The sequence below is a fragment of the Haemaphysalis longicornis genome, unplaced genomic scaffold (genome assembly GCF_048455015.1).
Source record: "Haemaphysalis longicornis isolate Haplotype H1 unplaced genomic scaffold, Haemaphysalis longicornis Haplotype H1 scaffold_1, whole genome shotgun sequence".
NCBI lineage: Eukaryota > Metazoa > Arthropoda > Arachnida > Ixodida > Ixodidae > Haemaphysalis > Haemaphysalis longicornis.
Window position 1 is genome coordinate 353,897,710 of NW_027526203.1, and position 130,857 is coordinate 354,028,566.

The window sequence follows — 130,857 nt, forward strand, 5'->3', positions numbered from 1 at the left end:
AGTGAGGCTTAGGTTGCTTCTTGTGGGCTGGGAAACTGCGTCACTGGCATCATTTTCAACAGGTCGGCCTCGGAATGGATGCGAATCGTTTTAGAGTTCTCATATCGCGAGCGAGAATGGCACCGTTTTTGGTCCACATGAACTTCCATGACACTTCCTTTTTCTTTGCTACTGCAACGCCAAGTAGCCTTTTGTTTTGCGGTGTTAGGTGCTCATTCACATATATCGCTGTCGAGTCATTAAATCCAAGATCCTCGTTGGTTAATCGCATCTTTTTTGCCTTCTGCAAGGCTACATCTCGCTTCGCACGTGACTTGAACTGAACTACAATGTTCGATTTATCGGGGTGCCTGGTTGGTACGTGGTGGCAGCTCTCAATATCTGATTCGGTGATGGATTCTTGAATGGTATCTCCGAGCTTAGCAAGAATAGCAGCCACATTTTCGCCCTCTTGCTTTACGACGCCTTGAATCTCTAGGAATTAGAACAGCGCGAGTACTGCTCGGCTAGATTAAAGCGCTTCTCTAGTTCTTGGTTGCTTTTATCTAAAGTGGTACATTTTGCTCGAAGTTCCTCGTTTTCCTTATGCGGTCGAATGCAAGGTCCCCTTCTTAGAATGGCAGAATCTGGAGAAAACGGTAGGTGTCCTGCAAAAAAATTTCGTAAATCTTGGTTAGCTTCAGCTTGTTGCTGACATTATGAATATTGTTTCTTACTTTCTGCTTGAGATGTTAATCAAAGGGCTGGGATGAAGTTTTTGTGAGGTATTCACTGGCCGCCTCAGCATGACAGCTGGAAGAAAATACCAAGGAGTAATTTAAAGTTGAGAGTACAATCACAATCGCAGAGAAGAAATACCTTGAACAGAGATTGTTACGAAGGTCTCCACATTATACGGTACGGCAATTAGCAATGCAGAAGGAGGGCCGGGTTCTTGAAGTGAAGCCGATCGGTGATCTGAAAACCGTGTGCACGTGCAGCCGAAGACAGGAACCGAACGCCTTTGAGCAGTACGAGACAGTTGCAGTCACAGCAGGCGAGCAGGAAGAGCGAGTCTGAGCAACACGTCTGAGCGACTGAAAAACGCGGGAATCCTCCCCGTCGGAGAGGGCGAGGACCGCCGCCGCCGCTTTTGCACGCGAGTGAGGTTATGGTCAGACAGTTTTCTCGAAAGCAAAAGCAAAGCGAAAGCAAACCAAAATCTCGAAAGCAAAAGCAAAGCACGCGCGAGCTCCCAGTAGTGTGGCCTTCAAAAAAAAAACCCGCCCGCATCTTCCCACAGGGGGAACTCGAGTAAATGCGTCGCAGAGTGGTGGGGGTAGCGCGTGAATGTTGCGTAATTGGGTATGGTTTGGGAATGCTTAATTGTTATTTCGTCTTTATTGTTCTTATTTATTGAATGAAGGAGAAGCGAAGGCAAGGAGTGTAAAGTTAGTCTGTCTTTATTGCTTGGTGCCGTCAAGCAAAGCGTCAGTCAAGCGAAAGCCAAGCAAAGACGCCCTTGACTGAATTCCGAACGCGCGCTCCGCCGCTTATATACACACCGTCCGCGTTCGAGGGAGAGGAGTACGGGGGAGAGACGCGCATGCGCACACTTCCGTACACAAGCGCGCGAACTTTCCACGCACCCACCACGCCGTTATCACGTGTACACGCCCTGCCGCCGTTACTGTTGAGCGCGACGCAGCGCACGAGTAGCCACGACGCTTGCGCGCACAGACGCGCTCCCCCGCACCGCCGCAGCTGTTGTTGAGAGCGACGAAGCGCACGGGGTACACGCGCTCCTCCCGCACCGCCGCACCTGTTGTTGAGAGCGAGGAGGGTACGGGGGAGAAACGCGCACCTGCGCCTCGACGCGACGCGCATGCGCAGTGAGCGTGTGGACGGACGGCGCCGACAATATCGACGAGTGACATCGCGAGCCTAAGAAATGCTCCGCATTTAAAAGCGGCGGTGTTTTTCAGCGCTCAAATGCCTGCAAGTGAGGACGGAGGCGATGGAGGAGAAGGGAGCCACCGCTCGCCGGCTCTGTCTGCGGGAGGGATAAAAGGCTGTACTCCTTGCGAGGGACAGCGCTTCCGCGAAGTTGAGCCGCCGGGAAGACGTCTTGCGTTTCTCTCGTCGGGTGGCTCGCTCGCTGAAGACATCTCCAGCGTCGTCAGACACGCCGCAAAAGGGCATGACAATGATGCGAGGCAGGACGCCGAAGCTTGACGCGCGAGGCGCCGAGCGATGAAGAGCCATAAAATAAGCTTTTGCAAGCGCCTCCGCTGGCCGGTTGATTTTGAGGGGCCGCGAGGTCGCTGAAAGGGGTACTGTCCAGTGGCAGGCTGGCAGCATAGTTCACCGCGACGTCATCATGGACACACCGGGTCATCGAACGTCGTTGAGGGAAAGCACCCGAACGACGGGTTTCGAAGACGGGTCGAAGACTGGTTTCACAACAACGCATACATGCGCGCGAAAAATAATTACATCATGTTTACTTCAATCAAGAGGAGGAACAGTAGCATGGCTGTGCGCCCAAAATTTCACAACGCCGGTAGTTTTTGAAACATGGAAGTCACGCGAGCGCGCACATTTAGCGAAAAATTATTGGGTTTTTTTCAAAAATTCAACTTTTAAATAATTATGAACAGTACGAAAATTGAAATGGCCCCCTTGTGTAACAGACAGTAATTGAATCAAATATTCAAGTTAAAATGAGTTGTGTGGTTGGCTAGCTCCTGAAATTTCTGTGCTCGCGAGGTCTGCATTCACGAAGCAAATTGAATTGCCAGTTACGGTGCACTGCTGGTGTCTTCATTTTTAATGCGTTGCTCATCAAATTTGAGATTGGTACAAAACATAAACGTGAAAGCACTCAAGCTGTACGATCACTATCTTACCGCATTTGGAGGCGAGATCGCTCGATCAGCCCGTCAACCTCGTGTAATGTTCAATATAAAGAATTTATTTTTTATCTGGTAGTCCATGCGCACAAAACATTATCACAGACGCCGAGAAGCGCACACCAAAATGTGTTGGCGTCGTTTAAAAGCGACAAGGTGCATTGATAGACCGTACGTTTGAGTTGATATATAAGCTCAGTTTTATTTCTGTGTCATGGATATGGGCTGCAAATTACGCTTTTCACCTTTTTAATTGCCAAACCGAAGCAATGTCACATTTAGAGCCTTGTGAAGGTGGAAAACCAGCGAAGCTGCAGTGTACTATATTGAATGAATAAGGACAGGAAAACAGAACTTCCTTGGAATTATTTAGTCATATAATTTGTTTCGGGACAGTTTAGGTTAAACATGAGATGCGGCCGTTTTCTGCAACTATACTCCTTCCGTAGAAAGACATGCATGCTGACAAAAGACGGGAATTCCCTAACGTTAAATTTGCAACTGCACTCTGAACTAATTGCGGCAAGTCCATGAAATTCGGCTTAAGGATGAAGTTGTCTTAGCAGCCAATCGTCATATAATTTGTTTAGCAAAGCTTCAATGAAAGAACAGTTACGGCCGTTTCCTGTAACCATACTCCCACTTCATGTAGACGGACATGCATTGACAGAAGATGGGAATTCTTTAACGCTTACAACTGCACTCTGAACTAACTAATTGTGACATGTACATGAAACTAGGCGTTATGATACAGTTGCCTTAGCCCCCAGTGGTTCTAAAATTTGTATAGGTATCGTATAGGTAACGGAGACAGATATATGTATTGACAGCAGACGGGGATTCTGTAACGTTTGCAAATTCACTGTGAACTAACTAATTGCAATGCGTATAAGAAACTCGGCGCAATGATGGAGTCATCGATCTTAGCTGCCAATCGTTGTATAATTTGCGTTGAGGTACTTTTGATAAGGCAATAGTTATAGCCGTTTTCTGTAGCCATTATCTCTTCGTAGATGGACAGGTGTATGGAATTCTGTTTACAACTTCACTGTGAACTAATTATGAGAAGTAAATAAAACTCGGCATAAATAGAGTCATCTCAGCGGCACATTTCAGTATTTTTTTCCTAAGATAAAAAATTAGATGAAGAGTTGCTGAGCAGCTCTCTAGCGCGTGCAATTCTTTGCCAACGTACGCAATTTTTCTCAGAACCTAGTACCAGGCAGTTCGCTGTGATAACTAAGCGCTAAACAAGGCGCTTTTCAGCCGTATTTTTTCAGTCAACTAAGAAATGCGGAAAACGGAATACATGACTCATGAATACTTGCATTTGTTCTATTTGTTCTGTTTCCACAAACCCCTGGAGCTCGTGCGGACACCTGCCCACACCGGCTTAGGAGGTATTTAGGCAGCCAACACAGCAGCTCGAGATCTTACTGCCCGAGTAGCAGACCGCGCACTACCGCCTCCTCCGCCAGAAATACCCTCTGTAGCACACCCCTCACTGTCTACCATATACGTTTGTTAACTTTTTTTGAATTAACTTTCGCTCAGGTCGTTTTCTTGCTTGAAGATGAACGGTCGAATATTAGCTTCCGTACGATTTATAGGAGAAGGCAAAAACAAACTGTTTAATTATTGTCTTGGGTTCGTACAAAACTGACAAATGCGCCTGGGCGGTGCCGTTCTTTTCGCTCACATACGCTTTCTCGCGATCCGCTCAGGTCTCTCACCACACACGCACACTCGCTGATGCTCAAACGCTCGATCGACTGCCTGCACAGTCCGTTTCGCGCCCCGGAGCCAGACCACTTGAGTTGCTGGTGTAGGACGTCTTGGCGCCGCTCGGTTGGTCATAAGGCACACGGGACGGCGAGCAACGAGACGACCGTGGCCACGTTCGCCAGCTCGGCGTAAGGGGAAACAGAGGTCCGAAATATAAACAGAGCACTGACACTAAAATAAAATACACAAGTAAACGCAAGATATGGGAGGGGGACGAATCGTTCGCCTACACTTTCTACAACGGGAAAAACGCTTGCGTCGGCTCCTTCGAACTAACACCCTTCCGTGACGCAGCAGGCGGAATGTATACCCTCCTCCACACAAAAACCTCCCAAAAGAGCAAGAACACCACCTTCGATGTATCCAAACCAACACCTTTCCCCACCCAACTAGAGCCCACATTCTGGCCCTCACACTCTACTCCTCGGAATGCCGCTTCTGTGAGGCTGCGGGCACGCGTTACCACATTGTGTGGGGATGCGAGAAGAACCCCAACCTACCCCCCCGGCCCTTCCCCACCCCTGAGCACTGGGAGAGAGCACTGTCCAGCTCGGACCCTGATGACCAGCTGTGGCTGGTGAAGAGCGCTCAAGAAGCCGGACGGTCTCGAATAAGGACTCTTCCCCAAGGCGAACTGCTTTATAGGGACGTTTATTCCTCCTCCTCCTTCCGTGTCGCAAATATCTTCATCGCGTATATCCTGATCGATACCCATCACCCCTGTGCCCTAACTGCGGAGATGACATCATTTGCCATATGTGGGTGTGCCCTCCAAACCCCGTACCCATAAGCCCCTCTACTAATCGATGGGAGGCGGCGTTGGGCGGCTCCGACTCCCAGCCCATTCCCTAGCTGGTAGAACGAGCTGCCGATGTCGACGGGGCCGCGCACAGTGGTCACCACCCACTAGAGCACTGCACGGGCCCGGGCCGGCCCGAAAGCCCGGGCCCGACCCTGCCCGCGGGATGGGCCGGGCCGCCCGAAGTCGATTATCGGCGGGCCCGGGCCGGGCTCGGGCTCGACGCCATGGGTCCGGCCCGGGCTCGGGCTTGAATTCATAGGCCCGGCCGTTAACAGTCCCGACGTGAAGTGTAGAAAAGAGCATAAAAATGAATATTCTGAGTTTACTTTTACGCGTTTCTTGATGTTAGTTGTACACATTGTCTTAAAAACGTGTTTTGCTAGGTCTGATAGTCACTATACTGTAATTTTAATGACATTTCATGTACTGCATCAAGATTTTATATTTTGGTGTATAACATATATCAAAGATACGGTTACAAGGAATGCCTGGAGCTGTGCACCTATGTCTGTACGTGTGTTTTAGATGTCGAACCCATGGCTCGAAATCAAACTCGCGTGCTAGAGAAGCGCCACTGCTTAACAACCACTGCAGAGAAAATATTTCAACGCACGCACATACTCGTGGATTAAAATGGGGAGCAAGAAATTTCAGCAATACCAACTTGTGACCGAGACAACCACGTGAAGTTACCAAGAGTCTGGTCATCAAAGGTGATGGTGTCTCTCGTGTAAGAATACGAGCTATTATTAAGCCGATGTGGCGAAAACTGCCGACGCTGTAAGCTAAAATACGTGCACTTTTAAACCCTTATTTTTTGAGTTTTGTACAGACTAGATGCTCCGTCTGATTTCCTGCTACGAAGACACACTGAACCAAATATAATCAACAAATTTTCTTCAGCGTCCAAGACCGGGCCTGGTCACACACACGCGGGCCCTCCCTAGGCTCAAAAATAAATGACCGGGCCCGGCCCGGGCCTGGGCTTGAGACGACGGGCCCGGGCTAGGCTCACTTATGAATGCCCGGGCCCGGGCCGGGCCCGGGCTCGGTGTTACGGGCCCGGGTCGGGCTCGGGCTTCACAAAGCGGGCTTGGGCCGGGCTCGGGCCTTAAAATCAGGCCCGTGCAGTGCTCTACCACCCACCATTAACTGCATACTGCAAATGAAGTTTATGAAGCCAAGAGCGCACCTTGCCGATACTAAAATCACCCGCAGCACGGATCTAGCGTGGTCTGAGCGGAATGATATTCGCCTAGCAGACCATGGAGACAACCCAGACATCTAGACCTCTTCCCCTCTGAATATTTGCCGAGCGCCGATTACCCACCAAGATGAAAAATACTTTGAAAAAATTTGAATATTCACGCCTGATCCAAACTGAATGAAAAAAGTGCTGGATTTACATTCGTGCTGGATTTACATTCGTGCCACAACAGACGAACGCCCTGCCGTCGGCACCGCTGCCTCGTCAGCCCCGTCGCGACGGACGAATATAGACTGGTACGTAGGTGCCGTATTTTTATTACGGTTAATAATAGTTCAATTTCAGTAGCAGTATCGCTTATGCCAGTTGGCCGGTGTAGTGTATGGAACGCCGTTCGCGCGAGCTCTCTGCTTCGACCAGAAAGATACGAGCGTCAATGCGCGGTGTTTACGGCATTTTTTCCCCCAAGGTCAGAGCGCTTTGACGGCTATTTGACGAAGTCGGCGACGAGCGCCAGCATGTCCCAGGAGTGAGCTAACGTAAGGGTCCCTGCCGTAATCACTTCCTCGGAAATGAAGCGAGCACACTCGTACTTCCTTTAGCTCTCTTTCTCCTCCGTTTGCAAAGTTCACAAAACGCAGCCACTTGCTTCGCCGAGGTTCGTCGTTGGGCAGCACATGAAAGGAGATATCCTCACCGGGGATCTAGCACTCCCTCGACGATTTGCCCGTACTACATGGGCATTTCAAAACGTAGCAACGAAATTTCATTGTAAAGTACTCGAACAAACTGAAGTTTTCTGTGGTTGTAAACTGGAAACGAGCTCCTAACAATAGCAGCAAGCCAACACCATTCCGAAACTGCGACGACTGTCACTATCTCGTCGCTGCTTGCTGTTCCTTACTCCCCTCGGTTCTATTTTTACCTTTGCTGGTTGGCGATATGACGGCCAACCTCCTGTAAAGGGATTACGATACCAAGCAAGGTCGCGGCTGTGCGTGCTGGGACGGTTCGTTGGCCCCTAAGAGGCTCCTTCAGGCCCTCTGCACATCTCGTCACCTCTCCTCTGGCCTCTTGACTGGTCGCAACCTGACACCAGAAGGCATGCAGAAGACTAAGAGCCTCGAACCCGAAAATTCGTCTGCGCGACGGTGGCGACGGCGAGATGTCGAGTTCGGCCGGCGGTAGTTTCGTACGCATTGGCGCACACGCTTGCGTGTTCGTTCGGAACTTCAACCGTTTACTCCACCGTTCTTTGTCATAAAAAGAATGTGCAGTATGTTTCACGGGCATTTAGCTCGCTATGCAAACTGTAAGCCCTGCCTAACATGCGTTTGCTTTTGCCGGCCTCCGCCAATCGCAGAGCATTCTCGAGTGACATCATAGGTTCTATTGCGGAAAATGAGCTGGTGGGTCGCATGGTCATTTCCTTTTTTCCTAATTATGTAGCTTATTTGAGCGAAGTTTGCGTTATAAGTGGTGTCGTTATGGTTCTAACGAGGCAATCTTTCGAATGAACCAAACTTGTGTTTTCTCTTCATGGCTCCTTTAAGATGTCTGTTATAAGTGTGGGCCAAATTTAAGGATAACCTGTCCTTTATAACCAACTATCTTCTACATTCGGTGTATTATAAAAGGGCCCGATCGGCTGGGCAGCACAGGATGTCACTCCGCTTGATGTACTCCCGCACTCTTGGCGACAAGAACTAAAGATGCTCCCTTTTCTTAGAAATATGAACCCCCCACATGACGAGGGTCACCGAAAAGCACGGGCTCCAGCGCTAAACACCCCACTCGGTGGGGATCATGCAGTTATCTACACAGACGCCTCCAAAAATCGAGGGCAGCAATACGCCATCATCGTGGCTACCTCCAGAACCAACCTCCTTGCGTGTGCCTCGCTTAGGACCCAAGAAATGACGGCAGCAGAAGAGGTAGCCATCACCTTGGCTCTCACTCAACCAGGGGTTCGGAGGGTATATCGATTCCCAGCAAGCCTACTGGAATTACCAGTAGAGTTGGGTGTCCTGACCTGTACTGCGCGTGCTAAAAAACCACACCCCAAACGGCTCCATTCAGATCATATGGACACCCCCTCCCGCTTCAATGGAGGGCAACAAATACGCCCACCCAACAAGCCTGCGCTTTTACCTCCCGTGCTATGGAGCTGCACGAGGACAGTCACCCGCTTGTCACGTTCAGGGAGATAACCCAGCATTATTGCGTTCTGAGACAGAGTACCTTCGCCTTACCCTGACCTTTCCAGAGAACAACAAGTACTACCCTACGGCTCATACAATCCGGGCTCCTTCCCACAGCCTACGCGTCTTCACTTAATTCATCCGAATCGCTACGACGCTGAATGTAAATTTTGCTCAGAAGTAGGAACACTCCGCCCCGTAATCGGGGTGTGCGACTTTAGCCCTGAGCCCGTCAACTACCCAACGAGAGCAATGGGAGATGCTGCTGTCCAGGCCCTCTCTACCTACCCAGCTTCAGCGGGTGGACAGAACACAGGCCGCGCGGACTGCATATGGGCCCCACAGAAGAAGGAATCACTCCCCAGGGCTGCACTCTGGGTCGTTCAGAAATCTGAACAGAAGTATTTCTTCCTCCTCCTCCTTCTCTGCCGCACATCTCATCGCCTCCGTCCTCGGCGCAGAGACGGAGAAAACAGATCGTATAACACCGGGTTGGAGCTTGCTTTAATTTTATAAAAAAAGTTTCCACTCTTGTGCTACACCAATACAACTCAACCAAACACCCTTCAGGCTTCATGCATTGATTTAACCTTAACAAGAATATCTCTTTGAAGTAATAAATGGTGTGGTTCAGTGCATTTCACTTCTCTCTGGTTTTGCTACTTGTAGAGCGATGTGAGGGAATTTAAGTGACGTGGCATGGGTAATCGTTATGGGTGCCGTTTACAGCTTTGCTTTCCAACCACATTCACGGGGTGGATTGGCGCGATTTTTTTGTTCATTCAGACAGGTTTCAGCCGCTGACGGCGGCTGCGGAAGTTGCTTGGAGATGCCACTCCATTCTCGCCCCATTTGAGAGGGGAATAAAAGAGGGCAAGGGTTCTTTTCTCGGGAATGCCGAGACGATACATGCGTACCCAGCTCTCCAGTCGTTGCACCGGATCGTTCACCTGGCACAGTTTTAGACGTAAGTATAATGCGCAAGCCCACGCTTGTTCAATCGTAGTCTGTTCGACAGAGTTATATCTTTCTCCATGACCTATCCGACCGAGATCCATTTAATCGCTGGATATTCAAAACGAAGCGCCAGAGACGGCCTTTGGGCAATGTGAGTGACATACAAAGACGTATCAAAATAGTCACCGCATCGGGGCAACGCATCCCCGAAGTAACAAGACTCAAAGTTTTGGGCATGATCATTGACAAGAACAACAGCAACGGTGAAACCCTTGCCAAGCTCAACAGCAAGACGGCCGAGGCAATTCGCCTCATTCGCCGCATTTCTTCGAGAAGAACGGGCATGAAGGAGGACAACCTCGTGAGACTCGTCCAGTTCTTCGTGATCAGCCACATTACGTACGTGGCCGCGTACCATAACTGAAGGGTCATGGAACGGGCCAAGATCAATACACTCATACGTAAGGATGGGCCTCATGGAAACCACGAGCACTGCGCGCTTACTACAGCTAGGAGTGCACAATACCCTGGAAGAAATCACGGAGGCGCAGTTGGCGGCACAGCTGGAACGTCTCTCCATGACAAAGACGGGACGCCAAATCCTCGAGAACCTTGGCTACAACCCTCGCACGCCGGACCGGCAACAGCGCGACATAAACGAGGAAGCGATATGGCACACATATGCGTTGACCCAGTACCTAGAAACGTGCACCCGGAGCACAACAAGGAGAGGCGTGCAGCGCGGGCCAAAGCCCTCATCAAGATGCATGCCCAAGACGGGCACGCGCGTTACGTCGACGCGGGCACTAAGACTACGACTGCGAGTGTACGGTGCACCGAAGCCACGGACGCCGAGGAGGTCGCCATCGCCCTGGCCATCTCTGAGGTTGAGTGCCGCACAGTGCTCTTTGACTCGAGAATGGCCGTACTCAACTACGCGAAAGGTCGCGTTTGCGCCAAGGCGGCCGCCATCATCGGCAAGGCAAGGCTCCAGGCAGTGATTTCCCTACACCCCCCCTAGGGGGTGTGTAGACCCCCCCTAGTTTTTCTGGACACCCCCCCTTGAATCCCCAAATTTCACTCTTGTCAGTCCTTGTATGGACCTTTTTCAGTATCGATCTGCGCATGCGCGGGCTGCCCGTCTGCTATTCTTGGCAGTAGCCTCGGGCAAAATAAACAAAAGTGCGCCCCCCGAGCTTGCTGTTAGCGTTGCACGTATTTATTTCCTCTTTTTCGACAGCTCGTGGCAAGTTTGTATGTGCACACAAAAAAGGCTTTCAAAGGAAAGGGGCAAAGTGGTTTGAGGCTGACCGCGCCGCGAGCACATTGCTACCAGCCAGGGAGTAGCGTTCTAATCCTGGCGTTTTAATAAATCGGGAGCGTACAATCGGTGCCTGATTTATAAGTGCTGCATAATTCGTGTACTACCTAAACATTGTTTCAAGAACTCAAATTTCGTCACTGGCCCTGGTAACAAGTTCGAAAATGTCCTTATACGTTGAAAAATGGCGAGAAATAATAATAAAAAAAAACTGAATACGAACCTTTCATGGTAAAAAATTAATTTCTCTAAATTTTTTTTCTTAGAGTGACTAGAAAGCACCGCCTCTCAGGTGTATATATATATATATATATATATATATATATATATATATATATATATAGTGAAAGAAGTCGACTGACACGTTTCCCGTTTTTGTTGCCAACAGTTTCGGAGTTAGAAACTCCTTCTTCAGGGCTGTATTTTAATTTCTCACATTGCGTCTTTATACAAAAACTTCTGTGAGGGAGGGTTACTTCCCTCATCCCTGCAGGAGAGGTCGCGGGTGAGGGGTGTTTCAAACAGTTTGAGCAAGTGAGACATTCCTATTGGCTAGAAAGGTGGAAGGTGAGGGAAGGGGAAAGAACACGGATGAAAAGGCAGCACGAAAACACGTAACAAGAGGCACACAAGCAAACACAATATCAAAAACAAGAGTGAGTCCTGCGCGCTCCGCAAATGGTGTAAAAGTAGTCAGCGGGAGAAAAAAAAAAAAAAAAAGGGGGGGGGGGGGGGGGAAGGGAGACGGACATAAGATGGCGGCACAGGCATGGATCTTCGATTCGGTCAAACTCCCAAGGCCGCATGCATGCACGGCCCGCCCAGTCGACGCATGGTCCCCGCGCCATACTCGGAATTTTCTGTCCCATTTTCGGTTTTGTTTTACTACTGGTTAAACCTACAGAAGCTCTCGTCTTGGCGCCGCTTCGACGAAACCGAGTGGTGCAGCCAAGCTTTGCTACGCGGCCAGCGAGCCGCGGAACAAGTCACACTGGGATTTGGTTTCATTTGCGGCGCATTCTTCGGCCGTTTGTCTGTCAGTGGTGCGGCGGTCATAATTCAGGCCGCTGTGCGTCGGCGGGCCCGCGGGGCGCGCTCACAGCTGTTCAAGGTCACTGACACGGCCCCTCGATTTTGCGATTTTGAAGCAGCAGGCGCCTGCTGCTTCAAAATCGAGGGGCCGTGTCACTGATTAGTCTGGTGGTGGTTGCCGAACGGGCGGGGAAGGGGGGGCGCAGGGGCGGCGTTCTACCCGTTTGTTTTGCTTGACTTCGTCCCTAAAGCGGGGTTTCCTTTTTTCCTTCTTGCTTTCTTTTTTAAGTTGTATGCACGCTCTCGGGTCCGCGCTCACCCCCTCCATTGCCCGCAAGGTCCCGATATTTGCGTCTAAGGCGCAGCTTTTTGTCGCAAGAATGACAGGCGGCCCGGGTCCTCATTGATGCCATGGGTGAATGCCTGGAATTTATGTATAAAGTAGGACTCCCTCTGCTCGCGTTCGAGGGAAGAGCGGAAGCCGGACTGCAGGAGAGTGATTCTGATATGCTCAATGGAATGGTCCGGCAGGCGCATATGTTTGGAAAATGGTAGATCCGGCTGTGAGGTGACGTGGGATTTGTGGTTGTTGAATCTGAGTCGGAATGCATTCTCGGTCTGGCCAATATACTCCTTGCCACACATTTCGCAGTGCAGTCTGTATACGACGTTACTGGAATCACAGTCGAGACTTTCTTTTATTCGGAAGGAAAATTTGGAAAAGTTAGATTTTGCCGTGTCGGTTGGGGTGATGAGGGGACAGATTTTGCAGCGCGTTTTCCCGCATGGGCGGCAACCTGAGTGTTGTTTCGTGATCCCAATTTTAGCCTTAACAAGCATATCTCTTAAGTTCTTGTCTTTACGATACACTACACGGGGTGGTTCGGGGAAGATAGCTGACAGGTGCTCACTTTGTCTGATCATGTTGAAATGCTTGCTCAGTATGTTGTTCACTCGCGGCATGTTCGCACCGTATGTTAATATCAGGTTGGTCTGGGGTGTTTCCGTTTTTTGTGAATTGGCTTTTGACAATGCTGACTGGCGGTCTGTTTGGCGGGCCCGGTTGATTGCGTCATCAATTATATTTTCTGGGTAATTTTGATTCAGAAGGGTGTTCTTTAGATTTTGCGAGTTTCTGTCAAATTCTTGGACATCAGAACAGATTCGGCGGTATCTGTATGCCTGCGAGTATGGTATTCCAACTTTGCAATGTCGTGGGTGGTTGCTGTCAAAATGCAGGTACTGTTGGCGATCCGTGGGTTTTTTGTAGACGGTGGTCGCGAGAGAGTTGCCATGTACCTGAAGGGTTACATCCAAAAAGTTGATAGTATCTTGAGATATGTCGTGGGTGAACTTGATTGATTGATGGAGGCAGTTAAATTTTGAAATGAAGTCGAGAAGGCTCGCTTTGTCGTGGTTCCATATCATGAATATGTCATCTAGAAACCGCCTGTAAAACAGTGGTTTCTTTTCTTGCTTCTCAATGAAAGGAGTTTCCAATGATGCCATAAAAATATTGGCGTAATTTGGAGCCATCTTGGTTCCCATCGCCGTGCCGCTGATCTGAAGGAAGTGCTTTTCGTTGAATTCGAAGTGGTTATAATTTAATACAATGGTTAGAAGCGTTGCGAGAGTTTCGCTTTCTATGTCTATTGATGGGTTGTTTAAGCCAGTAAATGCTGCCACGGTCGCTGCGATGCCTTCCGAGTGGGGAATATTTGTGTACAATGAACAGACGTCCAGCGTCACCAGAAAACACCCTGGGGAGATGACGATACCAGCAATTTCCTGTAGAAAATGGCTGGTATCTTTGATGTAGGATGGGAACGTAGGGGGGATGTCCTTAATTATGTGATTAATGAAGCTTGAAATTTTTTCTGTCACCGTCCCGTTACTGGATACAATGGGTCTGCCCGGGTGGTTGCTCTTGTGTATTTTAGGTAGCAAGTAAAATCGACCAGGGGCAGGATGTTCCGGTGACATAATTTTAACCATCGCGGCAGTTATATTACCTTCCGTGACAAGAGATTTGAGGGTGTTGTGAATTTCACTTTCATAGAATTTTGTGGGGTCATTTGGTAGCTCATTATAGAATTGTCTGTCGCTTAGTTGTCGCATTCCCTCTTCCAAGTATTCAGACCTGTCAAGTATAACAATGGCTCCCCCCTTGTCCGCTGGTTTGATAATTATGCTGGTGTCCGCTTGAAGGGAATTTAAAGCTGTATATATATATATAGAAAATGAAAAACGTACATCACGGGGATGAGCGTTTGGTTAACAGACGTCTATTATTTAACTAGTGGGATAAAAAAAAACAGCTTTTCTAGTTTATGAACCCCCACCCCCAGAGCCATTGAGACACCCCCCTTGATTCGATGCCTGGGGAAACCCCTGGCTCCAGGGCAGAGAAGTTCGTGTCAAGTGGTTTCCGGTGCACATGGGCGAATGCGCAACCGCACCCAACCACAACGAGACGGCACACTCGGAGGCGCGAGCACTTACCCTCCGCTCCTCCAAGACCGACCGTCCGTGGTGGTTCGCGAACAAAGATCGCCTCGTGAGCTACAACGAGATCACCAAGGCTTACCGCCGGGCTCGACGGGTCCTGCCCCCCCCCCCCCCCCCAACAGAGCCTGAGCCGGGAGGAGGCAGTTCTAATACGACAGCTCCAGACCGGGTCCATCCTCGCTCCGGCAACGCTGCACAGGTTTCATCCAGAACTTTATTCGACGGACGTGTGTGGTGTGGGTCTGGCAGACCAGTGGCACATCTTCTGGGACTGTGCCCGTTTTCCAAACGAAGCTCAATCAAGAACTTATCCGCCGCAGCTCCAGGACGCTGCACGCAGTAGCGACAAGGACACTCAACTCTGGGCCGTCCAGCAAGTCCGGGGTGCGCTCGAAAAGCACAGACCAGGCGACCCGGTGACGGGAAGCATTGGCGCTGCGCCTAGTAACGGCAATCCCTAGGATGACGCCAGGCCCGCGTCGCGGCGCTTAGTCGTTTTGCAGGCACAAATAAAGTTTTTCCTAATCCTAATCCTACAAAGAAAAAGAAGAATTACGGAAGGTGTGCAGGAACAGCTCGTGAGTATTTTCTCGCTTTTTTTTCCCATACAAGGCAGCAATGATGGAAGAATCAAGGTTACGGGTTCATTGCATGGAGGCGATTTTTGAGCGCCTTGTTCTAAGTGAATTCTGAAAATAATACCTGCGTCCCAACTCGAATGATATTCACTTCAGTCTGGCAAGTGAGGTAGCGGCTGGGCATGCGAAAACAAAATAGTGGGGCGCAGAGCTCCCACTCCCAGCGCCCCATTCCCAGCGCCAAGGGGCCACGGAATTCGACCAACTGAGTGGCCGCACAATCCCACCCGAAAACCCCTGGACCGATGTCATTTACTCACGCCTCAAGAAAGCGCCTTCGAAGCCACCGGGCAACGCCACGTCAGCTTTACCGCCGCAACGCGGTGAGCCAAGAGTTTCACCTGCCACGGGCGCCAACACCCGCCGTGCACCACAACCGCGGTTGCCGGAAGACAACTACACCGTGGTCTATCGACCCCGCTCTGGCCTTACCGTCGCGGCCTGGGCTCCACGCACTGTTCTCCAAAGCTTCGCAACTGCAAGTGCGATTCCCCAGCAAGAATTCTACAACACCATCGTTTTTCAAATCCAGACGGCCCAAAACTTAGTCGTGGCAAGCACGCCCAACGCCAGTCATGCCATAACGCTAAGCAAGATAACATGTGAGCAAATCGGCGAAGTACAATACGAAATCATGCCGTACATGAAGCCACCTCCCGACACTTGCCGGGGAGTCATCCACGGCTTGGACCCGGATACAACAAATGAAGCCCTCGGCGACCTCCTACAAGCAAACAGGCCTCAACTCATACATGCTCGCCTCATGGGGCGTGTCACCTCGGCACTCCTGACCTTCCAGGGCCCTCACGTGCCCTTCTACGTGAAAGTCGGCAGCCTCCTGTACCACTGCCGTCCATTCCGCCGGAGTGTACAAGTTTGTAAACTGTGCGGCGACATCGGCCACAGACAAGATGTCTGCCCGCATCCCGACCACCCGACTTGCCTCGCTTGTGGACTGAGCAATCCTCCTGCAGACCATTCGTGCAGTCCCCAGTGCAAACTGTGTAACTTCCCCCCCATGCAACCGCAAGCAAAGACTGCCCTAAGAGACTCATACCTGCACCCCCAGTCTCCAAGGCTCGCCCCACCCACTATGGACAAACCACCCCTCCAGCATCGGACATCGACCACCGACAGGTGAGCTGGTCAGCTGTTGTCTCGCGCTCCCCCGCTGCTCACTCCTTCCCTCCTCTCCCCACGCGACCTGCACCAGCCTCTGAAACCACACTTCCCCCGGCCCCGCCCGCGATAGAACAACTTCTAGCCGAAATAAAAGAGCAAAACGCCGCCATGCTCCAGCGTATTGAAGCGCTCGAAAACGCTAACCGTCTCTCTCAACAAGCCCCGAAAATGCTACCTCCCCCAGAGACTGCCTCCCTACCCCCACCCCCACCCTCCCTTTCTGACGTACCAGCCGACGCCCTCATTGACGAAAAGATTCGTACGCAAATCATGCCGCTTGTCGGAAAACAGATCACCGATGCCTTGGCTGCTCTCAACAAAACCATTACCGACACTGCACCGACTCTCCTTCGGCTCACTGACTCCCTCACCCAGCGCATGACCGCCCTAGAACAGGCAAGCCCATCCAACCTTACCCAGGCTATTCTGCAGCGCCGTGACGCCCTCGAAGGCGGCAGGACTCCTCAACCAAAGAAGCCGAAGATATCTCAGCATCCCGATGCCCAGATAGCCGCCGCCACCCACCTCCCGTCCGATGATGACTGACCCCTCCGAGATTACCATCTATCAATGGAATTGCCGGTCATACAACAGCAAAAAAGCCCAGCTCGATCATTACATATGTCAATCTCCCACAGATGTTATTGCCCTCCAGGAAACCGATACGCCAACCCCAACGCTTCGTGGTTTCGAATGTTTCACCCAGGATCCCTCTCATCGCACAGCAGTGTTTGTCTCTAAAACGTTCACGGCGCAGCAGCATGATATCCCTTCATCCATTAACCACACTTTTGTCGAGATTCTCCCAACTCATCCGGGTCAACACAGCCTCTTTATCCTCAACGTGTACAGTCCCCCGCAACACCCGCTTAAGGAAGTCGACCCCCTCCTCCTGATAGCTACACAAAAAGCCGGCTCTAACGCTCTTCTTCTGCTTGGGGATTTCAACGCCCCTCACCACTCATGGGGTTATAACCAAGCCACAAGGAAAGGCACTGCCCTCCTTCACGCAGCGCAGCACCACGCATTCACGCTGTGCAACGACTTAGCCCTCCCGACCCGTATAGGGAACAGTGTTTCACGCGACATCAACCCAGACCTGACTTTCGCTCGAAATGCCCCTCACCTAGAGTGGCAGAGACTACCGGATACTTTGGGGAGTGACCATCACATTCTGGCGCTCACTATTCGCTGCCTTCCCCTCAAGCGTAAAATCGGTCACGCTACGCTCACCGATTGGTCCTCGTTCCGCAAGGATCCCACCTCCCTGCCAGATGACATCACGCACCTCGAAGAATGGACATCGCAGCTTCTGTCCCTGGTTTAGAAGTACACAAAATTTATCCCCCTCACTACAGCCAATCCCTCTGTGGACGCCCATCTCGCACATTTGTGGGCAGCCCGACGAGGCTTAGTAAACCGCTGGAAGACGCGCAGGCACAATCGCTCGCTAAAGCGCCGCATCACTCAAGTCACCCAGCGTGCCTCGGAATACGCTCGAACCCTACAAACCCAAAATTGGCGCTCATTTTGCGACAAGCTGCAGGGTACGCTTAGCACAAAACGTGCGTGGCGTATTCTGAGACATCTGCTGGGCCCAAAACGTGTGATTCATAACTACCCCCATCCCCCTGCCCACCTTCTAGACACCTTACGCACGAAGTTTTTTGGTCCCCCGCAAACCCCGCCACCTCCTCCATCTAACGACTACATGGGTACACCGAACCCTGCGCGATTTGATGTCCCCTTCTCGATTCAAGAATTAAAGCAGGCCCTCGCCCGCATCACGCGCAATGCCACCCCTGGAAAAAATCGAGTAACCAACAAGACCTTACGAAATCTCGATGAAGACACCCTCAACTCCCTCCTTGCCCTCTTCAACAAGCACTGGGCAGCCGGCACCCTTCCTCCTCAGTGGCGCCACGCCGACATCACCCTCATCCCGAAACCGCACAAACCAATCTTCATTGACAACCTTCGCCCTATTTCCCTCACATCATGCCTGTGTAAACTCTTCGAGCACCTCGTTCACTCCCGACTTACGGCATTCCTGGAGGACAATGACATCTATCCTCATACCATGGATGTTTGGATTTCGAGCACTACCCAAGATGTGCTTTTACAAATTAAAGAGCAAATTATCGAAAATTTAAGCAAAGCGCACCCCAGTTCCATACTTGCATTAGATGTACAAGGAGCATTTGATAATGTCACGCATGCAGCAATACTCCGAGGACTGCAAACAACCAATTGCGGGGAGGCCACATACAACTTCGTCCGGGCCTTTCTCAAGAACCGCACCGCAACGCTTCGTATTGGCCCCCTCCAGTCTGGCCCTTTCCCGACTCCGCCGAAAGGAACACCACAGGGTTCTGTAATCTCCCCACTCCTTTTTAACATAGCCCTTCTTCAACTCCCAGCCCAGCTTTCTGCCATCCACAACCTTCGGCACGCTTTCTGTGCGGTGTACCTCACGTTCTGGACTAACGCAGGATCCCCCGGAGATCAACAAGACATTCTCCAGCAGGCCGTTGATTGCACACTCAGGTACCTGCAGCAGCATGGTCTGACATGTGCACCACATAAATCCGCACTCCTCGTTCTTCGAGCCCGCACCCGAGGCCGTCCTCGAAACCCCACTCTGGACCCGTCAGTCACGATCGATTCTACGCCCGTGCCCTCACTCCCTATACGATCGATTCTACGCCCGTGCCCTCACTCCGTATACTTGGTGTGACGTTCCACGCAGGTGGCTCTGGGGCGGCGATTCTCCCACAACTTCATGTCACAGTCACCCTGCTCACACATCTCATCAGAAGAATCTGCTTCCAGCTCCATGGCCTAAAAGAACCAGACACCTGCCGTCTTGTTCAAGCCCTACTGATCAGCCGCATTACATATGGTACTCCATACGTCAAACTCAAACCAAAGGAACATGCCAAATTAGACGCCCTTATTAGGAAAACATACAAAATCGCCCTCGGCCTCCCTGCCTTCACGCCTACTGCCCGCCTTCTGCAATTAGATATCCTCAATTCCCTTTCTGAGCTCCTCGAAGCACAGCGGGTCCAGCAACTCACTCGCCTTGCCCTCGCCCCTACGGGTCACACGGTACTGCATAAACTAACCTACCCCACTCCTCTTCCTTTAGACACCCCCCAGCGTATCCCTCCGTCACTCCGCGCTCATATCTTCGTGTCTCCCATCCCCAAACACATGCACCCTTCCTTCAATCAAGCAGAAGACAGGCCCGCGTCACCCGCCTCCGAGCCGAATACCACAACAAACCGGGCACCCGATACACGGACGTCGCTCCGTATACATCCGGCCCTGCTCACGCACTGGTTGTCGTCGACTCCAAATCTGTCAATGTTACCTCCCTCAGCCTTCTCCACGCAAGCACCACGACGGCTGAAGAGACAGCCATCGCTCTAGCAGTGACCACGGCTTCCTCTAACTACGTGGCAATCCGCACAGATTCACAACAGGCTTGCCGCAGCTACTGTACAGGCCGCATCTCTCCCTCAGCGCTGAAGATACTATCCTCAATCAAGGATCCCCCCCACATCCAGACTGTATGGTCACCAGGCCATTCTTCCCTCGAGGGAAACGAGGCGGCACACGTCGCTGCCCGCGCTCTTACATTCCGGGCGTTTTCGTCGACGGAAGAGGACCTTTCCGAACCCTCCATCTATTCCCCGGTCCCTCCCCGATACAGTGAAATCTTATATCATTATCGCCAACTGCGGCTTCAATACCCTCCTTCTCACCCATCCCTCAGCACACAGGCGGCTCGCATTTGGCGTCGACTGCAGACCAACACACTCTACAACACCACGATACTCCACTACATCTCTCCATCCACTTACCCCTACAACTGACCTTCTTGCTCCGTCCCAAACACTACCTACCACCAGGTCTGGGAATTCCCCTACGTGCCAAACCCCCTCCCTTCCCCATCCCCTGAGCAGTGGGAGCGCGAGCTGGCCAGCTCACGGTGCGAGGACCAAGAACGCCTCATCACTCGCGCACAAGCAGCTGCGCTAGCTCGCGGCTATCTGGACTGAGAAAGCCACCCACTTTTATGCTCAATAAATGTTTTCCAATCCAATGTGTCTCATGTTAGCTCGCTGTGCGAAATTTTGAAGAAAGCATTATGTTTGCCCCGAATTTCCTGGCGATGCAATAATCATGTTGGGAACGCCGAGGTTCTTTAACATGAAAGAAAAGGGTGCAACCAACTTATATTACTACTTCGGATTATAGTCGACAGCTAATGCAAATGAAGAAGTCAGAACGCACCCCTGGACAGCATATATTTTGCTCCTGGTTAACGTAGAGAGGGTATACCTATCTCAAAAAGTTCGTCATACGTCTGGACTATATTGTTAAAAGCTGCAAACCTGGGCCTTTTATCGTAGCTCTCTTAGCTGGCGTTAAGCAACCAGACAATTTGCGTGACTATATAGGCGACTTGATGTTAGAAAGGGGCACTTTGAGGGTGAAGGTATCGCAGAGAGTGGGAAAGAGTGCGCTGTTCCAGTGCATGCGTTCGTTTGCGACTTAACTATACCAGAACATTCTTGAAATGTATTAAGCAGCATGGCGCGTTCTTGAGTTGTGAGAAATGCACCCCAAAAGGCTGGTAAACAGCAGCTGGCACTTTCATTGCAGGCAATGGCTTTCAAGACAGTATACCATCAAACCGGGAAAGCAGCTAGCGGAGTTCATCGACGATGAGTGCCATCCCGAGCCCCTAGAAATTGGTAAGTAAATATTGCTCAATTGTGTAAATGCCTAGCGGGTTAGCGAATCAAAATGGAAAAGCGAATTTAATTGAAAACACGCAGCACAACAGGAGCTGAAATGACCAGGGCAGGTGCTAATTTCAACTAACCAGATAAAGATCCGAAGGGGGAAGGGTGGGGGTTGGAGGTGCGGAAGGTCTTTGGTCATGTAAACAATCGCCCACTCCCCCTAAAGGGAGCCGTTCCGCCCAAAATAGGTCACTCTGGATACAGATATTATTTTTTTATCTACTGCGCTTACTTTATCAGGAGTTTGGAATTAACACGCTTTCACTGGGACCGTATCGATTATGCATGCAGCCGTCGTTAGCCGAAATAGAACCGACATCTGCTTGGAGCAAAAATGCTCGTTCCAGTACTGTTCATCGGTGGTGTGGTTTCGAACAGCTTGAATGAAGGGATTTTACTTCGTGGTTCCAGGCGCACTTCATAACTTTGGCAAAGCATGTAAATGCTTTGTTAGGCAGCAGTGATGAATAACATGGCGCGTATCATATGACGAAGTAACAATGCGAGCGTGAAAAAACAAAAATCATGGTTAAAGCGAACGCTAACTTTAGTGGCTGCAATGATGCGCGTGGCTTTGATTGAAAAAGTAAACCTTCCCACATTCGTGCAAAAAAAAAAGAATGCCCGGGCTGTTGTAAAATGCTCAAATCTTTCCTCCTTTTTGTCCGCTAGCCTGTTCGAATTACAACTCTTTTCGTGCTGAGGAAGACTAGGATCGAAGTTGTTGGCTTATGAGTTCCCACTTTGGTTCCCTTTATTATTGGGTCCCCTTTATTTGGTCCCTGCAGTAAGTAAACTTGGACCGTTATACTCATTCGTGTTTAATGGGTGTGTTCTTTTTTGTGACTCATCTGTAATACCTTCGTAGCAATTTGTATTCTTTTTTAGGTGAAAGATCTGCCGGACTAGAGGAGCAAACGTCGCTTCTACAACCAAGCGAATTTTCAGATGGGTTGTTTCGATTGAGCTAGCTGTCCACTATTTAAAGCTGGACAGGAAGAAAAGAAGAAAAAGGTCCGAGAGGCTTAGAATCCGTTCCCTAGTATTTGGTTAGTGTAGAAAATTTCTGCTAACATATTTTGATTTGTTTTAGTAGTTCAGGTTATAAATTGCTATGCAGCCCATAACTAGTTGCGCCCCGTGCTTCCAGCTGCTGAGGGTGTGGCCTAGGCTTCAGTCGATAGTGGGCCACATCTTTGGTGGCCGGCTCCGTTTTGCCAATGTTCGGCTTACATGCAACCCACAAGGTAAGCAATAAACTGATATTCTCAACATTTAATAGTGCATTTATATTGAAATGATTTGCATCGTAATCTCTGGCTATATATATGAATACATGAACCATGCCGAAGACATAAAACTCGGCTATCGAGCAACTTCGACGAACAGCACTAACCGCTAGGGAACTGACTCCAGAATAAGATTCTAGTTGGGAGTTAGGTGACCCGAGATTTTATGCGCTTTCTTTCTTCTGGTCACATGATTGGCTGGAGTGGCTGCGCATCTGCTTGTTGGTTTACTTTCCACTTAGTTTGTGTGTGTGCATGAGCGCGCGCGCGTGTGTGCGCGCGCGCGTGTCCTTAGGCCGCAACTAATTTTTCGCGAAAAAACAGCCTACTGCCGCAGCGTACTGAAGTAGGAAATGTTTGCTTTTTCCACAGAGAAGCAGCCAGCCCCTGGATGGAGCCTCTTCCTAAGTCTGCTATCCATAGCCTCTCCTGCACAGCAACAGCAATGGCTTCGGTCACACCTGGTATTGAAGCATTGAATAAGTATAGTGTAAATAATAAAAAAAAAATGCCTGTAAACATGCGAAATGAAATAAAATTCTGTTTGAAATTTCACTTTTCCTTGTTATTTAGAAAGGGCTTTACAATATCTCGTGACCGCTATATGGGGATAACACAAACAACATTCAATGTTTTAAATGGTATTGTTAACACAAACATAATGTACATGTTGCAGAAATACATTCCACACAACGTTTGGCAAGCGTCACTGTAACGTTTCTGGTCTACATTCTGAAAAGTTTTTGCAACGTTAAAAAAGCGTTTCAAGCGTGTTTTCTGCAACGTTAGGTAAATGTAACTCCAGCATAATTATATGTTGTCGAAATGCTTCCTCGCTGTTCCAATAATGTTTAAAAAACGTTACCGTAACGTTTTTAGTTGTTCTTAAAAGGTTTTTCTAACGTTACCAGCGTGTTTCTGCAACATTAACTAAACTTAACTCCAACAGTAATTATATGTTGTAGAAATGATTTCTTACTGTTCGCATAACGCATGGCAAACGTCATGTAACGTTTTCCTTTGTTTTTAAATGTTTTTTGAACGTTGTTAGCTTGTTCTCTGCAACGCTGGGGAAATGTAACACTAACATAAGGAATATGTTGTAAAAATGTTTTCTAAACGTTTAAATAACGTTTGACAAAACATTAATGTAACGTTTTTTTGATATCATTACTTCAACATTTTAAAAATGGCAATAAGAACATTGCGCTAACATTAACACCAAACAACCAAACTTGTAATGTTTTGGTGCTACTTGGGAAAGATATCACCGATTATTTTCAAGTGTTTTCCTTTGGGTGTAGACGAAGCGAAAATTATAAGTAGAACAATATCACGGAACACACTTTGGCTACTTCAAAAACAGCGCAGAGACAAGTGACAAACAAGAGGGCTCTACTTCCTCACTGCATACGTTTTCGTCTCTGCGCTGTTTTTTTGAGGTAGTCGAACTATGTACCCAGCGTCAAGCTTTAGTGTGTTATCACGGAACACGCTTGGCCATTAGTGAAAAGTCAAAGGCGGCGAAAAAAGTGGATGCCCACAATTACCCAAGAAGCCGCATTACATGTACGCGCGTTCACCTCAAAACACTCAAAGTAGCCCATGTTGAGGCTGGGTGCCCAGTCTAGCTGGTTCGCCTCATCCATAAAGTACACCGGCTACCTTACTTTGTGAACATTTTAAGCTCTGCGTAATGTTTCAAGCATGTGATGAAACGCGAGGTGAAAGCTTCGACGCCCATCTTCCAGGGGCCCACCTGAAATGAAACGGGGGCAACACATCCGTCACTGATTAGCCATATCATCGAAAGTTTATTTGCGAATTCGTCGCGCGAAGTCAGACCTTCTTCAAGCACTTCCCTAACTCCCCTTCGAAACAGCAAAAGAAAGAAAAAAATACCTGGTGCGCTTGCTTTCGTCGTGCGGCCTGCTTCGGGTCTGCGGTTGAAGGAGACGGGAGCAGCGCAGCCCGGAATTTGGAGCGAAAATAATGCGGGCTACTCCTTATGAAAAGGCATTCGCAAAACCACGAATCGCGCAGAAAAAAACACCGTCTACACGAATGTCCTTGCCAACACCACGCCGCAGACCACGTTTCACGTCGGGAAACGCGCTGCCCGCGCGGCGCGGAGTGCAACCGCACGTATGGCGCCGGCGCCACCGCGCGGTCGAGAGCCAAGTGTATACACCCTATACTGCACGCCCGCGCACCTTTTGAAGGCATTACATTAAACGGCGACAGCCTGTGGTCTGCAGCCCTTGAGAGGGCCTGAGCTCTTGGTATGGCCTGTGATCTGTAGCCAGTTTATTTAATTACGACATTTACTTATCATGCCAAATCGATTGTGCATTGAAAGAACGACCCTCTTGCGCCCACAAAACTTCAAAGAAGGCCAGAAAGGAAAATTCTACCAGAAAGGCACGTTCGCTTATTCGCTCCCAGTACGAAGGTTGTTCACATGCGCACGCTGCTATGATGATATTAAAATTGGGTGTAGCGGTGGATGCACTCATCGGTATGAAACGTGGTAACAAGTTCTGATAACGGGCACAGCATGCGGCAGCGGCTACCTCACATGGAGTTGCTTGCCTGGAAATCAAGCAGACCACTAAAACTGCAGCGAGAACAAATACATTCTAACTCTCCATGTACTGTATACTAACGCTGTCCCGATACACTCTGAGTAACCCTCTCCAACTTTGTGTATCAAAGAATATTTAGGTGTTTATATGAGTTAAATTTGCGTTTTCCCTCATTCAAAGTTGCCTATCCGCTTCACTGTGGACGCTTCTTTCAACAACCGATTCAAACGCAAATATTGCATTCGATATAAAACAAGATACAATATTTTGGCTCGCAGGCACAAAGGTACTGTGACATGGTGTAAAAAACTCCCACCTCCCCTCGCGGGAACCCCTGTGTAGATGCGACGCATAGGCGGAGCGGCGAAGGGAACGCGTTTTATAGCGCTCATAACGTTGAGGGGACTGCGTAAGCTGGTCCCAGTCGATGACGACGTTGGCGTACTTGTAAAGCGGCGTGGACTCTAGGTGTTTGAGCCAAGCGTGGATGTTGCTTCGCCGGAGAACGGCACACCGGTTATATGCGCAGCGCGCCCGAAGGAGAGGAAACCGCGGAAGAGAGAGTACTGCACATGCGCCGGGCGCGCGTCTGCCGCGGCTATGACGCAACGTGCCGCGGCTATGACGCAACGCAATCCAACACAATCCACTTTAATCCAATCCAATCCAAATCCAATCCAACCGAATCCAAGCCAAGCCAATCCAATCCAATCCAATCAAATCAAATCCAATCCAATGCCCCTCGCGAGAGAGTGTTCGTTATCGGAGAGGAGAGGGGGTGAGCGGCGGAGAGCGGCGGAGAGCGCAGCTCGCGCGGCGAGGAGAATGGCAGAGGGGTGGACAACGCCGACGACAACAACGACGACGACGCCGGAGGGACAAGGCGAGTGAATCAGATGCTCTGCATCTAATATTAGAAAGCGATTACTTAAATACAACAAAAACGTAATTGATTTACACCGCACAGCTTAAGGCACAATTTTTGGGATTGCGGTCTGCAGAAACTTATGGCGCCGCCGATCCGTCCCCAGATCGACGGAGAACAAAGGAGCATGCTGCCTTCGCTCCGTTGTCGACGAGCTCGTCAAGTCGAAGCGTGGCTCGGCGCCTGTCTCTGCCCATGCGCCTGTTGTATACACGCCATCTCGACGGGTAACGTGGATCCCGTCGCCGCTGGTACACGTAAAATTGAGTGTATGCGCAACCAGTATACGTGCAGGGCGGCAAAGGAGAAGAAGAAGAAAAAGGAATGAGAATGATGGCAGCCACGTTCGACTATATTTCCCTAATATTTTATTTAATTCCTTAAATGTGTTTCTTTAATTACCTTGTAATTTCTCTCTGTGAGCGCCCCTTTCCTGGCCAATCCCCCTGAGTGGGTATGAGCCATCTCTTTTGGCACCACCACCACCACCACGTTTGACTGGCGAATTCTGAGCATCACTCCTTGTACCCTTTGCGGGGTTTTGGCCAGGACTTTAGGGGTCCCTGGTGACCTATTTCTCTGTGACCTTGCAGTTTTCAGGATTCTAGTTAGGGTGGGCGCTTTTTGCGCCGAGTGGCTAGTAACTCCCCTGGCCGGGGGGCTACCCCCTCGTCGGCCAGCCTTTCTCCGCAGGATCTTCCTTTGCAAGCCTTTCTCCGCAACGGCTTGACCGACATCCCTGTGGCTTTGGTTCCGACGAATGGTGGGGCGATTCGCCCCAACAATCCTCGGAAAATGCAAAACGCCCTTCGTGCCTCTACGGAACACTAACAAAATTTCTAGCGTGCGTCCATTCGGGAAAGGTGGAGTGGTGATTAGATCATCTGACCTCCATGGAGTGTGTACAGGACCTTCTCAAGGGCGAGTCATTTGCTGCGTTCCCGGTGAGCCCATTTGTTCCTTCTCACCTTGCTTGCGCAAAAGGCATCATTCGCGGAGTTCGCGCTGAGATCCACCTGAATGCAGCCATACGGCTACAAAGGAAAGCTATACAGCTTCCTCAGAAACTCCTAGAATTTTTCTCCAACTGCGAAGTTTCTGAGGAAGTTGTATAGCTTTCCTTTGTAGCCGTATGGCTGTATTCAGGTGGATGTAAAACTTTCCTTCGCAGAAACTAACTCCACCTTGAAGATTTCCCCTAAATCTGGTCGATTGACGCTGAGATATCTGCCAACGATATGCTAGAAGAGTTCGCTTCCGCGGGTGGCATAGCCGTACACCGATTCAGCAGAATTGAGAATGACTCCCGCTATCCCACCGAGTCAATGATTGCTACCTTCGCCGGTGTGTCTGTCCCAACAGAACTCAAAGTCTGGCCTCTTATCTTTCGTGTGGAGCCTCTTTCTCCGGGTTTTTTACAGTGCAAGAAATGTTGGCGATTTGGCCATAGTGTCGGGGGATGCAAATCATCGGCTCGCTGCTGCTCGCGTGGGGGTGATCATCCTCCCGCACCATGCAGTACGGAGGAAGTAACTTGCTGTCTGTGTGGAAACTCTCACCCGGCGGACTAGTCAATGTGTCCGGTTCGCGAGCAGGAAATGAAGATCCTTGAAGTGATTGAGAAACGCCGGTGCACGCGGAGTGAGGCGATGACAGTAGTTGGAGAAAGATTGTCCGGCTATGCCTCAGCAGCTGCCCGTGGCTCTAGTCTTGTTGATTCGTCTCTCGCTGAAACAATTGCCTCTGCAATAGAAAAAAAGCCAGGCTAAAGTAATGGACAGGTATATGCATGCCATGACAGAACTTTTGGCAGCTCATACAGCCCATGTACCTCAGACTGTGTCTCCATTGTGCGGCGTAGCGGTACAAAGCGATTCAACAGGCGGGCCCAGTTCTAAAGATGTAGGGTCACTGAACCAGCGCAGTTTTAGTGAGTCTGATCTTTCGGAATCGTCCAGACATGTCATCTCTACAGCCCTTCAGTCGCCTGAACTTCGAGAGCACAGCCAGAGCTCACCACCCTCTCCCCCTAGTGTGCAGCCTTCGCCTCAGTCCTGCTCTGAACGTGATCCATCTCGTTCCTCAACAGCCCGCTTTTCTTCAATTCTCCAATATTCGTCCTGCTAACAAACCTAGAGCCAGTTCTGTGAACTCTCTCGTGGACCTGGAGTATCAAGCAGTTTTGTTTAAAAGAACTGGATCCCCGACTGCGGACTGCGGATTTACTGGTCCTCTCCAAAACAAAAAGCAAAGAAAGGTCAAGGCGTTCCCAAAACAAACGACATCTTGTAAGCTGCGGTGGCGGCCATCAATTCATCGTAATGTCGCTTCGGGTACTACAATGGAATTGCCGCTCTGTCATGTCAGCTCTCACAGACCTTGACTTCATAGTCTGTAAAGAACAACCAGACATTGTACTGCAGGAAACCAGGCTGACTCCGCGTCGGCCATTTTATTTCCAGAATTATCGGATATTCCGCTTAGATCGACTAACTAGAGGAGGTGGATTGTTAATTCTCGTATCATCGCAATTTTGCCATAAAGCTCATAAGTCTTTGAATTCATGTCTGTGGATTGTGAAATTCTAGCAGTTACATTTAGCCTGCCTGGGTGTTTTGCGTGTTCTCTCCTATTCCTATTTCCGGAACTCCTATTTTCCGGAAGGCGTCATTTCCGCCTCTCCTCTCGATGGTGTTTTGTCATCGTGTGAGAAGCGCGTTATTATTTGCAGTGATTTTAATTCATACCATGTCTCTTGGGGGCTCCGCACAGATTCCTGTTGTAGGCGGCTAAGTGGTTGGATGAATGATTACAATATACATTGTTATAATTCTGGTTCAGCAACATTTTTTCGTTGGAAGACTACTTCGGTCTTAGACTTGACTTTTTCAAACTCCAGCAATATCTCTTCGTGGTCTACTCTGGATCACGCTACAAGTAGTGACCACGTTCCTATTGTATTTGAGATAGTGTGCCCTTCTAGGTCCCCACGTGCTCGTATAATGCGGCATACCAATTTACACCGTAGGCAAAACAAAGTAAAGGTAGCACTTCAATCTATTCCATCCGGTAACGAGGAACGCAGGGCAGTTCCATCATTTCGGATGCTGTTAAGTCTTCTCAATTCATTATCTCTTCCCAAAAAGATGGCAATAGCCCGTGGTGGAATGAAGATTGCGCGCTGGCGTATAATAAAAGGCAGGTGGCTTGGAAGGTAGTTCTTAGAAACCAATGCCCGTCTAACTGGACCAATTACAAATTTGCGGCCGCCATATTCAAACGGACAGTGTCTAAAGCGAAAGAACCCAGAAGTTTGCCGCTCTCTCTAAGCCAGAATAGGCGATTGCTGTATAAGTTTCTTCGCTCGAGAAGGGTGCTACAAGAGCACTGCAATGAAAATTCAGTGGTTCAATCAACACAGGAGTCTATTTAAGCTCTCGAACAAATTGCACAAGAACTTAAATCCCGATTTTCTTCGGTTTTTTCCGCTCCTTTTATCAGTCGAACTTTCTAACGTTGGTTTCAACCCAGTGACAATGTCGGAATTGGCTGAAGTTGTTTCACAACTGTCTTTGGCTGCTCTGGGCCCAGATGGCATTACTGTGCCAATGCTACAGTTTTTATTTGAGGAAACCCCTAAAGATTTACTCAACATAGTAAACACGTCGCTGAAAAATAGCTGGATACCTCCAGAATGGAAACTCTCTAAGATAGTGCCATTGCTACAAAATGAATGTTTACGTTATGTCCCAGAACATCAGGCCGATTTCCTTGACTAGCGACTTGGTAAAGCTCGTCGAGAGGATACTGCATGGTCGCCTTATGCGGTTTCTCGAAAGCAACAGGATGTTAAGCCCCACCCAAATTGGCTTCACACCTGGGAATTCTATTTGGAAGGCTCATGTTGACATTGAAAGCCGCGTTAAACTGGCCCGTAGCCTAAAACACGTTGGCGCACTTGTTACTCTGGATCATAGGCGTGCGCACAGGGGGGGGCAGGGGGGGCGGCCGCCCCCCGTAATCATCTGAAGGGGGGCGCCAAATTGGCCCATATTTTAAGTGCAATGCACTTATTAAGCGACCCTGAACCTGCGTCCACCGGCGATGTCCGCGCACGTGGAGATGGGCGCGCGCAGCCTGGCCGCTGACATGGCACATACCCACGTGGGGGATTGGCCAGGAATCTTCTCGCCTTCCTTGGCAACGGGGGGAGATGGGCGCGCGCTGCCTGCCCGCTGACATGGCACATACCCACGTGGGGGATTGGCCAAGAATCGGGCATGAGAAGGGCTAATGCACCTGCTTAAAGGAGTACTGACACGAAACTTCAAAGCTGAGATCCGCTCTAGCAATCAAGTACAACGACAACACAAATAGGTGTCTGTGAATAAATGCATCTTTCTTTCTTTGTAGTTGTGTGTGTGTGTGTGTGTGTGATCTCTCTTTCGCGAACATTACCGAACCGCGCAAATTCAACTCGTGCATTCGCACTTTCACATTCTTCCCCTCGTGGAAATGCGGGGAATTTTTTGCTAATGTAGCACATTAAAGTAAAAATTTCTGCTCAGAAATATTTTGTATGTGTTGCCATTCCATCGCATTGAAATAAAAATTTTATAACCATCCCTCTTTGCACTGCGTTCGGACCGCTAGGCCTTCAGTGGGAAGAGGTCGGGAGTTGCTGTAAGAGGGGGGGGGGGGGGGGGGGGGGGGGAGGGGGGGGGAGGGGGGGGGGGGGGGGGGGGCGCAGCGGTAAGACTTTGCCCCCCCTAATTGAGAACTCTGCGCACGCCTATGCTCTGGATATAACAAAGGCCTATGACAGTGTAGAGTATACTACCTTAATGTCACATCTAGAGAGTAGCGAAATTCCACTATACATTCAGTCCTGGATTGGTGCGTTTTTAACTGGAAGGACATTCTTTTGTTCGAAAGATGGCATATCATCTTCGCAATATAAGCAGTTTCGTGGGGTTCCTCAGGGGTCAGTCCTTTCTCCGGTTCTTTTTAATATTCTTCTCAGATCAATTCCGATTATGGATGGTCTGTCAACTTACGTATATGCCGATGATATTGCTTTTTACTCATCGGGCAGAGACATTCATGACTTGTGTCAACGATTACAAAGCTATCTGGTCGCCCTAGATAATTGGCTTAGCATCGCTTAATGTGGGAAAATGTGCTGTTTTAGTATTTCCGGTAATCATTCACATATCATTATGCCTATTGTACCGACAGCAATCCATCCCCCAAGTTACACAAATTAAATATCTCGGTAAAATCTATGATGACCAGCTCACTGGCGTCCTCATATTAAACATGTTGCTGCTCTGCTAAAGGAGAAAGAGCTGCAGGCGTGCTCCGCAGGCTATGTAACCACAAATTCGGGTTGCTTAGACACACACTGTTAATGGATGTTCGCCCGGTATTAGAGTTTGGCTGCGTCCTATTTTCTGGATGTGCGGCGTACAAATTACATCCCATATTTATCATTGCGAGAATTGCTTTGCGACTATGCTTGGGATTACCAAAATATGTCGCTAACCCTATTTTACACCTTGAGGCACGATTTCCTCCACTGAAGTATATAGTTTTAAATTATTGACCGTATCAACTTTTATCAAATTGTTTGACTCCCCACTGCATGACGTACAGTTCATTTTCCGTCTGAGGCCTGATCTTTTTCAAGGCATTCAGTGGCCGCGGTTCCAGAGCCCCCAGATGGATCTAGTACAGTCATGGCTTCAGCCACTTCACGCAGACCTTTTTCGGCTCCCCCCTCCTTGTATTAGTGTGTCATCTGTAGAAATAAACTTTGATAATATCTCCCCCCCGAATGCAAAGATGTTGGCGGCCCGAATCCCCAATGGATTGCTGGAGGAGCATTTGTCAACCCTTCATTCCCATATCGTTATTGCTACCGATGCCTTGCAAAGCAATGAGGAGGCTGGAGTCGGGATATTCTCCCAGTCTCTCGATTGGTCCTTTTCAATTGGGTTACCTGATTACACACCTTTTTTCCAGGCGGAATTATTGGCAATGATTTTGGCTCTTCAAAAACTTCAGCATAGATTTTCAGATGTTGTTATTCTTTCTGACTCTCTCTCTCTCTCTGTGTTCCGCATTAACATCCGAAAAAGATTCTTCAGTTATCCGCACATTCCGGCCATTTGTTCCTCATCAGCTTTGTGCGGTTAAGCTAGTGAGGCATGGATGGAGTCCAGGACATGCAGGAATCTCATACAATGAAGTGGCTGATCAATTAGCCAGTATGTCTCATGGTGGCCCTGTGGTCGTGCAATGTCCAAATGATAGTTTTCTATTGGGGGCGAGATTTAGACGTTTACAACTACTCCAGACTTATCGGCAAGAATTCTCTCTCCTAGAGATTATAGCCACCTTCGTCATGCATGGAAGCCGATGTTTTGTGAATCAAGGCTATGCGAGGTAGCAATCACTAAACTTCGGTGCATAATTCCCCCATTAAAATTTTATCTTTATAAACCTGGTCTGGCTCCATCTCCGCAATGCCCTTTCTGCGATGAACTGGAAAATATAGAACATTTCCTGTTTAATTGCCGCAGCTCCTTCCCAATGCGACGCACGCATCTGGAGTCAACCTTTAGGTGCCTCCACCTTCCGCTATCTACTTCCGAGGTTCTGTCACTAGGCGCTTCCGCCCTAGGAGTCTGTCACAGGGATGTCCGCCCTTCACTCTTATGTTGCGACGGCATGTCGGTTTTCCTGCTAGCCAGCTAAGCGTTCACATTTATTTAATTTTTCTTCCTGACTCCCCTTTCATATTACACATATTAAAAAAATTCTGTTCTGTGTTTCATTTTCTAAATTTTGAGATCTAAAATAATATAAATCACATCCTGATTAGGTACAAAACTTCTTGGCCAATCCCCCGCGTGGGTATGCACGTGCCATGGTGGCCATGGTCTGAGGCAACCAACCAACCAACCAACTCCCGTACCGGTGACCAACAATCAGTAGCGACAGGCAGCCAATGCCGCAGAAAAAGCGATCGCGCGCGTGTCTACGTGTCCACGTGGGACGCGTAAGAAACGCCGCGTTGCGGACTTCTGAATCCGAAGCAAGGCGCGTGCACGTGCGCATCGACGAGATGCTCACGCGTTCCTATAGCTTACCGTGAGGATAATAAAAATACAGTTAAATTAAAACGTGCCGAAAGTCTGCCTTCATAAAAATTGCTATCAATAGAAATAGTTTGTCGGTTGCGAAGTTCCTTCAGAGCCCGTTACCGAGGTCTTTCCTCCATGGTGGTGCTGCAGTGATCAGCGGTGTCAACACTGACGAATGACCCGCCGCGGTGGCTGGCGTTGCGCTGTGAGCACGAGGTCGCGGGTTCGATACCCTGCCGCGGCGGCCGCTTTTCTGGTGGAGGTGAAAAGCAAAAACGCCCGTGTGTACGAGATTTCAGCGCACCCACTACGGCGTGCCTCATCGCCTGTGTTGCGACAATCAATCAACACTGACGAATGGTGTTATTGTCCCCATAACAAACAAACAAATTTATGATCATCATATATTGTCTCTAACCCCCTTGATTGTGAATTTCGAAAGCTTTTCCTTCGACGCAAACTCATTAAACCACGAGTACGCATGCACAGCCTGGGACGATCCGCGCATCGGGCGTTGGTCGCTTACCGTTGTCAGATGGTGGAGGGTTTGGCACATGAGTGCCGCACCCCAGGGCTACAGAACCCAGCCAACCATCATCATCCAACTACGCCACTCATGGTAAGCCCCCCCCCCGAAGGGGAGTATTTTTTTGTTCTGAGTGGCGGCCCTCGCCTGATTTTTGCGGCGCGTAGGTTGGCAAACAGACTTCTTCTTTTACCGAGGGCCCCGCCTTTATACCACAGAGGCGAACAAAAATAAATCTATGACGCAAGTGCTAATCAATAAACCCCGAAATACGGTGGCACACGAGCGCCATGCATGAATGGCCGAATGTACGATAGCTGCCCCCCATCCCCAATCTGTGTGTGCGTGTACTTTGGTATTTAATAAAAATTGAAAAGAAATAAACCAACTTGCGGAAATTGTTCGATGTAGGCTTTGTTTTGAAGTAGAGACACCTTGTTTGCTCTATGGTTTGAAAGGTGACATCAGCGACGCAATCCTCCCTGTTCTGTGGCGACACCTTGCAGCCACATTTGCCATTGTGCCTGCTGTGCCCGATCTGCGTGCCCGCATTTGTTTCACCATCGCGATGGTTGCACATGAAAACAATAGCAACTGGCTACAAACGCGCTACTGACCACCGGAAATACTTCCGGTACTCAACGTGTAGAGCAGCTTGGGCGGCTTGGGCGTTTGGGGCTTGGGGTTGCGGAAAGCTGCCAGGCCTGCCGCCTTCGCAAAGCTCGCCAACGTCTGTCGACATGATACACACAATCTGCAGCTGCGCAGTTGCGTGAAATGTAGGCACTCGTGGCAACAAGATTAGCGCCCCCCTATCGTGCATTGGTCACTTTTCGAAAGCTACACAGCGCGAGCTGACGGCAGTGGATTTTGCAAAGCCGCAAACACAGCTGCACCTGGTCGACTGCCAGCCGTCATGCCGAAAAAGGTGGGTGGCTATATTTAGCGGAATACGCCTGGACGCCCTAAACGTTCGTCCGTTTCACCGGCGCTCGCTGCAGGTGGAGTGTTAGAAAGGTTATGTTTGTTCCGAACCTTGTTTTGGTTCGCAGTTTTGGCGTTCATGAGTGTTCTCGGCAGCGACAACAACAGCTTCGCAATGAAGGGACTGCACCAGATCCTGATCGAGGTCAAACCTGAACTGAAGCCGCTACCTGGAGTCGCCCTACTGGCCAAGTTGCACGGCTACCGACCTCCACCCGCGGACCGTTACACCTACGGAGTCGATTGCGACGAGGTCTACCCGGGCATATTTGTCGGTGACGAGTGAGCCTGCCTTTTATTTTGGCCTGTCCACAGCTTTTGCGAAACATTGCCCCCATTCACTGCAGTACCGGGCATGAAAAGCCGTTGCAGCTTGCACTGGTGCGCTTGCTGTTCTTCCGTCGCCTAGGATACTGTGCTTTACCTGTTGCCAAATTGAGTGCCAAAGTGGCCAAAAGTTGGCCTTTAGGTAACTTCCGTTGCCAAATTCAAATCGTTACGTGAGCCTTTCTACAGGAGCCGGCGAACTCGGCTTGTACAGCCCTGGGTTGGTGTGGGAGGGTTGCCCCTCGGCAGCAGGCGAAGCAAGTAGCCATTACAAAAACATTCTTAGTCTTGTTACACCGACGCTAAGGTGTGTGAGTGCATATGATGTGTGTGATGGAATGTTTGTTTTAAAACTGTAGAAACGCTATACCCGACAGCCTAATGCGGAGTAGTGGGTACCGGTTGCATGCGAATCATAAATGCTTGAAGATGTATGACTAGCTCCAGTGTATACGCACACACATACATTTAGCTAATGTTTAGTCCTGACTTCACAGTTGTGATATGAGTTCCTGCTAGAGATAACGTAAACAGGAGCAGATTTTTTAATTTATTTCATGCCAGGGGAATCGTGAAGAATCACACGAATGACTGGTGCACTGAACTTTAAATTTCAGTGTAACTTATGTCTGAGTATTGCATGCCACAGTGTGAGTGTACCTGCTCACTGCTCCTAGAACATGAGGTACATTTCTGCGATATGACAATGGGTGCGCTGGTTGTGTGTGTGCTGCAGTGTCGTTTCGTTCAGTCTTGATCGATTCGATGGGGCTGTTGTTGCAGGGGTGCCGCACGCAACAAGGACTACCTGCATGGCCTGGGGGTGACTCATGTTCTCAACACTGCGGAAGGCCCCCAGTTTGGCCAGGTTGACACCAACCAGGCATTTTATGCTAGCCACTCCATTTCCTATTTGGGACTGCGCCTAGTCGACATTCCCCAGGAAGACATAGCTGCGCACTTTGAGAAATGTGCCAACTTCATTGATGACTGCCTCGAACACAATGGTAAATGCCCCTTTCTCTTCCGCAACGCCTTGGGTCACATTGTGAATTCTTATAACCAGAATCGGTTTGCTCAACATCTTGCATTGTTCCTTGGATGAGGGCTTTTGTATGTTAAACTGTAACAGTAGCAACGTACTGGTGTGAATACATAATCTGTTTAATAATCTGTTTGGCTAGCAACCTAATGAGTTCTGTAGGTGTTATTGGTGTGCTTTTGTTATAAAGAAATGGTCTTCAATGAAATAATTAAAAAAAAGAACACCTTTCCAAATGCATAAGTTTCCCTCCTAATAATTGTGCCCAAACTACCCAAGGCATAAATTAAGGGGGGTCTCAAAGCATAAATTTTGTGTCAACTGTGGTAAGCACACCTTGATAGATGCAAGCAAGGTAAAATGCACCAGTAGTTGGGCTATGCAGTGTGTCAAGGTAGGCAAAATCCTGAAATAATAATTGCAGCTATTCAGTGATGGGAATAGCCAAAAGCGTTTTGTAGCAGGCTTTGTAGCAGGAAAAATGACGATTTGTGGCACGTGCCCTCAGTTTTTTAGCAGGTAGCAAAAAAGAAAATGGGCGAAAAGTGGTAGTGTTATTGCTTTTATTGCACAATAACAGGAAGCATTACACTCCCCACATGAGTTCAATGATGCACTTTAATCTGATGCAAGCGTATATGAAAGGAGCACCGAAGTATGAAGAACGATAGGAGCGTGTAAATAAAAAGTGGCTGTGAACAGCATGAAACAGCACTAAGCTTTCTTCCCATTGTTTGCAACATCGAAGTGGGAAATGCTATCGGCCATCTTTTGTCATGCTTGAGCAAGCACTGCTTGTCCACTCTCAATGTCTGGGAAGTTCTTCAACTTCATGCCCCGCTGAATCAACAATTCAGCATACTTAAACACCCGTTCTGCCTCAGCCGCTTCCTTTTTGGGTTTATCTTTTGTAACTACTACTGCTGAGCTTTGCAGGCTGGGGTGCTTTGGTGGCCCCTTTTCAGCGGCAAGGCACTCTGCATACCGCTTTGATGCCCCCTTGATGGCCTTGATAACATCTGAATTTATTGGAAATGAGCACAAATTGCTATCAAATCTTTTTGAATATGACATTACGTGACGTATGCCATTTGCGCTTGACAAAGAAAGATTTGCCCTGTCGTGCAGTGCTCTTGCGTTTTCACTGAAGCCACGCTCCACGTCAGAATTGCCATGTAAAAGTGATAAAGGTGCCTCAAAGCGTGCCGCTCGCTGCCCTCGTCGCACGTCCAGCACAATGGATTGTATTGGATTAGCTCAGAATTTGAATGACCAGAGAAGCGACGGCGGTGCACTGGGGGACTTTACATCTGCTGTACATAAGGGTGGGAGTAATTGCTACCTGGCTTTGGAGGCAAGGCAAGAGCCTTAGGTAGTGGCCTCTGAGATTCAGCAGTGTGGTAATCTAGGAGGCCACTCCTTGGAGCAGCTTTGGAGCATGGATGTAGCAACTTTAACGAAATGTGGCAGGTTGGAGCGATTGTAGCAGGTTTCCCATCGCTGGCTGTTGTGCACTCTGGAATCTTTCAGAGGTGGTACTTAAAACAAATTTGTCTTTAACAGAAAGTTGCTTGCTTACTTGTCTAAAAGAAGTGAGGTTGCCCTTTGGAGGAACAAAATGAAGTGCACGAAGTAAAATATTGCCTCGTTAGAATAACATGGACACCACTTTTAATGCAAGCTTCAATAAAATATGCTATATAATTAGTAAAAAAGAGAATGGCCGTGCAACCCACTAGCTCATTTCCTGCACATGGTGGGGTAAACAATGGAAGTTAAAAACACACATGTAAACATAGAAGTGCCAGTGCTTACTGTGAGAGTGTGTGTTATGTCTGCATGACTGTCCTGCGCATTGAGCTTAACTGGCCAATTAGCGTAAGCGACATTGTCTTCTGCGACTGTTTGTCGAGCATACCCAATGTTTCACGAAACGCTTACTATTGACCGTATCAAAAATTAGGCAAGCACAAATCCAGTCAACAACAAAGCGAGGGTGGACAGCGGTCCCAAGCGGTATTGTGATGCCATCTAAGAGTACTGACTGCACACAAGGCGTTCCGCCGTTTGCTCGGCCCTAGTCAGCATACTTACGTTCGCTTTTGTACTTGCCGTGAATACGTCATCGCAGATGTCTCGGAACACACAATTTAATAGGAGAATTTTTGGCTTAAATTGTTTAATTTGTCAGTAAATAAAGCATTGTTTGCTGCTGAATAGGTTCTGGGGGCACTATAAAAGACCAAATAAAACAGACTTGTATTTTGTCTTCATGGCCCCTTTAATACATTTTTTTTTCTTGTAAAGTTTTAAAGTTTACTTTGTGTCAGATATCTAATTTAGTTTTTTTTTTTTTTTTTCGGGCCATCCCAAAGCAGTTGTAAATTTTCATTCATGGGCACAGTGTTGTAATGGAGAAGGGTTCCTTGTACTGAGTGCAGAGGAGGATGCCCCCTCTACACCTCACATCTGGTACACGAGGAGAAGGAATGTACATTTTTGCCTGTAGTGCAGCTTGAGTGTGTGTTGTAGCAAATCTCTAAGCTAAGGCTCTGTTAGCCCCCTGCTTGTTCAGGACAAATGGCCCGCAGAAAGGACAAAAATTCAAGGCCTTTTTTTTTTTTTTTTTTTGCTTTCGTGTTTAATGTGAAAGAGTGCCATATGTGCTTGTGGGCAGAAATTCCAGGCCTGAGTCTTGTCTGCTATCCTACAGGGAAAGTCTTGGTGAACTGCCGCATGGGGATGTCACGGTCTGCAACCATTGCCATTGCCTACCTGATGATCAAGAAAGGAATGACTGTCGACGATGGCCTTCGCACGCTTCGCATGAACCGGGCCGTGCGACCCAACAACGGCTTTCTCTCCCAACTGGTCCAGCTGGACACGAAGCTGCGCAGCTAAGGGGCATAGACTGCATGGTCCGCTCTGCGGGACTGTGGCACGGTGGCAGCCCATGGCTCATGTTGCTGTAGGGCCCCTGGCGTGCGTTCTTGGGGTGTCATTACCTTGTATTGGGCATACTTGAAGTCAGCTGAATCAACCTGGAGCTGTCCACTGTGGCACACCTCATAGCTTGTGGTTTTTTTAGATGCCCAAAGTCCCGAATTTCCGAGGATGATTTCCCTCAGCTTAGTGATGGCAAAGATGCTACGTAACTTGCCTTGGCTAAACCCAGCGCCGATCACGGTTCCGCACGTTCATTGCTTCCCACAATGTGTGTGCTGAATCGTTTTCTGGACACTTGTGTTGCACTTGCGTATAATTAAAATGCAATGTGGGTCTATAAAGCATCTGCGATTTGCTGCTTCAAAAAAGAGCCATGGGTGCTGTAGCTTGCATTGCATTTCTGCTTGTGGCCCCACTATTTCAGTCTGCTACATCACTCTGATACCGAGTGCCTCTCAGTTGAGACGTCTAAACTTTCCTCTGCTGTAATTAATGTGCCATTAACTTTATTGACTGCGAGGACTTGCTGCCAATAGCGAGTGTGTTCTGAAAAGGTGAGCTCGGTTGAATTCCCACCTAGCACCATGCTCATGTGAACTATGTGACCGAGTTCTATTGCTCATGTAAAACCAAAGGCCAGTCTTTGCATTATACAGCAGTGCTGCTATGTGGGCCCACAATTGAGCCTAAAACTGATCACGCATGTTAATTTTCTGAAGTACTTGTGGCCAAGACTGACATCGGGTATCTTAAATTTTTGTCGTGGCGCAATTCTTGAATAATCCCGAAACCCCACTGGTGTTTCATGTGCAGCTAGCATGACCGACTTGGCTAACATGTCATTCGGGCTTGCGGTGTAAACGGACAAAATGTCTCGCGTTTATGCACATTTTAATTGATGAGGTGCTGTAAAACCTTGTCATTTTTTAAGCAGTGTTTTTGGAGTTGACTATTGGAATTGTGATTTCTCAATGAGGAGATGCATTGGTCACCTCGTGAAAGATAGCCTTCTAGTCCAAGGTCCAAGTGTACCAAATCTCGCCTAGTTCAACCTTTGCAGAAGTGAACACTGCAAACCTTAAAGTGTCCGTATTTGAAAAACACTGGAGGTTCACATTCAAGATGATTGTGAACAACTTGATATGAATATGTGTGTTTCTGTTGTATATTGGAAGTAACCCTAGCTCCTTTTGTTGAGTCGTACTTCTGTGTAATCTGCAATGTCTCTGCAATGTCTCTGCAATGTTTTCACTGCGTTTTCGCCTCCAAGTGTTGCACGGTATAAGCAAATTATGAAATCTGCACGTAGTTTTGGCTTTTTATTTTAATGCTACCAGGTCTGCAAATCTACAAAGTGCTGTGCTGCATGCAGTTATGCCGTGTAAGATGCAAAGTGATGTGGATGGCCTAAGCAGAAAGGAGGAACTAATTGGCAGTGTGTTCCTATAAAAGTTCCCGTACTTGCTCGGGTTAGAATAATGCCTGTATTACCGTGCCTAAGACGACTTATATGGACACTGTCTGCTCAATGTGATGAGTGCAAAATTCTTATTTGCCAAATTTTGACACTCTCTGGGAAATTTTATGACCCACGTATCTAACAAAGAACAACTGGCGGTGTGCATCATCGCTTTCAATTTCTTTTTGATTGTTCCCCAGCCCAGTGAAAGCGTTTATGCTGATGTTTCTTGGCTGGCTGCCTTGAAGGTTGCTTCCTGTGATCGAGACATGGTAACGCACAGATTTTTTTTTTTTTTTAATTTCCTGTTGTTTATGAGAAGCACACCATACCAGCCCTCTTAAAGGTGCAAGCAACAGGTAAAGCTTTCCGATGCTACACTTCTCTGTTCTGAAAGGTACGAGCCGACATTAGCACAAGGCAGAGCACGAAGGCAAACCAGCCAGTGCTATTTAAAAGCTGGCTGAAGGTGGTGTTCCTTCCTTTGTGCGCAGGCTGGCTGGCGTCGCTGTGCTTATGCAGTGCAGCTGTGCCGTTGAGCTTAGTTTGCATCCGACTTGGCAGATAGTGAGTGGGGCCTGGTACCTTCCTGGTAGGGTGGCCAGCTAGTCGATGCAATGTGGCCAGCATATGCACCAGGCTCTGCTACCTTGAAAGCGGGTGGTATGCGTTCACACCTGTGACATACAAATATGCAGAACACTTCTACAGGCACGAATGTCTCTGGTTTCAAGTGTGGCCCGCATGCGGGATGTGGTACTCCTCAGTGCATCTTTCCTTGTGGTTTTGATGGAGTGTTTCCTGTTGTATATCATAGCCCGCAATGGGCCATTCGTTAGTTGGAAACTTGTTGTCTGATGCAGTTAGCATCTGTTGTTTTGAGGACTCATGTATTTTTGGGGACAGTTTTATGCCCTGTGTTGTTTTTAAAGCACAATATCTATTTTGAGTGCACAGATTTTAGAAACATGGGCAGTGTTGACCGCACATTTTTTAAATTTCCAAATGTAAATGTGATCTCATTCTTGTGTAGGATATATATTTTAAGATGGCAGTGGGCAATGCAGCAGTCACTACTTGTGCATGATGAAGGAAAGTTTTGTTTGAAAATTTTGGTATTTTAGCGCTTGATTTCTTACAATTCGTGACTGTTTTTTGCCAGTTTCTGTTTATTTTGCCCTGTTGTGGAGCAGGCTGCATTTTCAGTGGTGAATAAAGCCTAGTCACAGTGATCAAAATATCTCTGCTCGTGCAGCGTGTGGCCGCAAACTTTTTTCTTTTTCAAAATGTTCTGGACATGAAGAGCGAAATGTGTTAACAAAGCAGTTAGCTTCGTGTGCTCTCCACATGTCATCCATCTGTCCAAACCATTATGTGGCTCTGTGCCATGCCACGGCCCTACTGCTATATGGAGTCCAGCTGATTGGTGCATTTGCAGCGTCTTGGTCCCTTCCATAAATAACCATATGTTGGCCATTAAACAGTTTTGTTACCTCCAGATTTTGATGGAGTTTTCATGTAATGTCTTAACGTTGGCTGAGAAAAAAATAAGATTATTACATCTGTGGCCGAATTCAGAGGATGAGCATCCACCAGGAGTTAGTAACATTGCTTCCTCATGTGTCGTGGCTGAAGTAAGGCCCAGGGCCGTAGCCAGAGGGGAGGTTTGGAAGTTCCAGCCCCTCCCGAAATCTTTTCCAGGCAGCGCGTAAGCAATACTTACTGTTGCTTTCGGCAAATCTACCCCTTCCCAAATCCCATAACCCCCTCCGAAAAAAATGTCTGGCTATGGCCCTGGTAAGGCCTGATATTTAGACTCAACCTGGTACCATTTCTTATGAGCAACCTGTTTTTCACGTGCAGCATGAACTTAATTCAGAGTCACGTACAAGAGTGCACGGCAGTGTTCATCTGATCTGCACAAGACGATGCAAGCACTTGGCGAGTGTTTTAATTGCACAGTTTCTTGCATTTTTTTTTTTTTTCATAGTATGATTAGAACCTCAAGCTAGCGAATTGCTTTGGTGGGAGTGAAAACTTGTGAACTTAGGTTTCGTTCTGGTCTAATAGTTGAACTTGGAGGAACTTGCATAAGCAGTGAATTTGGGACTGTAAATGAAGCATTGCACTTATCTTGTGCATTTTGCTTTTTAAGAATATTGTTTGCTTGAGTTTGAGGATTGACTAACACAGTGACAATCAGTTTAGACAAATGTAAAATGAGATTCCGCTTTCCATATTCTTCATCTGACGTACTGTCGGAGAATGGAGCATTTCCAGGGTCTAGCCAACAAGCTATCCAAATGCCGTATGAGTGAGGTTCAGGATTTGGTGGTGAATATATGTGTGAAGTTTAGTTTAATGACATCTTGCCACACTGGGTAGACTGGTGATGGCAGTCACTTCAAGGGTGCATTGTGCTTGTGAAGAATCAAATCTTTACTTGTTTGTAAAAAGAAAGCGATTCTGAAGAATCAAATCTTTACTTGTTTGCAAAAAGATTGAAACCAACATTTGATTTTTTTGTATAAGAAATTTTTTTTTAGTGATGTATCAATTTCCGGTTTTGCAAGCGACCATAGTTGGAGCTTTCAAAACGAATCAAAGGGTTGGTGTTGTAAAAATTGACTATGGCAGACTACTTTGGGTCACACTAGCCCCCATAACCCCTAAAGGTCACAGACTAGTGCATTTCTGTTATACATTGTCTGTTCTGCTCTTTATAATGTGTATGCTTGTGTATGGTACTTAGTGCACCGTGTGATGTGGATTTTTGTGTATGGTATTCAAGGCACCGTATGCCATCGTTATTGAAAATACTGGCATTTCATTTTGGAATATTCAAAGGGTGTTTCATCTGATTTGCAACTCTTCATTATAGCACAATCAAACATGAACCTCTGATGAAAAGCAGTGCAATAAGAATCATTAGTGCAAATTATATATAAAAAAAAAAACTTGAAAGCTACAAGATAGCTTTCTAGATTGACATTCTAACTGTTCTAGTTACAAAATTTTTTTCGCATAATTTTTGGGACTCAGTGGTTCAGACAGTGTCGCTTAGATATAAGGCTGGCTATTTGTACAGCCAACTTAATGGTTGCCAATATAGTTAACCCAATGATATTTTGACAAGGGTGAAGTGCTATGTTTTAAGGCACTGTCGGTGTGGGTGGTGTACTGTGCAGCGAGTGTTATGGATATATGCACAAAATGTGAGAACAGAACACTGCGTACAAAGAAGTTGAGCAGTATTGAATGCTTGTTTCATCCATGTTTGTCTTCGTAAAATTGGTAATCTTGTTTCCCTTTCAACCCTTCACCTTGCATCTTGATTAACCCACATAACTTCAAAATGAGGTAAGCATGGTTGGTACTCGTGTCTGCAGCATATTGGGCTGCATCCTTGGCCGTGTGGGTTGTGTGCTTGCGTTGCCTGCGAGAATGTTTACCTCTTCTTATACTTGGCAATACATGAAGAGGAGGCACTTGTTCACTCACCCTGGGGCATGCTACCTAGCTAGCACTGACGGATAGGCACCGCTCCTGAATCCCTGCTCCAGTTGGCAAGCAGACAGAGTGCCTGCGTGTGCATGCCAGTGGTGAGGCTGCTGCGAGTGAGGGAGAATTTCACGTGCACTGGTGCGTTGTATGCGTAACAAATCCACATGACAGCAGGTGCAGTGTGTGAGAGACACCTGCTTTTATGGCGTGTTGCTGCCGAGAAAGGGTGCCAGTTTGAGTGACGAACACACATTTTGTATGGCACACCAAGGCCTTTCTGGCAGGGGTCGGGAAAAGGCACCTGAAGAAGGTGCCTCTTTGCAGATAGGGGAAGGCGTATGGTTGACGGTGTACGTACGACAGTCATGTAGACTAGGCAGAGTTTCCATCTGGTGCTCGGCATTTTGTGGAAAATGGAAGTGGGGCTGAGTTCGGCTGTCTGGAACTCAATGCAATAAATACAGCAGTTCTGTACTTGAAATCTACTTCAGTCGTTTAGGATTCTCATGCCTTGTGTAGTGGAACCAGGCGGTATTGACCAAAGCCGGTGCCCCTCTCCGAGTGCCCTTGTTAAGCACTGGAAGCGGTGCAGGAGCGGCGGGACTGCGCATATTTGTCACCGAGACCAGGAGGATTGCGAAGCATGCTCGCTAAATGAGCTCCACTGACAGCAACGCCATGGTCGGGGAGCGTGGCCACTCCAGCTATGCACACGATGGAGCAGGCCGCTAGTCGTACGTGCAGAATTTCTGCAAACTATATTGCAGGAGTCGGTTTTGTTTCTATGCAAGATAAGCTGACGAAGGTATTGTTTATCAAAATTGGTAGCTTCTGTGGCTTTGCCACAGCTTCCTCCTTAAATGTTTGCTGAATAGCTCAGGAATTTGTGTGAAGCAGCTTGTACAAGTTTTTGTCGATCCACCGATGGGCTGCTTCGCCTTTGAACACGGCAATAAAATCTTGGAAAGCAGGCATGCTAGAAACAGAGGCTGCAGTGTACTTACTGCATGCCTGGGTTGTGTCCATTCTGTCGTAGAGTGCACAGAAGAAAATTCTTATTTGGCTGCGCAGCAGCCGTAGCAGCCAGCATATATTTTGTATTGCACGCTAGCACCTTTCGGGCAAAATGGACGTGTTAACCACCTAGAATCTTTGCAGTGAGAGAAAAGACGTATGCTTTGAGAGGATGCTTGCACAGTACTAGTCGTGTAGATTAGGCAGAGTTTAAATTGGGCACAAGGATATTTTTTGTACAGCGTGTGCACGTTTTCTGCCTATTGCTCTAAACAACGCTTGGAAGGCATGCTTGGCATTTCCACTTCAAGTACAAATTGAAGCTTATTTCACAGTCCTGCATCACAACAAAGTACGTGAGGCACTCTTTGCTGTTTTGTATAAGGGTGCTGTGCACCGCTGGCGCTTGGCAGCGTTGAGAACTCCCCATTGTCGTTGTGATGTAGTGCTTGCCGATCGACACAAACGATGTCTGCACTAGCTGCGATGCTTTCAGGATATTGCCTGTGCAAACACCTTCAGTGGGAACTGCCATTGGCAGCCACAGTTTCTTCGCACTCCTAAATGTGGTACATTACTGTCTTCGTCGTGTTGGATGGCATGGGCAGTGCTGTTGGCTAGTCAACATGGAGGTACAAAGTTCACACTGCGTGCGCTGCCCAGGGAAATGTTTGCGACACTGTATTTCAATAGAAATAAAATTGCTGGAAATGTACCGTGTTGAGCAATTTTCATTTGTCCTGCCTTCCAGTTGCTACCAGTCTATGTTAAGGGGAAAAAAAAACATTGGCAATCTGGGCTTCAAAATACCATCTAGTATTTCAGCAACCCATTCCCTTTCCACTATTGCTGAAGCAATTTTCAAAAAGATTAATGGTAAAAAAAAATTTAATGGTAAAGAAAACAGTAAAAATGGCAGTTTACACCAGCTGGCCACACTGACGCTTGAAATGCCTTTGATCCGAACTTCAACTATAATGTGCTCCACAACAATTTTAATGGCAATTTCAAGTCTTAAGGGGACTTGCTAAGGTGACTCAGCAGCTGAGGTGGTGTGCTGCTAACCCCAAGGACGTGGGTTCAGTCCTGGCTGTGGCGGCCGTTTTTTGAAGGCGAACAAAAATTTCCTGTGTGAAGATTTAGGGGCACCACGTGATCTGCAATCTAGCCCTGCACTACAGCGCACCTCAAAGTCCAGGTGTAACTTCAGAATGTTAAACCACCTAAATTCGAATGTCTTTGAAGTTTTAAAGGGGCACACTTGAATAACTTATTACGACTTTTGTTCCTATTTCAGCGTTTAATCGACGGCAAACAATGCTTTGTTTCTTCAGAAATAAATTGCAGTTAACTGGCACTCTTCCTCTTTCTCCAGTCTTTTCATAATGTAAAAAATCGAGTATCAAAAGTGTGCCAACTAATGAGAAACAATCAACGAATGCAACAAACCAAGAAAGCCTGCGATTTAATTGGTGACTTATGCCACTGACTGCTGTTAAGTATGCTAGCACTAAGCAATGGCAGTTATTTCCACATTACCACAAAACGTTGGCTTAAGTTATGCAGTAAGTTAAAACATTAGAATGGAATTGAAATGAAATGAACTTTGCCAACTGCAACAGTGAGTAGCTGGTCAGGAAAGGCGTAAAAACTTAAGTTAGTGTCTATATAAAAATACTGTATGCGCAACAAAAGTTTCTAGATATGTTTATTTCATATTTCCATGTTGCCTTGTTCTTTTCAGAAAAAGGCTGAAACCACCTACAGCAGTTTTATTTATCATCCACAACTTGCTACGTCATAAATCACACACAATGTATGGGGTGGCAAGACCTGTTTTTGTGATCGTGGCATTTTCTGCGTCTGTCAGTAAATAACTGCTGCCACTGCAAGTGGTATGTTAGGCCAACTCACTTATACATTTAGTGTCCCTTCAACATTTGTTCGTGTCGCAGTGGTGCTGTGCCAAGTTGCGTCTTCATATTATAGGACAACATTTGAGACCAGGGACAGTATCCCACCAAGAAGCCGCCGCTACCTGCAATTGAAGACTCATCATTGTGAACGTAAGTTAGCGCTTATTCTCATTGAGCGTAATACTGTGTGGGCAGAGGATTTCATTGCAAATCAAAAATCTTCATTTCAGTGAAGTTTTACTGTAGTGCCGCACTGTTCCAGACATGTTATCGCATTCGAGTGAATCGTTACTGTGTCACCTTATTTTAGAGCAGAGTTGTGCCAGGTGTCAATCTGAAGCTTGCTGATGTGCAACTTGGGAAAGATGCAAGACAATACCTGGCCTGATGTCCCTGTCACCTGGTACTGATGTGTTAAAGACAAGGCTCTGTCCTAACGAAATACTTTAACCCTGCTACTGTCACGTAGTGAAGCCAAGTTGTCACTTGGAGCTGCTTCACACGTCTCACTTTTTGTATAACACAACCATTCCTTAAAGGAATTAAACACGACATGCATGTTTGTGCAATGTTACTGGCATCCTTAGAAAGTACTTGCCACTCCACTACTTAGCACTACTACTTGGCACCCCTACCTGGCTACTAGTTGGTACCTTCCCGACACAGGCCAGCTTGGTACAAGTGCAGTGTTTACTTTTTTGCAAAAGGGCTTTCACTGGTTTCAAGCAATTGAATGTTCAAAGTGCACAAATGACAGCCATGCTACTGTTGTGGCAGCCGTGCAGAAAATCCACGCGCAATTGGCTCCATTACATTTCAGACAGTTGGCATTGCAACACACCGCTCTCATCAGCAACAGTTAAAAAGATCAAAGTCATAGGGCAGTGATATAAAAAAATTACGAGCTATTCCGCCCTGTGAAGGTGGATGACCAGCAAAGCTGTACAAATGCCTCGTCCCACATATGGTTAGAGAGTGCACATGCATCTTTTTCTCATGGTCGTGACTTGGTAATGGTAATGACTATGGCTTTGGGATTACTTAGTAAAACTTGGAAGGACTCGAGTTTTACCCTAACACATGAACATGGGGCTGTCTGTTTCCCTCAGGTGCCCATGTATTGATAGCAGACGGCAATTCTGTAACATTTACAACTTCACTGTGAAGTAATTATGACATCTAAACGAAACTTGGTGTAATGATAGTCATCTTAGAAGCCAATCGTCGTGTACTTTTTGTCAAGGCAGTTTCAAGAAAGCTAGCGTTACAGCCGTTTTCTGTAACCATACTCCTCCCAAACATGCCCATGCATGTATTCACAGCAGACGGGTATTCTGTAATCTTTACAACTTCACTGTGAGCTAGTTAAACTAATTATGGCAAGTAAATGAAATTCAGAGTAATGATACAGTCATATAAATGTTTTTGGGGAAGTTTTGCTAAAACGCAAGTTACAGCTGTTTTCTTCTAATTCGCCGTGAAGTTGGCTTTGCCACACCAGATTTGCTGATGGACATTCAAAACGTTCGAAACCCCAGCCATAAACTGCTTCACTGTAAAAAATCAAGGAAACATTTCACTCGGTGAAGGTGCATGGGTGGAAAAGCTGTACAGAAACACCACAAACTCTTGACTCCCAATTACTTCAGAGCACAGGACAATGCCACCATCTGTGGGGATGCCTGTGGCAGTCATGGGCGCGTTACCGAAAAAAGTAACTGTTACAGTTACAAAGTTTCCAAAAGTAACTAGTTACAGTTACAGTTGGTGTAAAAAAGTAACGTCGTTAATTTTCCTTTACTGTATGAAACTAAGTATTAGATAAGAAGATTTAGGTTATTTAATGGAAATGCACGAAGGCATGCGGGCCCAGGAAACGGTTGCAATTGCTTTGTGTCAACAGACGTGGCTGCCAAACGTTTAGAAAAAGGACAAACACGGACACTGAACTTGTACTATACCGAGCTTGAGGACAAAAGAGATGAAACAATCATTCAATGTCAACTAAGTGGATCGGCGGAAGGCCCTTTGGAGGAAAGGTGAAACGGATCTGGGAGTACTTCGGTTGTTGAGGCGTTTTTGAAGGATACTAAAAAAAAGCGCTGCGTTAACATTTTATTTTGTACTTGTTCTCGGAGACGCAAGACCAATTTCAGCTATTGCCGAAGCAACGTTTGTCCGTAAGCCCTCAGAGTCATTCTCCCGCCCCAACCCCCAGCCACCCCAATCCCTGGAATGAGACCAGGGGCGGTATTCTCGAGTTTTGTCCCTTTTGCGTCCCCTTCAAAAGTGTCCCTTTTGGCGAGCCCTGATTGGCTGAAAGCAAACAACCGGAAGTGACGTAACGCAAGCGCGGCAAATCTACTGCCAACGCCCACTGCTTAACCGGAAGTACGTCACGATGAAAGGGACTCAAAAGGGACGTTTTCAAAAGGGACAGTTACGAGAATACCGCCCCAGGTTATTTCCAAAGGGAATAGAAACTGAACTGGACGCTTTACTGCTTTTTCCTGCGCCCTCCTGTCCTCACAAAGGCGAATTTTGTCGCCTCGACCGGGACACACTGTTCTCACAATCCCAGCCTTCCACAGCAACCACGTCCCCGATCCCAGAGCCCGCTCCTTTCATTTGCTTTGGGGCGTAGGCCGAATGAAGCTCGCCCAAGAATTCTTTGCGCCCAACATTCAGAAATAGATGTAGCTACAGTATTCGTTTCTGCCCCAGCTCTGGAAATGAAGTCGCGAGGATTTCCAAGAATATTTCCTCGTGCAGCGGCAGTGTGGTCAGGCGTTTGCCGACCAAGATGCTATGTGGTGTGTTGTGGTCGTCGTATGTGTGAAGGGGCGTGGCATTTATAACTTCCTCGACCTCGTAAGAGCACTGTTGACAGCTCGACGAAACCTCTAATCCAGGGGCCCCAACCACGTGGTCCAAAACACAGCCAGGGGTCTCAAAAGAGCACAATAGTCGCAAGCGACTTGTGAATTGAACACTCTACAGTGTGCACAGGGCTGGACGAGCACGGGGACGCCGAGAGACTCCCCGCGGCGTTTTATGACCCTGCAAACGGGGCTGCACGTCGCTAATGAGAAGGTGACGCATTGACCGGAGTTTTCCAGGCTTCTGTGAAAGTGCAAACGTTTCAGTGCATTGTTGCGATGTTTATGGATGTTTGTTTTCCTGTTCGCCTTTGTGTCAAACACTTTTACTGCGCCCCAGATCTGGCGAAAATGGTGCTGCCGCGCGTCGTACTCTGACTTCTGGTGTCAACATGCGTCCACGTGCGCTTAGGCACGTGTCACAGCGTTATTTATGGCCTGGGTGTGAGCAATATCGCGCTGCTGAGGAAAATACTGCAGCTCACACTTAAAAATTTCGAGCCCTTAGCTGACCGCGTGGGACGCCACGCACACGCGCATGCCTAAACATTTCTAGTCCAGCTGTTTTTCACTCATGCGAAGGGACTGAGCTGGCAGACATGAAGTAGGCAAAGGTTCTGCACAAGAAGGGCCGAAAGAGTGGAAAGCGCAAACTGTACATCGGCCGCTAACGAGTGTGGCTGTTGGATAATTTTTTACAGAAAGGAAGCAACTGTAACGGTATTTCTTGTTACAGTTACTCCATAAAAATGTAACAGCGTTACAGTTACAAGTTCCTCTAACTTAAGAGTAACTAGTTACCGGTAATGCGTTACTAGTAACTAGTTACTGCCCAAGACTGGCCTGTGGCATACAGAAAAAAGGTGAAATCTAATCTTCAGTGTTTGCATATCCCAAAACACACCCAAAGCCAACATCGAGAACTTCACGCACATGCATTTCCCTCGGTGGAAACTCTGGTGATACTCGTCGGTAACCTCAATGTGGATGTATCCAAACCAGACAAGTGGTTTATTCAGTTCATGTGGGAAGAGTTTGAACTCAAGGGCGCTGGCATTCCTAGCATAATGTGTGGCGCTTTTAATAATTTTTGTCCAATACCCCCACAAGTACATGTCATCCAATGGGGTATCCAATACCCCACAAGGGTGCATGAGCCAGGGGCTGCTTTCTTGAGGAAGATGAAGTGCAGTGTCGTGCACAGCTTTTGCTGATGCACGACGAAAACATTGACATCCTTGGCACATACAGCTTTTCTGCAACAACTGTTTTTACCGCCCAACCTCTCTCATTCATAAGAGTGCAGGAAAAAAAAAAAAAAAAAAAAACCTCTCTGGCACCAATCTTCAAATGTACACTTCTTTATTATAAAGCATTCTCTATACATTAATCACTCTCACTAAAACAGGATTTGTAACAAGTGACAGCAAATGGTGTGAGTGAGCGCACTTTTCAGTTGGCTAGCATGCACTGCTGTCAGGGAGATAAGCAATTCTGAGAAACAACGCTCCTGAAACTCTCCTCGTGGGAAGTCTGACCTCGGACAGAGACTGCATGTCAAGCATTCCACCAGTGCAGCCGGTGTGAGATGGGAACAGCGTTCTCCCTGTGCAGCCCATCACCACCTTTTTGCCCTTGCAGACAACAAACCATTTTAAACAGGGCATGCTAATTCGGTCTGGCTTGTTCCCACAGACAGCAAAAGCTGACAAGATACGCAACTACAGTCAAACCTCGTTACAAGAGACACTGTTACAAGAGACATTTGAATGAAAGCGGTTTGGTTGGTTTTCCCATGTTCACCATGTTAGCAACATTGCATACAAGAGACCTTGATTACAAGACACGTTTTTTGGCTCCCTTGAGTGTCTCTTGTAACGAGGTTTTACTGTACCATGTGAATTCTACCTACAGGAATTGGTAGTTCTGGTCATTTAAAATATCGTGTAATGCACCCTTTTTTTTCCTTGCTAAAACACGCAGAGTGAACCTACTTTGCGTACACCCACAACAAGGCACTTTGGTGTAACATTTTTGAAGAAACGCTTTAGGTACAAGTTGCAGGGAGGAGAAAAATAAAACGAGGCCCAAGCGCTCTGTGCTGCCTCATCAACTGAAGGGAAAAAAGTGGGGCACACTTCAAACATGCTTCCAGTGTGTGCGCGTGTTAAAATAGTAACGAGTAAAGTATTCTTCAAACCCACATCACATTGCATGCGAGCAGCTCATATGACTGCCTCAACATGCCACAGGAGGACACCATGTGAGCATGCCAGCTAAATGCATCACGTAAATGCAATGTTCTTTTAAGCCAAAAGGTAGTTTATGGGTAATTTAATTTTATAAACTAAATTATGCACTGCTGGACAAACTAATAAAACTTTCATAGCACATTTTTACCCCCCCAAAAATCTCGAATTCACATCACAAAAGAGAGGGGGAAAAAAGGCTGAAACATGATTGAGTGAGTCAAGTGTACCACGTCTGAGTTACAATCATGGCCAGGACACTTTTGGAGCTGGCCAATCACACGTACACATTGCCATGCTCTTGGTTACCACTTTGATGCTGATATTTTAATGTGTATTGGCTTATTTAGTGACTGGGTGTACATTTCTGCACTAAAGAATTTTCCCGTTGGTAAATTAACTTCCACACTATGTGATGACCAAGCGTAAATAGCATCTGGAAATGTGTTTCCACATTCAATGCGCTTATCATCGAGCAGTTCGCAATGTTGGGTCAGTGCGATACTAAAGTTACTTGGTTGGTGCTGTTGGTTGTGCACATCTTAACATGTGCAGCCGGGAGAGTGCGAAACTGACAGCTACCACTTTCTCGGCTGTCCAGAGGCACACTAAAGTTTCTTTAATGGTCACGCGCCTCATGCACTGGTGATTGCGTCTCTCCAATAAGCCGATATAGTGCAACAAATAGGCGCCGCTTCGTGTCACTACATAAGAGACTCCTGGACAGCATGGCGGTGAAGCACACATATGCTTCAGTGAGGACAACACACTGGAGCTTCTGGCTGCCCAAAAAAGAGGCGAGTGTCACACAGCCAGCTTGTAACAGCAAAATGTACATGCTTAAGGCGTTAAAAACAAACAACTCATAATTTAGGTGGCTTCTGACACAAAATAGTACACTCTACACCCAAAATTTCCAGAGCAATGTATAGGTCAATTAAATCATTGTTACAAGCAACGAGGCTCTCTGGGAGAATAAATGGTAGAATAGTGGTTTCTCTTGAAAAATCAACTATGGATATAATATTTGCAGCAATGAGCCCAATTATATAGCACAAATACCGAATAGATTTTGAATATTACAGTATGTACACAATAGCTTTAAACAAATTTGTTTGTTGGCATGATTTCATAAGTTTCGCACAATGCTGGGTGTGGTACGACTCTCCCCCCCGTTACGTTTTTGTATGTGGTCCCTGATGATTATATCTAAATTGGTACTACAAATCGCACTTATTTTAGTAACACTGTTTAATTCTTTGCCAGTGTATTTTTTACCTATGCTTTATTTGCATCACTGGATTTATTTAGTGCAGAAGTAATATTCAAAGTACAGATATAGTGGTGCTGGGTCAAATAAAGTCATACGAGTTAATTGGGATATAACTAAATAGGTACTTTTTGGCTAGCAAAGTGTTAACTGTATACAATGCTCCAACTAGAAAGGAAGACAACAACAAAAGAGTGTCCTATCATTATTCGTGAACTTGTTTTTCTTTTCTCTTTTACAGCAATGACAAATCCATCACCGTTTCCGCCTTGGTATCAAATGTCCTTCATTAGAGTTCAATCAAATGCTACCAGGAAATGAACTGTGCACATTAAAAGTTTATTTTCATAATAAGTGGAGAATGAATGTTTGAAAATGTTTATTTTTTGCAATGCCTGCTTAACCAGCACTGACCACAAGTTGACACCAATTTGGCACTTGTGGCAACCACTTGAAAGCTGGACTAAAATGAGAAATACGAAGGCTCAACCTGGTGAACTCAACAGTGCAAACGGGGAGCCTGTAAGTGGGACAGAAGTCAACATAAACAACTTTGTACAGACGCCTTCCATCCTTGGACAAGAAACTATACAATTTGCAACTATACATACAGTATGTACAGAGTGTCACACATAACTTGAACGAGTTAAAAATAGAAAAGTTCTGTTTTTTTGTGCACGAAAAAACGCAACATTCCTTCACAATGAGTGGATGTACCGAGCAGCCTTTCATTTTTTCATACACACCCAGCCATCAGCGTGCACCTGTGCCTTATTTGCCCACTTTTTTGAGCCAAAAAATATTAACACGTCAACCCACTCTTCTCAAACAAGCTTGAAGGCTGCCATTGTAGTGTTCAATCCCCGTATGAGTTGAGCGTTCTTTTTGTGACCTTCACTCGTATTGTTCAACAGCCTGTTCAGGACTGACAATCGTGAAAGCGTGCCAATATTGATCGTGGCCCGACTACCTATGTGGGTAAGGTCAGTAAAACTTTTGGTTCCAGCCGACTCAAAACTAAGATGAACATGGTGATAATGATGAGGAGGTGGAAAATTGTAAGCTGCCATAATGCTGCCACCAGGCATGCCAGTGTGCACAGTTAGCAACAAATGAAACTTAGAGAAAAATAATATCCAGAAACCAAACTTAACTTAGGCCATAAGGCAGGCTTTTTGGAAGCACACATATTTGGGAATTTCAGCTTAAGCATGTTTCATGTCAATGCACAAAGTGTGAGATTCACACTTCATTGTTTGATAAGCCCAAAAAGAAAACCTGAAAAATTGCGTGTCCACGTTCACACTTCCATGTTTCTAGTTTCGTTCGTTCTCACAGTGCATTTTTAGTGGCCCGAGGCTATCGAGTGAACAGAAAGCCCTGCAGCCCTGTTAAAGGGTGCAGTTCACTGTTGCTAACAAAAAATACGTACAATGAATACAACGATGCACAGAGGAATTCAAACTGCAATTTACTCACTCGCCAAATTGAGCAGGGAGAAAAACAGAGTAAAGTAACTGCTTTTTGCTGAAAGGGTCCAAATTTGTGCACTTATGTTTGGTCGTTCCTTCCTATCGGGTACACATCCATGCTTAGCAAGTCTAGTTTTCCGTTATGTATGAATCCACTGCTACAACAAACGGGCTCAAGTGACCAGGGGGCTTGTGCAGGTTGAGCACAGCCACGTATTTTTACATGCACATTACTCGCTTACTGCAAATGTGAAGATTCCACACGAAAAGGTAACAAACACTCGTTTAGCACACATCTGTTGCCATTCGAAGTTATCATTTCGAGCCAGCTTCTTCGGAAAAGCTTCAGAATGCACCATGCATCCCCCAAGTGAAACGACTTTTCGCGGCTGATAAAAACCAACGTCCTCCGAATCGAACTTTTTGAGAAGGCACCGCCCGCTTTTCCTACACTGCTCTCTGCTGACTCATCGATGCAATGCACGCCTGGCCCACACATAAAAGTTTGCCCGCTTGTACACAGGTGGGTTCACCACGATGTTGCTGAAGAGCAGAACAACCACTAGGAAATTGGCTAGTCTGCCATCCAGGTCACCTGTCTCATGTAACGGCGGGTTGCGCCAGCAAGCAGCGAAATCCACTGGGCGATCCGTGCACCTATCACCTGCGGCACCACTCTCTTCTCGGCACATTTCCCACAGACACATTTTTCCAGATTTTTTTTCAGAAAGCCAAGCTCTTGCGCTTGCAATTTCACCCTGAAAAGGGCAAAAAGAACAGAATAACCTCTGATGTAAAAACGACAATCTCTCAATGCTGCTATCCCAGCGGGTCTCTCTGTGGAACGGTGACCGCACTCAATGCTGTCTAGTTTGTAGCGCCACCAAAATTTACTCCCCAAATTACAAAAACACAGCCGAGGACCTCGAATGTCCGACTAGCCAAAATTTTAGGGACCAGTTCACCAATCTGTTCCTGCTCATGAGAGAAAGTGGAGGACCGTCCTGTTCTCAAGGAGGGGGGTGGTGCAGACAGGCAGGTAGGCAGCCAGCCAAGCAGAAGAACCCACCAGTGCCAGGGGGCCAGACCACAACTCATACACTCCCAAATGCACAAACCACACATTACATGTACATAGTTTGTTTTGCATTTGCCAGGGCATGAATGCACCCATCTCCTGCCATCATACTTCTTGTTCCTGCCAGTTCCTTGAAGAGGAGGAAGTCATCCTTTGGGGCGAACCCAGCCACGCACAGCCGTAAGCCAAGCTGGCCTCGCTATGCTCGCATGCACAGCGGCAAATGCCTCATCCTTGGAAAAAAAAAAAAAAATTATCATTATTTTTTAACTGCGTTAGATGGTGGGCAAACCTGAAAGGCCAGCCGCAAGTTGTGCTTGTAACTACCATGCACAGGCGTGCGGCAACAGGGCAAAGGCCAATGGGGAGCCTGGCCCTGCATGAAATCTCCAAATTGGGAGCTAAACCTTCTGGTCATCTGTGCTCTCTTAAAACAAGGACACACCCCCTTTCTTTATAAAACAACAATAAAAAAGTTGACTTTGCAGCAAGCTGGTTTGTCATAATCCACCAATACACACGTTAAAAGATGATTTTATGCACGCAACCGTCCCATTTCTACACCTGCCCGAATTCACTGCAATGAAATGGCCCCATTCTATTTTTAAAGGCTCGGCTGAAGTTATGTGGGACAACCTGCAAATATACATTAGGGGGTATAACAAGACTGTGCACTGCTGTCTGAGTTTTTAACATCAATGGGTAAGGAAAACAACAACATGTGATGTCGCACTTGGGAAACAAACTTGCTGGACCTTGGTAGTAGGACGTTACTGCGGTGCAACAGCCAAGCAATGATTTGAGGTCACTGCTCGACGACTCTCCATATATCCATCCTCGCTGACTCGTCACTCGCAACACCATGTCCTGACAGCTATTCATGCTGAGTCATGACACTCGCACAGTGTCATGTCATTTCATTTGAGGTATGCAAGGTCCTCAGTGTTAGTAGTATCATCACAGTCATTCTGCTTCTGAAACATAGCTATTGTGAGAAGAAAAAAAAAAAGATCTTTTTTACATAATATACCGCTTGTGCTCGTCAAGGCTGTGAATGGAAGACAGCACCCCTTCCAGAAGCAAACGGCCGGTAATCGTCTACGACGTACAGCGCTCTCGCAGGGTGGAGAGAAATTTCTGGCAGAGCAGGCAAATGGGCCGATGGTGTGCAGGTGCACGCTTGCCAGCCAGATCGACCTGCTTGCCAACGGAATGGGCACATCTGCAAAGGTGCCACTCGCCAAGCGGCCGCCGGTCCCACACCTTGTGCTCCTCACGTGGAGCCGTGGGGGTCCTCCTCAATGAGTGGCCGTGTGTCATCACAGCTGACCACACCGTCGGCGGCCGGCAGGGCCCGGCTGGCTGCTCCCTCCGGCTGGGGGCCAGCCGAGGCCTTGCGCCTGGCAGAGACGGCTGCATGCACCCCGAGCACCAGGCTGCTGTCGCCCAGGGCCCCCCCGCCGGGGGCCAGGGCCTCCTCGGAGCCGGTCTCATGGGACGTCGTCGAAGGGGTGGGGGGAGACGGCGGCCGCCGGCGGTGGCGGCGCCGGGTGCGGCGCTGCGTTCCTCGGCCGCACAGGGCCCCCAGGTCGCTCGGGGTGCCCGCGGGGCCGTACACTATCACACTGTCCGGTGGCACGTGGTACCTGCAGGAGGAGGGGACACAGCCACCATGACAAGAGGTCAGCAGAATGAGGGCGCTGGCAGTGCCCACCCGGCCTCATTTTGGATTCAGGAGGGGAAAGGAAGAGCAATGAGTGAAAACAGGACATTGACACATATTTACTATATAAAAAAATTTAAATCTTGAGCATAAAGTGTTGCTTGGGCTCCCCAAAAAGAAAGGGGTCTGTCTCCCCTCCCTCTTTACTTGTCCTGAAGGAAAGAGGGTACACAGTAGAGATGGACCCCTTTCTTTTAGGTCTCAAGACCAATGGGCACTGACGGGGCTTTTGGGTCCTTGACAAACAAAATTGCACGACGTTTACACCATGCCAGGAAGATTTCTTGCTACCAGTAGCGATGAAATCTAAAAATGTGCCATCTGTAATTGAAAAACTGCTCGGCTAATTGGGGAGGGCACCACAAATGCTCATCAGCTTCTGACCACAACTTCTTACCAACCTCTTTGTGCGTATCATTTATCAAAGCATTTTGAAAGACTACAATTACTGACGAGGGCATCTGCAACATACAGTAGGCAGTTATTTCCAGTGGCAGGAAAAGAGACGAGCGACCCGAGGTGTGAGCAAACAGTGAGCACATGCGAGTGTGTGATGCACGCTGACAGCAGCCCGACATGAGTAGGGCGACTTGAGCCCCTACTAGAAGAGCACGTAGTAGGCATGCCAGCCATTCGCCTTTTCCCCCGCTGATCTGTACGTGTGTTATATTGTCCACTATCCAACCGGTGTGTGGTGATGGCCAGAGAGCGGGGTGCGCTTTGAGGGCTCTTCCATGCACGGTTGGATTGTGTGGTCTCGTAGCAATCGGGCAAAGAGAGCCTTGAGCAGTTCATGACCCTGCACTTTGTTCCAACATGGCTTTGATACCTTAGCACAACATTAATGGCAAAAGGCTCAATCCTCAGTGCAGCAACATTATTTGCAGCACACTGCCATAGTGGCAGGCATCAACTAGGGTCTGATACGATTGATTTGGCCAAACTGCCTTGGTTGGTGGTAATGCCATATTTGGTTCTTGCTAAGTAGCACCACTACCTGACTTTTATCAGGTGCAATACGCAACGTCACAGGGAGGAAATGTCTCCTTTAATCGGCCTCTTTGCTGCGAAAAAAAATGCTGAGTGGGCTGCAGAAGGGTCAACATTTTGGCTGAAAAAGCATGCCAGTTGTCATCAGTACCTTTTCATGAAAGAAGCACGCTTTTCACTGACAGCTGTGTCCTGACAGCTACCACACTCGTTATGGCCAAAAATGTTTTACTATGCTTGTAGTCACGCTCTGGGGATTCAGTTTTCGTATGCCATGCCAGCATAGAAATACCTACACATTGGCTCATCCAGGGATTTTTTTGCCCTCTAGTTGATGTTTATCACATGCCACCAACAAAAGGCATCAACTGGTCACCTGGTCACACAAACATGACGTTAACCCTGAAATGCTGAACAAAACACCACCCATGTGAACAGACTTAAACGAGGGTCTTGAAATGAACTTTTTTTATTAATTGGTCTATGATAATAAAAATCACTGTGCATGTGTGTTTTGCTGTCCTCATTTCAAATATGTAATTAGTTTTCATGTGGCATAATTATGTTTTGAGTTACAAAGCAAATACTGTAGCCGAATTAAGTAATTTCTTACGGGCCGTTAAGGGGCTTTTTATTCAAATTTTTTCAAAATAAATGGTATGGATGTGTAGTTTAAGATCTGCCATGCATGGTGATGCTATTTGTATTCCTGTAAATAAAGTTGATTAAATAATAATGCTAAGTACAGTTTTCAGAAAACTTAATGAGCTCATATTATTACTCATAACATTTATTTGAGGCACATTGAGCCAGTTAAAATAGCATCAGCATGCAGTTCATTTCATCCCAAATTCAACGGTTTAATGTTTATAGAAATCCTTTGATAAAAACAACCCGAAAAACCTTTGTAAGGCTGGGAACCTATGCAAGAAAAGGGTAGCTGAGAAGATCGCAGTTGAAGTTTTACTCCAAGTAACAGCTTTATTTATTGAGCAGGTGAAAGAGAAATGCTTTAGAATGTAGCTTTCTTTTCGATCAACACGAGCATACCAAGTTTGGTGAAATCAGTTCATGGGAAAATTATGAAATCTTCTTTACACAGATGGCACTTGGCAGAAAAACTGCACAAACACAAGGCCAGAACGTTGCTTCAGTTTTTACGCTGTTGGCAGTGGTTGACTAAGGCTGAGGTGCCGATCGTGCACTACAGTTGTAAACGCTTATTTTGTTATGTTACTGTTTCATTCGTTGCAATCAAATTGGCTCCAGGGCGATTTACATAGCGCGAAATGAGTTGCAACAAAGGGGCTGGTAATGGGATGCACCACACTGTTCTGGGACGTGCATGCGCTTGGCTAGGTGGGAGAACCACGTTTTCGATTTAATCTACTCGCATATCACGTCACCTCCGCACGCTGTGCACAGTGCGAGCATTTATCGTTCTCAAATCGCTCATCTGTACGGTAACTTGCCGACGAAGAAGTGCGGCTCGGGATGCGAGCCGACGCAGCACGGCATCGTCGATAACAGAATGAACACACTTCCTTTGCGCCTTCGGCAAGCGGCATCCTCCACTTTACCATTTCTTTTCTTTCTATGTGCTGCTGATCTAAAGACAGACGCACCTTAGCGCACTTTCAGGGGTAATCATATCGCTTACGCTGTCATCTCGGCAGCCCGCAGGTGCGCTAAGCCTACCTCCGTCTGGGCGCCGTTCTTGCGATAAGTCATCGTCAGACACGCAGAAAAGCATATTCCAGGCGTTCTTAATTCTGCTCGTTCTTCCTTGCAGTTATCGATAGGCATATTTACTATGTTTTTACACCGTGCGGGGCTTTGCCAGTCCTTGCATAGATGAGTACATGAGCTGTTGCACTGTTATGAGAGTGCCGAGGTGCCACTGTCAGGCAAAGCCCTTCAACAGAAGAAGCTGGACTTAGCTTGCACGCTTTGACATACTTCACGCAAAGGACCTGGGAGAAAAACGCGCTGTGAAGGTGAACCTGCAGGATGTTTTGAATGTGTTTGACATAATTTGGTCGTTAGGCGTGCACGACTAACAATGAAGCACTTCTTGCAGTGTGAAAGCTGAGGTGTGAAGCAAGGTAAGTCTCAGAAAGTGTTATAACTGACTTTCGGAAATAAATTTTTGGTTTGTGGTTGATTTTTCTGTCGTTTATGTTTCATTCTCACAGTGACGAAATTCCTGCGAAACTGCATTTCTTGGCTTTCTCCAACGGACTCGTTATTGCGGGGTTCAACTGTAGACTGAAAAACACCGGCCCAAGCAGCAAGAAGAAAGCACTTGGACAAAGCAGGAGAGACGCCAGCCCATTTGCCACAGCCTCCTCACACAGTTCTTGGCTAGTGTGCGTCTAACAAGGGCACTCCAGCAAGGGGGGAGGAGGCAGGCTTGTTTGGTTTGCTAGTGAAATAAAAAGAAAAAAGAGCGCTTCCCACCTGTGGTCACCCACGGCAACCGCATACGGTGGCGGGGGCTCTCGGAACCAGAAGTCTGGGGGTGCGCTGTCCGCAAACAGTGGAGGCGAGTCCATGGGACCCTCTGCGGCTGCAGCTTGTTGCTGGGCCAAACGCAAGGCGTACAGCCGGCACGAGCAGCTTACGGCCACCACCACCAGCAGCCCGCAGAACAGCGACCCAATGATGGCCGCTGTGATCATGCTGTTCCTCAGACCTGAAAAGGAACAAAGCCATATGATGCTGAGAAAGACTGAACGAAGACTGTCAAAGTCTGGAAACAATGAAACTTTGCAGTACACTGTGCAACACTCAATCCAAGGGGGATGTATACAGCTTGCCCTAACATACCTCAATTGCATCCTCAGTTTAATTTGTTTTTGCCCCTCTAAAATACACAGAGTTAAAGAAAAGCAGTTTCCCAAGCTACTTATTTAACAGCAGTTTCAACCCTGGTTAATGCACCAAAGCTATGCCTTGACTATGGGGTACTTCAGCAATGGAAGGGTATGGATTATTTTGTCCGCCTTCCAATTTTGGCCCCTATACATTACACATTCAATTACGGTATTTACTCACGTAATGACCCCCCCTCCCCCACTTTTCTTCTTGAGCATGAACTTTCTTTTTACCTAGCATAAACAATGCAGCAGGAGTAGAAAAGGTACTGTTCAATGTTTTCATCTCAGCATGGTCGCTGATGCCATCGACGATCACAGTAACTTGATATTATGCCACAGTGCGGGCAGAAGCGCTAGGAAAGCATTCCAACAAAAACAAATCTCAACAGTAGCTGGAGACACAAGCGCGAATGCTGTGCTCACAATTTAAAAATTGCGCGCTTGCGGAGTGCCACCTGCTGAACACAAAACAACCAATCCTGTGTATAGTGCCACGAAAGTGCTGTGGTGTGCGAGCAAAGCACCAAACGTACTCTGCACCCCTTCCCTGCTCTGTGCTGTTCTGCGACTTCACCATTACGCTCCATGGTTTTGTTGTTCGGCTGTGTTTCAAGCTTTTTTTGTGCTCCTGGTGCACGGTGTACAGTGGACCAATACATGAACTATATAGCCGGTTTTAAACTAACTGAAGGTGGTGGAGCATGGGCCGAAGACATGAAAACCGTGGGGTTGGGCAGAACTTCAGTGTTGACCCAGTGCATGTATGCTACTGGTGAAAACAAGAGGTTCAGGCGATCAAAAGGGATTGCCGTGTGTTTCGTAAGCCCAATGAAGGGAAGTTTCCTGGTGCGCAGAAAGAAGTTGTGGAGTGCCCTGACGGCACGGAGGCGATGCGCTATGTGCAGACGACGAACGTGAAGACGCAAGCAACTACAATGAACGGGACAGCTCCGATGGCAAGTAGGAGGACGAAGTTGAGTAGGGGGCCACTAGCATATTGTGAATAAACAAGAAATTTGGTCACATAATTACATACGTGTTTTTACTGAAAAGGTAAGGTTTCTACAGCGCTTTTCTTAGCATCTTTATTGTATGAAATTTGAACTTTTAAATATCTGTTGCAAGTTTCCCACATAATGAACCCCCACCCAAACACACCGAATTTTCTGGAAAAAAAAAAGTGGGTTCATTACGCGAGTAAATATGGTAGTAGTTAACTCTTTTTTACTATGCCTAATCAAAGTGACTGTCGATGATTGAACATTTCAATCTATAATTTTACTGCATTCCAGGCATTTCTAGACAACACTGTCTAGTGGTTCGCTCGGGTTTTCACGAAACTATACCAATTAAAACGTGCAATATTCAGGAAAAAATTCCATCTTCTCCCCTCCCCCCCCCAATAATATCCAGCTATAGCAACAATCTGATATAACGCACGTATTTTCAACTCCTAATGTGTTGTTTGTAAGTGGACGACTGCCAGAGGAATACGAGGGTGTTTCGATTGCTTAGTGAAAAATACTTTTGACTGCACGTTCGAATTACAGCAGTACTTCAGAATGTGTGAAAACACTGACCCAAAAGCTGACACCAAGCTACCCAAAAATTTCCCTGCTAAAGCGTTCTACAGTGCACAGAGCATAACTACTATAAAAACTTCTACGTGGTTTCACAGATGAACTTTACAGTGCACTGCATAACCGATGACGCATTTTACAGGTTCATCAGGCAGCCATAAAAAAGAAGGCTTCCTCCCAACAAGCAAAAGCTCAAAGCCACCAGACACTTACATCCGTACTCATCACTGCCATCCGGGCAATCTGTTACTCGATCACAAACAGAATCTTCCGTGACACACCTCCCATCACCACACAGGTAAGCCCCTCGTTCGGAGCGGCACTTCTCTGGTCCTGAACAGGTAGGACACAAACAAAAGCCCACGGTCATTTTTTCTCAAAGCTGATATTTATCAAACTGAGCAGCACACCAGGGACAGGTCACACAGCACGTGTCAGATTTACACGAGTGATGGAGCAAAACAGTACCCCTACTTTATCTAAAAGAGGGCAGCCAGTATACTGCTGGAAAATCCGCGTGAAATCTGAATGATACAGAACTACCGAGATGAACGTAACCTCAAAGTGCGACCCCCGTAGCTGGCACTTATTCAGTCTCCTCTAGTGCCAGAGAGAAGAAAATGCCTAAGGAAAAACAGTAAGTGTCCACTAATAATGACGCAAGTGCGAGATGGACAGATATAGAGAGGAGCAAATAGAAATTTGGTGGAATTTCATTATATCATAACTATCATTAGAAACACGCCCCCGAAGGCTGACTTTCTTTTGTTCAGCGTGTAGTAAATGTAGCAGTGTGAGCATCTTTTTAAGGCGGGGGGTGGTGTATAATATATCATGAGGCTACTATTTTTGGCATGATCACAACTATGCCTAGCAGCATGAGCAATGAGCATGGCCCAGAATGTCACTTAATATACGCGTGCAATTTTTGCACTCAAATTTTGTGCCCCGCTTTGTTGTCCTGCCACTGCACCTTTGAAATAGCGCAACTGCCCCAAATTCTGAAACAGCAGCATTTACAAGTACTTTTCTTTATCGTCCAAGACAAGGCCAGCTTTGACTCTGCTTCTGTGCTCGGCTGCATGTCCAGGTGTGAGGACTGAGCTCTGCACAGGCAGTGCAGCCGACATGCGCTGTCGTTTTGAGAACATCACAGCACAGCCTGCAAGGTTGCTTGAGCAAAGACAACACAGCAGGATGAAGATCACGCTTGGCCCCATGCTTAGGTATGTGTTTTCAAATGCACATTTCCACCTTGTGTCACTGTTGCACGTTGTGCAACAATAAATACTGAAGGCAACACAGGAGTCTCAGGAACTACCGGCACAACCTCACCTGTCTGTCTGTATTTCAAATCACACACACACATACAAAATGTTATCCGGAAACAAATGAGTCAACTAAACAAGTTGAACCAGGTGTTACGTTTAGCACAGTTACACTACTCAGCGGGCCTCCGGGGGAGGTTGTGTTCGTAGCATTTAAAGGAAGCTTACTGGATATCAATCCACAGAATTTGGATGGCGAAAAGTGTCACAGCCACAAGTGAACAAGCCTTGGTAGAATCCAAACAGCGGAGCCTTCAATTCAGGTGATATTTAGCCAAAGTGGAGGCAGACCTAGCAGCCACGCTGAAGGCTTTAGGAGATACAGCACTCCAATAAAGAATTTCCTCATTACTTATAAATCCTAAGAAGTGCCTCTTATTCTTTGATGATGCCCGAGATAATGTGGACTGCCAGTACAATCGCTCACCTAGTACTAGGACTTTCACTTAAAGTCGAGACGGTTTGGCCAGCTTTACTACATCAGAACAGAGGCCCTTACGTAAAGAGCAATTCAATAAGCAGTACTGAAAAGACCTGCACGCTGTTCTTCACCACCCCCAAAACTCTTATAGAGGAACAGGCAGGGACTTACCGCAACCAGTTTCATCTGAGCGATCGGCACAGTGAGGTATACCATCGCAGCGATCTTGGGCGCGGTAACAGCCCACTCCAGAAGCACACGTGATCTTCTGCTCACAGCCAGACACACAGCCTTGTTCATCTTCCCCGTTTTCACAATGAAAAATGCTGAAAAAAAGAAGACAAGCAACAGGGTAAAACAACCTTGCGTCTTTTTATATATATATAAAAATAATTCCCTGGTTCGAAAAGCAATGCAACTAGTTTAACTAAGCCACTGTAGTCCCCAAATACAAGGGTATCATGCCGCAGTAAAAATAATGCTACTTTGTTCTTAAAAAAAAAATAACATTGCAGCTCACATCGTAACAGCTGGACTAACAAAGTTCCAATGAGTCTTTCACACGTCAACCTACAGATGGATCAACTCCACAACAGCACATAAATGAACAATGCTGCTTTGCGTGCCACAGAAATTTCCCGCCAAAGGCAGAGAAGGTACACAGCAGTGCAGTGGAGACCACACCCCATTCTTAAAGGAACCATGGAGTCGACATGCAAAGCTTCAATCAAAGCACTGCCGCATTGGAAAAACCAACTACCCCTCTGTCGAAACGACAATGGGGGAACTCAAAGCTTTCCCAAATCAAGACCAACAATAACCGAATCAACCCTGAAGCGAGTTGATTTGTTCTGTCTAGTTTTGCACGTCCATGCACCCCTCTCCCCATCCAAATTGCTTCGACCGTGCCAGAATGGTGCAACTGGGCAGACATCGGCTTCCTAATGCCAGGGACCCAGGTCCGATTCCAACCACAGGAAGCATTTTAATTATTCTCCACTTCACCCACTGCAGTGCGTTTTGGGTGGACTACGACATCAGTGAGAGGCTGAAAGCTTCGCTTTAATAACAAACACCCATTTCAACGCACCTCAGTCCAATAAGTTATATAATAAGAAAAACAGAAGAAAGGATGGCGACCCGCCACCTACTTTCCTGCACTAAACCAGTGATGCTATAAGCCTGATTTGAGTGACTGCCTTATGCTGGTCAAATTAACCAAACATTAAAATAGTTTTGTGAGCTTACAGCTTGAACTGATAGTGCTTCAAATAATGAATAACATTTTTGTCACTAGCACTAGCGTTACATTATAAACGTTCTACACTGTATGTACATCCATGTATTGGCGGAGGGTATTTCAGGATCCCTTTAAAGAAAGTCGCAGGGCTCTTGTCACTTCGTATTACAAGCAGTAAGTGGGTAAAATCCACCTTTTTAACCACTAATTCCTCAGTAACTGGGCTAGCAATACGTGTGCAAGAGTGAGTGCCCCCGATGCGACCTGCACAGACCTGTCGCAGCGCTCGTTGAGCGGATCGTAGCAAGTGGTGGAAGTGGGGCTGCACAAGGTGCGGTTGGGTCCACAGAAGGCACAGTCCAGCTCATCGCTCAGGTCCGGGCAGTCGGGCTGCCCGTTGCAGCGTGCCTTGCGGTTGTAGCAGCCACTGCTCGTGGCACAGCGCAGCATTCCCGATGGGCAGGCACCTGTCGTCACAAACACGCCACTGCTCACTCAGGGAACCCAGGGACAGGCACAGATCCTGATGCTGGATCCTCGGCACGATAAACAACCCCACCTCACCTTGACCTTCCGGCAAAGCTATGACATCTCACTCCCACAATGCCCCACTGGGAGTTCCACAGCAAAGCAACAAAGCTGCTTAAAGGGGGAAAGGAAGAGCTGCCGGTGTTGTGCTGTGAAACACCACTCACCCCCGTGAAGCAGTACGCACCCCCTCACTATTGCGGCAGTGAAGCCACTGCAGTGGCAGGAACAAGCGGCCAAAATGGCTCCCCACCGTCTTAGCTTTAGCAATGCAAGTTCATTGATGCTCAGACAACCAGCAAGGCTAGGCAGCACTGAACCTGTCAGTACTTGGGATGGTGGGCCAGTGGCATATAACTAAATAATGAGAATAGCAGCCACTGCACATATCGTCGAAGGTGAAATCATACAGGAAGCAGTCGGGGACACCGGCGAGCCCCAACTCCCCGGCACAGTATCTGGCCACCCTAGTGTAGTGTCTGGCCGCCGCACGTCCCCCTCTGAATAGGCAACAAAGCTCCAACCCCTCTGTCCCCGGTTCCTGTGGAGCGCTTCCCAAGAATCTCTAGGTCTGGACAGGCCACCATTGCAATTTGAACCAAATAACAGCTGATCGCGCGCGCGCACACACAAATCAAATACTGCATTTTTGGACGTGTAATTCACATTAATGGTTGACAGAGCTTAGGAGTAAAAATTGGGACTGAGTAATCATCATCATCATCATCATGAGCCTGTGTGTCCACTGCAGGACGAAAGCCTCCCCCAACCAAAGATTTCCCGCCACGCCTATCGAGTGCCAGCTGAGTCCATGTTTCCCCCCCAAACTCGCTGGCTTATCTTGCCAGCGAGTTCTCGGCTGACCCCTAGTGCATTCGCGGTCTATTGGCAGCCAGTCTGTCAAACGATGGTCCACCTGTTGTCCCTCATTCGCATTACGTAACCAGCCCATGCCGATTTCCTCCGCTTAACTTGAACTAGAATGTCCTCCACCTTGGTCTGTTCCCTAATCCATGTGGCTGTTTTCCTGTCCCTCAACGTGTTACTCATCAGCAGCTTTACATGGAGAACAAGCAGATCAAAGTTCCCATCAAGGCGGGGTGAAGAGTTGTAGGGGGGGGGGCTAGTTGGGAGGCGCAGTAACTTCGAGATCTTGGGACTGAGTAATACAACAATCAATTTAAATCTGATGATCTGAAGAATGGAGGAGGAAATCACATTGGAGGAGTTATCAAAACTGATGAACAGGAGCAAAAACTACTGTGCCTACCTACAAGGTGGCCAACTTTGGGCCCTTGGAGGGTAAATGGAAAGGCTGTACAGGCAAGACAGCTTTTCAAACAGTCTCAGACAAGGAGATACGAACTCCTATAAATTATTTACACCCTGTCTAGAGGGTGTATTTAGGAGGCTTGGTTGGAGAAGACAGAAATAAGAAAAGGTAAACACAAAACTTTCAGCCATTTGAAATATGTGAACAATATTGCCTTGCTCACATGGCCTAGAAGAGGTCTGCCGATAATGGTTAAGTAACTATATATCCCAAGCTCATTTGTGTGCTTAAAGATAAATATGAAGAAATCTAAGGTAATGTAATGCACTCAGCCTGGATAATAAAATGTTGGAAGGGGTCATTGAATACTGTTAAAACTCGATTTATCGAAACTGAGGGGAGTCACAAATTATTTCGTTAAAGTGGGCACAGGCCAGAATGAACAGACCCTTGGCCTGGTGCGAACACGCTTTTTACGATACAGGCATGAGGGAGGCAAGCTCCAAATATGGGGGGAAAGCGCATGACATTTGGGCGTCTGCGGGTACGCGGAGGGCGTTCATGCACTGCGTAGGTCTCGGCTAGTGAATGCTACGACTACAAGCCGTTCTGGGAGGCTCATCTTGTGCATTTTACAGCCGACAACATGGCAGAAGCGCGGTATGATGATTACTGAGATATTGAGAATGCCCATCCAACAACGCCATTGGTTATGTTTTACAGAACCGAAACCGAAACTTGTTTGATTGCTAACCTTGGGCATCGTCCAATCACGGCGCCCCTCCTCCCAACGTCACAGCCTTAGTTGGTGCGGCCGCCGCAAACCGCGCATGGTAGTTTTTCTTCTTTCGCGCTTTGTAAAATAATTACCGATTTGTCAACCGGATAAACGATGAAAAGTGTGCTAATTTGAGCCAGTCTACGCAGTGCAAGCAAAAACGGGAGCTTGACAAATTCACTTCAGTGTCCCTTTAAATCAAGAACTCCAGTAAATCGAGTTAAGCATTTCTTGGTCACTCAATTCGGTATATTCGATTATATACTGTAGTGGCATCCAGCAAGCTTATGCGGTGCCGTAGTTGCAAAAAGTATATGCTCCGAAAATAAAATTGCGGCCTATGCATATGAAAAGAGACCACAGAAATTGTTACCTGAACAAGAACGACTCCCAGGGGAGTACAAATTTATTTCCCACAAAAGAAGTCGATGTTTTGCTTGCGTGCACTTTGTAAGCAACGGCCGCACGAATTTCTTGCAAGTTTGTAGTGCGTGCAGTGCGTCTTCCGTATCCTCATGCGCTACAGCAAAGATCCGCTGCATATCAAGGGGCATCCTTCACTTGATGGGAACTACCCGCAGAACGATGGCGAACGAACAGCACAAAACAGGCTCCGAAAAATCCAACCGCCGAAGACCGAATGGATGGATGGAAAAATGTTTATTAGATTGTAGAAGAAGGAAAAATTGGGAAGGAAAAAAAAAAAATTCATAGGTGGAAACCGAATTCCCGGGCTCCAGATTCAACAGCTCCTGAATGAAGCTTCATTTTACCATTGGCATCATCTGGTGAATTCAACTCAAAATTACAACTCCCATTTTGCACGGCGCAGTTTCGTAAGAGCGGGACAAGGGTGCTTTGAGAAGTTGTCTTTGGCGCACCATGAATCAATTCTGAGGCTTTCTGTATAAATTAGACCAAAAATTAACACCTTTTGAGCTGCATTTGTTGAGAAAAGGCTCGGTAAACTCAGACAAATCATGATATTGGTTTCGTTATTTCGAGTTATCCAAAGCACTGGTCTCTACGGGCGTCGGAAGTGGGATTGGGATACTTCATTAAATTGGGACTTTTGTTAAATCGGGTCTCGTTAAATCGAGTTTTGACTGCATAATTATCTTAAACAATTTGCTGGTGTTAGATGTGGGGACTTTCACGCCGCCAAGCCTTGTTTGTACAGGTGCCATCGAAAATAATTGGAATGCGGTCTCGTAAATTTACAGGAATTTATTTTCCCAGAAACTGCCTGGCCGCATTGGCGTACATTTAAAGGAGCCCGCCGTAATGGAAAAAGCCTCCTGTAAACCGGTAATGGCTGTCATAAAGCCAGTAAGACAAATATTTGGTGATATTCAGAAATGCTTGTTCCAATTATTGATGATGGCACCAGTACATGCAGCTGTGCCTAGGCTGGTTTGTGGGGGCGGCCATCTTGGATAGTGCCATGGTCACGTGCATGCTAGCTCTTGCGTGAACAAAGACGCTGGACACTTATTGGTCTCCTGCTGTGGGAGAGGCTGCAGCAGACGTAGCAGGCTGATGGTGACAAATTAGTACACTGAGCTGTTTTGCAAATCACCGGCGGTTTAAACTTTATTTTTCAACTTGAAGCATCGAACACAAATATGTGAACGAAGGGGTGCCTTATTTCTTTAGTTTCCGTGGCCAAGTTAGAGGGGAGCATGCGGCCTTGCCTTCCTTTTTCTCCTTTCCCCTTTCCTTTTTATTCGTTTACGACCCTGAAACGATGCTCCAACCATTCCAGTCGATCAGTGGCCTCCCCCCCAGATCCTGTGCTATAACGGTATCGTGCTTCGGGTGACTGTTTTCAGAGCTATGCCCATGCGTTGAGCTCTACACGAGGCTAAGCAGTGATTGCAAAAATTTTAATTACATACGGTACTGCACTGTAAGCAGTTACATTACAAATGATTTGCACTGTACTAATAGAAATACAAGAAAATATTAAATGCACATGAAAAACCCAGGCACACCTTCATTTGTGCTACGTAGGAGTGGAGTTCTCAACTCCAAATGATGCAGCTGCATGCCTAGAGGCAAGCACAAGGGTGGCAGGGCTGTGAGAGCCAAGTGGACAAAACACAGCCAGCACATGCCCAGTGCAGCGCACTGCACCATGCCCCACATGCTCACAGCACACAGCTGGACCAGCAAAACTTTGAAATGACATTGTGCCGTATAAATTAGTGAGCCATGATCTTTGCACATGGATATAAGCAAATATGCTGTTGATTCTATGTGCTTGTGGTAGGTAAAGCGTAGTTTACACTGAGTATGGCTTCACTGCAGAAGGCTAACAAAACATTTGTGAAAACAGCTTACAAAAGAGCTCGTCCGAGTTGTCTTCACACTCTGTGCGACCATTACATGCCCAGTCTCGGAAGATGCACATGCCGTTTAAGCACTGGAACTCGTCTGGTCTGCATGAAGAGGCCTGCTTGTATTCTCCTGCAGAGGGAAAAAAAAGACGAGCAAAAGGCTGACTTGTCACTGGCGTTTCCCTGCAGTGCCTGTTCTTTAAAAGATGGAGTAAACTCGTTTTTTAGATAAATCTGCAGCTGGAGATTGGCAGCAGTGTCACTGGCTGCTCCTTTTTAAGTGGCACAAATACTACACAAAAGTAGTAATGGCAAGAAGCAGTAACCCACTTTTAACTCTCCATATCACGGGAGAGCCACAGCACATAAAAAAACACAAAAGATGACGTGATCATTACAGTCCCTGCTTGTTCTATTCAGTACCATAGGGTTAAGTAAAAAAAAATAGTAAGTTATTTGAGTAAAAGCTCAAACCAATCCCATGTCAATGTCAATGAAAACCTGAGTCGATAAAGCAAGAGGAAAATACTTTTACCCTTCCACGGGGTTCCAAACTACTATTTTTATATAGCTTAAAACTGCAGTGCATTCAATAAAATTATTACACATTCACATGCTCGCTGTCAAAGGTAGCAATAACTCACGTGTTTGATAACCCCGCAATGAGTCCGAAATTTCACTTCAAGCATGCACCGCGCCTTACACTCAAAGCCAAAACACGGCGAATTAGTGACCATGTTGTTTTTAATGAACTCCCGTCTTTCCGAGTTGCGCAACTTCCCGTAACAGATCAAACGACTAAATGTAAACCTAGCCACCCACATAACCAAAACCACAGTAGAAATTGGCGAAGAGCACTCTGCCTGAACCACGAGACACTGCTTCGCCCGGCGGCTATGATTTCCCATCTTCACCACACCACGATGGCAGCGCCCAGTAATGTCCTTCTGGAGATACGGGGCTTCGAAAATTGCCATTTTTTTCATCAACTTGCACAAGTAGTTTGTCGCCTCAGTACACGTAAGTATTTTTTCTACAGGACTTTGCAATGGTTTTCAACGGGAAAACTTCATAAACTCACATAATATAACATGTGCAACCCGACATTGTGACTTTAAAAAAAAAAAAACTATCTCGGGGACAATTTTATGCTGTTTTTTTTTTATTGAATGATCAATCAATTAAACCTTTACAAACAGCTTCACCTTGGGGGTGCTGGAAAATTATGCTGTCAGTAAGCATTTTACCCAACTGAAACTGACAGGAGCAGTAAAATCCTTGGCTCTCAGACAGTTTTGGAGCAGTTTGGAGCAATTTGGCGCAATTTTCAAGCTTTTGGAGCAGCCTGGTGCAGGAAAACAAATTTGTATCAAAACTGTGCAATATGCGCAGCTGTCTCACCCCTGAAATTGTAGTCCGGAGTCTCTAGGCCATGCTTCGACCACTTTTGCTGCGTTTAGTATAAAATCAATTCGAAAGTGCTGTCCTCCTCTCTGCATCCTCCTTACAGATTTCCTATGACACTCAATTGAGATGGCTTGGCTTCACTGCGCTACTGCACAGCTCGCCGACCCTCTGACAGAATCAGTTGGCCCAACGTTTAGCTGGCCGGCCGCCGGCACGTCGTCACAATTCATTCGCTCAGTTGAAACTAAGCCACGACAAGAGTTCTGCCTAGAAGAATGTGCCTTTAGTTTGTAGACTGTATAAGTCCAAGTAATGTGACGCTTTGCTGACCATTATGCTAGTAGAAAAATCTAGGGCCAGTTAAAGGTGGGACAAGAGTCAGTGAAGTTAATATAGGTACTAAGGAACTAAAATCAACCAAATCTTTTATTTTACAGCGTAAAACCAAGGTGTGGGAAGCGCTTTTTGCACTGGGCGAACTAGCACAGCGGTCAGCAGCACGACCACACATTTGCGATAGCTTTTCTCCCTAAGGAATACAGTCGCTAGAGATGAAGTATTGTGGGAATTTGGGGAACGCTTACTGCTTGTGCGTTATTCAATAAATAGTCATCGAAGCTGCTTGGAATGCTGAAACTAAATAAAAATGTTAACGGGCTACACAATATATACTTTATACTTTTGCTCCCGACAGTCTGGCTTATGGTCAAGTAATCTGGAGCACTAGGTGTATTGTTTTGCAATTCGCAGGCTCGAACCCCCGATAGCGCATGTTTTCTTTTTTGAAGTTGATTTATTTGTTTACGGGCAATGTTTTCTATGCTGAATTCACCATTTTCGCTCCACGTTCACTGTTCCACGAGCGAGTTGGCAGAACGCGTGCAGACTGACCCTGACGCGCTGGCAAGTTCTCATTGGCGTGGTGTTGCCATAAGCACCGACTGCTTGCGGACACAGTTTCAAATAAGTTGACCCTTGGCCTGGTGCGAACACGCCTCTTACGATACAGGCAAGCTCTAAAGGTGGAGGCAAAGCACATCGCATATGAGCGTCTCCGGTGATGCAGAGGGCGTTGGTCCACTGCGTATGCCTCGGCTAGTGATCGTTACGATTCCAAGCTGTGCTGCCAGGCTTATATGACGCATTTAAAGCCCACAACATGGCAGAAGCGCGGTATGCCAATTACCGAGATATCGAGAATGCCCAGCCAATGATAACATCGGATGCCAAACATGTTGCTTCACAGAACCGAAATCAAAACTTGCTTGAATTGTAATCTGGGACATCATCCAATTAACATCGCATTTCGTATGCGTGTCACTGATATCAGTTGTTGCAGGCGCTGCAAATGTCGCATGGTATTATTTTTTCTTTCAGGCTGTATAAATTAAACACCGCTTTATCAATCGGATAAATGATGAAAAGTGTGCTCACTTGAGCCGGTCTATGCAATGCAAACAAAAACAGAAGTTTGGCAAATTCACTTCAATGTCCCTTCAAAAGCAGAAGAAACACCGTGACAGCACGACGCGGCACAACTGAAACTGCTTCTTCTTCCTCTTTTCTTCAGACCAAGCGGACCATCTTGATTAGGGGACATTCGGGATGCAACCCGTTTCAATATATCTAGGAAACGCACGCGGATATTTAGCAGATACAGTCGAATCCCGCTACAACGAAATTGACGGGACGTGCGAAAAATTTCGTTGAAGCGAAAATTCGTTGAGGCGCAATCTGCCGCAACACACCACGGAAAGGCCAGAAAAATAGCCCCGTATGCTTCCGCATCATTGGCAGCATAATACAATGTTTAGAAAAAGGAGTTACGCGCAATAACGTCATGTTTATTCGGATAACACACATACCAATGGTTATCTGTTCTTTCACTGCACGCGAGCAGGCGCAAAACGTATTGCTGTACAACAAGGCGTGTCCACCGAGCTGATTACTTGCAGATAGCTGCTAGGCCGTCGGAAGCCCCCCTCTCACTTGTAGCAGGAGCAGTGCCGTTATCTTATCATCTGACACGGCGCGACAGCTACTGACCTTGGCAGGTTAGACGCGCGCGCTTGCATTTAACACAACTGCGCGCTCATGACTAAGATAGGATGACTTGGCTTCAAGACCAAACACGCAAACATGATTTTTGCTCTTGGCTATTAAGAATGGTAGAAGGAAAACGGCAAGGACAGCTGCTCACAACGCATACATGACAGCGCCGCGCCAGCAGCGGAGCACATTTGTGCGATTTCAACTGGATACGGATTGGCTGTAGCTCCGGCTTGGCGAACCGGGCCTGCGCCTCATGGCTGCGCCTCATGTAAAGACGGCCAGCCACATCGTTATCACCATCAAACAATGGCGTCCGCCTATGAGGTTCTTTTTTTTTTTTTTTTTTTTTTTTTGTGGCGGTGTGGTCGCATTGCGCATGTTTTCGGTGAAACTAAGCGTCCTGAATGTATAAAAAGTTACAGATAGCTGGCGCTATGCTTATTTTATTGTAAAATAATTGTTCAAACCCAGCCCAAATCATCGAAAATTTCGTTGAAGCGAAAGCAAGCCTGACAAATGGTTCGTTGTGGCGAGGACTTTGTTGCATGGACTTCTATGGCTGGCTGACGGGGAATTGGAAATATTTCGTTGAAGCGGAAATTTCGTTGAAGCGGCGTTCGTTGTAGCGGGGTTCGACTGTAACACTAACATGCAATACGTAGCTACGATACATAGGTACTTATTTCGTAACACAAAAACATGTACCATATCAAAGGCTAGTTGATAGAAGTTGCACAAGAAAAGCAAGCCATAAAAACTTAGCTCACAGCCTTTGGAAGTATATTAAAGCAATTAGCATTCCTGGCAAACTTCACCGACTTTGCAGTATAGCAGACTCTAGCCTTTTAAGAAATTTAACATTCAGAAAAAAGAAATTTCAACACAGTTACTGGTGGGAATCCAACCCATGCCTAATGCATTGTAAACGGGAGCACTATTGATAGAGCCACTCATGGCTGATGAATGGAAGTTATAGTTTGGAGGAATTACAAGTGTTTGTGTTGAACGTCACTGTGCTGTAGATGCTGGCATCATGCTAAAGAATGCTGGATGTGGTACTGGGTACTATTAAATATGCAGAGGCAGCAATGACCCGGTCAAGTAATGTATGTATATATCACCATTATGCGAGTAGCACACCTGGCCTACTTCAGTCGTTGTGTGGTGCATCTGTCTCTGTCTGGTCCCTTACGCAGAGCCATCTGTATGTGATGCCTCGGCGAAAGTGGCCAGAGTGCCGAGGAAGGTGACGGAAACGACTGGGCAAGGACAGAATGTGAAGAGGGAGTGAAGGGTTGCAGTAAGGACTCTGTCAGTTCTCATTCTACACAGTTTTATGCCACTTGAGAGGAAATTCAGGAAACCTATGAGTGGGGTTGTGGCATGAAGTTCATGCCACAACCCCGCTTCTTACTGCCCTCACGACTAAATGACAGTCCCTGGTGAGGGCTGGGATCCTCATGAGGGAACGGTATGACAATCCGCTCAACACCTCCCCAGTTCTGCAGAAGCTGCCTTTCTTTGCCCTTTTTTCGTGTACGCGTGTGCCTGTGTGTTCGATAGGCTGCAAACAAGGATGAGGTCACGTTCCAGAATGCGCTGCCAGCCGGGGGCAACCGATGAGAAGACTTGTAGCAAAGGTTCTCACCTACAGTGTAGGAAAGCTGGAAGCCTCGGCCGTGGGGCACCTGGGTAGGGGAGCTGTGGAACTTGATCCACACCTTGCTGCTTCGTGACAGGAAGGGCTCAGGGACCTTGCGGCCACAGTGAACCCGCTCACCACCACTTGGTGTTGGGCCCATCTTGATCCAGGTGCCCTCACAGCAGGGGCTCTTCTCGCACTCTTCTAGCCCACCAAGGTCCAAGTCATCAAAGCTGGAAAGCGAAAATTGAAGTGCAACAACCACGTTAGAAACCACAAGCTTCTCCTAAGTTACTTAGAGAGTTTTACCTCTTGGTCAATAGTGGCTATTTCCATGATACAGAAAAGAATTAGCAATATGGTATACCAAAGCTCACAACAGTTATGCTTTGAAAGCACACTGAAGAGAGTTATGAATGTTGTCTTACTACTTTGTCACGATAAAGTTCAGTAAATTTTCTTGGCCATTTTAGGCACATTTTGCCCCCCCCCCCCCCCTCCCCCCCCCAAAGTATTTTCAAAGGTACATTTTTTTTGCGCTATTCCCCTCGTCAATTTCGTGTGATAACTCACCTGTACGTCAGTGATGTAGCGTTTAACAGATCACACACACAAGTAGCTTATATAAGCTGTATCTGAACAACCACATTCACATTCGAACTGAGATAGCATCATACTCCATGGCAAGCCCATAGATTTAGACTCCATTATTCAAAAACTTATTCAAACAAAAAGATCCCACGAGTTAAACTTTAAACTATACAGTACCACTACAAAGGCACTGACAACAGTAAATTTATTTTACAAGCATTTCCTGTCTTCAAGCTGCAACTTGAACACTCTACCTCCACTCAAAATAAGTAGTAATCGCATCACCCCATTTGTGCATTCTCTCCGGCTAAGCGTCATCCCAGTTAGGCAAATTTTAACCAATGAGTTAATCAACTAGCCCATCTCCAAGCCATATATAACTAAATCCTAAGTACAAGCACTCAGGATGCCTATGAAAAATGCAGACAGAGGGCTACGTTGCAAGGTACCCACCAACCTTGGTGTCGTGCAGCTCTTCGTGTAAGAAACAGGACAGTGCTCAGCAGTGTGCCATTTCCAGCTTACCTGATGGTGATAACCTGGTTGCGACGGCCAATGATGAACCAGCTGCAAGACGTGTGGTTGGGGTAGGAGCTTGGATACCCTGGGCTGCTGATCTTACCCCGAGGGGCCAGTGGCCGCTGCCGTTGGCATGATGACCCTGCGTGGCACAGGGGCAACAACAGTGGTGCGCTTCTCCGTAAAGGGACGCTGGGGCTCAAGGGGCACCAGAGCCTGTGAAAGGTTGCCACTTTGCAGCATCGGAAATGGCAAATCGGTCCTGCAGTCTGTGACCTGTTTAGCCCTTTATTCTGCTAGTTTTATAACTTTAAGTGTCTATCTAGGCAGGTTCTCTGCACACTGACACTGTTCTTCACGGTAAGGGTTGCTTGGAGGACAAAAAAAGAAAGCACAGAAGTTGATGTTTAATCAGCTGACTTTTTAGGAGCTACAGGTACCAGCTACGCGTCTCTCTCTTTAAAAAGACATTGAAGCGTGCCGTTAACATTGTCTCATTAACTCAATAGAGTATTGTCTACTATCTGGGCTTTTCCATATAAAATTTGGGTGCGGAATTTCGCTCTTTCCCGTCCAATTTACACGTATTTTTTAAAAGAAAAGTGCATTTGAAAGTTCCGCTTTCTCGCACAATTCTCCCCGCTGATTTGTTGATGTCAGCTATGACAACACACATGTAAGCCCAAGGGGCTAGATTTAGCGGATTGTTAGCATTTCGGCGCCCATGACCTGTGCGCGACTAAACAAGAACCCAATATTAATCATGCAATGGGTGAAAATTATTATTTTTAAGGTGCGATAAAGCATGTGAAATCACTGCAGTAGTTGCTGCAGTGGCTATGAATGGTACTTGGTATTTTATCTTCTGCTGCCGAATACAGATGAACTAAACAGATGCTAAAGAGTTACATTGTGGATTACACGGGCTATACTACACAATGCAGGCTCACATGAAACTTCGACAAGCTCACTTCTGTTTCCTCAAAAATGAGCAGTTCAAGCACAAGGCCGAAACGCACTCATCAGTGCAGCTCTTAGCCCCTGGTCATATCGGCTCACAATGAATACCCGTACTTGAATTATCACTGCACATGACCACACATATTCTCGCCAAATGGTTTGGTTTTTGCTGCGTTTGCTGCATTTTTGTCTTTTGTAATAAATAATCAAAGGCTCTGTTGCAAACTTGAGTTTGGGACCCTTGTCTGTATATTCACCTGATTGTATTCTAACACCATCGAAAGTAATAAAAAGAAATGAAACTGAATAACCATCAGTATGTTCAAGCTCAGGCTATCACACAGAACTACAGCATGCAACATATATATCGACAAAAAACCTTGCCAGTGGACAACAATACGTTGAGTTAAATACAGAAACAGGAAAAATTTCACCAAAAGTGCTCAAAACTTACACCCCATTGTCACACAGTGCACACTGTCATGAGGAAAACACCGGAGCTTGCAGCTAAGGTTGGCAGTGGGAAAGCTCTCCAGAAAACCTTGCTATTAACCAAAGCGTAAAGGAAGAGTAAAATGGTGCTGTACACAGATATACCAAGAAAAGAGTATACAAAGCACCAACAGGTGTGATAAAAATTTATGCCTCAGTAAAACTTTTCACATAATTTCCTTTCTTAGAGGTGTGTAACAGTAATCATGTGCCACCAGTGCATCTCTAGTTTCCCATTTGATACCTCCGGCCAGAGACTATGTAATGCATAAAATATATATTTTATATTGTTATGTTACATGCTCTTTTGTCACTTATTTACAATAGAATATTTTCTAGAACACTCATCAGGGTAGATTCATTCCATTTCTCTCTCCTAGGTCATCTTTTAATGAGCAGTTCTGGAACAATGTTTATCGTTTAACAGCACTTGAGGACAAGGACGATAGAAGAGGAGACACACAACGGCGCTTGTCCCCTCTTCTATTGCCCTTGTCCTCAAGCGCCGTTTAATGATGTGCAAAAAACAGCAATCCCAACTGTTGGTTCTGCTGACACTATTCAAATCCTCAGCATTTACCCTTTCCTCCTTCTTAGGCACCACTTGCAAATAATCTAAAGTCTGCTCTATAAGGTTCTAGCAAGATGCAGAACACGTTTCCTGCAGCATAAAACAGACACAGACTAGGGACACAAAGAATAACACCCAGCACCTGCAAAAAACTGCCTCCTTCTCTGTTTGGGAAGTTATGTGGGCAAGCGAAAGGCAAGACTTTGCACATGCACCAAGACAACCTATGGCCAGATGAAAACAAAAGTGAAAAGAAAATGAAGGACAGAAAGAAGAGAGAAAGAAAACAAATGTATCTACAGACACCCCTTTTGTTTAAGATCTTTACTTTGCTGTCATCATTATCATCTCCATCATTAGCAGCCCCTCCGGTCCTGCGCTGCCCGAGTCCATTCTTTTTCTCCGAATTTCCTTATTTTGTCCATTCATCGAGTTACTAACCGTCCCATTCTTCTAGACCCATCTCTCGGTATCCATTGTGTTACCCTAGTGGTCTATTGGTTGTCATTTCGTGTAACTACAAGGCCAGCCCAAGTCCAGTTCTTTATTTCAGCTATTGTTTTGCTCTTTTTTCTCCTTTTTGCTCCCCTTCCCCACATGTAGGATAGCAAGCTAGGCCATATCCGGGTTAACATTCCTGCCTTTCTTTTACCTTTTTTCCTTCCTTTATTTCAGCTATGATATTATCGACTTGAGCTTGTTCCCTGATCCAGGAAGCTCGCTTCCTGTCCCTAAGTGTTACTCCTACCAATCTTCGTTCCATGGCCCTTTGGGCCAACCTAAGTTTGCTTTCCACCTGTGTAGTAATTATAAGAACTCAGCTATCAGGGAAGTGAATTGATATTTGGCTTGCTCATAAGCCTTTTTTCTTCTGAATGGCAATCTCTTGGATAATGCGTTTGCAGACCCACAGCACTGTGTACCATGGAAGAGGTGGTTGGCATGCACACTACTGGCAAAGCAGGCCCCTCAAGTCAAAGGGTCCTCAAAACTATAACAGAGCCAATGAACAGGAGGATAAAGGACAGCTTATTTGTTCCACACTAAAGCTTTGTGAACACCACCTTAAATTTGATGAATATACCCTGTTTACGCATCCACTGGTTGCTCGTACAGAACAAAGGCGTACCAACTGAAGAAATGAACTATGGCCAGTCCGCCAGAGCCTGCGATGTTTTTAAAAGCTGGCCTCACTTGAATTATTGCTTATTTTACAATGTATTACAATGCCCACATGCTATGCAGATGCGTTGCTCCGGGTGCTTTAATTTCAAGTTCCACGCCACTGTTTCGCGCAGAACAGGAAACAAACAGGCACAACAGCAGAGCTACACAAACAACAGGCGGTATGCCGGTCACAATTGCGCAACAAAAGTTATATACTGCAGTTCGCATCCCTTGCGCGATGCGTCGCTCGTAGAGTCAACTAAACGGCCAGAAAAGCTCGCGGCACTTGGGGGAAAATAGATCATGGCATTACCTAAATCTGTTCCTCCGCTCGACTGCAGCAGGCCCCGAATAGACGTCGTCCCAGAGCAAACGACCGCTGGAAAGAGTTGGCCCGAAACTGTTACAAGCGCGGGTAAACACTGATCACTTAGCGAGCGAACAATGTGCACTATCTGCCTCAATGCGAATTTCTAACCTTTTGACGCTGCAAGTTTTGTCACCAACAAAGAAAACACGAACATAAGCAACGCCAAGATACAAGCGGAATCAATTCATTTGGCCTTCACAAGTTCCCACGACGAAGCCCGTTCAACAGCTGTAACGCTGATGCTGCTGATCAATGGCGATCACTGAAGCTGGCAAGTTCAACCTACTGATTAGAGTTCTGCATCACGTTGATAGAAGAATAATAATGCGCCGGACAGCACGTTTTGTTAAGTAAACCTCCACAGCGTACACAACAAACAAGAAACACAAAATATTAAGCCTACGCCAAACCTCTGACTCACCTGCAAGCAGAAGACCCACGAAAAGTTGTCTCATGTTTACACGGTACAGGAGCCTGGGTCTCGCAATCGTGAAGAGACAAGGCCCGGGCCCTTGCACTCATTAATGCAGAGCCCTCATGTCATAAAATAACACACGGATACTCAAACTGCATATCAAAATAGCCCATTTTTAACTTTCATCTCGCAGACTAACAATACGCTATACTCTCGAATCAAGCTGGCTCTCGCACAACAAATGTGTATGGAATCGAGAGTAGTAAGAACAAAAATTGACAGTCATGTGATAGTGACGTTTGACACGTGATAACCAATGAAAAAGTTATATGACAATGACGTCATGAAATGTTGCAACCAATGGCACATGCCACAAACTTGAAAAGAAACGTCTGCCCGCGCGGCGCTCAATGGTAGTGTGTTATCAAACTTATGGTAGCGGGACGATTTTTTTCTTCTAATGAATTCTAACGCGCGCAAGGAGTCGGTGGGGAATAATTTGCCAACCCCAGGGAAGCTTCACGTTCACGTGGATGCGCTGAAGTCAGATGTGTGGTAAGAATTCCCAACGTACCGGTGCGGTGAGACTGATGTGGTTGCGACACGGATGGGCACTTCTGTTGTAATTGCTCTTAGTTGAAATCATTTATGTTAACGGGTGAGAAATACTCGACAAACTAGCACAAAATCATACATATCGCATAATTATGTTTGGCGCATTTAAGCCTCAACGTGTCATGAACTGTCACGTGTACTCCAGTTTTTGAATGCTCTCTTTCTTATGTGTGCAGGTATGAAAAGGGCAAGAGAACTAATATTGTCAACATCCTAGTTGATGTGCAGGCGTAAAATCTGGTCATATCTCATCTCAAGCCGTGTAGGGCCCTTCGATTAACAGTCCCGGACTTACCGCGGACTCTTGAGAAACAGTCCAGCATTCGATTTTTCCATGTATCCCTATGGCTCCGGGGACTCCTTGCACTACCCGCGGACTTTCCGCGGTGTGTCCGAGATTATAAATCGAGGAGTCCCAGGAAGTGCATACCACGCGCGCAAACTCTACTGACAACGAGAAAAATGAAAAGCGCTGCTGTGCTGATGCTGCGATGACATTGTAATACTGTGACACTGCAGTAGTGGTCGGCATAAATCGTCAAACAAATTGCATATCTGAAAAAGAAACTTTATTTAGCGTTCTGTGGTCTAAGGGGCTATTGCGGTCCCCAGCTTGTGCCGGGTTCTCGGCTGACCAGGGCGGTTTGCACCACTAGGTCTGAGCAGTGGGTGGAGGTGTTATAGTGCATTTCAGAAGCAGTGTGCAGCACTGTAGAGGCTACATTGTTGTCAACAATCTGCCCACTGAGCACCCCTAACACACCGTGAAGGGTGCCTTGAAAAGACATTTTCGTCTACCCTCTCAGCAGGTAGAACCGCAAGGCCCCAGTGCCTAGTGTCGCTTTCCATCACGGTGAGTTAAAACACCCTCAGTGATGTAGCCTCCACAGTGCTGCACGCAGCTTCTGAAATGAACTATAGAGATCTCGCACTCATCCACAGTGATCTTGCAGTAGCGGCACAGTGTTCAGTGTGGTAGCTGTTTAGAAGAACATGCCACCAGGTGGTGAGGTTGCTTTTCTTCACATCGCTTGATACGTAGGTGAGCTCCTGTTTCCCATCTTTCGGCATCTACGTTTTGAACTGCACTAAATGGTGTGGACATGGTTGATGTTGTTAATAAGGGACGTCGCCGTTGTATTCAAATCCATTTGTATGTTTGCTGCCCTTCTTGCCCCTTTAAACTCGTACGCCAGGCGGTGTACTTGTGTGAACCCAATGCATGGTGACATCGGGCTCACCAGGTTTCACAGCAGTTTTGCCACATATCTGTATCCATTCAACCCTGAAAAGGGTGGCACCTTGCTGTTCTGTAACAAATGTGAGCACATACCACACATGTGAAATGTGCTTAGATCTGCTTTGTGAAACGCTGTCTCCAACACAGGTGCAGGCACACGTGCGGTGGTTTCAAATCATTATGGAGTCGGGTGCAGTCACGTACAGAGTGGGAATATTGAAATCATTTGTGCCAGAACTGCTTCTGAAAGGCCTTGATTGCTGTGCTTATATCCTGAGAGCATTTGGCTTGTCTTGACTGGCTGTGAGCATCTGCTTCCTGTTCTAACATGTCAGCGTCTTGCCTCCAAAGCCTTTGCAATTCATTGCCTAGTGCGGTTGCAGCCTGTCTTCTTCCCGAAAGTCTGGTGGCAGCTGTCCATCGGCACGCGATGATGCCTCGGTGTGTGATGGGTCAATCCTCCAGGGTGGGCATGTAACGGCATGCACTGCCTCAGTGAATGATGGGATGACGTGGCTCAGGGACACAGTCTTGCCTACTAAAATACGAATGAACCGTAAAATATTGTAAAATACGAATGAGCCGTAACTACCTTGTATGTTCGGAAAGGCTTGTGCACATAAGAGTTTACCGTGTTTTGGAGCCTAAAAATTGCATTCACAACTTAGTAATGACAATAAAAAAGAAGCTGCATAAAGCTACAATAACTTGTTGAAAGCAAAGTCCAAGGGTTCTTGATGACAACCAAAGTTATAGGTCATATTAGTCAACATATGATTCCTACAACAAACAGCTTTATATTTTTGAATTTACAGCTATTGCTGCTCTCACTTCTGCTTAGTTCTAATGAGGACACTGTTCTTTTTGTGTTCAGAGTAGACTCACATGTTTATGAACTGTTATCAATTTTTTGTAGCCTTGGCAGAAATGCAATGTGTTCTCAGTTTTGTTCTTTGACACTTGGCTCTTGCCTTGTTGCAGTTGCAGGCTGTTCTAGTTTAATGATCCAAAATATTACATGAAAGCAGGAATGACCTCTGGGCGGGAAAACAAAAGTTGGGATGATCCAATAGTGTGATGAATAAAAGAGACCAGCATGAGTCTCAGGGTGCTTTCAGCTTGGCATAAAATGCAGTAAATCCTTGAATGTGAATATGCGTATAGTTAGCACTTGTACTTGCCTTGCGGCTTCCTGAACTTTTACTGTGCACTGTGTGTGAAAGTACATTTGCTTAAAGACAAGAATGCAAAATACTATTTTTCTTTGTTTTTTAAATTATTTATTTAAAATACCTTACAGTTAAAAATACGAAATTTGTTTGTACATTCACTGTAAGCTGTAACTGAAAAATTGGACCTGCTTTTTGGGCAATACCTGCTGCAACGGCTTAGTGACACCGGGCTGCTATGCGCTAGGTCGCAAGCTCAGCTCTTGGCCATGGAGGCTGTATTTTGATGGAGGATAAATGTAACAGCCCCCTTGTTCTTGATGCACGCTGAGCTCTTGATTGATTGATTGTGAGGTTCAACGTGCCGACGCAACGCAGGCGATGAGGCGTGCCGTAGTGGAGGGCTCGGGATTAATTTTGACCACCTGGGGATCTTTATCGTGCGCCAAAATCTCGTACACACGGGCGTTTTTGCTTTTTGCCTCCATCAGAAAAGCGACGCTGAGCTCTTGGCAGACGCTGAAAAAAAAAAAAAAAGGCGGGGGGGACAGGCAGTTCAAGTTGTCGATAAGCTTGAGCATTTCTCTTTAGTACAGCCATCAAGACGAGAGAACGGGCTGCTTGTGTTGTGAAACGAGAACCTGACGACACAGCTTGTGCTAGTATCATAATTAATTTAGCTGATGCCATCAACTGGATGTAATAAAACATAAACCCCGTATGCTTGTACCTGCTGCTGCATCGTATCATGGACATTTTTTGGATTTACAACAGCCTCAGTACAGTGGCATCGTTTCTATTCTTGGACTCCATGACTGTATAGTTTTCATCTCGTGAGGTTGTTAGAATCTGTACCAAAGTAATTCGAGGATGCCATGATGCCTGTTTAGATAATGCTGTCTATTTGGATGTTTACTTTCACATGTTCATTTTATCTTGCCTCCACTTCCCCCCTCCACTTTTTTGGAGGGGGAAGTTGCATTTCCTTTTTTGGCGGGGATTCCCAGCTCTAGGCGGGCTCAGGCGTCAGTGGCATGCTGAAGTGATGTGGATAATACCAGCTGAAACTTGATGTTTACCGTGGTGTTGACTACGTTTCATTTTGTTACAGCACTCTCGCCAACAGTGTTATCACCAGCTACGTTGAAGAATTGGTGCGTTCTAAAGGCTACCCACATGTGCTGACATCCTTTACTGGGACACCCCTTGAAGGTGAAGTTGACAAGATTGTAACAGAGTACACAGACGATGTGCAGGTAAGTTGTGCTATGAGGTGGTGTATTTTGTGGAGAACATTAGGGAAACAGAGAGCAGTGATATTGTCATTGTTCTTTCATCCCATGTGTACATTTTGTTGATAAATACTGGTTGGCGTTTTGGTCGTAGCCGCTTTGTCGCAGCCTGTCATGCGTTTATGTCCACTGAGGCATTCTAAATTTCTTTGAAATACTGTGATTAGTTTGGCCTCATCAGGACCTTGTGCCTATCCACAACATTGCCAGCTTACAGGGCTATCTTTACTGAGTATAGGGAGCCTTCGACAACTAGGGAGAGCGTGCTGTGCCACTGTGTCAGCGCCACCATCGACCGCGCTGGCATCCCGTGGTGGGATAGGTGCGCCGCAGCCGCCTACTAGACAGGCATATGCGAAGGTGAACAATGTAATCCAGTGATCTGCATTTCGCCGTGTTGACAGCTCTGGATTTTTTTTTTGTTGGCACAAATGAGGAACAGTGCATGAAATTTCTCAAGAGAAAGCATGCTCTCGACGCTCTGGGTAATGCGGCGCCGCACAGAGCTGCACTATCAAAGGTCGTTGCACCCGTCAAGCAAACGTAAATCCGCAAACAAGGAGTCTCACACCATTGCAATTGAGGTTTTTGACCACTTCTAATTAAACTTTATAGCTGTCTACGTGTAAATGGTAGTGTAGTGCAACTGCTTCAAGCAAGACGTGTGTGACATTAAAAACTGGGCAAAAAAGTAACGTTAATGCGTACTAGTTCATTCTAAAGTTTCTAAATCTAGAGTTTCTAATCTAAAGTTTCTTAAAATAAAATGGCTAATTTGTGCCTCCCTCCCCGCCACGGCGTCTGCGCTAGCCCACCAGCCATGCACCGCGTGCGCTACACGATCATAGTGCCGTCCGGCACTATTTATAGGCGCGAGATACGGCTGACATGGTCGAGCGAATGAGAGGGGAAAACGTGAAAGTGAAACTGCAAGGCCAAGTGAACCGAACGATAGTAGAACGCGGTGATATAAAAAGGCGGCAAAACAAGGAGTGGAGCGACAACGAAGCATTGAGACACTGATAAGCAGAGAGCACAGACAGAGGGAGGGAGAGAGCATCGTGAAAGGAAGAAACTTAAATCGAGCGTGTGAAGAAAACGGATGTTCGGTCATTGCCGTGGGGTATGGGTTTTTGCGTCGGTCAGCTCAATGGGAGCTTCGAATTCGCGGTCCGCCGGCCACCTGGACTTCAACTTTTCCCGGTTGGCGCATTGGCATTCTGCTGCAGTGTTGGACCGTCGAAGGTTAACTCCCGTCTGCCGGTACCCACCTGCTTGCTTGCGTCTGTTTAGCAAGTGGTCTGGCCCACCCTCGGACCTGCGCACATCAAACAGGGGTTATGAATAAAGAAAGGTTGAGACGAGGCAGCGAAGCGGTGTAAAAGTTTGGAAAAATGCTGGTTTATCTCCGCCAGGGTCCGATGTATGAAGCGGACTGCGTGCACTCAAGCTTTGTATTATCGGGGTTTTTAATGCACTGTTTCTATGGCTAGTTAGCCGGGACTATGGTGACCCGTCGTAAGAAGCAGGTCGTCGTAAGACCATGGGGACGTACCAGTGGGGTTCCACTGTATATTAGAGAAGAAAAAAAAAGTGAGATAGCAGATCGCAATACTCAACAAAATACGCACACATCAACACATATAGGTGTTGATCAGAAATTGTTAGCTGCAGGAAGTGATAGAAAGCCACGATGGCTAAAAAAAAATAAGAAAATCCCCGCAGTGCACAAGAAAAAAAAGCCAACAGTAATGCTCATAGTCGTCAACAAAATGCTCTTATCCCCTGCTCGGAATGGGTAACAAGATTTTGAGATACGAAAAGTATTACCTGATAAATACCAAATACAAGAAACAGACTGGCAGTTTATAACCGGGTCCCCCCTGTCGTCAGCTATCTCGGGCGTTTTGCGTTAGGCCGGTGGGAAAACCGTGGGCACGTATGACAAATCTTGGATCTGTCGATTGTCTACCACCAACTAAGTGTGCACTGCATATTCTTATCCTCTTTGCCCAGCTACCATTTGGTTCTGTTGGCCCCACGGTAAAAAAAGGAACAATTTACACCTGTCTTCTGTGCACGGACATACAACAAAACTTAAACAAGCACTTCTTTCACGCGACGCACACTGCATATCCCCTCGTGTTTGCTGGTCATGAAGAGATAAACATGCTAAAAATTGAAAGAACTTTGTTTCTAAAGGAGAATTAGAGTAAGTATTTCACAGCTCACAACATAAAATCTTGCGCACGCCACGAAGTCACCGTCACAGCATAACTTAACCAATGTTGTCTGCTTGGCTGCCCACTGTGTAGTTTGGGAAGTGCCCACGAGACTGCACTGCAGTCTTGTTGTACGGTCCCTATTGCATTTCCTGTTTTATTCCCATTGAAGCACGAAAACAGGCAGATCATTGCAGTTAGGGCTTTTTGGACCATGGCTTGTGTATTTAAAAACTTCTCCCAATGTAGTAACTAAAGGAGTATCCATTGCTGTTGCTATTGCCCTTCCTTTACAGTTTCCCTAAGACATACTTGTCAAGAAGTATGGGCTTGAAATCGAAGTCACACTTTTTTATTTGTAGGTATCATTTATGTTTCACGTTGGCACACGGTCATGGCTAAAGGGATTGGTTTACTTGATTGTGTTACAGGTCGTGGGTTCGGTACCCTTCAAGATAAGCACTTTAGCACGGTGTCCAGTTTTTGTTAGCAAAATGCAAGGAGCAGCATTGCACCCATTAGACAGCACTTTGATGTGGTGGTTGCTGTCTGAAAATTACTGGGAATGGGGAGGTGACAGTGTCTGCACTTACTGTGGACGAAAACAGCACAACTAGCGCATTATGCATTGGGAACTGTGAAAGATCACAAGACCCGAGTCATTGCGAGCACATCACGAAAAGTGGGCCGACACACAGCGTCTTCGTATGGCATTTCTGCAATGATAGGCTGGGGTAAGACTGCAGGGTCGCGGTGCACCCCATGTGGCCAGAGTGATCCCTTCCACCCCTGTGGTTCCCTCCACCGCCCGTGCCTCTTTTGCACCATTTAGGGTCAGCTGGACTCAGCCACCCTGGTGGTGCACGTGTATGAGGTGAACCATGACGACGCTGGGCTGGAGGAGATTGAGGACGGCATGGCAGCAGCAAGCCACTGGGTGCTGCCATCTGCGCAGTTGGAGGGGCTTTGGGAGAGCCTCGTCTACGAGACCCCAGTCAAAGCCGAAGTAAGAAACCACCTGAGCAGTCTTGCGCCTTGTTCATGCATCTAGCCTGCACTGTTGCCATGTTTTTTGCTGAATTTAATTTTTGCCAAGTAGTGCACAGTTTCTTCATTTGTTGAAGTGACCCAATGTATTCAGGTACACGTTGTACCTTGAGTACCTACAGAATTGCCCCAGTGCTTTTATGGGGAGTATACCACCTGTCTGAGTCTGTTGGCTGTGTTGTGTGCAAAAATATGAAGTTCCAAAAAATTAGGCTGTGTGCTTCAGATCTTAAAAAAAAAAAAAACAGCGCAATATTGTTTTTTTTTTTATGTATATAGCAAATCAAGATTTAACGCCGCGTTGTGCAGTACATTTTTAAACGACAGCTATAATACCGTTGCTGTTCAGGGTGCTTTTTGACATCAAGGCTTCCTGTTGATTGCATTTTGGGCAGAAAATTGTATCTATCATTAGAAGTAGTTTTTAAAAAAAAGTTCCTTGTTGCGTTCAGTTCTACGCCTAATGAACAACCTGTCTTACTGTTATTCATGTTCGAGCGATAAAAGATGACAAATTGAAGTCCTCTGGCTACCTTTGTTACCCCCCTCCCCTCCCCCCCACCATCTTCTATTTGCACATGTGGCTGGGCCCAGCACAGCTGGGGGGGGGTACAAGTGTTCTCTGCTTGCCATGTGACATGTGAACATCTGGTTGATCGCCCGCTGTCGCACCCCCTTGCTAAGAGAGCCTCCTCTCCCTAAAGCCAAGGTTTAGCCTGTGCAGCAGCAGTGTGCTGACTCTGCCTTGGGAAAGCATCCACATTGGCTGCAGGAAGTACATGGCCGCACAGTCACAATGATGAGATCACTGAGTCATAGTCAGCATCGTGCGAGGCATTTTGGCACTCCTATGAGTGACAGTTGTATGCCTTGTGGGGACCAGGGTACTTACGTCGACCTAGCTCGCACTCAACACTGGGCTGCAATGCTAGCTCCGCTGAACAGCACCACACAACAGCCAACTGCCGTAGTGGCAGAGAACAGCCAGGAGCACACGCGACACACAAATGGCCAACACCAATGTTTATTGGGTCCCCAGTAAAGCATGTTTGGCACATTGCTTGTTCATCGTCAAGACCAACTGGCCAGGCCAGGAAAATGACGAGAGGGGCAGACAGAAAATCATGCACCCCTCCGTCTAATGACGACGATGGTTGAATGCGAAGCTTCCTCGCGAAGGACTCCTTGGTTGTTGCCTGAGTTTGGACTTGGACTGACCGACTATTTGGACTTTGACTCGTTGAGCCTTGACTTTTAGTGAATCACAGTTAGGACTTTTGATTGCAGCGGCTTAGATTTTGACCCTTCGCCATTTCATTTTGCACAAAGGGAGCTTCGCGTTCAGATATCATCCTCGTTAGATGGAGGGGTGCATGATTTTTTTGTATAAATTTGCCCGTCCATGCACCCTCTCCAAATCTGAACGGCTTCGACCGTGTTGAGAATGGCACAGTCGGATAGACGTCTGCTTCGTAACACAAGGTGCCGAGGTTCAATTTCCAACTTGGGAAGCGATGTAATTTTTCTTCTCCTGTGATCATCATCATCACCAGAGAAAGTTGGCTTTCGTGCAGTGCATTTTCGGCATAACCTATGCCATCAGTGAGACGTAGAAAGCTTCGCTTCAAATAGGCAGTGGGGTGCAGATGCAGCTTATTCTGCTCGGGTCTCCGACTTGTATCCCAACAGGCCTTCCCCTGTCCCGCGCATCCGTACAGGCCTGCTGGATCTCCAGTCCATAGTTAGTTGATATAGGAGTTGTGAAACTCCCCATAGGCCCCATGCATCAAAAAGGGGCCCTACGATTGGTCCACTGTTTTGGATTTTTGCTGTGCAGTGGCGCCATCTATTGATAAACTATACGAGTCGGTTCGCCACTCGACGACCTGGGCGAAAAATGGTATTTGGGTGCTTACATAAATTTGTTGAGCGAAGAAGCCCAACGTGTACAACCACGCAAGCGTTTTATATGCCTTTGAATCAAGGGTAGTTAAAAAATGGGACCGTGTGTTCAGCGAGATGCCTTATTGCGTGCGCATTGTTGTCTGCTGCTCGTCATTTGCGGTCTTCCGGCGGCAAAAAAAAGAGTGAAAAATTCGCTTCGACGGCTTTACGCAAGCTTTAAAGGGTTATTTAGAGCCACTTGATGAGCTACTAGATTAGTTTTGGCATTCAGTGTTATGTAGGCTGAGAGAGAACAGCAAATTTAGTACTTAAGGTCGGACCTGTGTTGTGCCAGAGTGCCCTCACAAGCGCCAATCGGTCGAGGCAGTTGCGCAGATGCAGAAACTATCGCAACAAAAAACCGTACCTAAATAAACAATGAATAACTTAGAAAAGTACAAAAATAAAAAAATTATGCACATTTAAAATAAAGTTTAACATGAAATTGTGAGTTTGAATAATTGCTGTGGTTTTTGGATAGTGTGTGCAGTGGCCGCGGTGGCACCACCGTACGCACAATCCAAAGCAGGGGGGGGTCCAGGTGCGAGTCGTTTTTTGAGGCGGAGTTTTGCAACTGCCTACATTGAAGAGCTCTGCTCCAGTCATACCAGTCATGTGGGAGGGAGACTTCCGCGCCGCCTGCCATGATGTACCTGCCCCACAGTGGGAGTGCGCGGCCGCTGGATGAGAGAAGGGGACCTCCCCCACTTGCCTCCGCGGCATGCTGTGAGGAGTAGTGAATATATAGTGTAGACCATTTATAACGTAACCACTTTATCGCGGGACTGGAAATAACGTGGGTTTTCCTGGCCATTGGTAGGCCTCCCATAGAACTGAATGCATAAGCATACCACTTAAAACACAGTTGCCCGAAGTGCAATAACGTTTGTAGTCCAGTTTTTTCCGGGCCCGCTGGTCGACTGGTGCAGCTGGAGCATCATTTAGGGTCACGGCAAAGAAAAAAAATGGAATCGGCCATCCCTCGCAGTGTGCGCTCCCTGCTCTCCTCTAACTTCGACGTAGAAAAGAAAAAAATGGGCACCCTTTATTTTGAGTGTTCTTCGTTTGCACACACGTGATAACCATATCTGCCCTTGCTTGATGCACCTCAAAAGATAGCGAGCCCCCCCTTCCCTTCCTCCTCCCCGCGTGGTAAGTTGAGATAAGCGACTGCCCTTTTCTTTTTCGAACATCTGGAGATAGTGAGCCGCGATGCCGAAGGTTTCCACTACCTGTATGTTGTGCTGGTAAGCAAGCGCCTTCGGCATGGCAAATGCAAGCTGGGGAAGGGGGGGGGGGGGGGGGACACTTGCGTTTTTATTACGTCGTCCTGCGGCATCTGTTCATAGATCGCTAAGAAACGTAGACGTGCTTCCTCAAAGCACAAACACAAAGAAGTTAAAGCCGCGCTCATGGTTTGTAAGCCCGTGCAGCAGCTTGTAAACCCTGCAGCAGCGGCTGATGAGGAAAAAAGAAGACTTACTAAGGACCGTGCCTCTACTTTTAAGCTGCCTTCGTTTGAGGGATGATAAACAAAGAATGATTGAAAGGCAGATTGTGGTGTGGTTGGATTGGCGCATGTTTGTTGTAGTGTGGTACCACTTATAGTGCAGATATTCGCGGCTCCCGTGACATACATTATAAGTGGTCTACACTGTAGCAGAACTCTGTTATTCCTACAGCTTGTACATTAAATGCACCTCTTTGGGCAAAAAAGCCTATTTGTTGTTGAAGCATCAGGGTCTTTCTGCTGTGGGGTGAGTACCGAAATTCACAAGAGTCTCGGTGACAGCGCTGTGGGGCAAGGTTGGTTTCTTCTTGTTTTAACCTAGCTAGCCAGTGTCACACCATCCAGCACCATACTCCAGCCCATAGTGCGAGCCAGCAGCACCAGTGCGCTGGATGGGAGTGTAAAAAATAAATTCCTGTTAGTTCTAGTTTCTAAGCGGGACCACTAGCCCTACTTAGAAGCGACAAAACTTGTTGAAAGCGGCTTCCCTCATTTCTTGCCATGTGTTTCAGCAAAGCCGCTAATGCTACAGAGAGTGCGTTTTGTCTGCAATTTGAGTATTCGTGCTGGAGTGTATGCCCATTGTAGAATTTTTTTTTCTTTGTGTTTGTTTATTACTTTCTGAAATGGAGTGTTTTGTGCTTTTGTAATTTTCGAATTTTCAAGTCTGAACAGCTAAAGTGACTCCAATCTCAGCTACTCCCAGTGTGACAAAAATCTCTCCACCTCAACAGCTGCTCAGCTATTCGTCCACGGCACTGCTGTTTGCTGACAAGAAAGTGGACCCCAATGTCATCTCTTGGAACAAGGTTGTGCTTTTACATGGTGAGACATTTTTTGCATGTTGTTAGTAGATCCAGTACCTTTTGCAGGTGTATTACTGCATGTATTCTTAAAGGAGTACTGACATGAAATTTTAATATTACAGTTAAATCTCGATGTAACGAACTTCAGTGTAACGAAACCCTCGATGTAACGAACCACTGAATTTTTCGTAACTTCAAGTGTATGCACACCATGTATTTTCACCCTCTGTGTAACGAAGTCCCGTATGCCGGAATTTCAATGTAACGAAGTTTCATGGAGAACTAGGCACAAAATTTAAGTTGTAGGGGTATATTTTGGGAGACACAAGCGCCGAAATGGGGTCTCAGTAAAACGCGAACGGCAACACGGGCCGCCCAATGCCGTGGATGCAGCGAGCCACGGGTCTGTGAGCGAGCCCCTTGCCTACAAACTGCGTGGCGTGCATACACGGCTGGCGCACTGTTTCTGTCGGAGTTTAATCGTCTACGCGGGCATCAGCGTGAACCGCATGGAGCGTTTTCTCCTCGCAAAAACTCAAAACGCGCCCCGCAAGCCACAGGCGCGCTGACGCAGCCGCGGAGACCACCCGCGCTATGTGGGTAGCTCCAGCGACCGCTTCCAACCGCTCGTTGGAATGCAACTCGAGGGGCAAATGAGGGGCATGCGAGAAAAAAAAGCGGATAACGTTGGCGAAATTTTCACAGTAAAACGTCATGCGCGCCGCTTACGAAAGCGCCCATCAAACATCCTCCGCGCTGGTAAGCCTAATCGCCTCTTGTGGGGCCGCCGCCGCATGCCGCCGTTTTGCCTTCGTTCGAGTTCGCTCATGCTTGTTGGGTTTCATCGTTCCAGCAAGCATTTGCGGATCTTTATGAGCCTTGTGCGCGCGTTTTTTTCACACCCGCGTCCGCGATTGTGCGCCGGCGGCGGCTTCTGCGCCAAGAAGTGACTCGCGCGCTCGCGCTGCACGCGGCAGTGGGAGGAGCCTGACCAGTTTCACCAATGGGGAGGCGCGCACTCTATGGCGGGAGCTTCGAAGCGCTCGGGCATGCCGAGGATATTTGATGGTCGTTTTCGTAAGCGGCGCTTATGACGCTTTACAGTGAAAATTTCGCCCACGTTATCCGCGTTTTTTCTCGCATGCCCCTCTCGTTAGCCCCTCGAGTTGCGTTTCTGCGAGCGGAAGCGGTCTCTGGAGCTACTCACATCGCGCGGGTTGTCTCCGCGGCTGCGTCAGCGCGCCTGTGGCTTGCGGTGCGCACTTTTGTGGGGAGAAAACGCTCCATGCAGTTCACTCTGATGCCCGCGTAGACGATTAAGCTCCGATAAAAACAGAAAGAGTGCGCCAGCCGTGTATGCGCGCCACGTGTTCTTTTTCTGGAAATGCTTCACGGGATGAACACTTCATTAAAACCGCGAATTTCAATGTAACGAAGTAAATTACGAATTTTACCGACTTCGTTACATCGAGGTTTAACTGTACCTTTTTTTCGCTGCTATGCGTGCCTATGAGCCCACTAATCATAGAATGACACATTTGACAATCGAGCGCAGTGTAAACAATCACTTACGGCGTCGTTTGTTCGTGTCAGTTTTGGTTTCGATAAAACGAACGTCGAGCGGCCGTTATGACATGAGGACGTACCTGACGTCACCATTCTTGCCGCACCGCTGCCATTCTGGATGCGCGCGCGAGCGAGCGCACACGCACCAGCCGAGGTTTTCACCATCCCCACGCACCCGCCGCGGTGGCTCAGTGGCTAAGGCGTTGCGCTGCTGAGCACGAGGTCGCGGGTTCGATTCCCGGCCGCGGCGGCGGCTTTTCTGCTGGAGGCGAAAAGCAAAAACGCCCGTGTGTACGAGATTTCGGCGCACGTTAAAGATCCCCATGTGGTCAAAATTAATCCGGAGCCCTCCACTACGGTGCGCCTCATCGCCTGCGTTGCGTCGGCGCGTTAAACCCTGCAATCAATCAATCAATCAACCATCCCCACGCGCCCGGGCGACATGACGTGAGTCGCAAAACCATGACGTGATACACACAGCGTAGCAGTGCGCGCCAACTGCAGCCAGCGCATCAGCTACGTCACGGGAGCTCCGACGTCGGTAGTTTGGGGCAAGTAGCAGATGATGTCATGCTGGCTCGCTCTGGGCTTTCTCGTGCGGGCGAAGATTAAAATGGATTTAAAGTGTGTTATACTGAACGGTTACTGTTGAAACTTGTTTGGAGATAACCTCCTGATAAAAAGGAAGCATTTTACATAGCCACCTCACCTTTGAAATTTTGTGTCACTACTCCTTTAAGAAAATAAATGCTGCAGATACTAGGGGGCCTAGTACAACACACAGCAGGCTTATAGGCAGGAAGAAAATAAAATCTATTCAAGTGGGGAGCCTTGCAAACCTGGGATGTGGAGAGCAGAGCTACTAGTTTGGGTAGCAAAGATTTTCTGTTGTCTTGGGCTGCAGCATAGACTCTTGAAATATTGAATTTGTCATATGTCCTAAAATTGTGAAAAACTGAGCTCTGTGCTGCCACTTTTAGCTTGAAAGCACTTGCTGGGCCGCGTGCAAATAACCCGTCTTTCGTGCAAAGCCAAGCCAAGTTAAAAATGCCAAGCCAGCAAGAGTTCAGGCATGTTGCCACCTCATTCAGCTCTTTTCGCTTGCTGCTGTAGGACGCGTGTTCCAAGTGTGAAAGCTGCGTCTGTCTGCTGCTTGTACACTGTCAAGCGACTAGCCACGCTCATGTAGGTGCCCCAAGGCTTGCTCTCAAGCACGTGTACATTGCTTATCAAGGCACATCGCTTTGTGCAGAGTGCTGTAACCTCAGTTACAACCGTAGACAGACCCAGTCCATTGGCAGTTGATCCAGTAACAGAACACTGCACCAAAAGAGCAGAGCAGCAGCAGAAATGACAGCAGAAGCAATGTGAATCTACTGATCCTATCATTGTAGAAAAGTGGGAGGTCAGAAGTGGAAGTGCTGCTCCATTTGCACCACACTGCGCCAATCTGCTTTTCCTGCGCCATCCTGCTCCAAAATGAATTATTGCACCGAACCTGCTCTGAAGCGCTGCCTCGGTGTGCCCGCAAATGTAAGGCAATTCAATGCCCATTGCATTGCACAGGGAGCAGCGCGGACGCATTCGTTGAGCTGTCATTCGCGATGTGGCAAGCTCAGGCACATGAGCTAAGGCCTGCTCTGTCATTCCACATAATCTCCTCCTTTCCTCCCTCTCTCTTTGAGGCTTAGGAGTGGAGTTAGGGGTGGATAATACACAAATTTCGCCCAGAAATGCAGTTTCACCCCACTGAACGCTGTGTCATGGCGCATGAGTCGTCACCAACCGTCTTTGCAATATTTGCGTGTGTTGTCAAAAGTAAAATAGTATTACTATTGAACCTGCGCCTCATTCTATCTTATAGCGAGTGCGCGTGCCGCTCCAAAGGTCAGCTGCTACCACGCCGTGTCGTGTGGAACAGGGTGAGATTAAAGGCGCCATCCAGGAACATGTGAGAGGGGAGCTTCTAACGCTACCAAGCAGCAATTTCAGCTTGAGAGATTAGGCTTGCCGTACAGCAGTTCTTTCTTTTTCTTGCTGGGCTTCCCACTTCCTCCCCCGCTCCACTGTTTACGCACAATTAAAAAGAAGGTTTGATTAACAGTGGAATGTTCAATATCTCAATGAATTACAACATTATTCAGTGTTTTTTTTTTTCGTGAATGCTTGCATTGTGTGGTCAGGAGGTAGGGTAATACTCTAGAGTATTTTTTACCTTGCTGTGTTCTGTGAATATGAACATTTATTTTTAGTTTTAGGTGTAGTAAGCGCTGCGTTGTTTATCTTGCATAGTTTCCTCTTCGTTGCTCATGCCAGTGACATTGTATTGGAAAGAGTGTACTTTTTTTTTCGTCTTGGGTCTTGTTAGGTGAAGGATAAAGGAAAACTTATTATTAATACATGGAAAAGAAAATATTTCACTTATCTCTAGTCTTCTCTTCATTTCTGTCATGTCAGCAATGGCGTTGCGGTAACAGGACGTTTATTTTTTATTCGTCTGAGGTAGTGGTGTTGCTATGCAAAGCATTTGGTAATTTCTACTTTTATTTTAGTTGGTGCTCGGATCAGCTGTAACGGGTTATGGGGGCATATTTGTAATTTGGTGACAATGTAGTCAGTTCAAAATTAATGTTGAGTAAGAGCCAGATGAATCTCTCTCTCTCTCTCTCTCTCTCTCAAGTGCAAATAAATGATGTTATGTTTGACCCTAAAAGTCTGCTCCCAAACAGACTTGCACATTTCCCAAACTCTCCTTTTGTTGCTTTGAAACTGCTCTAAAACTACTTTTTTATTGCTCCAAAGCTGCTCCAAAACAGCATTATTCCTGCAATTCCTGCTGCCTGAGCCGATCCAAAAGGCTCAAGCCCACTTGCACCCCTGGAGGTGGATGAAGATGCCAGTTCCTTCCTTTCTTAGCCTTGCCACAGCCTTGCTCAACCGTGGTAAATTGCTAGCAACACTACAGCTCTCGAATAGCAGTTTTTACTATTTTGCACAACTGATACAACAGCAAGGGTAAAGCGATACAACTGATACAACAGTTACCGCAGTTTCTCTGTAACAAAATCATGCACCCCTCCTTCTAACGACGTCGATGGTTGGCTGCGAAGCTTTCTCATGATGGATTCTATGGTTGGCCAGTCTCACACTGCAAGTATGTGCTACTCTGGAGGTACACACCACTCTTCTAGAATACCCACAGCAATGGGTGTGCACTCTGTAGGCCTGACGTTTGGGTTTGGGGTGTACAGCCCGAATCGGTACCTGCTGCTTGGTGTTCAGCACTTTTTTGAGTGGGTGCCGGTTTGAAGTGCTAAACCCCAGGATGTGACGTTAAGCCTATCGTCTTAAATCTCAAATGGGAAGTTAGGCCTAGCGTCTTGCGGCTGACAGCCTTACGGCACGCAGAGCAACGCCATTCTCATCCTATGTTGGCCTGTGGGTAACGGCTGTAGATGTTCACCTCACAACGTGGCAGGCTTATTTACGTCACGCTTTCGTACACCTGCATCACCTCCTTGCTCTGCTGCACATCAACCTTTAGCAGAGGGGGTGTAACAGAGCTGTCTCTGAGCTTCGCAGGGAAGCGTTTCAGTTTTGCTACACTTCACCCACCATCATCATCATCGTTGGAGAAAGTTGCCGTTCCTGCAGGGCGTATTCGCATTCAAGATGCCATCAGTGAGAACAATAAAGCTTCGCTTAATATGTAACATTTTTGCAGTTGTGCAGTCATAATTTTGAGAGAGAGAGAGAGAGAGAGAGAGAGAGAGAGAGAGAGAGAGAGAGAGAGAGAGAGAGAGAGGAGAGAGAGAGAGAGAGAGAGAGAGAGAGAGAGAGAGAGAGCAGTTTTGGACGTTCACGAGAGGTTCATCTTAGCCGTGACGCGGCCTGGGCGTCGTCCCGGCTGGACCCTACGACCTGCGCCCTTGCTTCCCCGCTCGGGGTCGGGGAGAGCCACCGCTCCCCCTCCCCTCTGTGGGGCCGCTCGGTCGCTGCAAACCTAGGTCCGCCGAGACCTGCTGGACTGCCTGGAGTTGCCTGGAAGCGTCATTTCTTCTGCTGCCTTCGTCACGCTGATTCTGCAGTCCCACATTTTGAAAACCTCTTTCAGGGCTCCTTTAAAGTACTGAGCACTTGCGGTCACATTTGCATACAACTACTTCTGGCTTAGCTTCCAAGCATGCTCCTCCCGCATAACCAAAATTTCATCTTTTCTGGTTGGTAAGAAAATTGGCACAGAAGTTTTTCATTAAGGTATGTGACATTTCTAGACAGTATGGCGTAGTTTTGATGATCTCTGTAGCGTCATGACTTGTGGCATTAAAGTGTTTTGTTTACATCACTGATTTTTAATTTTTTTTCCAGGACCCCCTGGCACTGGAAAGACTTCCTTGTGCAAGGCTCTTGCACAAAAGCTTTCCATTAGGCTGAACTCCCGTTTCAAGTATGGTCAACTGATAGAGATCAACAGCCACAGCCTGTTCTCGAAGTGGTTTTCAGAGGTGCTGCATTTTAACTATGCTTGCATTGCATGCTTGCTCCCAAACCCAAAGTCATGAATTACAGCTACGCATTTGTGCTGAGTGGTCCACCGTTTGCTGTGAGGAATGTGAATCTTCTCAGACATTTGCAGTATTTCCAGTTGGCGTGTTAGTTTGTTGATATATTTAAATTGCATGTCACAGCTTCAAAGGTAAACTAATCTAGGAGTGTGCGAATGGCTTCATTCAGTGAGTAGGATTTCAAGAAAAGTAAACGAAGATAAAACTATCCAACCCAAAGTAATACACTTCAGTGTGTTGCTTGATGTCAGGGCGTAATCAATCTCGAAAACCAGGGATTCCTGGGGGATCTGGCATGCCTGGAAAAATCGGGGAAATGTCAGGGAAAATGACTAGGCACAGTATTCATTTTGTTTGAGGTGAGGGGTAAACATATGCGCATATGGGGGAGACAACCAATGAGATTATGCTCTTTGCTCTGACTGGCAATTTGTGGTTTGCGCTCATTCGATACCCTTATGCTGTGACAAATTGTTCCGATGCGCAGGCCTTGCTTGCCTCCTAGTACAGTCTACGCCTGTCACAACGGACCCTCTGAATCCGGAAAAAAACGTCCGCTGTAACCGAAGTATGCAGTATCCGACGAGGGGGCGGGAGGGGGGTGAGAGCCTTAAAGTGGGTACTTTGATCGACATTGCATATGCATAGTACATACACTTTGGTCTTTGGGGTGCATGTTCAGCTAAATAAGTCTCTGCGCCTGTCACCGCAATCTCAGCCATGCATTTATTTGGCTTCTCACGTGCTTGGTTCCTGTCTAATGACTGTTTGTGTAAGCCTCCCGTTGTGTCTGATAAATGAAGTTACAAGAATCCCATGGCATATTTCTGTATACGAACTCAGTTTAAAGCATGAAAAAAATGATTAGACATGTATTAAAAAAGGCTTCTTCATGGCTTTGAGCTTCCCTTAAAAAACCAGGAACTATTGTACATGCAGAGTTACATTTATTAAATCTTCTTGACAGGCTTGCGGCCTTCAGTTGTATGTGCTGGTGTGAGTGAAGTAGGCAACCTCAAAGGTCATGTGATGACAGCCACCACACTCCTCAGCTGCCCGGCATAAGCAAAGGAGAACGTAGTAGCGACAAAGCAGCCATGTGCAAGTAATCTGCACAGCCAGAATTCGGTATACTCTGGCTTGGAATCATTCTGCAACATTTGCGTCGATTAGGGGGCATAAACAAACCGAAGGATACCTACTCAATGGGGTGAGCAGTGATGGGTTGGAACTCCTTCAAAGTCTCATCAAGCTCACGTCATTTGTGGTTGAGCTTCAGATGTACTTGAACAAGGGACCAAGCTGGGTTTCTTTAAAGGAGCCATGAAGAGAAAATGCAAGTTGGTTTTATTCGAAAGATTTCGTGTTTTATAGTGCCCCCAGTGCTTGTCCGGATACAAACGGTGCTTTATTCACTGAGAAATTAAACAATTTAGGTTAAAATTTTGATTTTCCCGCTCAATCGTGCGTTTTCGTGGTCCCAAATGACATCACAGGAACCGACCGCTCTGCAGCCTAGAGTACCTTCATTCACGCATCCGCCGTACAGGGTAGAGACACGTATACGCTGGCGCCGCCATTTTCGGTTGCTCGCTCACCGCCGAAGCAAGTCATTGTGTCAAAACCGCGCTAAAATTATCGCCGCAACGCGGTTTACTGAAGAAGTTTGAATCATATTGTCTGTTTCGCGTTGCTAGGTCTCGTGGGAAACGAAAAGAATAACGCGTTGAGCCCGTTGGCCCAATTGCGGCGGCACGGGACCGTTCAAAGGTTGTCTCCACCCTGTACAGCGGTGTTGGTTTGTTCCCGCGTTTCTTTACGTTCCGTAACCTAGATGGCGCCACCATACCGTGGCAAGCGTTTGGTTTGTTTTTGCCCGCATTTAAACCTGGCTTGTTTTTGTTCTGGGAGAAAATATTCGTTCCCTGAAACAGTGCTCGCTCGACAAATGGGGTCACGTAAGACACCGTTGCTTGCGTCAATCGGCCAGTGTCGTCTGAGACAACCCCAAGCCCCGTAGTGCTGTGCAGCTAAACCAAGCATGCTGTGCGCAGTACGAACAGCAGAACGCATCAGTACTACTATGTTTACATGTGCTTTCATAACTTCCACTGTTTGTCCCATCATTCTTATTGCTTTGTAAAGAATGTGCCCTAAATTTAAGCGCGAATCGCTCAGTCGTCTAGTTTGTAAGCTCTACCTAATTTGCGTCTGCTTCTGCCAGCCTCCGCCAATCGCAGAGCTTAGCTCATGTGACATCATAGGTTCTGTTGCGGGAAATGAGCTGGTGGGTCGCATGACCATTCCCGTTTTTCCTAATTATGTAGCTTATTTGAGCGAAGTTTACGTTAAAAGTGGTGTCAGTATGATTCTAACGAGACAATCTTTTGAATGAACCAAACTTGTGTTTTCTCTTCATGGCTCCTTTAAGCCCACTTGCAGCAAAAAGTCTGAGATATGTGCAAGCACACCGCAAGCAATCGCCAAGAATTGGGAACTTGAAAACTGAAATTGAGAGGTGGGGCACAATTATATGGCCAGGCGGAAACAAGGTAGCAGCCTCCGTAAGAGTGGCACAAGCAAGCTTGGCCGGGCGGCCACTCGGGTGGGAGCGACCGCACTTTAAGTTCACATTCAATTCAGCCTCGCTGGTCATGTTCAATTCATGGTCAGTGACGCTGACTATGAAATGAAGGTCAGCTTTGCAGGACATCATCTGATCAGTGTGCGCCTAAATTCAGTCTGAACTGTAGCACCTAAACAGTAATTATTTTAGCTTTTGCTATTTTAGAGCGTATTTGAATCAAGGGCAATAGGTAGCAATATTCCATTCCCAGATATGTACGAGCTAGGCACTTCCAGCGTGATGCAAAACATTAATCAAACGTGCTGACATGCCACGCACTGCCTATGAACTAGCCTAAAAATTCCAAAACTTCCCGTATTTACAAAAAGAATGTGTAGAAGTGATCTAAGTGGACAATTAACAGTACAAAAAATACTGGTCCTGTTAAAAAATATTCTCACCGTTGGGGCTCTAATCCAGGTTGTTGGCTCAACACCAGTGATTCTACTCCTAAACTTCTTGTACCCTAAGATTCTTCTTATAAATGCAGAGAATTTTTTGCAGATAGTGAAATGGATTGTTTTCAACTCTGGGCTCATTGAACTCTGTTTTCAACTTCTTTCTTTTTTTCTTTATTTTTTCAGAGTGGAAAACTAGTAATGAGAATGTTTCAGAAGATACAGAGCCTGATTTATGATGGCGACACGCTTGTCTTTGTTCTCATCGATGAGGTATGAGGCTGTGGACTGTTGAGAAAAATGTTTTGTTACATTCATTTGAAGCTGCTTCAAACCTATGCTGCGTTTGTTTGGAGTGGGGTGCATACGCAACTAGACAGGACTGCACTTTGTCCAGTGTCTGTGTACGCTGAAAGCACTTCCAGCCATCCCTTTGTGCAACTCTATCAAACTATTAGGGGGAATTCTGCTACTTGATGTCATCATTAATCGAGGTCGCAGAGGACTTTGTTTGTGGCTTTGCCGATAGTTCAAAGTGCGTGATATATGGGAAATATATGTACTGTTCTTGTGCATCTATGTTCTTTAAAAGGCTCAGCAGTAGTTTTTGACTCCAGTTGAACAGTCTTAGCTTACAGAATATGCCATGCACCTTATTACCGAACCCTGCCTCCCAGTAAAATTATTCTTGGTTTAGGGCACCCATTTTTTATTCTTGGCTTTTCTCTATGCTGTTTCTGATGCTGGACTGTAGAACCAAAGTGCTGAAGCACTGTGCACATGACATTTCATGACCTGCAGCTGTCATAGGGGAAATCGGTGAACCTTCATGCAGCGCTGCCCATTGTACTGCTGTCACCGGCTCCATCGCACCCGTGCTCCCAAGAACGCATGTTGGGAGCCAGGGTGGGATGGCTGCAGTTGCTATATGAGGTTGCCATCATTTCCACTTCGTGCGAGCGTGCAGTGCTCCTAGTGTCCTGAGAAAAGCTATGGATATTTTGAAGCTGGTTGCTTTGGGGAAAAAAAAAACTTGCTTTAGTTTTTGTTAAAATGACTGTCCGCAGTTTCAACGAAAAATTCAGTAACTAATAATGCAGGGTGTCTACCAACCTGGAAAACAGGGAAAAGCTGGAATTCTCAGAGATTTTGAATAGTCTGGAAAAACTCAGGGAAAACTCATGGAATTTGTGCTTCAATCGGGGAAAATTAGCTGTAATTTATAAAGGAAGTGAAATTTACGGTAATGCTGGCTCAAGTAACAGCAAGTCAAAGGTGGACAGCCATCTGGAGCCGTTGCTGATGGCGCTGTCTGTGGTTTAAAATAAATAAAATTCTGTGGTTTAAAATAAATAAAAGTGCTGTGTTCTTACAACCTTAGGATGAAAAATACGACTACGGAGACACTTTTTTAAGCTTGCATTTCTTGTAGGACATTTCTTAGAATTTGAAAAAATTCTCCTATGTGGTATCAGATTCGATACTATAATTTTTTTCCTACTATTTAAATTCAGTGTTGCTCTATTGGCACATTTCTACACATTTCTATTTGCATTGTATAACAGAAGATAAGTTAGAGGGGCAGCATACTTAATTTTCACATTTCATCCCCTATTGAGTGCCAGTTCATTTTTTAGGCCAGCGACTTTACGACGTGCCACAGACCACATTTGCATGATTTTCAACTCTCTCCATGACCAATTTTGTGGCGCTTTTTGTGTGTTTTCTAGGTTGAGAGCCTAGCTCACAATCGCACTGCTGCCATTGGTGGCAATGAACCATCAGATGCCATTCGTGTGGTGAATGCTTTGCTGACCCAGATTGACATCATGAAAAGGTGGGATACTTTCAGCCTTGTGGCACTTGGTATAAGTCGATACGTTGAGGGATGAAGAGCCGTGCTAGTGAAAACACGTTTTACGTATTCTAGTGGGAATTTTATTTGTCTAACATTTCCTGCATCATAAACACTGTAATAAGGCCATATCACAAGCTTTTTCAAGTCGCCTACATTCTCCCTGCTTTTTGAGTATAGTGTATGCATTGCTCTGTTGTGTATTTGCTGATCTAGTAATGTGGTGAAATTTCATTGTCTTCAGGTATCCCAATGTCTTCATCCTCACAACATCCAACATCAGTGGTGTCATAGACTTGGCCTTTGTAGATAGAGCTGACTTCAAATACTACCTCGGATTTCCCAGCAAGACGTGCATTTCTAACATCTTCTTGTCGTGCCTGGACGAACTAAGGAGGGTAAGTTGCTTTGTGAAGCATTGCTTTACCCTGTCAGCAGAAAATGTCTGCATGAGTACAATAACTTCATGCAGGGGCTCTAATTATCTAAAACACGGGCGTCGTTTTGAAGCGACACAGTGTTGGAATGCAAATGCATGCATTACGGAGCTTGCGTGCTGCTTGGAGGGGTGGGAAACGGTGGAGATCGGGGGGCCATGCAAACTGAGGTGCACAGCATGGAGCATGGCGGGAAGTGACGCGCAAAGTGATGGGGGTCAGTGCGCGTCGCTTTGCCCCTGCATTTATTTTTTCCTTTGAGGTTGCATCGCAATTACTTTACCCTGGAAAGAAAACTCACACCAGTGTTGTGGCCTGCCTAGAATGTGTAATGTTTATGTGCACATGTTGTTGCCGGTGTCAACCTTCAGATATGTGTTGTGTTGTACTTCCTACAGATACTGTACTTTTTTACCTGTGGGTTACTCTGTGCATGTTTGCTTTTTTTTTTTTTTTTTTCTCCACCTCAAATATTGCTGCCGGTAGACAAATGCCAGTGGGCACTATTGTGTGCTAACCAGCAGTGCTATCGCTGATGTATGGTGGCACCTGTGGCGAAAATGTCATCTCACCTTAAGGCTTATTGTTCACCACGAGAGGAAAAACTGGCCACTTAAAAAGGATAACGGTGGAAGGGCAGATATGCAATCACATTTAAGCTGCTGTTACCTACCATGTTTACGCACTGTGTGTGAAGTGCATGTGCATGCCAGTTCACATTGTGCTGACACACTCAAGGCTTCGCACATAATATTGCTAGGTATTTATAGTATTAGTGCTGAAAGTGCTTGAAAGCTGCCTTTTGTAATACCAGTCTCTTGCTGTATTGATAGCTTGTGCATTTTTCTGCTGGAAGGTTGAAAAATGTGTCTGTGTTGAGATTTCGACTCGCAGTAAGGTACCCAGGTGGTCTTAATTACTTGTAGCCCTCTACTGCGGAGCACTTGAGGGCACAGGTGTAGCTTTAGTGCATAAAAGCCATAAATTTTTTTAAAAATCTTTTTGTTATAGCTTGTAATGCACACAGTCTGCATTACAGTAAAGCGCTAATTCCTAAACACTGGGCTAAAAGTACCAGAAGTGCAGTGAGAACTTCAATTGCCTCCAAACTACTCGGGGCTGAATGAACTTGGAAGGTAGTGTCTAAGCACCTTCTAATCTAACAGTGCAGGCTGAATCAATCTGGAAGGATGCGGGTTCAATTCCCGGCCACGGCGACTGCTTTTCTGATGGAGGCGAAAACGGTTGTGTGTACAAGATTTCAGCGCACGTTAAAGATCCCCAGGTGATCAAAATAATCCGGAGCCCTCCACTATGGTGCGCCTCATCGCCTGGGCTGCGTGGGTGCGTTAAAGCCTACAATCAAATCAAATGGATCAATCTGGGACATGGCTTGAATGAACGGTCGCTTGCACACTATTTGTGTTCACTCAGTCGTATTAGGCGTTGCGCTGCTGAGCACGAGGTCGCGGGTTCGATTCCCGGCCGCGGCGGCCGCTTTTCTGCTGGAGGCGAAAAGCAAAAACGCCCGTGTGCACGAGATTTCGGTGCACGTTAAAGATCCCCAGGTGGTCAAAATTAATCCGGAGCCCTCCACTACGGCGCGCCTCATCGCCTGCGTTGCGTCGGTGCGTTAAACCCTACAATCAATCAATCAAATCACTGTCGTATTAAATGCTTTATGAAAAAGCCTGCAAGTATTGGAACCCTGTTTGTGTCGCCACGTGAGCCTAGGGAATTCTTTCAAGAAATGTCGCTCTTTACACCATTGCCGCCAGAGCAAATTTTTGTCTCTCTCTTGCAGGTCTCCATTATAAGCGAAGACACAAGTTTCTTGGGGAAGAGTGGCGATGAGAATGGCAACAAGGAACTGCAGGCTCTGTTTCACACCGTATGCTCCCGAGCATTTGGCCTCAGCGGAAGGCGGTTGAGAAAGTTGCCCTTGATTGCACACTCCATTTGTTCAGTGGTGAGATCTCCTTTCACTTGGAACCGGGCAGAGGCTAGTGAAAGACAAAATTCTACTTAACCCCTCAGTACTCGTCATGCGCAGCAAATTACGTTTCGGGAAACTGGTTGTCAGCACGCATTTGCGGACCACTGGTTGATGGAAGCCTGCAGAAACGCATTTGGTTTTATGGAATTTGGCACCAATTTCTTTGCAGTATAGCATGCTAGTGAATTTCTTTACATGTAGTCAAGAAGAGTTGGCTGTTATCAGCAACTACAAATATGTAGCAAAGAAAAGACGACGAAGAAGATACCTGCCATGGTGGCTGTGCAGCTAAAGCGTGCTGCTGAGCCCAAGAATGTGGGTCTGACCCTAGCCACGGTGGCCGTTTTTGTGATATTGGCAACAAACGAAAGTGCCCATGTGTCAAGAATTCGGTGCGTCTGGTACACCAGGTGGTCAAAACTAATTTGGAGCCCTCTACTATGCGACGCCTCATGGCCAAGTGTAGCCCCGGCGCGTTAAGCCCCTAGATTTCAAACAAGATATAGGGGCTCCAGGGGGTGTGCAGAAACAAGGGAGTGCAGCTGGGCAGCAGTAAAATATGTGATGCACTTTCTAAGAAGTGGTAAAAAATAGTCATATTGAAACAGTGATATCTGCAGCGGTAGCCTTCGGCCACTCAGCCAGTTGGGCCCTATGAAGTGAAAACTAAGCTCACGGCCCTCAGCTCCCAGTGGCTGTAGAATGCCTGACCAAGGAGGCAGTCCAATCATTGTTATAGGAGAGGGTGATAAGAATCTTTGGATCTGTGTAGGCAGTCACTGGTGTGTGAACGTGGCAACATTTAATACTAGAATTCTGTCGAGCAGTGGCAGCGTAGCTGTGCTATTAGAGGAGCTCTCTGGCGTTAAATGGAGCATCATAGGATTAGGTGCGGTTAGTACAGGTGAGGGCTTTAAGAGGTCATGCAGACAAAATACAAGTTTAGTTCATTCGAAAGATTGCCTCGTTTGAATTATACTGACACCACTTCGCTCAAATAAGCTATATAATTAGGAAAAAGGGAATGGCCATGCGAGTCACTAGCTCACTTCCCTATGAAGTCATATGCCTAGCTGTGCAATTGGCTGAGGCCGGCAAAAGCAAACACAAATTAGGCAGAGCTTATGAGCTTGCTGAACGAGCTATTTGCGCTTAAATGTGTAATGCATATTCATTTTACAGCAGTAAGAATATTGCGAACAGATTTAGGGGAATCCCCAAGGTGGAGTAAATATCTGCAAAGGAAAGTTGGACATCCACCTGAATATAGCCATACGGCTACCGTACGGCAGTTGAAGAAAAATTCGACCAGGACGAATTTTTCTTCAACTGTGAAGTTTCCGAGAAAGCTGTATAGCTTTCCTTGGTAGCCGTACGGCTGCATTCAGGTGGATGTCAAACCTTCCTTTGCAGCAGTAAGAATGGTGGGGTAAACAGTTAAAGATACAAAAATACACGTAATTGTTGAAGTACCGATGCGCACTGCTGTTGGAAGTGGGTGCACTATGCTTATTTTAGCTGCCCTGTAGTCCGCCGCTTTGGAGTTGTCTTACACGACACTGGCCGATCGACATTAGAGACGCCTTACGTGGCCCTGTTTGTCGAGCATACCTGATGTTTCATGAAATTATTACTTTCTACCGTAACAAAAACTAGCCAGGTGCAAATTCGGTCAAAAACAAGACAACGGTGGACAACAGTCCATGGCTCAGATGGCAGCGCCATCTGGGAGGACGATAAGCAAGGCTGCAGAGCCTAATGATGCACTGGAAGTTCATTTCAGTACCTGCCCTTGTGACTTCATTGCTGACGTCCTGAAAACACACGATTTGGCGGGAGAATCAAAATTTTAACCTAAATTGATTAATTTCTCAGTGAATACATTATCGTTTGCGGCCGGATAAGTGCCTGGGGCACTATAAAACACGAAATCTTTAGAATAAAACAAACTTGTACTTTGTCTAGTTGAATAGAGGAAACTTGGGATTGGATTCTTAATCCACAAAGGGATAGCAGGTAATGTGGAGAAATTCTTCAGCCTTACTGGAAGGGTCACGGCCATTGTGATCAAATAAATGGGAGATAAAAGTAGTGCTAGAAGCCTATGCACCAACATTTGGTTGCATGGATGAGGCATTTGGCAGTTTCTACAAGGAAGTCAAATCAGGGTAAACCCTCACTCAGTACCTAGTAGGGATAGGAGACTTTAACGAAAAGCTGGAGCGAAGCAGGTGGACAGTGGTAAACTCTGGAATAGGTCTGTAGTTGGGAGTAGCCAGAGAAATAGTTTAAGGATAATGAACACATTCTTCTGCAAATGAAGGAATAGAAATGGACAAAGAAAAGCCCCAATGGGAGAATGAAAAATTAAATCGGCGTTATTCTATATGCCATTCTGGATATCGTCAAGGATGTTAAGGTGCTAATCAATGACAAGCGCAATGGTTTCAGGTGGTGATGGTGAGAAGCAGAATTGGGCTAAACTGGAGATGGGAAAGGGTGAAGCAAGTAAAAAGAAGGAAACCATACCTGCAGTAAGTAATAGACAGAGGCAAGAGTTTAGAATAACGGTTCAGAACAAATTCTCATTCTTAACTGGAGAGGGTGAATATAGCGCAGGCATACTGAATGGCAAATAACCACAATAATCACAGAATTAGTATTAGCTGTTGAAGGAAGACAGCCTCGAAAAAAAATCTGTTAAACTACCTATATCAGAAATTGAAGGAACTGACTTAGAAATGCAGAATTATGAATCAAATTGCCAGAGGTGTCAGAATTGATTAACAGAAGCAAGGCCAGGCATATCTGTACCTACAACATCGTCGAGATATGTGAAACATTAGGGAGTGGAGTAAGTTTAAGGGCAATGAAGAGGGAGCTTGCTATTGGCCGAGATAGAATGTAAGCACTCAGAGATTGAACTGGCAGTATGATGAACAACATGGATGAACATTCAGCCTAGGGCTAGTTGGTTTACCACTGATATGGATACAAACTGTGTGTACGATGGCACAGAAGTATGGAGCAAGAATATATAGGAGGCAAAACAGCATTGCGGAAGGCGTGAGAAGCAGACCAGATAATGTTGCAATAAAAGCTGACCCGGGCTATATAGCTTCGCAGCTGCAACATCGAAGCGGATGGTAGCAGCACTTGGTGGTGCCATGTTTTGGCTGCGCAGTGGGATGCCGATCGCAGTTAGTGCGCAGTTTCTTTTCCCGCAACAGATGCTGCTATTTTAACCTGCGCCGAGGGCTTGTGACATCACCTGGCCGCCCCAGTTAGAGAAGTTTCGCCTCCTGCCTTGTTTTTTTACTCCATGGACAGAAGGGTGGACAGCAAGACACAGTGCTGAGATGGCTGCGATTGGCCAAGAAACTGTTAAAGAGCCCAAGGTACAAGAAATACCTAACTTTAAGTGTTGGGCTAGTTAGTTTGCCATTGATACGGATACAAACAGCGCATATGAAGAGACAAAGGAGAGATGGCAGCAGCACTGGACCGAGAAACAGTTAAAGGGACTCTGCAACACTCCAGATAGACACTTTCGCTCTCCTTTGTGTCTGGAAGCATCGTGAAAGCTGCAGTTATCGCCAGCGTGAAGTGGCAGTGTGTCATTCGTTTTGCAGCATATCCACCTTCCGTTTCTGCTTTGCTTTTGTGGCTTTTTGTTTTGAAGTAGCTTGCGAAGGTGTATATTGCTGCATCTGAAAGAAAGCCGGCAGCCGCTACACCGCTGTAAGGACTTAATTCGAGCACTCGAAGAACGCCAAGACTGGGAAAGAGAGAAAATTTTTTTGAGCAAGTTTTAAGTTCCGATGGGCAGAGAGCAGTAATGTTTGGCTAAGGTACTTTGTGACCTCCTATTTTAAGTACTGGACGTGTTTGTTGAATGTGTTCAGAAAGCATATAGGATTTACAAAAACGTGTAGAACAAAGTGTTGCAGGGTCCCTTTAACCCTTTGAGGGTCACGGCCGTACATGTACGGCATTGCTTGTATCTTTAAAAAACGCGCCTTTTTTGCCAACTTCTCTTGCTTGGCACGTGCTGTCACACTTCGGAGATACGTCAAATTTTTTTCTTGCGTCGATGGCTCTTCTTTTTATTTTTTTATGATTTACTTCAGCGGCGCGCCAGCTATCGTTTGCGCATCCGCTAACGAGGGGGCGCGCTGGGTATCGCCCACCTGGCGCTCGGGCGCCTCTCGCTTCTTGCGCCTGCCACAGACCAAGGTCGCCTGTAAAACTGATGAGGCTCTTTTCTCCTTTTTGTATTTTATGAGCAGTGCGCCGTCTATCGCTTCCGCATCCGGCCGCGCGCGGCAGTGGCTGGTTTTGGCATCGTCCTCCGGGCGCTTCCCGCTTTTTGTGCCCGCAAAACTGATGTCTATCTGACTGATTCACTCAAAAGGTGCCGGCCTGTTACTCTCTCGTTTTTAATTAGAATTTTTCTTGTGTCACTCATGGATAAACCACATATATGTAACAACATAAACAATCTTTTTGGCACTTTATGGTCACCTTAAAAAAATTACTATAATTTTTTCTAGAACTAGATTCATCCGAAGAATTTAAATCAGCAATAAAAAAAATCGACCCTGGGGGGCCGCATTTGGCGAAAAAATTCGACCCTCAAAGGGTTAAAAGTGCACGGAGTACCAGAAATATAATTAACTAATGTTGAGTGTTGGGCTAGTTGGTTTGCCATTGATACGGATACAAACAATGCGTATGATGGGACGAAAGGGAGGACAAAACTCAGTGCTATTTGATGTTGTCCTCTTCTTTGTTTTATCATATCTGCTGTTCAAATCTGCAACGCTGACGGGATAATGAAATGAAAGTATCGGAAATGTTCTATGCAGATTTGTGCTCTCACAAAGTTAGGCCAGGAAACAGTACTGAAAACACTAGCTTTGTATGCAATGTTCTAACTAACTAAAAGTGAGCTGAAGGCACTCAAGGGGGTGAAAAGAGGGAAGGCTACAGAAGATGATAGAATGATCCCGGATCTATTAATAGATAAAGCAGGTATTGTAGTGAAAAGCTTTCAAAATTATTCACGGAATACCTCACGACTTAAAAAGGGCCACCATCCTCGGAAAACGCCAACATAATGTTATTTCTCAAGAAAGGTCATTTCAAAGACCTTAAGAATTACAGGCCTATCAACCTACTCTTTGTTGTATACAGTTTGTTTGCAAAGGTAATAGTTAACCACATAAGTGAAACTATATTTCTAACAACCAAGGAAATACGGTGATGTAGGAAAGGCTGCTCAACTAGGTAATTGAGAAACCCATGAAGTACAGTAGGCCCTTGATACAGTAGGCCCAGTAAGCATTTGATTTAGTAGACACTGCTGCGGTAATGGAAGCATAAGGAGATGAGAGAGTAGAGGAGGCTTAAATAGGGATCTTGGAGAGCATCTACTAAAGACGTACAACCACAATAATCGTTCATAATTAGAGTGGGAAGTTCCCTATTTGGAGGGTCAGCAGACAGTGCAGTTCTAGTATATCCCCGAAACTATTTAGGGTTGTTCAGCATGCTTTATTGAGAGGAATTGGGGACACGGATAATATTTTAGGCACTTGAGATTTGCGGATGTCATTTTCTTGTCCAGTGAATTGGGAAAACACCATCAAAGAATGCTTCAATAACTGTATTCAGAAAGCTTAGTCGTAAATGACGATGACATATCAGTTTTTAAAATGCAGAAAAGGCCTGTAGAGCAAGGAAATCTGGTGTTTTTTCACGCCAAAGCGAAACTCAGCGCATTAGGGAGCACTGGAAGTTTAGTGCAGGTGATGTGCTGCAAGGATTGTGGTGGCCAATTCCTGATGCATACGCTATTGTCCCACCACATCACCAGCGGTCGTTGGGTTTTCACTAAATTTACGGCATTCCCCATACGCTGAGTTTTCGTTTGGTGTGGAAAACATATGCCACATTTTTGTGGGTTGCATGGCTTTAGAGAAAGACTTTTTCTTTGCCTATAAAAATGGTGGGCCTTGTGCACGCAAGTGTTGTGCTGTATTGCCTGCTCACGTTTGTGACCTTATTGGGCAGTGCTGCTAAACTGTTGAGAAAGAGGTGACTTAGTTCTGCACAATCTCAACTGGTGGGGAAAAATGAGCATCAACCTGGAGTGCTCAAAGAATGCGCAGACACAATTGTGGAAGGCAATGATTGTGCCCTGTGTGCACCATGTCTCCTGCAGGCTGAGGAAAACTGCCACCTGTGGGTGCATGTGTTTTCCTGCTTGAAGATAAGACGAGGCCTTGCTTGTATTTTCTCTTTTGGGAATTCTTAAGCTTAACTTTCATCTACCAAAGCAGGCCAAGCAACCGAAATATGTTTGAAAGATCAGCCAATCACTAATTCTGCCCCATGCAAGGGACCATGAGGACCTTGCATGGAGTAGAGAGCTTTAGCTATGCAGATGTGTCTTGTTGGGCCAGCGTAAATGTTAAAACAAAAATGTGAACCTGAACACAGGGTGCGGGCTCAATTCCCGGCCGCGGCGGCCGCTTTCCTGATGGAGGCGAAAAGCAAAAACGCCCTTTGTGCGAGATTTCGGCGCACGCTAAAGATCTCCAGGCGGCCAAAACAAATCCAGAGCCCTCTACTACGGTGCGCCTCATCGCCTGTGTTGCGTTGGCACGTTAAACCCTACAATTAATCGCATCGAACCTGAACACAACAGCGTCAGAATTTTGTTGAATAACATCGTAAAATAACAGCGTGGCTTATTTTCTAAAAATGCAGTGCAGTCATCGTCATGCGTAAATTCAGGGTAGTTATACTGTCATTTTGCTTGCACGGAACATGATTGTGAAATTGATTGCAGTCAGGTTCATATTTTGTGTGAAAATTTCATTCTGACATTCCTAGACTCACCTGCGGCCTTATATTTGGAGTCATTTTAATGTATGTATATCAGCTAGCGGCATCTGAAGAAGGGCTTGTGTTCATCCTATATTTGTGGTTTCACCACATGAAAAAATAACGCTTGTCCCCGTCTTCCCTGTCTGCGTCATTTTTGTGCGCTAAAAATACAAATAGTGGCATTTGTTGTGAATATTTACATTGCAGATATATTGTTGATATTGTAACCTCTTTGTAGTGGAAAATGTATTCATTTGTAACATGTCGCAGGAGCCACAAAAATTGGTGCTATACACCATAACCACAATATGTGCAAGCGTACCTTCCAAGCATCCTTTACCCTCACTCATAAGAATGCCACTGAATAACACAGATTGGTGGTTATTTCAACTTTTTTTTTTTTTTTGCAAGATTTTCCAGTTGCTGCTGTGTGGTTTTTCAAAATCATGGATGTGTTTAAAAGACAATCATTTGGCATTTAGAAGAATGGAGACCTATAGCGGCAGGTGTCTGAATGATACCACTGGTGCAATGTGATCAGTATGCATGCCTTTATAAATTTCTTTTAAAACTCTACATCATTTGCTGGCATCAAGGTGGTTTCTTATTGCCCCCTCCCCCCCCTCCTTCCTCCAGAATACCGCACTATATCTTGTATTGATTGTGCTTTGGGCTATTGCATTTAGCCATGTGCTTAATGTGCTTATGCTTTGTGTTCTATGGGAGGCAAACTGGTAGTCCCGAAAACCTCTAGGTCCAGTCCTGCACTGTAAGAAGTTGTGTTATAAATAGTCTATGCTGCATGAAAAGTTAGCACCTTTCAAGTTTGCCTTTTTCTTCTTTTTTTTAATGCTTTAAAAAAAGCAAATGAAGTTTTTTGGAAGCAGCTAACAAATGTTTCAACCCTTATTGAATTGACTTTTCAGGAAAGCACATTGACGCCAAAAAGGTTTTTGCTTGCCCTGTCAGAAGCTGTCGACCGTCAGTTGCAAGAAAATGAAGAGTTTCTCGGCTTTAAGGAGTGACTTTAGACATTGTTCTAGTTTTATATAAGCATTTGTTACTGAACGCAAACTGTGTGCAAGTTGCTACCAGCTTTGTCTGTTTTTACATGTGAAGCATGCTCAAAATTATGACTGAATTGTATATCTGCTGATCCTAGATGTGCATTATCATTAAATTTATTGTCAGTGCTTTTAATAATAAAAAACTGTTGTTGAGCTACTGTACTTCCATTTTATGCACACTGGAATCGAACGCAGTGGGAAAGAACTGGACGTGGTGTATTAATGCTGAGCTAGTGGTTGGACACTGGCTGCTTGGCATATGAATACACCAACTGGCAATCAATCAAGCAAATACCAGCGTCCAGTAAAATGTGAAGAGATATTTATATTGTCAAGTGGTTTATGGAAATCGTCTACTCTGCTTCCTATTATTCGCAGAAGATTGGAATTCAAATCAGGTGGGTTAGTAATTAGATAGGGAGATTACTGGCTGGTATAAATTGCAAGAAATGCTTCATAAAAACAGAGGTCACTGTGGCTTGATGGGCCAAATAAGAATGATGGAATGTATTGGACCACATTCTTGTATGCAGCAAAACAGCTACAGAGAAATAGTTCAACTTTGGCCCTTTTTGTGTGTATGTGCTGATACGTGGGAGCACGCAGTCAAATGCAGGGGCGCACAAGTTCACAGCGAATAATCCAGTTCCCTCTCCTGGAAAAAGTATGCCATGAAGGTACTGCTTGGGTTGCTAAAGCATGGCCAAGAGCCTGGTGTCATGCCAGATGCAGAGTTGCTCTAGCCAACAGTGCCGGTGCAGCGAAGGAACTGGGACAAAACTGACTTGATGCCCTCGTGAACAAACCATGCTGAGCTAACAGAAGTCACTCGGTTTTAATTTGAAGCAGTTTAGCAGCCTTGACGTGCTTCACAGGTCACAAGACAAGCTGTCATCAGGGTCCAAGTGCTTATAGAAATGAAGTGGGATGAGAGAGTACTACTGTTCAAATCAGAAAAGTCCCGTGGGTGGAGCCGTCAGTCCAGGTCGCAACTGGAGCAACCCACAGTCTTCTCCACTTGATTAGCTGCAGCTGCCTGCTGGGGCAGGAGCTGGTGAGTTCTCTTTCCCACTGTTCTCAGTAGGGGTTTGAGATAGTGTTGATGTCGGGGTTATTTTAACATACCCATACCATGTGGTAAAGCGTGGCAGGGATGCCACAGTGTCTGCACAATGGATAGCAGAGGGTAGGGTGTATAGCCTGCAGCCTCGTAGGGTGTGGGTACATGTTAGTCTGGAGTTGATGAAGAGCAGTCTGTTGGGGCCTGGTAAGTTGCTCAGATACTGGAGGTTATCACATTAACCGGTAATGCTCTGTGATGTCCTTGTACCTGAGAAGGGGGTATCCTGGCCTTTCCTCTTCTAACGGTGCTCGACTGACCAAATCTCAAGCGAAAACATGTGCCGCCTGGCAGTGGCGTAAATCCAGAAAAATCGCAAGGGGGGCACACCTTGCATTGGTGGCCGGCCACTTTGTTTTTGTAAATATAGGTTTTAAGAAATATTCCGCACAAGGGAGGGTCAAGACTCCCCTGACCCCCCCCCCCCCCCCCCATGATTTACACCATTGCTGCCTAGTTTCTGCAGAGAGAAGTGGGCTGGGGGCAAGATGATTCTTGTGTTTCTCTGAGGTGGCCGTTGAAAGAGGATGATGCCTAGAGCAATCGTGGAAATTCTTCCTGCTGCATAATTTCTGTATGCCGCGTGGCAGTCCGTGACGATGGTGGATGCTCGGGATTGGGTGATTGCCGTCTCTTCTGCTTGAAGCATCTTTGCCTTCCGTAATGTTAAGCTAACGAGAAGGGAGTGGGGCATGGCGCTTACCACAGTCTTTACTTTATACTGTACATAGTAAGTAGCGTCAGTGCCCCACTTCCTTAAATTTTTCATATTGGCATTGAAGAGCTTCTGCCCTAGCAGTTCATCACGCTTGATGTTGTTTGGGGTGCATGTTTCTTGGCAAAGGGCGATTCATGGAGGAAAAAAAAAACCTTTTCTTTCCTCCATGGGGTGATGTTTGGGTCTTGTCGCCATTTATAGAGGGACCGTGGCGGCGTATTTCATCTCCATAGAGGAAAGATGTTAGTCTCCGTGAGAGGGCTAAGCTTTAGAGAGGCTAAAGCTGATCGACCGGTGCTCGTGAGGCCAAGTCAGACTTGCTGTTCTGTGAGATGGGCTTCGACAATTTATTCTATGGTGTTATGTATTCCTAGTGCTGCAAGACATTCCGAGGACGTTGCTGGTGGGAGGGCCAAGGTTTGTTTGTGTGCTTTTCTAATGAGGGTGTTGGGTTTTGTTTGTCCGCTGCTTGGAGGATCGTGAAAGGGGTTACATTGGCACGGCATGAAAGGATACCCTCCGAAAATTTCCTGTCAGTATTTTATCAATGCATAAGCATTGATAAAATGCGGTAACTTGAAATGCACTAGAAGAAAGGTGCTGGATGAAAAAGCTGTACGTAGACCAAAAATGCCACAGTAGAAGATTGTTGGTTGCAAGATTCATTTTCTTCTTGTCGTTGATCACAAAACTTTGCTTCGAAATGACTTTTTCTTGTGCATACGCGGAAAGGCTGACTAGAACTTAAATACGGACGTTAGAGTAAATTCGTTGATGCCTTCACAGTAGCACCTACCCAGCTATTCTAGTAACGTTGCACCTGGTTGCACCTACCTGAGTAGCACCACAGAACAGCACTTCAATGCCTCCTCTGAAATTAGTAGATCAACTCCGTGCAGTGACGTACGCCGGATTTAATTTTGAAGGAGGGATGAAGCGAGGAGGAAAAACATGAATGAGAGAGAATAAAAATCTAAAAGTAAGAAGAAACTTCGCAGTGAACAAGCACTACATCACCGTACTGTTTTTCTCAAAACTTTTGCTGTATTCCTGATCCTCCTCTATGCCTCGCTACGAGTATTAACTATATGTCGCTGCGTACGACTCTATGGCTACGTATCACTACCAAGGAAGTTACCGAAACTTTTTTTAGACCTTCTTGATAACTACTAAGTCTGGCCAACGCCGCCTGTATAAACAATGCCTAACGCGTGAGCGAAAAATGGCCAAACAGCCACTCTCCTGTTGCTCTCTCCTACCCTTTCCCGCTCCGTAGCCTTCCAGCGTGCTTTCGTGTCCGCCAGCCAGCGCCGCTTCTCGGAAACTATGCAAAATAGTGGAAAGTTTGTTTAGCGTTCCCGAGGCGGCGCTCCTACGCCTTCTTGTTTTTCACCATGCCTGTCTGTCTTGGTCTGTCACTGATAAAACTTCCTTTGTCACGAAGCGAAATCCCTTGCGCTGCCGCAGGCTGATGCCGGATTTGCGCGCTCATCTACTCGGATCACAGGCCCTGAAATTTTCTGAGTGGGGCATCCCACCTCTATCCCCTCCGCATTTAGGTATTGTTTTGACCCCGCTGTTCGCACTCCGCATCGGTACGCACTTCTAAATTTGAGGAAGTACTGTAGAAGCGCCAGGACAGCGTGGCGGGATCCCAGCTGCTTATCCTTTTGTTTCCTATAATTTTCTGAAGTTTACAAGCACGTGATATTATTGGAAAGTAATCGTAGAAGTGAGCGCCTGAACAAAAAACGTGCACGCAATTTTTTCTTATCTAAATACTCTAGAAAGAAAAATATCAGTAAAATAATGGCTGCCCCATCCGAAAATATCCTTTTTCTGTTAGCTATATGTCTACCCGACAATCAGTATGTTCTTACACTATTTCAGTCCGCCCCCGTCTTTATCTTTGGAAAAATGCAGCAAGTATGAAGCGAGCAACACGTTGAACGAGATCGCCACAGAACTAGCGCCCCGTCGTGGCTAAGATGTAAGCGAAACGGCCCTTGAAGCCCAACAGGCAATCTGACAGACACACGTCGTAGAAGTGGGTGCAGCGTTCGCGACTCGCGAGCAGTGACGTAAGGCGAGATGTCCGCCGGCACGCGCCACATAGCGGATCAGTGCCTGAACCAAGCGTTCCTACCCTTCCCATTGAAAAGCGCGCGACGCGTCAGGCAATGTTAATACAGGCGGCGTTGGTCTGGCAAAGCAAGCAAAATCTCGTTCACGAGGCCAGACGAGGCGATCAAGGCGGGTTTCTATGCAAGAACTAAGGTTTCGTTTCATAGCCTTGGCCACACGCGCCTAATAGTCAGGACAGTAATAATAAACGTTAAAAAATCTAAATAAAAGCATTGTGTTCAATTAGTTTTGCGTTTATCTACTTTTAAAGACAAGAAGAGCAAGGTGCTGATACTTTGGTTGTTATTATCATCATCATTTGGTCCCCATGAAAAAGGAAGGCGCACAGGCGCACTGGCTGGCGGGACTGGCGCTGTGGTTTGAGGGCTGCTATGATGGATGAAATAGCTGACTTGTACGCGGTACGCAAGTCTTTTAAGCTTGCGTTCTGTGCACTCAGAGAGCAGACACTGGCGTGGGAAAAGTGCATGAACAATTGCTCACCTCATCTGCGGGCAATCGCCACCCTGCGTGAAATACAGACGAACTGCAGGACAGCAAAACTCGTCGGCACTGAGCTCTTGAGCAAGTACCCGGACATCAGAGAGAGGGTGCTCTGTAATGTAGAAAACGAGCTGCTCGGAGAAAGGGACCGGTTGGAATCAGTCCTGTAAGTGGAGACCTCATTTTTTTTTAGTTCTGGTGAACCTAATGCTATTTTTGGGATGTCTTGATGTCGCTTGCTCACATTACACAAGTGCGAGTTTTGGTGCTACAAGCGTGTTTGTGATTGGGAGTGTTTTCCAGGAAAGATTTGAAGAAGTCTCAAAACATTCTAAGCAGTGCCTGCCAGCAAGCCATTCACGCTTACGAGCAACAGTCGCAAAGTTTGAGCGCTGAAGACATCTGCTACAGAAGTGAAGTCTGTCCATCCGTGGCTGACATGCTGGAATGGATAACATCTGCTGAACAAGAATTCGGCAGTCAGTATCCTTGGCCGCAGAGTAGAATGCTGTTTTTTTGTTTTTTTTTTGGCAATAATTGGTTACCCTTCACCTTTTCGTTCCAACAGCCAGTATTGCAAGCGATTGATATTACATTCTTATATTTGCCTCAAAATAACATTTAGTCTGTCGTTAAAAAATTAGCGGCAAGGGAATTCCCATGTCTGTAAGATATGAGTGCAGCTATGAATAAAGTTGTTAATGTGTGTTTATTGCGTTTCTGCTTGTGCATTGTTGTTGCTGTTGAGCGTAGGCCTTGTAACATTTGTGGTGGCATTGAAATTGGTAGATTTTGCTGCATCGTGAGTGAAAAAAAATTGCGTAGCCAAGATTTTGTAGCCAAGCTGGATTTCGCTTACTGTTTTCAGCATATCCAATCGTAGTGGGCCGGGCTTCTCTTCTCAGCCTTTTTCTTTTTTTCTTTCTGCGCTCTCTCTTTTCTGTGTTCGCGCCTCTAATTTCTGTACTACTCCACAGGGCAATGCAGATACCAACGCTTTTTTCAAGGCAGAGAGAGAGACAGTTTCTTGAGCAGTGTGGCCGTTGTTTTGAGGGTGATGGCACTTATTCATTTGCAGTTGCCCTTTTCCTTCATCCAATGTAATCTGCCATGATATTGACCTTGAAAGTAAGCCAAGCAGCAGGCAATCATTTTCACACTCCGTACTGGTACAGCCTCATCGTTGTGGATCTAGCAGAATGGGCAGTGCACATTCCTATGTTGCAGGCTGGTATGAATTGGAACATGCATTAGTGTCAGTTTAGCCATCGTTTTTTTTCTGTAGTACAAGGGCTGCAGGCATTTCAAGAATTGTTTTTATAGTGTTGCAGAATGAGGTACTTGCAGGCTAAACCAAACGGGAATTTTGCAGACAAAAACTCTGTTTACTTATAGACAAGTGCACAGGATCTTTCTAAAGGCGGTATTGAAAGGTGCTTAGAAGATAGCATGTTCAAAACATTTCAAAGTCAGTACAATCTACATGTAAATGAATAAAATCACTGGAAAAATTGCTGACTTAAAAATACTTTCAGTTCATATGATTAGAAATTAAATTAGATGTAAAAATGGCTAAAACTGTACAATTTAAATGCCATTTCAATACACTTACAAATTTTTAAATTTTGATTGTGTAAAACGGCCAATATCCAAACAAGTTGGGAAAGGTTTTGCAATTCTTGAGTTCAATCATCTATGTATTGCTTTTTTTTTTTTCAAAAGTGGTGCATCCTTATTCCAACATAACAATGATCAAACTGAGCCATAATTGCCTCTTAGCATTTTCTGCTTTTGGGAAACAAAACAGTGTAACTGGGAACAATGCATCAATTTTGTGCTTATATGCTTATAGACATATTCTTTTGTCAGCATGTTTTAGGAACTCTGCTTTCGTTGCTTCAAGTACTGTGTAACCCCGATGATACGACTTTCAAGGGAACGTGCAAAATCATCGTATGACCGGGGTGGCGTGTGATCGGGGTACAGGTAAATGCCGGCCTAGTAGACGGTATCATGCGACAGGTGGGCTAAAAACTGATTTAAACTACTATATTTGGCATGCTCTCGCACAATTTTCGGACCCCTAGCTAAAATCCCAAGGTAAAAGAAAAAAGAAATGCCTATTTGTGCCCCCCTCCTCTTCATGGCGTCTGTATGAACCAGCCAGACATGCGCCGCACGCCACGCGACCCCCAATCCGTCCGGCGCTAGCCCGCCAGCCCTGCACCTTGCGTGTTCAAGATTAGCTGGGAAGGCGGATGCAGCCGATCAGTGTATCTGTACATTTAATTTCCCTTATGCTGAATAGCAAACTTCCACAATAATAAAAAAAAAAAACTTAAAAGGGAAAAAGGCAAGTGTGAAACGGCCAAGGCCAAGCGAAACAAACGATAGTACGAGGCGGCGATGGAAAAACGGCAGGAAAGAAAGGAACAGAGCAACAATGCGGCTTTGAAAGACACTGATCAGCAGAGAGCAGACAGAAGGGGGGAGAGAGCATCATGAAAGGAAGAAACTTGGATCGAGCAGGCGAGGCAAGCAGAGGTGTTTGGTCATCGTTTTGGGGTTGTATGTGTTTTCACGTTCATCGGCTCGATGGGAGCTTCAAATTGGCTGTCCGTCGGCCACCTGGACTTTGACTTCTCGCAGTTGGCGTGTTGGCATTCTGCTGCTGCATGGGGCCGTCGAAGGTTAACTCCCACCCGCCAGTACCCGCCTGCTTACTTGTGTCTGTTCAGCAAGTGGTCTGGCCCGCCTGCGGACCTGCGGATCAAGCAGCGTCAAACGGGGGTTAAGTATAAAGAAAGGTTGGGATGAGGCGACAAAGCCGTGTAAAAGATGGGAAAAATGCTGGTGTATGCCCGCCAGGGTCTGTCATATGAAGCCGATTGTGTGCACCCATGCGTTGCATAATCAGGGTTTCTAAAAATGCATTGTTTTTATGGGGAGTTTGCCTGGACCGCAATGATCTGTCGTAAGAAGCTCATCATTGTTAGGCCTAGGCCTAGGGACGTATCATCGAGGTTCCACTGTAATGAGAAAATTAATTTTATCAGATGTATGAGCACTCCACAGTTGTACAGTGTACAAATTCTGCCTAGCACTCCACAAGTTGTACAGTGTACAAGTTCTGCCTATTGTTTATTAGTGAATTTATCAGTCTCCGTACTTGCTTACACATAGTGCATTTTACATTTGCAAATGGCAATTGGCAGATAAAAGTGACATGCCTATGAGGCAAGCTTGTTTCTCTTTAGATAAAGGGCGTCTTTGAGGGCACTTTGGTGTTGGGGGAAAACACTCCTTAGGACCCTATGTTAGGCAATGCTTCAACATATGATCCCTGGCAGTTTCTGTAATGCAACTCCAGTGGTTGACTGGCCAGCACCAGCGTTCTGCATCAGGAATTGAACATTGACTCTTCCATTCTGGGAACGTGTCACCGAGTTCCATTCCCATTCCATTCTGTACTCTTTGAATTACAGAATGGCAATATTGCTGCATAGTGGCTTTCTTGCTGTAGAGGAGGATGCAGGTAACAAAGGGGAAGGGAGACGAGTACTGACATAGATGCTGTGGTACAGGCTGTGGTACAGGGTACAGGCTGCACATTTTTCTTCTTCACCTTTACACTGCTTACTAACTGACATGTTTGCCCAGCTACTAAGGTTGCTTGGTTCTGTTGAAGCTGTTGCATGTTCAGGGGACATTGTATAGATGCAGATAAACATTTTTGGTAAAGAGGGCTTAGGAGAGCCTCCTGCTGCATCTGTGTCCTGGAGGCCTTCACTTCAAAGCTAAAAGCCGAAGAATTTGGTATACTAATACATTGCATGCTGTTGTATGGGCAGTCCTAATCGGTAAATAATACAAAAAAGTTATGGCTGATAACTCAGAATTTTTAGTTGACATTAGAAATTGGAATTAAAGCCTGGATACGTGCTCGCAACAAACACCATAATGTAGCGTTGTCTGCCCTTGTGTGACTGCTGCATTAAGGCAGAACAGTAACCAAGGTGTCCTACTAACCACCTTGGGAACAGGTACGGTCCTGCTGTCTGCATTTCACTGGGTAAAGGTATAAAAATTTCCTAGTACTTAGGTATCAATTACTTTCGATGTGCTCCCTGATCCATCGGGCACTCTTTATGTCATGCTCGCATCTGTATTTCCTGACCTGTGTGCATAGTGTTCATGCAAGAGAGCTGCTGCTAGAAGAAGCGAATTTTGGTGACGACTTCAAGACTGCAACTTTTGTAAAAGAATGGAAAGACGATGCAGCATTGCTCGAGTCCCTAAATGGTGAGCTTGTAGTCATGTAAGGATGTGTAAAAGCTGCGCAGGCGTGAGAATGTTGTGTTTTGGAGCATATGAGGCCATTCTGAACAACTAAAAACCCATCGTATGTACTGTTTACATTTTAGTCTTTGTTTACATGCGAAATGAAGTTTTGGCCATAGCTCATACTGCAGATGCAGCTCCTGCTATGGGGGTCTTTTATGTCACAGGCTTCAAGCAGCAGAGTTCAAAAATCAATTTAGTAACCATAATGTGGCAAGTTACAGGTATGTGATGATTATTTTCTCACATGAAAACGTTTGAAGCCATATACAGTACCTGCCCTTTTTAGCAACATTCTCTCTTTAGAAATATGTCCAAGTGTAAAAGATGGTATTAAAGATGTTTTAACGTATGGTTGTCGGCCAGGATAATGTCACGAGAGCATGTTTAGAATTGTGCCTACTGTTCGGAATAACCTATGCAAGCGGCATGGTGAACACTTCACCGGTTCACCAGAAATCGTCTTGGCTGCCAGTTGTTCAAAAACATCTTTTTTTTTTCTTTACTGGAAATATCCAGTCCTTCGTTACTTACCTGAGTATTATCCGGCACCAAAGAATGTTGTTTTCTACAAAAAAATATTATAAATAACGATAAACTTTCAAATTTCCCATCATCTGGCAAAAATGACACCAGGAATGATGTCATTTTAGCGGCAAAGCCCCTTGGGGGCTTGGGCTGTCAGTGTCTCCTGTCGTTGTCGTTGTCATTGTCATCGTAGTATCACGTAGTCACTGTACTAAAACACTGGGACAAATGTATTCCAACGCCTCACGCTAGAACGTAACGTGTACTAAAAGAACACACCGGGACGCTCGTTTTCCAACGCCTCGCACTAGAACACTTCATGCTTCAAAGACACGACAGTTACAGCAAAGCTTTATACATCGATACATCTCTATGGGCAAAAATGCCAAGGCGCCAAGAATACGCTTATAAATTGCATGCTTCGCCCTTCCCCATGTTTCACGTTGGTAGTGGTGGCCCAGGATTTTTTTTGGAATGTAATGAAGCGCAAATTTTTATGCTAACGTAAGTGCATTCGACCATTCAAGGGATGCTCTCAAGCAGAGATTCAGGGGGTGTGGGGGGGTGCCTTCAAAAGTTAACAAATACAGACAAATGAACGAACAAATTATTGTTTCTCTTTTTCGCAGTCGTCAGTCTGCATAATGAATGTGTAATGGCTGTATGTTGATCTCTTGTCTCCTAAAAGAATTGTGGGTGGTTAAAAGAACCACGAAGACAACATGCAACTTTGCTTTATTAGAAAGACTGGGCAGCTCTTACCCTGCTACAATTTTGTTTGGCAGGAAACGTTTCTGCCATCACTGAGTCATTAGGGGGTGGATTTTAAATTGCCTGTTTACTGCTCCACTATGTGGCGTTGCAAATTCCCTGTGACGTCCTTGGAGGAGCAGCCAAAAACGGGAGGTCAGTACACTGACTCGAAGTTGTTGCAAAGAAAGCAAAATTTTGGAACCGTTGATCAAGCCTAGCAAAATATAGCAGGCTGCTTCAGCATTGTAGTAACCCCATGCCAGGTAGCAGTGTAGCCATGGACTTTGTTCTTACCCCAGGATTGGATGACATGAGCTCACCTGAACTCTAAGTGCCCCGTGAAAAAATTGTGGGCGCAATGCCTTCGACTTCGAAAGGTATCGTGCTGTTGTGAGAGCCACTCCAGGGATGGCACAAAATTACTGCAGCTCAGTAGGTTGCTCATCGTGTTTGCCTCCAATTTATGCAGATTTTTCTTGCGTTATATCATGGTGATCATTTGTTAAAGGGGCCATGAAGACAAAATGCAAATTTGTTTTATGTGTTTTGTAGTGTCCCTAGCACTTGCCCAGCAGTAAACGATGCTTTATTCACTGAGAAATTAAACAACTTAAGCCAAAATTTTGATTCTGCTGCTGAATCTTGTATTTCGTGACGTCTGCGATGACGTATCCAGGGCAGGTACTTAAGCGAAATTTAGTATACTGACTCGGGCCGCAGTGAATGGCAAAGCGCCTTGTTTATCGTCAGTACTCCCAGATTCTCAGATGGTGCCACAATACCGCTCAGGACCGCTGTCCGCGCTAGCTTTGTTTTTGACCAGATTTGTACCTGGCTAATTTTTGATATGGTTGATAGTACTCGTTTCGTGAAACATAGGGTGTGCTCGACAAACAGAGCCACAGAAGATAATGTCGCTTATGCCATTTGGCCAATGTAAGTTCAATGTGCCGGGTGGCTGTGCAGCTATAGCCAGCATAGTGCGCGCAGTATGCACTTGTGCTTCTATGTTTACGTGTGCATTCGTAACTTCTAGTGTTTACCCCACCATTATTACTGCTATAAAAAGAATGTGCATTAATTTAAGTGCAAATAGCTCGTTCTGCAAGCTTGTAAGCCATGCCTAACTTGCATTTGCTTATGCCTGCTTCAGGCAATCGCACAGCTGCCCATAACACGTCATAGGTTCTAGTGTGGGAAATGAACTAGTGGGTCCCATGACCATTCTCTTTTTTCCTATTTGTACAGTTTATATGAGTGAAGTTTGCGTTAAAAGTGGTGTCAGTGTTATTCTAACGAGGCAATCTTTCAAATGAACCAAACTTGCATTTTGTCTTCATGGCCAATGTAAGTGTCGTGTCACCAAAAATTGACTTATTTTTGTTTGAAGCACTGTGAGCTTAAGTTGAAGCCCCTCAAAGCTATTTAAATAATTGGTTAATGTGATTAGCGTCAGCCAATCACGTGTGTCACAATGTAAGTGCGTGAAAGTAGAATGGGCCTCCCATTCTTCCATTTTCCTCAGCATTTAACATATGTCATTGCAGTTTGCATTAAAAGTGGCCTGAGTGTTCAAATCAGCATGAGTGTTATGCCCATGTGGCAGTCTTTTGATTGATGCAAAGTGGCATGTTGTCCTCACACCCTTTTTGTGCACCATTGAAGTTTTATTTCAGGGTTGCATTAGTGGCATGAGGAAGAGACTAACAAAAAGCAAATAAACTATCAATATTCTTCTATCACTTGATTATCTAGCAGCTTCTGTATGGGCTAGTTGTTGCCTTTTTTTTTCAGCTTTTAAAATTTTGTAAGCATCAACTTTGCAGTGCCATTGACAGTTATGAAGAGCCAAATGTCCTTCTGCAGTTGCATCAGTTTTTTCATCAGTTTGCATGGTAAAAGCATAGCCCTATTGCAACTTCTACAAATAATATTTTTTTGGTTAAGGTCTCAGGACCATAACGTCTTTTTTTTCTTAAGAATGATTTCGAGAAGTTTTTCCTGTGTATATTGTATCCATTTGGCAGGAAAACTTGTCAAAAATAATGGTATATAATTGTGTATACATACATGGCTTAATTTTTTTTCTTCCACATTTCAGATGCATTGGCAACTACAAAATTCATAATGGAAATGTCGTAGGCAGCAACTTAGGTGTCCGTAAATATGTCCAGGTCTTCAATGGTTCATCATATAAGATTCCATGGTCACCTGAAACATTCTACCTGTTAATAAAGTGTGTATGGTGTTAATATTTGCAACTTAGGAGTACTTTGTGTTCTTGAAGCAGCCCACCCTGACACCATTACTTGCATTTCATTGCACCATTGCAATATGTTGCAATTTTCAATTCCTTTTTTGCAGGTATGATCAGAAATCGATTATTTCGTTCTAGGTGATGGTTACCTCTTGAAAAGGGGAGGAGCCAAGTTTACAAAGCCATAGAAATGCATGTTGGGTTTGTACTTAGATGAAACAAATGGGAGCCGAGGGTGTTTGACAGTGATAATGACAGCCTGCTGCTTGCTCTCGCATTTTATGTAGGCACTGCATATTCAAAATTGACTCACTCAGTGTGCAATACACTCTGTTTAGTGGAGCAATGGGCACTGTTACTAAATAATATCAGCATCACAGAGAGCAGACAGTGGAACCTTGTGAACTCAAACCCAGGTGTTTAGATTTTGGTAGCTATCTCTTGGGGAACGTGTCCCCCCACAGTTGAAGTTGTAAAATATAATTCACCCAGTGTCAAGGACAATAAAAAAAATTCAGTACCATTCTACTGTAAAAGTGGATGACCAGCGGAGCTGCTTGTGGGTATTGGCTGGCCATGAAGACCTTCTTAAACCGCATTGTTGCGCCAGGGAAGCATCCAGCGGGATTGTAGCCACACCTACATCTTGCATTTTCCACTTACGCAGTATTGCGGTTCTGATGGGCATCGCACTTTCATTTGGCCAGCGCTGTCTGTATAACATTGCCTGTAAGGTCACTTCACCAGCGTGTGCCACACCATGGATGAGTGGCCAAAATAGGCGATCTAGGGGCCCTAAACCTGAAGGCTTGGAACTGCCACCTTGCCAAGGCTGGACAAACCCTGTAAACTAGTTCGTATAGTTTCCATGAGGTGGTGCTGCCCCGTGGGCACTACCCAGGCCGGTAGCACGCGGGGGGGTAGCGAGCGGGCAAGGGCAGGAGAGAGCAACAGGAAAGTGGCTGTTTGGCCATTATCGGCTGGCGTGACAGGCAATATTATGCAGGCGTTGTTTGCGCCCATTGCCGCCTATTTATAAATCGGCATTGCTGTGCAACACAATGTGGAAAAGCCAGCTTATTAAGACCAAGCTTACGCCGATTCCTTTAAAGGGGCCATGCAGACAAAATACAAGTTTGTTTGGTGTTTTATAGTGCCCCCGGTGCTTTTCCGACAGCAAGTGATGCTTTATTCACTGAGAAATTAATTCATTAAAATTTTGATTCTCCCGCCAAATCGTGTTTTGTAATTGTCTGCCATGACGTCACATGCACGGGTCTTCAAGTGAACTTCAGGTGCGCTGTTCAGTCTGCAATGGACTGCGGAACCTTGTTTACCATCATTCCTACTATATTGCCCCGAACCATGTATGGGTTTGCTTATTTATTGTTTTTACTGCCGGGCCACGCCCGGCTGTGTTATCTGGGTTCCAAGCAAAGCGCGTCTTCCATTCTTTATTTTTATGCCGCACGGGCTATCACATTCAGATAAGCAGTCGCCCTAACGTCGCTAGCCCAGAATAATCTTCTGTGATCTACAATGGTCTGGATGTGACTCGACGGTTCCAGAAACACTCGCGCCGAAAGATAAAAGCCTGCAGAGCAGACGCCGCGGCATTCGACTCTCGACGCTCGCCTACGCACGTCATTTTCTTGACTGCTGTCTCGCCGCCTGCGTATTCTTTGAGTTGTTAGGGGAGCACAAGTTCGCTCCAATAAACTTGTTTTCTTTGAAGACAACTGCGTCGTCTTTGGCTTTGTGATAGTATGGCGCCTCCATGCTGCTCCGCACCGCTATTCGCCTTTGCTTTGTTTTTGACCGTACTTGCACCTGGCTTGTTTTTGTTACAATAGGTACTAATCGTTTCGTGAAACATGGGGTATGCTCGACAAATAGGGTCATGTAAGACAATGTCACTTGTGTCGTTCAAGAGTGATCGTCTGAGACAACCCCAAAGCGTCGCACTGCTGTGCAGCTCTACCAAGAATAGTGCGCGCAGTACCAACTGGGATTCTTGCAGTCCACACGACTAAGAGAGGTGTGGTGACATTGTGTGTGTCTGTTATGATAGGACTAAGTGAGGTGTGGTGACATTGTCTCTTCTATCACTTGATTATAGCACTTCTGTATGGGCTAGTTGTTGCCTTTTTTTTTTAGCTTTTAAAATTTTGTAAGCATCAACTTTGCAGTGCCATTGACAGTTATTATGCCAGGGACGATTAGGCAGAGCAATTGCCGGCAGTTGTGCAAGGCTAAGTCTACCTCATCTAACAATACATACATACGTAGATACAGACATACATTCACAGTACCAACAGCAGTACACACTGGTACTTTTATGTTTACGTCTACTTTCGTAACTTCCCTGGTTTCACCCCACCATTCTTACTGCTATAAAATAAATATGCATTACACTTAATTAAGAGAAAATAGTTCGTTCTGCAAGCTTATGAGCGCTTGCTAACTTACATTTCCTTTTGCCGGCCTCAGTCAATCGCACGGCTGTGCATATGACATCCCTAGCAAAAATTCTGATAGAAACTTGTATTAGTCTTATACATTTTTGTATTAGGTGTATAAGACATGTATTAGTCTTATACAAACTTGTATCAGTTTTATAAGTTTCATATACAAGTTGTATTAGTCTAATACAAATACAGTCGAACACGGATATATCGAACACGGGTATATCGAATTATTGTCTATATCGAACTCATAAATTATCCCCTTGAAAATTCTGTGTAAAAGTATAGGAATTCGTACGTTTATATCGAACCGTATTTTTCACGACATTGGGTATATCGAACGCCGCGCGAGTTGGAAGGTGCTCTTCGGCGGTCGCTGCACTCCCGATTGAGGTTGAGGAGGATGTGGAGGAATGCGCGGGCATGGCGAAGACTGGCTCGCGGAACTAATCCCCCTACCGGAACGAATTTGCTCTTGCCCAGTCGGGCCCCGCTACATGGCCGCCGTAGCGTTAGCAGACGGAGCCCGGTATGTTAAATCTCTCTAGGCACACACACACAAGCCCGAACGCTCGGAAAATGTGACAGTGCGAGGTAGGGATGCCCCGACTGCGCACGTCCTTTTTTTTTTTTTTTTTTTTTGCGGCTGCGTACGTTCCCCGGCTTGCCGAAAAAGAGTTTTTTTTTTCTCTCTCTGGGTCTGTCTTCCCCCAATGTCGTCTCGAGAAAGGGAAGGGGGAACGAAGGCACTGGCGGCCTCCTCCTTCTTTTGCATTTTGTTGCTGTTTCTGCTGTTTGGCGAGTTGTCCCGCACCTTCCGGAGATCACTGTTTCTCTCGGAGATGACCATCGCGAGCGCTTTGTTGGAGCACGGCCGCTGGATGAGAGCGCGCCTTTCATCCAGCGGCCGTGGTTGGAGTCTGTCACGGCCAACGGTCACGGCCGCTGGATGAGAGGCGCGCTCTCATCCAGCGGCCGTGAGTCTGTTCAGAGAACCTTGGAATTGTTACCGTCATGGTACGTGCGCGCTGTTCTTTTGCGTGCGTGTTGTGCATGGTGTGCGAAGGCGCAGCGTGTTGCTGGAATTTTCTAGTTGTGCAGCCTCGAGCAGATGGAGACCAGCGTCTTTAATTTCATTTCCAGGACGAAGAAGAAGGCCAAGATCAGCGATTTTTTTTTTCACGGAGATAAAGTGTCCTGCTGCGTCGTGAGTGCGCAATTAGTTGTCATTCTTGAATGCGACGATCGGTAAGTGATCGTCCGCCATAGGTGAGGTCTTAGAGCCCATATTTTTTATATCGAATTTTTCATATATCGAACTAATTCGCGATCCCTTTAGAGTTCGATATATCCGTGTTCGACTGTACACCTATTAGTTTGTATTAGTTTACAAATACAGATATATCTGATAGACCTGAGTCTAATACGAACTAATAGAGACGTATTGGTTTCAATATAAACTAATACAAATGGACCCGCAAAGTGCAATTTCTTGAATTTTTATTTTTTTCGGAAAATCACAAGACAAAAGCTTGAACTGATCGCCCTTGAGCAATAATTTTTATTTGGTATAATAATA

General features: G+C 46.4%; 4 protein-coding genes across 5 annotated transcripts; 3 read left to right on the plus strand and 1 right to left on the minus strand.

Annotated features, from left to right (window-relative positions):
• Positions 1 to 34,332: 34,332 nt before the first annotated feature.
• LOC144154908 (dual specificity protein phosphatase 3-like) lies at positions 34,333 to 45,805 on the plus strand. Its single transcript, XM_077686024.1, has 4 exons — positions 34,333 to 34,742; positions 34,867 to 35,080; positions 35,909 to 36,132; positions 38,881 to 45,805. The coding sequence occupies exons 2-4, from the start codon at positions 34,878 to 34,880 to the stop codon at positions 39,066 to 39,068; spliced, it is 615 nt and encodes a 204-aa protein (XP_077542150.1). The 5' UTR covers positions 34,333 to 34,742; positions 34,867 to 34,877; the 3' UTR covers positions 39,069 to 45,805.
• Positions 45,806 to 51,230: 5,425 nt separating this feature from the next.
• Positions 51,231 to 81,467, minus strand: LOC144154906 (uncharacterized). The gene is made up of 10 exons (XM_077686022.1): positions 81,226 to 81,467; positions 80,748 to 80,813; positions 77,251 to 77,386; positions 76,141 to 76,367; positions 71,038 to 71,163; positions 66,390 to 66,582; positions 65,047 to 65,201; positions 63,340 to 63,459; positions 61,128 to 61,362; positions 51,231 to 57,600 (listed from the first exon to the last, which is right to left on the minus strand). The coding sequence occupies exons 1-10, from the start codon at positions 81,257 to 81,259 to the stop codon at positions 57,228 to 57,230; spliced, it is 1,665 nt and encodes a 554-aa protein (XP_077542148.1). The 5' UTR covers positions 81,260 to 81,467; the 3' UTR covers positions 51,231 to 57,227.
• A 114-nt stretch (positions 81,468 to 81,581) lies between these two features.
• On the plus strand, positions 81,582 to 114,630 carry LOC144154907 (pachytene checkpoint protein 2 homolog). The gene is made up of 10 exons (XM_077686023.1): positions 81,582 to 81,774; positions 85,355 to 85,499; positions 88,590 to 88,763; positions 92,993 to 93,083; positions 98,999 to 99,135; positions 102,406 to 102,492; positions 103,950 to 104,056; positions 104,319 to 104,472; positions 106,316 to 106,480; positions 114,328 to 114,630. Exons 1-10 carry the CDS (start codon positions 81,680 to 81,682, stop codon positions 114,424 to 114,426), a joined length of 1,254 nt encoding a protein of 417 aa, XP_077542149.1. The 5' UTR covers positions 81,582 to 81,679; the 3' UTR covers positions 114,427 to 114,630.
• Positions 114,631 to 118,729: 4,099 nt separating this feature from the next.
• LOC144154909 (AFG2-interacting ribosome maturation factor-like) lies at positions 118,730 to 126,811 on the plus strand. Of its 2 annotated transcripts, XR_013319470.1 has the most exons (5): positions 118,730 to 119,100; positions 119,238 to 119,417; positions 123,124 to 123,236; positions 124,856 to 124,988; positions 126,658 to 126,777. XR_013319470.1 is itself a non-coding variant. In XM_077686025.1 (4 exons), the coding sequence occupies exons 1-4, from the start codon at positions 118,823 to 118,825 to the stop codon at positions 126,696 to 126,698; spliced, it is 612 nt and encodes a 203-aa protein (XP_077542151.1). In that variant the 5' UTR covers positions 118,732 to 118,822; the 3' UTR covers positions 126,699 to 126,811. The 2 variants fall into 2 exon arrangements, 1 of the variants encoding a protein (XP_077542151.1); XM_077686025.1 differs by lacking the exon at positions 124,856 to 124,988 and having other exon boundaries at positions 118,732 to 119,100; positions 126,658 to 126,811.
• Positions 126,812 to 130,857: the final 4,046 nt, after the last annotated feature.

Bases quoted from the DNA above. Each gene is read 5' to 3' on its own strand.
- LOC144154908 (XM_077686024.1), top strand. From the start codon at position 34,878: ATGAGTGTTCTCGGCAGCGACAACAACAGCTTCGCAATGAAGGGACTG. The intron at 35,081-35,908 runs GTGAGCCTGCCT...CTGTTGTTGCAG, and splicing joins GGCATATTTGTCGGTGACGA to GGGTGCCGCACGCAACAAGG. The intron at 36,133-38,880 runs GTAAATGCCCCT...GCTATCCTACAG, and splicing joins TGACTGCCTCGAACACAATG to GGAAAGTCTTGGTGAACTGC.
- LOC144154906 (XM_077686022.1), bottom strand. From the start codon at position 81,259: ATGAGACAACTTTTCGTGGGTCTTCTGCTTGCAG. The intron at 71,164-76,140 runs GTGAGAACCTTT...TTCCCTCTGCAG, and splicing joins CCAGCTTTCCTACACTGTAG to GAGAATACAAGCAGGCCTCT. The intron at 65,202-66,389 runs GTCTGTGCAGGT...TCTTTTTTTCAG, and splicing joins CTCAACGAGCGCTGCGACAG to CATTTTTCATTGTGAAAACG.
- LOC144154907 (XM_077686023.1), top strand. From the start codon at position 81,680: ATGAATTCTAACGCGCGCAAGGAGTCGGTGGGGAATAATTTGCCAACC. The intron at 85,500-88,589 runs GTAAGTTGTGCT...TGCACCATTTAG, and splicing joins AGTACACAGACGATGTGCAG to GGTCAGCTGGACTCAGCCAC. The intron at 104,057-104,318 runs GTGGGATACTTT...CATTGTCTTCAG, and splicing joins CAGATTGACATCATGAAAAG to GTATCCCAATGTCTTCATCC.
- LOC144154909 (XM_077686025.1), top strand. From the start codon at position 118,823: ATGATGGATGAAATAGCTGACTTGTACGCGGTACGCAAGTCTTTTAAG. The intron at 119,101-119,237 runs GTAAGTGGAGAC...AGTGTTTTCCAG, and splicing joins GACCGGTTGGAATCAGTCCT to GAAAGATTTGAAGAAGTCTC. The intron at 123,237-126,657 runs GTGAGCTTGTAG...TCCACATTTCAG, and splicing joins ATTGCTCGAGTCCCTAAATG to ATGCATTGGCAACTACAAAA.